Source organism: Primulina eburnea, chromosome 18, assembly GCF_022965805.1.
Source record: "Primulina eburnea isolate SZY01 chromosome 18, ASM2296580v1, whole genome shotgun sequence".
In the NCBI taxonomy this organism is placed as follows: domain Eukaryota; kingdom Viridiplantae; phylum Streptophyta; class Magnoliopsida; order Lamiales; family Gesneriaceae; genus Primulina; species Primulina eburnea.
Window position 1 is genome coordinate 2,088,660 of NC_133118.1, and position 120,558 is coordinate 2,209,217.

The window sequence follows — 120,558 nt, forward strand, 5'->3', positions numbered from 1 at the left end:
TTTTGTGCATGAATGTCTTCGACACACCACGACAATACTTCAATATGTCTAGATTCTGAGATCTTAATTAAATTATTGATCTATGTGCTTGATCACCCGCGGCGTCTTAAAATCTATGCTTTATCAAATCGATCACAACATTTATATTTGATTACTTATAAGATTCGTTTGCCCTATAGTTTATTACTTGAATAGAATCTTATAAGATATGGAAACAATAGTTTCGTTAGAAAATAAATTCTTTTAAGTAAATCTATCATATCTTTAGTTTATCAAATATCTCAATAGTCTTGAAAAACAAAACTCTAAAATTTAATATACACAATATTATCAAAAAATAAAACATAATTAAGGAATAAATTATATTTCTTTAATGATATATCGATAAACAAACAAAGAAAAATGAGCTCGATATGATAAACGATGGGAGAATTCTATATGCAGAGAGTAACTAATTTTTTTTCCCCGTCAGTTAATGTTGGTAATTTGGTGGGGGTGTGATAATCGTCTCTGTTAGGAGAACGATCGTCATGTGGTGTTTGATATATCATGTTGAATAGTTTAAAATGTTATAGTTGTGTAGATACTAGCAGTTATCGTTTTCGGTAAAGCAACGAACCTTCAATCCTGCATAAGATTTTGTAGAACTATTCGTAGAATTTTACTCGTGATGATTTATATCTCCGAAATTTCTTTTACATTTGATGATATATATCCTTTATAATTTAAATTATCCTCATAGTTAGCTAATCGAGACAATCACATGTATGGTATTGTTGTCTCATTCATGAATTTGTGCCAACTGAAAATTAATCACATGCAATTGTGGGTCACAAATAACTCCTTCCCACACACCATTTAGCCTGTGTTTTCTTCTATGCTTTTGTGAAATAGACAAATCCTAGTGCTTGGGTGGTCTAGTTTAACAAGTAGAAGATTAATGGTGGGAGACAAATTCTACTATTTTGCAATTAAATATATTTGAAATTTTTTATTCAATTTTTTGAATATATTAATTTTTATTTTATTTATTATTTTTTGTTCATGGTAGGAACTTAGGTAATGGTTTGTATTTTTTAAATATATATAGTAAAGATTGTAAAAAAAAAAATGTAGGTCATTTCAAAAAAATGTAGGTCATTGTAAAATAAAATTTGACCAAAAAATATAGAACCTATTTTTTTTTAAAAAAAAAATATTGATTAAACTGAGAGAATTTTAGTATAAACAAATAAAAGTTGTCCAAGACATATAAACATATTGAGTAGATCTCTTGTGAGACGGTCTTACGAATTTTTAACTGTGAGACGGGTCAACCCTACCGATATTCACAATAAAAAGTCATACTCCTAGCATAAAAAATAATATTTTTTCATGGATGACTCAAATAAGATATATGTCTCACAAAATACGACTCGTGAGACCGTCTCACACAAGTTTTGCTAAACCTATTTACATGAACACATATCTACAATTTACAATATATATATATATAGTTATAGCGATGTAATTATTTTTCTAATTTTTTCGCGAAAAAAAAATTAAAAAATATATTATTTGTGTGTATATGAAAAGGTTGTTAGTGGGTGAGTAATTCCAAAGGAAAAAGCTTGGTTTTAATTTTGACATGCCACGTGGGAGGTTTTCGGTGGCGGATTTTATGGGACAAACGGAAGTAATCTACAGGTGGCGCCGCCGTGTCGCTTGGTGGCCCAGCCACCTTCCCCACAATCCTAACGTCTAAAAGCTACTGTTCGTCAATACTCTATTATTTCCTTTTTGTCATATCTATTTATTTATTATTTAATTTCAGGTTTATATATTTATATATATATATATATATATTAGGAGTATTTATTTTGCATTTAATCGATTATGGTAATATTGGGTGAAATATCTATCGTACAACATAATTATTAGACAGTCGGTTAAATATATGGATCACAGTAGAATTTGTGTCGAATTCATGCATATTAGGCATAGATAAGTTCGATTATGAGCTTGTGGACATCGTCTTAAACTTATAGACTATATTCCGAAAATAACAATGTCGATGATTGTGACGACACTAGCGACAACCTTGGCCTTGATGGACAACGACGACTGTAACAAGCGCAGCGGTGTTGAAAATAGACTTAAAGCAATGACCATACGCTATAGTCGACTTTATCATATTTATATTGGATATTTTCCATCTATGTGGTATAGAAAGGGTTTCTAATAAATTTTATATATATTTGGTTTTATAATTATATCAACGTTTTATTTATTGAATACTATCCTTATGTCAGCCAAGTTGCTAATAACAAAAATATGAATTCAATCTTTTAAAGATATAGATAGAGCTGCATCCTCTGGAACCGTTTTTATATAACTGTACCCATTTTAGCAATCTATAAATGAAAAGTTTTCTAACCACTGTCGATTAGTAAGTATATTCATGTTCGGCTGAGGGAATTCATCTTTTGGGCATGTCTTGTTGAGGTCTCGATCGGTAGTCAAAAATCAAAAGCAGTATACGAAAATAAGCATACTATTGAAAATATAAATATCGTGTATAAAAGAACAAGAAGGAAACATTAAATCAAACAGAGGCTTGTTCGAAGTATAGTTTTTTTAAAACAGTTTTGTCCTCTCCGACGGTGCTTCGTGGATCTGGACGGACAACTATTTTCCATGATACAACGGCAAAACCTTGCTGCAACTTAGCACGAACTCACTACACCGACGAACTGAAAATGTACATTCACTTTATCACCGAAATTTAATAGATGTCAAATGAAAAGCTAACAATATGAAATGCAAGAGAATGCTTGAGATATATCACGAATGTTTGTAAAAATCATTTTATATGCTTGAAATGAGAAAATTAACGAACTATTTGTAAATCCCAAAATGTACATCAAGAATATGCAGAATAAAAAATCTTCAATTAACTCAAGAATGTGGAAAGTCAAAAGACACTTTTTCCTCCACAATCATGAGTCAAAAATCTCGTTCAAACTCTAAATTTAATTCAAATTTCCAACACTTTATTCGATTAAAAAATCCCTAAATGCTATGCATTTGGCAAATCAATTAATCATTCAAAGAATTGGAAATTCGGATTTTGCATATTCCTTTTTTATTAATTAATTCCATATCCATGTTATGTTTTAAAACATAAATAAACAAAATTATCATCTATAAAGCAAAAAAAAAAAAAAAAATTAAAGAAGAATTCGAAATTATGGAGAAAATATTTTATATGAATAAATTATAAAAAATATAAAATATAAATAAATTTTAGATGAAATGGATAAAATAATCAACAAAAATTATATTATATAAAACTTATCATATGATTAGATGATTGAATAATAGAAATATTTTAAAAACGTAATGATTAATTAAAGATATTTTTCTTATATAAATCGATTTGATGTTCTAAAAATTGATTGCTTAATATATGTTTCTTGGATTGGACGCACATGGCGGATATTCATAATTAATGTATATATTATTTTATAAATTATATTTTCAAAATAAATATTTATATTTTAAACATTATTATATTATCATAAATAATGGGAATATTTAATTATATTTTTGTGGTGCAAAAAGCCCTTTAGGATTGATTAGTCCAACTAAGATTAAAAAATTAAGTTAATCACGCCGCAAAATCAATCTTTACCACAAATTTATTTTAAAATTATAATTTAGTAAACAAATATATTTTATTATAATTGGAGCATGTCGAAGTCCTCTTTACCTCAATTTAATTTTTTTTATTCTTTTTAATTAATTTTTAATTCTATAACATTTTTTTATATTTAAAAAAATAAATAAATTTTCAATGTAGATCAAGAATAAAATATGATCTTAAAATTCCATAATTGATGATACATAATATCTTGATATAAATACGTAACATATTTTTTATCATGAGAATTTTCAATTTTTCATTTTAAAATTAATTTTGGAAAGTTAAAATAAGTTGTATATTAATAATTTACGGCAAAAACTTGTGTGAGACGATATCACCGATCATATTTTGTGAGACAGATATCTTATTTGGGTAATCAATGAAAAAATATTACTTTTTTATGCTAAGCGTATTACTTTTTTATTGTAAATATCGATAGGGTTGACCCATCTCACAGATAAAAATTCGTGAGACCGTCTCATAAGAGACCTACTTATAATTTACAGTGTCATGATTTTAATAATTTATTTGATTAAGTAAACATACATAATACAATATATTATATTTTAATAATAAAATAATTAAGAAATATGACAAAAAGGGATAATTTTAAAATTAACTACGTAATTTGCATGGAGACTCATATCACATCACTTTTTGTTTATAATTTTTTCGAACAAAAAAATAAAAATTTTGAGTTATACATATGATACGATAAATATTTAATTTGTTTGTTTTATCAAAAACTATAACTAATAGTAACGACACCACATAAGTCAATTTTTTTTGGAACTGCGAAATAATCAAAATTAACGTCACGAATCGATTACTCTCTCAATAAAGATCATCGGCATAAATTATACACGTTCCTTATAGATAAGTATCATGCCTAACTTTAAGTCATACTTAAAATTATAATATATGAACATAATATTATTATGGTCATTTAAATAAGTTGACCTATATTTAATTATTAGGGGGTCAATTGTAATTAATGAACAAAGAAGGGGTCGTTTTCAAATTATAATGATCTCTCCATGAAATGGACAACTCTAGGAGATGATTAATGGCTCCAATATCTTCAAAACGGGGTCGACAAATGGATTCATTACTAAATTCGCATTTGATTTCAAATTTCAAGTAAATTTATTAACTCTCACGCGTCGAGTCTTTTCCATGTATTATATTTTGATTATTCAGTAATATTCGATTCGTCTTTTAATATAAAATAAAAACCGTAGTAGCTTGATGTGAAATAAATAATCAATATTATTCGACTAAAATGTTGCATGTTTATACTTTTTTAGCCACCATTGTAATTAATAATTATTAGTAGTATGATATGCAGCCACCATTCTAATTAATAATCATTGATTATTAATCTATGCCGACTAATGATTCGTTAGTCAACTCCATTTTCTAGTAGAAAAACTATGCATGTGGCCTCAAATAATACATATAACCATTTAGGGTTTAGTATACGCCAACTTATATAGGGATGTAAATGAACCAAAATGTTTGCGAGCTATTCGAAGCTCGGATAAAAAGCTCGTTTGAGTTTGTTTGTTAATCATATCAAATCAAGCCTAAGCTCGATTTTGAGCTCGAAAATTTAATCAAACAAAGCTCAAGCCTAAGGATATTCGGCTCGTGAGCTCACAAACATGTTTGATAATAGGCTTGCGAGCTCGAGCTCGGCTCGTTTAGGTGGCTCGTACTCGAGCTCGAGCTCGGCTCGTTTAGGTGGCTCGCAAACATGATTTTGGAATGTTCAATAATATACTGATTTATGTTTTTTTAGCTCTTATTTGTGCCGTTTTGGTTATTTATGAATTAATTTATATTTTTATGTCTGATTTAAAATTAGTTTATAGATATACTTAATTTTTAACAAGCTCGATTCAAACTCAAACTCGAGCTCGATTCAAACTCATCGAGCTCGAAAACAAGACGAGCTCAAGCCAGGCTTGTTAAACATGTTAAACGAGCTATTAATGAATCAAGCTCGAGCCTGACTTGATTAACATGTTAAACGAGCTTTTAACGAGTCGAGCTCGAGCTTTTTTCGAGATCAGTAATTTCAATACAAACCGAGCTCGACCCTGATAATAGAAGCTTGAATCGAGCTCGAGCCTCAAACAATCTTAAACAAACCAAGCTCAAACCTGATACTGTTTGGTTTGGTTTGGTTTGGATCGTTTACATCCCTACCTATATATATATATATATATATATATATATATATATATATATATATATATAGGGATGTTGATATAACGCGTCTGCTTTGTCGGCCCATTGAATACCTCGCCTTCCAAGGAAAATGATGTGGGGCCCCAAATTTTTTCACATAATCATACAATATGTGTCGTAATATGTATAAAAAAAAATTCTTTTGACTATATCATAATATAATACATACAAACAAAATAGTGCGGTCAACACACTATTTACATCAGTGTATTAGATATACTATAATCATTAAACAACACTTAACTCGAATACATAATAAACTATATTGTTTCTATCCATTATAAGCTACATGACTTCTTTGACTAAACAGACTTATTCCTTCTCTTTTATCATATCACAACACTTGTCCTATAACACGTCCAACATAAACAATACATAACTCACCACCACTTTCATGTAAACTAGAATATCATCGGCCATAAGCTTTGATGCTTCTTTTATTTCTCTTGTTTTGTTTTCTCCTGCGTTCATGTTTTTCTGCTAAACCTCTTTACCTCTTCAGCTTGAACTTCCTTTCCTTTCATAGAATTCACTCGTCTCTAGCGTCATATCTCTGGTCCCATCGGATGTGTCAATTTTTGTTTGCATAAATTTTTTATATTGCTGGTGTGAAAAGTGTTACAAGCACCGATTTTATAAAAATGTAAAAAAAATGACTTTTACTATTTACAAAATATAAAAAAATTACAAAAAAAATTGCTAAAATATGAACAAGAACAATTTGTGATGCTATAAATTGGAATGAAAATTTCTAGGAAAAGCTACTGGGAATATTTGCAAGAGTGTTGCAAGGTTTGAATTCTTAAATTGTGTGTTGAGTTTCCTCTTTTTCTTCAGAATTCTGGGTGGTTTTTCCACTCCCCGCACTACTCCATTGTCTTCCAATGAAAGATATAACTTCAGTGACACATATTCTCCGATTACCAGTATTACATGCATTCATGTTTTCATAGCTATCGCTGCATTGCATAACCTCAATGTTCATCAAATGAATGTAAAGACAACCTTCTTGAATGGAGAACTGGAAGATGAAATATACATAAAACAGCCTGATAGGTATGTCGTATCCGGACAAGAAAAGAAGATGTGTAAACTTGTCAAGTCACTTTATGGATTCAAACAAGTACCGAAGCAATGACATGAAAAATTTAACAATACAATAAAGTCAAATGGTTTCAAAATCAACGAATGTGACAAATGTGTCTATATTAAAGAAATTGCAACTACTTATGTAATTGTCTGCCTTTATGTAGACGAAATGTTTATTATGGGAAGTAATCATAAGTTGATTATGAATACAAAGAAAATGTTGAAAAAATATTTTGTTATGAAAGACTTAAGATTATGTGATAATATATTAGGGATTAAAATCTCTAAAACACCTGAAGAAATTATTTTATCACAAACTCGTGCCTTAAACAGTCATCCTGCAAGAACACCTATAGATTTAGGTTTTCATTTAGTAAAGAATAGGGGAGAACCTATCTCACAACTTCAATATGCAAGGATAATAGGTAGTCTAACGTTCTTAACTAAATGTACTCGTCCAGACCTTGTAATATGCAGTAAATAATTTAAGTAGGTTCACAAGCAATCCGTAAGGATAATTGGAAAGCGTTAACGAGAATGCTTGGATATTCAAAATATACATTAAACAATAGTTTGATATATACAAAATATCTTACAGTTTTAAAAAGATATTGTGATGCCAATGGAATATCTGACACAAAAGACTTCAAATCCACTAGCGGATATGTATTCACAATAGGTGGAAGAGCGACGTCATGCAAATCCTCTAAGCAAACATGTATAGCTCGATGGAATCTGAGTTCATTGCTTTAGATAAAGCTGAGGAGGAAGCGAATGGAAGAGAAATCTCTTAGAAGATATTCTTTGTTGGAATAAACTTGTGCCTTCTATTATTCATTATGATATCCAATCAGCAATATGAAGAGCATATGGTAGTATATATAATGGTAAGTCTTGACACATTCTACAGAGACATAATACAATAAAACAATTGATCTCGAACGAGGTTATTTCTGTTAAATATGTGAAATAAAAAGAAATCTAGCGGATACATCTACTAAAGGAATAAACAGATGTTAAATGTACAAATTGTTAAGAAGAATGAGCTTAAAATCCACAAAATAAAATATTTATAAATGTAACCCAACCTTGTGAATTGGAGATCCCAAGACCTTAGTTCAATGAGAAAACTAAGTTATAAATATTAGTTTGAGTAATTGAATCAGTTAAAGTTCATTCTTATAAAAATCCAAGTAGAAAAAACATGCAACATGTGGTGAGATTAAAGTATTTTTTAATGATTCATATACCTAAGAGGTAGGCAGGGCCGTGCCTATGTAGAGGCATTAGAGTCCATTGACTCAAGCCCATTTATTTTATGGGGCCTATAAATTTTTGAAAATTTTATTATATATTAATATATGTTTTTCCAACATAAATATATTATTTTGGGTTTTTTCATAACAAAGTTATTATCTTCCTCAAACATTATTCCACACATTCAAATATTCAATATTTCTTACAATTATATTATTAAAAATATGAATATTATAATAACTACCTTTGCTAGGTTAGTATCTCCATATTTTTATTACAAAAATAACAATCATTCTTTTTGTTAATTTCAATTTAATATTTCATGTATCTATTCTATTTTATTAAAGTTGAGGACATGATAGTAATCACCTAGGAAGGACACCAACATTTTCTTCAAACTTTACTCTTATATGATAATAATATTATACTTTTGTTTTTTTTAAAATTTCGACACACGCTTTTATTTTTATTTTTTTTATTTCAACAATTCAAATGTCAATTTAGTCCCTCCATTATTTGTCAAATTTCACTTTAGTCCATCGATAATGATAAAAAAGACTATACAGACACATCACGTGTGCAGAGTAACTAGTATTTCTTAAGTCTTAACCCGCATAAAAGAAAAAAATTGTTCTGCTTACTCAATGTTTAATTAGTGGACAAAATATTTTTGACTCTATTTTTTAACTCGCACATTCCTCATGCCCAAACACTACTAGTTTGTATAAAATATTTGACTACAGAGAACCTATTGAAAAAACGTTCGCTACCGCTTCTTGTCGCCAGCAAGCGGCACAGCCGCGCCCAGAATCGAGATTCATTTGGTGTTATTCGATTAATAGGGAATCCCTAGAAAATCTAAACCATGAAGTTTCTCGATTTTTCTAGATAACCACGAATCTTCCGCTATATTCTTTACCGTATCTGACTATTTTTGGCGGTTGGTTTACCTTTTTTATTTTCTCGTACAAGATTGTTTTGCTTCATCGTGCACTAAAATTTTGTATCATAGCACTAGACCAGTAGTATTGCTAGTATCCGACAATTCCATCTGTTGTCTACAATCTGTTCGACAAAATGTATAAATCTGCTCTATAAGGTGATTTTTTTAGTCATCATTTTGGACATGTTTGATCTTTTTATTCATTTATTTTTTATATTAATTTTAATATATTGATTTAATTCGAAAAAATTGTTATGGAGCTAAAAAATATGAACACACGATGAGAGAATTTTTATAAAAAGTTAGACTCGAGCCCAAAAATTGTTAGGATCGGCCTTGGTGGTAGGGTATGACATAATACTCTAGATAGGATATCACATATATAAATGAGAAGTAATGGTCGCTTCAATGAAAAACACTTATGAATCTAAGATATGGTCCATGGCCAAAATGGAAACAACATGAGAACAATAATATGTTAAAATCATTGATTTGGTTTACATAAATGGTTGGCTATTTCAAGACACCACGTGACTAAAAAACTAGTAAATCCAATAGTATATTATTAAAGAAAGTTCATAGTAAAAAACTACCTATCTCGATGCAATAATAATTCACAAGAGCTTTCAGGTGAATCTGCATACATATATTAATTTCATTCATGTGAGGGATTGTTGGATAAATTGTGAGTAATGAATGAAAAAAATGAGAGCTGTCCCATATTGAGAAATAATCCAAGTATAGTCTTTTTTATTAGTTCCAAATTTAAGTTAAGAGTTTGGGCCTTAAGTGGCATCAGAAGTTTTTGTAAGGGGGAACACACGTGCACGGCAGGTTGGCCGGATCGACCTAGCCCGAGTGCGGTGGGGTGTGGTCCGGTCTGATCTGGTGACCATATTAATCTTTTTGGACAAAGTTTATTTGAAAAATAATGTTTATTTTCGAAATAGTGCGTCCAATGTTTGCACCTCCGGTCAGTGCTCCAGTTCGAACCAGTGAGTCTCATATGACTCTTTTAGCGCAGAACTGTGCGTTCCTTGGATTGTGCGTGCATCTCATTGCTTATTACAGAAGGGTGCATCCTTTGGGTGATATCGGTGACTCACTCTATAAATGTTCCTCTGCCAAGCATTCAAGACTTCTTCTTCACATACATTTTGTTGCATTCTTTTTTCTCCGAAACTTGAAAGTTCATGCATATCCTTGTTCGCTGAAATCCAAAACTTATAATACTTCATTTCTGGATTAGAGTTGTTGTATCTCGGGGGACAATTTCCATTCTGTATAGCATATTCATATGGACAAATTCGTCTTACGGAAAAAAGATTTTCCTTGCCTCAACTCATACTCAGTTATGTATCCAAGATCAAGACTGAAATACAAATAACATCTGATTCTTCATCCCTCAAGATTAGATCGGAAAATCAATATAAAAGAAAAGTTGTAAAATCTAAACTCCTAATTTCTATACTTGTTTAAATTGGTCGACATATTTTTATGCTATTATAAACCTATATATTCTTTGCCGTGAAAGTGCAAGTCTAAGACAAAATCAATAAAAATATAATAACTTCAACGTTATCAAGAGATTAGTGCTTAATGACCAATTAAGTCCCCAAAATGTTAATGTCTTAGGGATAATCTTTTTATTTTACATGCTTTACCATCTTTTGGAACTCTTTTCTTATATATAATTTTCATTAAATGTTGACTTTTGATGAAAATGACATACAATAAAATTTAAGCCTCTTGCTCAAATTCCAACTATAGGGTTTTTTGATGATGGATCCCTAATAGGGATATCCACTAGGTTAATGGATCCACTTTTGGTCACTTAGGTTTCATAATAGCCACTTTTATATTTTTAAAAATAAATAAAAATAACGTACTATTTAATTATTATCATTAGTTATAACTTTAAGTGTTCGATTAAATATGAAATTAAATAACTCAAAATTTATATTCATTTATTAAGCTATTGGAATGACATCTTAAATACATAATAGTTGTAGCTTGTTTTAAGTATTTAAAATATATCTAAATTTAAAATGTAGTTTTATTTGAAATTATATATTATTTAATTAATTTAATTTACATAAATAATTCTAATATGACATTGATAAATTTATAATTTAAAATTTTTAAATATAAAAATAAGGATAAATATGTAATTTAATTTTAATTTTTTAGATAAAATATTGAATTTGTTATGATTTTTGTATTTCGGATCTATATATCATATTGTTTTGTGTAAAATCTACGCTAAAATAATTTTAAAAAAAAGATGAAACAACAATATTAAATTTTTGAGTAGGTATCTTGTGAGATGGTCTCACGAATCTTTATCTGTGAGACGGGTCAACCCTACCGATATTAATAATAAAAAGTAATACTCTTAGCATAAAAAATAAATTTTTTTCATGGATGACTCAAATAAGATATTTGATCCACGAAATTGATTCGTGAGATCGTCTCACAAGAATTTTTGTGTAAATTTTTAACCTACTTTCCCCATAATTTTATCATGATTGATATATTAACGGTTATATTGATATTGTTATAATTTTTGGTTTTGTTATTATTATTATTAAACATTATCCTAAAATTATACACAAAATCAAGGAGAATTATTGCCAATTGCCTTAATTAGGGCAAACATAATCTCCCCAAATTTGACTAGGAAAAGTTCGTGGTAATTGTGTAATTAAATACAAAAAGAAGGGCATTTATACTCAAAGGCTACCTAAGTGTGTTTGTTTTGCAGTACAAATCTCTGTCATTACATGCAGCGCCTGCCATCCTTCTCTTCTCGCTCGAATTCACTTCAATTTATCTGCCCAAAGAACTCAAGTTCACGTGTTAATGCACACGCTCTCCCTCAATTTTCCTCCCTTGGTTTCAATTTCTTGTGTTTTATTTGGATTCACAGTTGAAATTTTAATGGAATTGGCCGGAGAAATGCTACCAGATTAGTATTTTTCCCTGCCGTGGTTGAGAATTCACATCAGATTATTATTTTTTCCGCAGAAAAAAGCAAAACCCATTTTTGTTTTTAACGAAAAATGCCTGAGCCGTTGTTATTCGCGAACCCAGCGGCATCACTAGGAGAAAGCGAGAAGAAGACGATTCCATTTCAAGAAGGTAGCGAGGTGAAAATAATTGATGCTGCGACAACATCGACACCAAGATCAGTTATTATCATTCCCAGAAGCAAATCTCCGGCAGCTTGCCGCAGAGTGACACCCACTTCAATTTCAGTGGAAGATGGAGCTTTGGAAAAGCGTCTACGCAACGGGGACCTGTATATTGGATCTTTTTCTAGCGGTATTCCTCACGGGTTGGGTAAATATTTGTGGAAAGATGGGTGTATGTATGAAGGGGAGTGGAGAAAGGGGAAAGCGAGTGGTAAAGGGAAATTTTCTTGGCCTTCGGGAGCTACGTTTGAAGGAGAATTCAAGTCAGGTCGGATGGATGGTACGGGCACTTTTGTTGGGTCGGATGGGGATACGTATAAAGGTTCGTGGTCCGCTGACCGGAAACACGGATACGGGGTGAAGCATTATGTTAATGGGGATTATTATGAGGGGCATTGGAAAAGGAATTTGCAAGAAGGACAAGGGAGGTATGTGTGGAGGAATGGAAATGAGTATAATGGCGAGTGGAAAAATGGAAATATACATGGAAAGGGTATTTGGGTTTGGGATAATGGCAATAGATATGAAGTGAATTGGGAAAATGGGGTTATCACTTGGCCTGATAGGAGCTGCTATATTGGTTGTTGGCCCATGGATTCTGGTAAAAAAGGGTGTAGTGATCAATTCTTGAATGGTAGTTTTCCACCTTCGCTTGATGGGAAGAAGAGATGTGAAGAGGGTTTGAAGGGATATTTTGGTCATAAGTTGGCGATGCCATTGATGGTGGTTGGAGATGAGACTGTGAATGCGGTTGTAAGTGGTGGTGGAGGGAAGATGTTCGAAAGTGGGGTGGTGAAAATGGGTGTTCCGCGGATTTGCGTTTGGGGATCGGATGGGGAAGCTGGGGATATAACTTGTGAGATTCTTGATAATATGCAGGCGTCGAAGAATTGTGGAGGATTCGTGATGGCTCAAAGTGGGATTAACCAGTTTAGGAAGAATATTTGTGTTTCAAACGGGGAAGCGAAGAAGCCCGGGCAGAAAATAGCTAAAGGTCATAAGAATTATGATCTGATGCTTAATCTTCAATTGGGTATCAGGTAAGAAGAAATCAAATGCTGGTTGCAATTAATTTGTTGACTGGAATTTTATAAGTCATCACTTCGTTGAAAGTTTGTGCTGTCATATTTTTTTAGTTTATTTATTTGTAGATTGTTGTTTGCTTAGGCATTCTGTGGGGAAACATGCCTCTGTATTGAGTGATCTTAAAGCCAGTGATTTTGATCCCAAGGAAAAGTTTTGGACTCGGTTTCCTACCGAAGGTTCAAAAACCACACCGCCCCATCAATCTGTGGAGTTCCGATGGAAGGATTATTGTCCTGCAGTGTTCAGGTAATTTATTATTTGATTCTATTGATTGGTAATTGACATACATGCACAAATATGTGGTTTGTAAAACTGTGGTAGCTTTCTGAGAATTCAGATGTGATTTTCTCAAGATTTGGAGTCTTTGACGGTGATTGTTTTCTTGGGTTATCAGGCATTTAAGGAAGCTTTTCCAAGTCCATCCTGCCGATTATATGTTATCTGTTTGTGGAAACGATGCTCTTAGGGAGCTTTCATCACCTGGAAAGAGTGGAAGTTTCTTTTATTTAACAGAGGATGATAGGTTTATTATCAAGACAGTGAAAAAGGCAGAAGCCAAGGTTAGTAGCCTACCTTTATCATGTCTTAATTTTTATAGCAGAAGGTTTGATCTTTGCTCTTTGAAAAAAGATGATAGATGTATCTGTGATTTTCTGGATTAAAGGACGGTTATTTGTTTCCTTAGGTGCTTATCAAGATGCTTCCTAGTTATTACAAACATGTGTGTCACTATGAAAATTCTCTCGTCACTAAGTTTTTCGGGATCCATTGTGTGAAACCAGCTGGTGGCATCAAGGTATGTTGTGAGTTACAATGTTCTATTCTCCTGTTTGCATCTTGTTTCACAGTCAAATGGCTAATCGAATTCGTGTTAATATAAACCAGACAAGATTCATTGTGATGGGAAATTTATTCTACTCCGAGTATCGAATCCATAAAAGATTTGATTTGAAAGGCTCATCCCATGGCCGCACAACGGTTAAGCACGAGGGGGTGATTGATGAAACCACGACCCTTAAGGATCTTGATCTAAATTTTGTGTTTAGGCTGCAAACCAATTGGTACCAAGAATTAATGAAGTAAGTTTCAGAGCAACTACCTTCCTGTTGTTGTGTTGTATTATGTTGGCATATTAGTAATTGTCTAATTGATCTCGACAGACAAATAAAACGTGATTGTGAATTCTTGGAGACAGAGAGGATTATGGATTACAGTCTGTTAGTCGGTATTCATTTCCGGGATGATAATACTGGAGATCAAATCGGTCTGTCGCCATTTCTGTTGCGTACAGGTAATTTTATCAGATTGTTACTGTCATGACAAAAACTACAACTCAAGAAACTAACATGAAGTGTTGAAAAGATAAAAATTTATAATGGGACTTGAAGATACTCATAGAAACATCGTCGAATCTACAGGAGAGAATGATTCATATCAAAATGAAAAGTCAATGCGCAGCTATCATTTCCTTGAAGCTGAACTACAAGGCAGAGACCAGATTTTAGCTGGCAGGTATTTGCACCATCCATGTTTTTTTCTGTTTGTTCCCTCTATTTTTGTATGAATGAAAGAATATCATAGGATTGAATTTTATATTATTAAGATTGAGATAGATGGTAGAAATTATTGACTGTTGAAGCAGATTTGGTTGCATATTTATGCCAATATAATTTCACTTGTATAAGACTAAAAAAGATTTAAGAGTTTCAGTCATGTGGCACTCTGCCGTTAATAGAGTTCTTATATTTATGACCAATATAATTTCTGAATTTGTTGTTGCATTTGGTCATGATCAGGAAACCATCGATCAGACTCGGTGCCAACATGCCTGCACGAGCAGAGCGAGTGGCTCGAAGGAGTGATGTTGATCACTACACTCCCGGTGGATATAGCCACTCGACAACTCGGTGCAGCAGCGAAACCTACACAGTAGTCCTGTACTTTGGTATCATTGACATTCTACAAGACTACGATATCAGCAAGAAACTCGAACACGCATACAAATCATTGCAGGTTGACCCTGCCTCAATCTCAGCTGTTGATCCAAAACTATATTCGAAAAGATTCAAAGATTTCGTCGGAAGAATATTTGTAGAGGATAGATGACAAGAAGAGATCCACACCATCAAGATTCTTTGAAAAGGGAGATCAAAAGATTCTTCTTTGAATCTTAAGTCGCATTCGGGGAGAATACAAGCACGAAGACAAGTCGATGGCATTCCTAAACAGAGAGGATCATGGTCGATCTCTAGCGAATTATGTGCGCCGGAACCAAGTGGTTTGTGCCTTTTGGGTTCTTGGTGGTTGTTAGCAAGAATGTTTAAAAACAAGGATTGTTAAGATTTTTTTTTTATCACAAAATAGGAAAAAGGGTATGTAAAGCAATTATTAAGTTGTACAGCTTATATATTACATTTTTTTAGTGAAAAAGAAAATTATGAAATGTTTTTTCCCCAAATATTATGATAAAATTTAACAATACGATCTTTAAATATTTGCAAAATAATATTTCCTTATAATATTGTTGGCAAAAACTTGTGTGAGACGGTCTCACGGGTTGTATTTGTGATACGAATCTCTTATTTGGGTCATACATGAAAAATTATTATTTTTTATGCTAAGAATATTACTTTTTATTGTGAATATTAGTAGGATTGATCCGTTTCATGTATAAAAGTCTTTGAGACGGTCTCACATGAGACCCACTCAAAATTGATAATCCCATAAATTTTGATAGGACATGGCATATGTAATAAAAGTCGCATTAAAAATGTAAAATAAAAAAATGTCTTATTTTCAAATATAAATTTTCTCACACACATTAATTAATTAAAATTCTGTTTTTTTTTTACAGGAAGGGTGGCCGGACACAGGGAAAAAGAGTCGATCTTTAAACACATAAAAAGAAGAGAAAGCAATGTACATAAACCGTTTCTAAACGGGTTTCGGTTTCGGTTTCGGTTTCGATTCAATTTTCGTCCGAACAAGAAAAAATATTTAAAGTTCGGTTTCGATCTAATCCACATACTGAAATCTTCGAACACAAACCAGATCGAACTTTTAGAATTTCAAGTTCCGGCTTCCGTCGATTTCGATTTTTTATCTGTACAATCAAGATTATTGAAAAGATTCACGGTTTCTTCATTTCCTCACTTTCTATCGCTTTACATTTATTTTATAAGAGTTTGAAAAATTAAACTTACTCTTTTTCTTCTTTTGATGGAAATCAGAACAGTCCCTTTAAAAGGAGCATTACCATATCAAGTGAGACAATGTGCACAAATTATTGATCCAAACTTAGTTACTAAACAAGAAGAGTAGGTCTTTTGTGAGACGGTCTCACGAATCTTAATATGTGAGACGGGTCAACCCTACCGATACTCACAATAAAAGTAATACTCTTAGCATAAAAAGTAATATTTTTTCATTGATTACCCAAATAAGATATTTATCTCACAAAATACAGATTTATCTCTTAAAATACGACACGTGAGACCGTCTCACACAAGTTTTTGCCGACCAAAAATTCACATGCCACGTGTCAAAATCCCAGATCCAGGCTCGAACCCGGATATATTTAGAGATTTTTTGCAAAAGATTATGATTATATAAAAATGATTAAATTATAGACTATAAAGAAGTCGAGAAAAATCAAAATTTGATATAATTTGAAAACAAAAGTAAAAATTGAAAATCAAAAGCTAGTAATGTTTGATAAATAAGTGATTTTAATATTGTTTTTTTTCAACTTTTAAATTTCAATTAAATTAAGCAGAAGATAACGTAAATCTGAATTTTAAAAATACACAAAAAAAAATTTTAGTCAAAATTAATAATCACTTTTTTTAACGATTACAAACATTTTCTTAATATTGTATTTTGGATAACGAACTTTTCTATTGTTTATTTAAAGTCAATTTTTTTTTTCTTTTATAGTTTTTTGGAAACGAAGGCAAAATATGAAAAATTGAAAAACTTAAATTTAAATTTCGAAATAAAAAAATTTCTTCAAATATTGTTTTGTATATAAAGTTATACTTGATATTTAAAATTATTTATTAAAATAAATAAAAGCTGTTACGAGAAAAGAATTAGTGGATGTCATCTCGTTTGTATCAGGATATGAGAGACAAGTGTAATGCATTATTTTGGTATATTTGATAAATTTCGAAGATAGTGATTTAAATTATTTAAATTAATGTATTTGTTTGAAAGGTATTTTATATCACACTCACTTTAAATAATAATAATAATAATAATAATAATAATAATAATAATAATAATAATAATAATAATAATAATAATAATAATAATATGTGCCCCGATATAAAAATAACGTTAATTATATATTTTGCAAAAATCCCAACTACAAATTTGAAGTCAAATCCTCGTCCTATGAACTTTTATTAAGACTAAATTGGTATTGGGTAAAGTATTTTTTTTAATGTTAAATAGTTTTGTTTAAAAATGTTCGAGATTCATTATTTTTATAATATTTTTAAACATTTTTTGCTTATCCGACGGATAATTACATATTTTAATTTAACTGAATTCAAGAAAAAAACTGAATATTCACGAGCAAATTTTTTCTATGAGTCCAACTGATTATCGAGCCAAACTAATTGTGTAAGAACAATACTGATGGGAAAAATGATCTAAGAATAACTGATAGAACCTAACTGATAGGTTATTTCAGTCGATTAGTCAGTCCAAATTCCAAACATTCTCTGATTAGTATACACAGTGATTAAGAATCAAAGCCCATGTGAAATATCGGATAAAGTTTTTCGTACTAACAACCACTAATTCTCAATAGAATGTCATAATTCACGTGCACTATGATCAGAATACGCCAGAAAAGACGATGACACAACAACATCTATATTTGGATACACACATATGATTTAAAAAGATTACCATTGTAGGTGATGTCTATAAATAGATCAGTTTGACAAACTTTAAAATGCTTTCCAACTCTCTAAATTTTTGTATTAACTGACTTATTGTATCTTCTTGAAAAAGCTTGTTGTGAGAAAAACTGATAAAATCAAACACACCGATAAGTTATTATCTGGTTCTTTAATGATCAAGTCGTGCTTATAATTTCTTCGTGCAATATGGGTAATTGAGAGTAAGAAGTTTTAATGCTCATTTTGATTAAGATTGAAGTTTACTAAAAGTTTCAATTTGACAGTGTTAAGTATTATTGAAGTTGGTGATTTCAAATTGCTTGTAAGTATCAAAGTCTTTTAGTGCAATCCTTTGGTGAGAAGAAGGGGTAATGTTAGAATATTGAAGTCTCCAAACATCCACAGACAAACCTGTGTTAATTTACTTTTTATTTTACCTTATTTACCTCGCATTTGATAAACTAAATGAGTTTTGATTAGTCATTTTGTTCAAACAGTTTCAGTCATTCTATCTCCACATAGTTCTCATTATTGAGTTTCTGAGAATCTAACTGACAACAATTTCATTGCCGTGTTGCTAACACAACCAAAATATTTGTAGCATTGTTGAAAAAAATTTATTCACCCCTTCTAAATTTATTTCCGATCCTAACACTTGGTAAATCTAGGGTGAGCGTACCAATTATACTACAAAAAATATAGTTAAACAATTAAACGTCATTTCTTTGACCAATTTTTTTTTCCAGTTGAGGAGGTGATTGTTATAACTGAATCTTGAAACCGAGACATCATTTCAAACTTAAGACCTTAGTGTCAAATGAATTATAAGCCATCGACGACCAATTTTAAAATCTTGGAAAACTGTGAAAGACACTGACAATTCATGAAATATTGGGATATTTGATTGTTATATTGCTATCATATTAAATAAGGACTAATCATATGGGAAATAAATTTTATGATATCTAAAATTGTAAATCATTTTGAGCCAATGGTTTTGAGTATCGAATCTTTTTGCTCATGAAAAATTGAATATAATCCTTTAAAAAAATTGAATATAATAAATAATATAAGTTTACACTTTAATGTCATGTGGGTGGGCTTCCATTATTATTAGACATAACATTAAAAAAAATTTGTCCACACCATGTGACAATAACATGCATGTTCCATAACACACCAAATCATCTATTATTCTAATAAATAATAAATAATTATAATAAATCACAAATTAATATACTTTCTCTCCTGAATATTATAAATAAATAAAATAAATCAAAAAATTTCCTAATTACAATTTTTTAAATTATTGGTAGAATATTAAATTTGAATTTTAAAATTACTAATTTATAATATATATACATGATGAATTATCCTTCTTTACTTACTAGAATATATCATATTTTAATCTTTAAGCATGATTGTTAATTTATCATGTTAGGAGAGAAACCATTGCAAATCAATTTTCTCCTAGACCTTTTCATCTATTTACTTTATATTTCATTTCATAAACAACCCTTCATTTTAATAATAGTATGAAATTAATACTAATATTTAGATAAATATTTTAAGAATAAAATGTTTGTTTGTTTACTAAAATATATAGTTGATTGTAAATGTGCAAGTCAAATATTTTAAATCATTCAACAGTTTAACGCTATATTTCCATTCTTCTCGTTACAGTAGTATTTATTATTTCTCAACTATAACCCTCCTAACAATTATACTATTTGCAATCAATAAAATTGAACACGATGTTAGTTGTAGGTTGAGTAGTACATGTCACTTAATAAAAAATTATACATTGTGGTAATGACACAACTAAAATATTTTAAATTATACAGTAGCTCACGCAACACATTTCAATAATTGTCTTTAACAGCGATAATTATTGCTTCTTTAACATATACTATTTTAGTTTTTGCTGAAATTTGCATAACCTTAATGATAATCTCGCTAATAAAGTCTCAGAAGGCTTTCTTTAGTTGTCATCGTTGAGTTTGGAACCGTGAACAAATATGTAGTATTTAAAGAATATTAATTCTTTATTTTAAAATTTATTTAGTGGCATGATGCATATGCGACAACTTGAAAGTAGAATATGTAAGGTCATATGTTGGCCTAAACCTAACTTATAAGCACTATGTTTGACAAACAATCCCTCGACACTTGAAATACTTGATGTTGCATTAATTTTTTAATGTCCATTAAGATTACACTATCATATTTTATATTCATATATATAAAAAATATATTAAAACTCTTGTGAGACGAACTCAAAGGTAAATTTTGTGAGACGAATCTTCTATTTGAGTCATCCACAAAAAAATATTATTTTTTATTGTAAATATGAGCATGATTGACCCGTCTCACGAATAAAGCTCCATGAGACCGTCTCACAAGATACGTAAAGAAAACCATATCTAATTTATGTTTCTTTAGCACTTTCGACCTGTCACAATTAAATTTTCTTGTTGGCTATTTCTTGAAATACGTAAGAGTCAATGAATTGTAGTCAGAGATTCACCGCTCACATGTACGTGAAGAAATCTTACGTGATCTGATAAGTTAATATTGCAAAGAATTTCTGGTCAGAGTAAAGAATGCGTATTTTGGAAATGTGTTTCCTCATTTGCTCATATCATTTCACTTTTATTACTCAAATATATATCAAATCGTTATCGAATTCATTTGCGACTCTTGATATATAAATGGTTGCAGATTCGATCGGGATATATGATTCGAAAGGATCGTACTATACGCTAACCATAACTATAGGTTATTGCAGGTACTACAAGTGATATCTAGAGGGATCATGGTTGATGCTAGTAGATGCTCTTACTATATCTATCTACTACTATTATCTACTACTATTATAAATATATGAGTTTGAATTGTGAGCTTACTTTTTTACTCTTTTATTTATTTTATAATTTGTCATTTTATTTGGTACTTTAAGTAATTTTCTATGTTAGTTTAATATGTTAATTAATAGTGTACTTAACTTTCATTTGTAAGTTCTCTTTTTTACCCTTTCATTTGTTTGATATTTTGTCATGTTCATGGGGGTCTTTAAGTCATTTTTCATGTTAGTTTAATATGATATTTAATAGTGTATTTAACTCAATCAAATTAATTATTATTTTGATTTTACTTATAAATTTATCATAATGTTATACATTTAAACAAATTGCTAATATTACTAACATCTATTCTATTTTTATTATTATTATAAATATGTGACTTTTATTTGTAAACTTACTATTTTACCGTTTTGTTTATTATCATTTTTCATATTAGTTTAATATGATAATTAATAGTGTACTTAACTTAATCAAATTAATTATTATTTTGATTTTACTTTGTAAACTTACTATTTTACCTTTTTTTTTATAATTTGTATAATGGTCATGATGTTCTTTAAGTTATTTTCTACGTTGGTTTAATAGGATTATTAATAGAGCACTTAACTCAATCAAGCTATTTATTATTTTAATTTTAAAATTAAAATTAAATTATTTTAATTTATACAATGACATCAAATTAATAGAAAATTACTCTCATAATGTTATACATTAAAAACATTATTAATATTACAAACATTAAAGTAATAATAAAAAGAAGAATATAGATGAGTTACATTGAAAAAAAATTAAATAATTAAAAAATGTTAAGGTCATATAAAACATCTTCTTCCTATTTACAATAGAGATATTTTAAGACTACTTATGAATCAACAATTATATGTGATTGAGAGAAAATATTTGTATGTAGGTGATTTCAATATAAACATTTAAGCAATATAGTCAATTTTCGATATATGATGTTAAATAAATATTATCAACTAAATATATGATTTTTATTTGTAACCTTACCATTTTACCATTTTACTTAGGAGGGAGATTGTTGGGTGCAATAATTGTCATTGCTTGGTAGAACGATCGAACCATGTTGCTTGAGCTGCTGTGCGGTTTAAAAAATTTGAGTTGCACCATTACCACTAGCTATAGCTTTTGGTAAAGCGGCAAGCGCTCGATCCTACAATTGGTATCAGAGTCAAGGTCATGGGTTCGATTCTTATTTATTGCAAGAAGTGCAATTATTGGGAGGGAGATTGTTGGGTGCAATAATTGTCTTTGTTTGGTAGAGCGATCGAACCATGGTGATTGACCTGCTGTGCGGTTTAAAAGCTTTGAGTTGCACCATTACCACTAGCTATAACATTTGGTAAAGCGGAAATCACTCGGTCTTACAATGATGTTATTTAAGCCATTTTTTATTTTAGTTTAATAAGATCATTAATAGTGTACTTAACTCAATCAAACTAATTATTATTTTAATTTACTTTTAAATTTAATTTTAATGACTAAATTATACATTTCCGTCAAATTCATGAAAAATATCTACCATATTGATGATAGGTAATAATGGGCAGATGAAGGGAGATGAGTCGGATTGAATAAAAATACATTATTAATAAATATCATGGTTATATAAAACTTCTTTCTCCCATTTAGAATAAAGATATTTTCAAACTATTTATGTGTCAATAGAGATATATGATTGAGAGAAATGTTTGTATGTAAGTTATTCCAAACATTGTTTTTAAGCTATTTAGTCAATTTTTTTATATATGCTGCTAAAAAAATATTACTAAATAAATTAATAATATGCTTCATTTGATCATTTTGTGTTCTTGCAATGAGATGAGGTTTTTAACACATCATTACATGTTTTGGTGTTATATGTCGTTTGTATTGATCATGTTGTGTTTGGATTCCTCATGTGATTTGTTTGTTCACCGAAAGAAAATATAAAATAAAACCATATATCCCACAAAAATGATTATTTTTAATTTTTTTGCCTTAGAGATATTTTGTTAATTCTTAAACACGTAAGGCATGTTTTCAGTTTTCTTAGATAGTTACTTAGTTTGAAGAGATTTAAGAAAATATTAAAAATGATCAAATGTTTGTTTTTAGCTTATATCTCAGAATATAAAGAGATAATATTTTTTTTATTTATTGAGACAAATGTATTTTCAGACTTCTTTTTATAAATCAGTATTCAAAATTTTTACAACATTATTATATTCTCTATTCAAAAATTTTTATTTAAATTGATTGAAGGTATTTGAATTTGAGTTTTTGTGTGCTCGATTATATTATTTTTGTAGTATTATTTATTGTGAAAATAATAGATGGACTAAAAAAATTAGTGGATCTATGACCTCTGGTGGACGACAAACATGGATAAATTGTTAAAAGAGATAATATCAAGTAGATTTTTGGCATACAATTTTGTTCTAATTAAATGATTATGCATGATTCTAAATTTTAGTTGTATCACAAGTTAACATATATTTTGTCGTTACCAGATATATTTTGTCAACGGTCTAATATTTTTCTTTGATTTAAGGAAAATTGTGTGACTTCGGTATTATATTTTTATTTCTTAAGGTTTTATTAAAGGATTTTCATGATGATTTTGATGCACCATTTTTTACTTTGTGTGTTTTGTTTAAAAGTAAAATATTTATGAAACCATGACATTAATAAGGCGCATTCTCTTTATTCGAAAAAATTGTTCTAAATAAATTATTTTTGAACTTTGAGTTATCATTTTTTTATAGAGGTTGTTTGTGTCATGAATTTTTTAAATTCATTTTGTTTACTATAATTGTTGGTCGTAATTGATTTTTCTGATATTCTATTATTTGTCTTGTTGTTTATATTAAAATATGTATGAGAGTACACCAATCAAAGCCACATATTTTGGGTCTTATGTTCTATGAAGAGTGTAATATATGATTTATGTGAATTATATAATTTATTGGTTCTTCATACATGCAGTTAAAAAATGAATCAAATTTTGAACAAAAAATTTATGACAAACATAATCGATGAAAATAACATGTTAAAAAAAAGAATGTTGCGTATTACTATGTCCCTATTTCTGTATGATATAATCCAAACACATTTTTTTTTATATTTGAAAATAGGTCTAACTAAGTAACATGAAACATATACATATATATTTGAAGGCGTATTTAAAGCAAAATATTAAGATCAAGAATGGTTCATATTTAAATTTCAACACAGCACAATGAAGAAGAAATTGGAAAATTGTATGTATAAACCATTAAAGGTTATATAGTGATTGTGTTGCTACTTCATGGTTTGCAACATATTGATACCATATAAAATATCAATATTTCTAAAAAAGTTAAACAAAAGGAAAAAAATTTCATTCAGAAAAAGAAATACATGAAAAAAAATTTGTGTATAATTGTTATTCTATTTTTAATGGTATGAGAACAATTTTAAAGTTTTGTGGACACAATAGATCAATTTTGTGCATTTTTAGTAAATTGGGACATTGAGCCAGTTGCACATTATTTCTTCCAATATTATCTCGATAGATTTCGAGGTGGCTAAGAGGTTGTTTTTGTCTATTTTTTTAGTTAAAGTGGCTAACAAACTAATTCATGATATATATGATGATAACATAGAGAACTACTTGCCAAATAAATTCACTTAGCCGAATAGTGAAATTCAAATCGAATTATACAATATTTCATCAAATCAATTTTATTGAAACTATATCATCCATATGATATTGTAATGCCCGAGATTTTATGTCGTGCTAAATTACGATTATAGATTTTTAATCGAGACGATTATGAAGGGGCTAACCAAAACACGAAATGAGATCACGTGTGAAAATTGAAGTGCGAGGACAGTAGCATCGGCGCACATGCGCGAGAGGTCCCGAGGGATTGGCGCACATGCGCGACTGAATGCGCGCACATGCGCCAAACAGGCAGAAGACCTCGCGCATATGCGCGGAAGATGTCGTCGCGCATATGCGCGAGCCTATGCAAATGATGTCCAGAAGACATCGCGCATATGCGCGGAAATAAGTCGCGCATATGCGCGAGTTGCCAAGATCGAGACCAGTAGGTCTCGCGCATATGCGCCAGAAATGTCGCGCATATGCGCGAGACATGCAGAAGGGAAAATCGACATTTGGCTTGTGCATATATGTTGGTATATATATATATATATATATATATATATATATATATACTAACAACTTTCATCAGAAGGAAAGAAATCGAGGCTCCGAGGAAGGGAAATAGCTTGGGAATTTTAGAATTCGATTTACGATCAATCCGTCCGTTAGATTTTAAATCCGACTTTGGTACTGTGTTCATATCAACGCAGGCTACTACAGGACGTAAGTTTTATTACGTTTTGACATGTTTTGGAATTATGATGTTGTTAGAATTGAATACACGTCATATATGTTGTTCTTCACATGTTAGACAGCATAGAATCGAAGTCAGATTAAGAAACGGACTGAATATGGAATTGTTATGAATTTCAGAAGGAAATTGACTAGAATTGATATCAGATTTGTACAGTGGTTGATTGTAAATTATTGGAATTGGTATAGACTGATATAGTATTACCAGTATCGCAAGATTGTACTGTTGTACTGTCAGAATTTAATAAAACAGAGATGTTGTGATTTGATTAGAATATTGAAACAGAATATTGATATTATCATTGCCAGATTGAACAGTGACAGACTTTGAATCAAGACTTTGATTGTATCAGATCGACAGCAAGAAAGGTATAAATAAATGTTGATTCGGGATTGCACAACTCGAGTTAGGTTTGACTTGAGTTTCCCTAAATCACATACTTTATTTTATTGCATTGATATTTGCAGATTATCATATTGATATGTTAATATATTGACTTAGAGCAGAGTCAGAGTCCGAGTCTAGGGCAGATCAGCCTAGCTAGGGCAGAACCGCCGAGTCTTTCTCAGAACCGATAAGACTCTAGACTTACGGTGTATCGAAGAGCCTTAGATGTAGATCGACGTCTATCTCAGACACTCGATACAGCATACCAAAGTCTAAATTAGATTGGGATCCCTAGATTTGAGATAAGATAAGATTAGATCACGAGTCATTGATTCATGTAGTCAGACTAGATACATGTTTTGATGTTTGTTTATGCTTTTATATATGTTTTATATGATTGCATTTAATACATTGTTTATACTGGGATATTTATATCTCACCGGAGTTATCCGGCTGTTGTCTTGTTTGTATGTGTGCATGACAACATGTGGGACAGGTACAGGGTCACAGAGATGAGGACAGATCGAGATTAGAGTGGTGATTCCGGACTTGGACTAGAGATAGGGTTTAAACACTTGATAGTAGTTTTTGAACCTGAGTATGTATGATTGTATATTTTATCAGATTTATACTTTTATACTGATATGTATAGGAGTTTGATTCCATTACCTTCCGCATTTAAAAAAAAAAATTAGACCATGTTTACTATAATTGATTAATTAGTCTCAATCATGATTAAAAAGATGATTAGCGTCCGGATCCCCACAACAGGTGGTATCAGAGCTATAGATCCTTTAGATTGAGATAGAAGAGGCTAGTGAGCGGGGTAGATTGAGGTTTTCTTTCCTGCTTTTGAATGCTAGCATGTCTTACTGCTTTATTACATGTTACTTGTTTATCTGATTTGATATAGTAATATGTTTTATTGAGATTGGATCAGTACTGATTCTAGATCAGCAGTAAGATGATCAGAGGAGGATTGAAATAGAATTGTGGTACTTGTTACTAATCTATTTGATTATTAGATATGCCTCCGAGAAGATTACTAGAACAGGGAAGTACATCCAATCCTACAATGGATGTCACACCGACTCCAATGGAAACGTTACTGAAACGATTTCAGTCATTTCATCCGCCAACCTTGAAAGGCACAGAGAACGCTGTAGAGTGTGAGAGTTGGCTTGATGATATTGAGATGCTGTTCGAATCCTTGGAGTATACAGATGAGAAGAGAGTGAAATTAATTGGACACCAGTTACACGACGTTGCCAAGGACTGGTGGATTACGAGGAAGAGAGCCATGGAGCATAGAGGTACGATTATTACATGGAATATATTCAGAACTGAATTTTATCAACGATTCTTTCCAGTGTTGTACCGGAAGGATAAGGGGGCGGAGTTTGCCAATCTAAAGCAAGGACAGATGAACATAGAGGAGTACGTGTCAAAGTTCTCCTCCTTGCTGAAATTTGCTCCACATGTGGCTGATAGCGAAGAAGCTACGGCTGACCAGTTCATCAATGGCCTGAACCCCGACATTTTCACATTGGTGAACACAGGGCGACCGAATAATTTTACTGATGCCCTGAACAGAGCTAAGGGAGCAGAAGCCAGTCTGATGAGACAGAAAAGAGCTTCATTTGTGCCTCCAGCACCGAGATCACAGCAACCTCCTCCCAGATTTGAGGGTGGCAGCAGTAGTGAAGGAAAGAAAGAATTTTTGAAAGCCAGGGGAGAGCAATTCAAGAAATCTGGCAGTAGTTCTTCCAGCTCCGGTAGTTCCAGACCGAGCCAGAATTACACTGGAGTTTATTGCAAGACTTGCGGAGGAAGACATGCTACTGAGCAATGCCAGGGAGTGACTGGTAGTTGCAAATTCTGTAAACAGCCGGGACACTTTGCTAAAGTGTGTCCCCAAAGAGGTTCCCAAAGAGCTCACGGGGCCGAGTCATCGGGATCAGCAGCACAGACTGAGAGACGATCCGATGCTGTTCATACATTCCAGCCAGCGCCAGCTCAGTCACAGCAGAGGCCAGGAGGAAGCCAGACAGTTGGTCAGCCTCCGAGACAGCAGGCCAGAGTCTTCGCTTTGACAAAAGAGCGGGCCCAGGAAGCACCAGATGACGTGGTGGCAGGTAACTGTTCTTTATGTGGTTATCCTGCTTACGTATTAATTGATACCGGTGCTTCACACACATTTATTTCTGAACGATTTGCATTAAGTCATGCATTGCCTGTAGAGTCTTTAGCTACTGTAGTGTCTGTCTCTTCGCCTTTAGGGACGGGTTTGATATCCGTGAATTTGGTTGAACATTGTATGCTACAGTATGACAGGCATGAGATTGAGTTAGATTGCATCGTACTTGGATTGTCTGACTTTGACTGTATTATCGGTATTGATATGCTGACCAAGTACAGAGCGACAGTTGATTGTTTCCACAAGATAGTGAGATTCAGACCAGATATGGCTGAAGAGTGGAAATTTTACGGTAAGGTTTCTAGATCGAGAATTCCTTTAATATCCGTACTATCTATGACTCGATTGTTACAGAAAGGAGCAGAAGGGTTCCTTGTATATTCAGTAGATTTACTGAAGTCGAGTCCAGCATTGGCAGATCTGCCAGTGGTACGTGAGTTTGCTGACGTCTTCCCAGATGAGATCCCGGGATTACCTCCAGTTAGAGAGATAGACTTCAGCATTGAACTGATGCCAGGTACAGTGCCGATCTCTAGAGCTCCGTACAGAATGGCACCAATTGAATTGAAAGAATTAAAGAATCAGTTGGAAGATTTACTGGCCAAGGGGTACATCAGACCGAGTGTGTCTCCTTGGGGTGCTCCAGTACTTTTCGTGAGAAAGAAAGATGGTTCGATGAGACTCTGCATCGACTATCGGCAACTGAACAAGGCAACGGTAAAGAATAAATATCCTTTGCCTCGTATAGATGATTTATTCGATCAGTTGCAGGGTTCTTCAATATATTTTAAAATTGATTTAAGATCGGGATATCATCAGCTGAGAGTCAGAGATTCTAAAATCTCAAAGACGGCATTCAGAACCAGGTATGGACACTATGAATTTATTGTCATGCCGTTTGGTCTGACGAATGCTCCAGCTGTGTTCATGTGATTGATGAACCGTATCTTCCAGAAATATCTCGATGATTTTGTGATTATTTTTATCGATGATATTTTGATTTATTCAAAGAATATGAGTGAGCATGCTGAGCATCTAAGAACTGTGTTACGAATTCTAAGGGCTGAGAAGTTATATACTAAACTGTCGAAATGTGAGTTTTGGCTAAGACAGGTAGTATTTATGTGTCATATTATATCTGGAGATGGTATATCAGTTGATCCCAGTAAAGTGGAAGCCGTGATTTCTTGGCCAAGACCGACATCAGTACCTGAAATTCGCAGTTTCATGGGTTTAGCAGGATACTACCGTCGTTTCATTAAAGATTTCTCGAGTATAGCTAAACCAATTACTCAGCTGACTCAAAAGAATGCTCCATTTGTTTGGTCGGAAGAATGTGAGACCAGCTTTCTGGAGCTGAAGAAGAGACTGACCAGTGCACCGGTGTTGACTATTCCATCCGGTACTGGTGATTTTGTGGTTTATTGCGACGCTTCTCACAGAGGGTTGGGATGTGTGCTGATGCAACGAAGGCATGTTATTGCTTATGCCTCAAGACAGCTTAAACCACATGAGACCCGTTATCCAATTCATGATTTAGAATTGGCAGCCATTGTCTTTGCATTAAAGATATGGCGACACTATCTTTATGGTGAAAATTTTGAGATATATTCTGATCATAAGAGTTTGAAATATCTGTTTTCACAATCTGAATTGAATATGAGGCAACGAAGATGGCTTGATTTGCTTAAAGATTTTGATTGTGAAATCAAATACTATCTAGGAAAGTCTAATGCAGCAGCTGATGCACTAAGTCGAAAGGTATGTTCTTTATCCTTGTCGACGATTGGTGTTTCAAATTTAATAGAAGACTGTTGTTTGTCTGGATTAGAATTTGAACCAGATTATAGACCGTTGAGACTTTATACGGTGCAAGTAGAACCAGAGATGATCTTAAGAATTAAGGCAGCTCAGAAAGTTGATCAGGGTGTACAGAAATCAATATCGATGGTTAGAACAGGACATCGATCGGAATATCAGGTACGTGATAATGTTTTGTATGTGAATAATCGTCTGGTTGTGCCGAATATTTCAGATTTGAGACGACAGATATTGTAATGCGCACAACAGTCGATTCAGTATTCATCCTGGTGGCAGAAAGATGTACAATGATTTGAAAAGACAGTTCTGGTGGAAACAAATGAAGAATGATATTGCAGAATTTGTTTCCAAATGTCTGAATTGCCAACAGGTGAAAGCAGAAAGAAAGAAACCAGGAGGTTTATTACAGAGTTTGTCCATTCCTGAATGAAAATGGGAACATATTTCCATGGACTTTGTGACGCAGTTGCCGCGTTCCTCCAAAGGTTGTGATGCGATTTGGGTCGTGATTGACAGATTGACCAAATCCGCATGTTTTATACCGTACAAGATGACGTACAGATTTGACCAGATGGCAGAGATCTATGTCAGAGAAGTGGTCAGATTGCATGGAGTGCCGAAGTCAATTGTATCAGATCGTGATCCTCGATTTACTTCGCACTTCTGGCAGAGTTTGTAGCATGCTCTCGGTACGAAATTACATTTGAGTACCGCATATCATCCACAGATCGACGGACAGTCAGAGCGGACTATCCAGACACTGGAGGATATGCTGAGAGAAGTAGTGCTAGATTTTGGCACTAATTGGCAAGATGCATTGCCTCTTTGTGAATTTTCGTACAACAACAGCTATCAGACGAGTATTGAGATGACACCATTTGAAGCGTTGTACGGAAAGAAGTGCAGATCCCCTCTCTATTGGGATGATATCTCTGAAGTACCTAAAATTGGACCAGATATGATCAGAGATATAACAGAAAAAGTGAAGCTAATTCGGAAGAAAATGAAGGCAGCACAAGACAGACAGGCCAAATATGCCAATGTTCGACGTAGACCGTTGGTATTTGAGGTTGGAGACCGAGTATTTTTAAAGATTTCACCTTTCAGAGGGGTTGTCAGATTTGGCAAGAAAGGGAAACTGTCTCCACGATACATTGGGCCTTATGAGATTCTCGAGAAGATAGGAGATCCTGCCTATCGACTCGCTTTACCGCCTTCATTATCCGGGATACATGATGTTTTTCATGTATCGTTATTTAGGAAATACCTTCCTGATGCGTCACATGCTATTCAACCAGACGAGGCTGAACTGGATGAGACGTTGAGCTATGTTGAAAAACCGATTCAGATTATTGATCGTAAAGAAAAACAGCTCAGAACGAAGACAATTCCACTTGTAAAAGTTCAATGGACTCGTCATGGTACTGAAGAAACAACTTGGGAGACTGAATCAGATATGAGACAAGAGTTCCCAGAGTTATTTAGATGATGTAATTTCTTATACAGTTTTGTATATATACTCATTGTTGATACGAATAAAATGCCTATGATTTCGAGGACGAAATCGTATCTTAAGGGGGGGAGAAATGTAATGCCCGAGATTTTATGTCGTACTAAATTACGATTATAGATTTTTAATCGAGACGATTATGAAGGGGCTAACCAAAACACGAAATGAGATCACGTGTGAAAATTGAAGTGCGAGGACAGTAGCATCGGCGCACATGCGCGAGTATACGCGCTCACATGCGCGAGAGGTCCCGAGGGATTGGCGCACATGCGCGACTGAAGGCGCGCACATGCGCCAAACAGGCAGAAGACCTCGCGCATATGCGCGGAAGATGTCGTGCATATGCGCGAGCCTATGCAAATGATGTCCAGAAGACATCGCGCATATGCGCGGAAATAAGTCGCGCATATGCGCGAGTTGCCAAGATCGAGACCAGTAGGTCTCGCGCATATGCGCCAGAAATGTCGCGCATATGCGCGAGACATGCAGAAGGGAAAATCGACATTTGGCTTGTGCATATACGTTGGTGTGTATATATATATACACACCAACGCAGGCTACTGTGTTCATATCAACGCAGGCTACTACAGGACGTAAGTTTTATTACGTTTTGACATGTTTTGGAATTATGATGTTGTTAGAATTGAATACACGTCATATATGTTGTTCTTGCATGTTAGACAGCATAGAATCGAAGTCAGATTAAGAAACGGACTGAATATGGAATTGTTATGAATTTCAGAAGGAAATTGACTAGAATTGATATCAGATTTGTACAGTGGTTGAGTGTAAATTATTGGAATTGGTATAGACTGATATAGTATTACCAGTATCGCAAGATTGTACTGTTGTACTGTCAGAATTTGATAAAACAGAGATGTTGTGATTTGATTAGAATATTGAAACAGAATATTGATATTATCATTGCCAGATTGAACAGTGACAGACTTTGAATCAAGACTTTGATTGTATCAGATCGACAGCAAGAAATGTATAAATAAATGTTGATTCGGGATTGCACAACTCGAGTTAGGTTTGACTTGAGTTTCCCTAAATCACATACTTTATTTTATTGCATTGATATTTGCAGATAATTAGATTGATATGTTAATATATTGACTTAGAGCAGAGTCAGAGTCCAAGTCTAGGGCAGATCAGCCTAGCTAGGGCAGAACCGCCGAGTCTTTCTCAGAACCGATAAGACTCTAGACTTACGGTGTATCGAAGAGCCTTAGATGTAGATCGACGTCTATCTCAGACACTCGATACAGCATACCAAAGTCTAAATTAGATTGGGATCCCTAGATTTGAGATAAGATAAGATTAGATCACGAGTCATTGATTCATGTAGTCAGACTAGATACATGTTTTGATGTTTGTTTATGCTTTTATATATGTTTTATATGATTGCATTTAATACATTGTTTATACTGAGATATTAATATCTCACCGAAGTTATCCGACTGTTGCCTTGTTTGTATGTGTGCATGACAACAGGTGGGACAGGTACATGGTCACAGAGATGAGGACAGATCGAGATTAGAGTGGTGATTCCGGACTTGGACTAGAGATAGGGTTTAAACACTTGATAGTAGTTGTTGAACCTGAGTATGTATGATTGTATATTTTATCAGATTTATACTTTTATACTGATATGTATAGGAGTTTGATTCCATTACCTTCCGTATTTAAAAAAAGAATATTAGACCCTGTTTACCATAATTGATTAATTAGTCCCAATCATGATTAAAAAGATTATTAGCGTCCGGGTCCCCACAGATATGATGCACGCAATCATTGTTCCAAATCTTCTAAAAAATGACGAACGAAATGACTTTCATGAATTGCATCAAATTAAACGATGATATAATTCTAAGATATACTCATTTGAAAATATTTTCAAGTTTTTCTCACACTGATTGAGAAATAATTGCTAAAAATTTATTAAACTTATAGTTATATGTTGATAATATTGATACTAAATATATAAAAATTATATTACAAATATCACGATGTTTGAAGAAATTACAGCACCCTTTGTAACGTACCGTACTTTTACTACTTGAAATTTGCGGAAAAATAAAAATTTCATTCAAATAAAACATCCGTACGGTAGTCACCCAACATTCATAAAATATCTTTAAAATAATCCATCATCAAATAAAAGTTTGCTAAAAGAACGCTGTCTCAAAACGTCTCACACTCAAATCATAACATCAGAGTATTTTAAAAGTTTGCATAAACATAAACTTGCGGTCTTCGGGTTTAGCCTGCCGCTCAGCCCAAGCCTGCCCCTTGGTCGCCACCTCCTAATTCCTGCTCATCGTACTCACCTGCATCGATCAAGTCTAGTGAGTCTAAAGACTCAACACGTATAAACTGGAAATAACGAGTATTACATAATAAAATCGCATGTATCTTTAAAATAGGACATACATACTTTAAATTGAACTTGCATAAACTTCAACTTGAAATAAACTTGAACTTGAACATACATACATAACTAGACGTGCCATCATCATAAACTTTCATAAACATACTGCATACGTAAACATACATAACTTCATTATTTTTCGTAGAGGATGTTTCAAAGCAAGTGACCCATACATAATAAACGCCTGATCAGACACACCACAGTACTGGGCTGACAGGGACGTATCCACTGTCGCATACATGAGATCCCCGTTCATAATTTAACGGGCTGGTTGGTCCCCGTTCATAATTTAACGCTTTCCAACCACGATCTAACCCGTTCATAATTTAACGGGGCGGAGAGGTCCTCGGCCACGTTCACCGACTTCCAAACCCATTCATAATTTGGTCACAAGTCAATTAGCATACCTCAAAAACTTAAACATATTTTCTTTGCACGTCAAACATATTTACTTGGCGTTGAGGGATTCGTTGGGCTTCGATCGGGGCCGTTGCTTCACATACTGATCATGGATTGACATGCTTAACTTGCATACTTAGACGTAGGTAAATCATGCTCACTTACGAGTTCATTAAATTCTTAGGACGTTCTACAATTCCCCATGACTCGACTTTGTAAATCATTGTACTAACCCATGACGTCTAACCTCAAAGCATAATAAATTTTCCTTCCCCAAAAATGAAGGACACGGACCCCATACCTACATCCGTATAGGGGTCCGTGTAGGCTCTGGACATTGACACCGAAGGAAAACAAAGGCACGGACCCCGTGTCAGGGTCCGGGTGAGGGTCCGTGTAGGTACTGTAAAAGGACTACTCAGGAAGGGAAGGGGACACGGACCCCGTGTATGGGTCCGGAACCAGGTCCGTGTACCTACTGTAAAGACGCACCAAGGGAAAACAAAGACACGGACCCCATGCTCGGGTCCGTGTGGGGGTCCGTCTGCACACTGTACGAAGAAACCTGCGAGAAAACTTATGCACATGCCTACACACCCAAATTGACACTTGAACACGATGATTCAACACCTTAAGGACACCATAACATTGCATAAAACTTATATAAACACTTCAAGATACGACGTCCACCATGCTACCCAATACAGCGCTAATTGGCAATTGACATCAACCGAGTTCCTACGACTTTAAACTAATTCAAACACCTAACGACGTCCAACAAAACCTTGAGACCTACAACAAACCTCAATACTAACATACTCATATGCAGCGACGATCGCCTGTCGATTTCCAACGAAGCCTGCAACATAAAACTTCAAAAATACAATGGTACCAAACTTTTCTTAAAATTTCAGTTTGAGCAGTCACACGAAAAATATCATAACTCTCTCATTTTTCGTCCAAAAATCTAGAATTTTATGTCAAATCGAAGGTATCGAAAAGTTCTACGTTTTTGCCGTTGAAAGTATTCCCAAAATATGAACAGGAAAATCGCAGTTTTGACATGAACAGTAAAAACGAGTTTTAGATCTAAAAATTTTCCTTCGAGATTGATCCGATCCATGATCCGCTCAAACTACTATCATCATACATAACTTTTACGCATAAAAACAACGCAATTCGATATATGACTTGATCGACACAGCAAGAACAGAATATACGTGCCTTTTTGATATTTAAAATACCGTAGCGACGACACCGAAGCGGAGATGGAGCGAGGCTAGATCGGGAACGAACGTGTCACCGTTTTTCCTTGAAAATAACCAACGAAAATCGCTGGGAATATTGAATAAAAGGGGCGGCTGCTGTTTTGCCAAGAACCCTAAGCTTTTTCTCTCAATAATACAAACTAGAATGGACTGAAGAGTGTGTGTTTTGTGCGTGTGATTACTGCGTGTAAAAGTGTGTTGGAGTGTGTTTTGAGCACTAATGTGTGTGTGAGTGTTAATAATTAAAAGTTGCTAATGACTAATTGACAACTTAATAAAAAATATACTAACTTTCCCTTACTTTAACACAACTCAAAAAAATAAATAGTGCAAGTGCTAAACTTAAAAGTTTAAACGTCTTACCATTACTAAATAATTATCTTATACATTAAAATACTAACATCTCATAAAATACTAATTTTAAAAGTTTTAAACTCTTAAAATTGCTAAATAATGATTTAGGCTCAAAAATGCTAAAACTCACTAAATTATTTAAAAATGCCCCCAAACTCAACTTAAAATAAAATACCATCTTTAAAATTGCCAAAAATCATCACCGAGTCTTTTCCTCAATCCCGCTTCGAATAATCGCCTGAAACATGAAACTCAAAAGACATTTTAACGTGCATGACGTAACATAACTTAATTTAAAATAGTGCATTTAAATAAATTATGCATGACTAAACTCCTTTAAAATAAATTGAATGTTTTAATAATTTAAATAGATGCATGGGTTATACGTGTACTGAAATCGGGTTCTACAGTTCCTCCCCCACTTATATAAATTTCGTCCTCGAAATTAAGTCTTACCGAACAATTCCGGGTAGCGAAGTCTCATATCTGTCTCTGATTCCCATGTGGCCTCTTCCACTGATTGGTTCCGCCACCGAACTTTGACTAGCTTAGTCACTTTGTTCCGGAGTCTGCGCTCCTGTCTGTCGAGGATTTGAGTCGGTCTTTCCTCATAAGATAAATCTGGAGCAAGCTGCAAAGGCTCATAACTCAGAATGTGCGAAGGATTTGCCAAATATTTTCTCAACATCGAGACATGGAACACATTGTGCACCCCGGCCAGATTCGGCGGAAGGGCAACACGATAAGCTAGTGTCCCAACCCTGTCCAAAATCTCAAACGGTCCAATAAACCTCGGACTCAACTTGCCTCTCTTCCCAAATCTCATAACACCCTTCATGGGTGCTATCTTGACGAAGACGTGATCCCCAATGGCAAACTCGAGATCTCTTCTTCTCTTATCGGCATAGCTCTTCTGACGGCTTTGGGCGGTCTTCATTCTGTCTTGGATCTTGACCACCACTTCTGCAGTCTGCTGAACTATCTCTGGGCCTAGATCTGTTCTCTCACCAACTTCATCCCAATGAACTGGCGATCTGCACTTCCGACATACAACGCTTCATAGGGAGCCATACCAATCGATGCTTGGAAGCTGTTGTTGTATGTGAACTCCACTAGGGGTAGCCTAGACTCCCAAGCTCCTTGAAAATCAATCATGCACGCCCTTAGCAAATCCTCTAAAATCTGAATCACTCGCTCAGACTGGCCATCTGTCTGCGGGTGAAATGCTGTACTGAACAGTAACTTCGTCCCCATAGCTTCATGCAAGCTCTTCCAGAAGGACGATGTGAACCTCGGGTCCCTGTCGGACACAATAGAGACTGGGAACCCATGCAAACGGACTATCTCCCTGATATAAAGATCCGCATACTGCGTCATGGAGAAAGTCGTCTTCACTGGCAGAAAATGCGCTGACTTAGTGAGTCGGTCCACGATAACCCAAATAGAATTAGACCCTTTGACTGACTTAGGTAACCCAACGACGAAATCCATAGTGATGTTCTCCCATTTCCACTCTGGGATAGGGAGTGGCTTAAGCAAACCTGTTGGCCTCTGATGCTCTGCCTTCACCTGCTGACAAGTGAGGCACTCAGATACAAATCTGCGGATGTCTCTCTTCATCCCTGGCCACCAATACAATAACTGTAGGTCCTTGTACATCTTGGTACCTCCTGGGTGAATAGAATACGGAGATGCGTGTGCCTCTGTCAGAATATCCTGTCGGATCGAATCACTACTAGGCACCCACATTCTGTCTCTGTATTTCACGATACCATCTGACACTGTGTACAAAACACTGCCCTTAGCTTCATCCTTCAGTCTCCATTTCTGTAGTTGCTCATCTGAAGGCTGTCCTGTTCGAATGCGGTCTAGTAAATCAGATTTGACTGTCAGATTAGACAGTCTAGGAGCTCTGCCCTTATGATAAATCTCTAGACCAAACCTCTGAATCTCAGACTGAAGCGGCCTCTGAACTGACAATTGTGCTATGACTGCCACTTTTCTGCTCAAAGCGTCTGCCACGACGTTAGCTTTTCCCGGATGGTAGCTAATTTCGCAATCATAGTCCTTCACAAGTTCTAACCACCGTCTCTGTCTCATATTCAGCTCTTTCTGCGTGAAGAAATATTTGAGACTCTTGTGGTCGGTGAAAATCTGACATTTCTCGCCGTATAGATAGTGTCTCCAAATTTTCAGTGCGAAGACAACGGCGGCTAACTCAAGATCGTGAGTCGGGTAGTTCTTCTCATGCACCTTTAACTGTCTGGAAGCATAAGCTATAACTCGACCATGTTGCATCAACACTGCTCCTAAACCGAGCTTAGATGCATCGGTGTATAACACATAATCTCCTTGCCCTGACGGCATGGCTAACACCGGTGCTGAAATGAGAGCTTGCTTCAAGGTGTCGAAGCTCTTCTGACATTCATCACTCCACACAAATTTAGCATTCTTCTTGGTGAGTGAAGTGAGTGGCACCGCTATGGATGAAAATCCCTTAATAAACTTACGGTAGTAGCCTGCTAAACCCAAGAAGCTGCGGATTTCAGATACATTCTTCGGCTCAACCCATTCCTTGACAGCCGCTACTTTCGCTGGATCCACCTCGATTCCACTGCCAGATACTATATGCCCCAAAAATGCTACCTTTTCTAACCAAAATTCACACTTACTGAATTTCGCAAATAACTTGCGACTCTGCAATGTCTGTAATACTGTCCTCAAGTGCTGGTTGTGCTCCTCATGGCTCTTCGAGTATATTAGAATGTCGTCAATGAATACTATGACGAATTGATCGAGGAACGGCTGAAATACTCGGTTCATGAGGTCCATGAAAATTGCTGGAGCATTGGTCAATCCAAACGGCATTACTAAGAACTCGTAATGCCCGTATCTGGTCCTGAAGGCTGTCTTATGAACATCTGCATCCTTAACTTTCAGCTGATGATACCCTGATCGAAGATCTATTTTAGAGAAAACTGTAGCTCCCTGCAATTGATCAAACAAGTCTTCGATTCTTGGAAGTGGGTACTTATTCTTGATCGTTACCTTGTTCAGCTCTCGGTAATCGATGCACAGTCTCATGCTCCCATCCTTCTTCTTCACAAAAAGCACTGGCGCGCCCCACGGTGAGAAACTAGGGCGGATAAATCCTTTGTCGAGGAGCTCCTGAATCTGCTGCTTGAGCTCTAACATCTTAGCTGGAGCTAATCTGTACGGTGCCTTAGAGATTGGCGTTGTGCCTGTCACGAGATCGATTGCAAACTCCACCTCTCTCTCTGGTGGAAGGCCGGTGACGTCATCAGGAAAGACGTCTGGAAATTCTTTGACTACAGGTACCTCTGATAAAGATGGAGTGGACACGTCAGGCGCTGAGATAATACTAGCCAAGAAGGCCTGACACCCCTTAGAAATTAGCCTCCTTGCCTACATGCACGAGATCATGCGAGGGAAACTCCTCCATCTGGCTGGTTCAAAAAGAAACTGCTCCATGCCCGGCGGTCTAACCAAAACTGACCTCTTCTGAAAGTCGATTAAGACTCTGTTCTTGGTCAACCAATCCATTCCCAGAATGATATCAAACTCTGGCATCGGCAATAGGATTAAATCTGCGTATACCAGGTGGCCATGTAGTTCTAGATCAATGTCTCTGATCACACTGGTAGCCAACAGTTCTTCCCCTGACGGGACTGTCACCGAAAAGTTCACGTCTAGGCCTATGGACTTGAGGTCCAAATGATTAGCAAACGTCTCTGATATGAAGGAGTGAGTGGCTCCTGAGTCTATCAACGCGGTTGTGGATAGTCTCTTAATGAAAATGTTTCCTGAGACGCGTTAGCACAACACAAAACTAACTTATATCTCAAAATTTATACCATAAACCTTAAGCACAATAGAACTCAATAACCTTAGGTACACAAAGTATTAATAGCACGCTAATAATCCCAAGAAGAAAAATTCCACATGCAAGGCAATATAATACTGAGCTTAGGTAGAAAAGTTTACCAGTCAGTAGGGTGGTGTCTGGGTCCGCCTCCTGTGCATGCATGGCAAATACTCTGCCCTGGGTTGGTTGCTTCCACTGTGGGCACTCTTTCAGCACGTGATCTGTAGCCCCACATTTAAAACATTTCCCGGATCCCCATAGGCACTGTCCGGGATGCTGACGGTTGCACTTCTGGCACACTGGGTAAACAACGGGCCTCTGCGGCGCCCCTTGCTGCTGAACGGGACCCTTGCCCTTCGGCGGTCCCTGAAAAAGTTTCTTCCCAGGTGGCCCCTGATACTGCTTCTTAAACTGGGGTCGTTGATTCTGCTGCTGCGGTGGTGCTTGATAGGGCCTCTTGCCCTGCCTGTCAGCCTCAATATCTCGCTGGTCCTGCTCTGCCGCCAAGGCCCTAGATACGGCAACTGCATAAGAAGTGGGACCAGCTACTCTCACATCGCGGCGCAGGATCGGCCGCAGCCCATTCAGAAAATGCCTCAACTTTGCTTGGGCATCATTCGCAATGAGGGGCACGAAGTGACACCCCCTCTCAAACTTTCTCACAAACTCTGCCACGCTACTATCTCCTTGCCGCAGCGTCATGAACTCGTTGGTGAGTCGGGTTCGTACTTCCTCAGTGAAGTACTTGGAGTAGAAAACTTCCTTGAAACCATTCCAAGGCAGCACCTGCAAGTTGACTGCCACAGATGCACTCTCCCACCATAATCTGGCGTCCCCTGTCAGAAGGAACGTGGCACATCTGACCCTATCTGCGTCGGTCAGTTCCATAAAGTCAAAGATTACTTCGATGGACTTGATCCATCCTTCAGCGACCATCGGGTCAGTAGTACCCGAAAACTCTTTCGGACTCATCCTCCTAAACCTCTCATATACTGCCTCTGGTTGGGGCCTCGCCCCTGCGCCTGCTGCTGCCTGGTTCCCCGCAAACTGTGCGAAGAACTGTGTCATACCAGCAAGCATCTGAGCCTGCATATCTGGTGGTGGGGGTGGTGGAGGATTGGCCCTCTCCTCCTCTCGCTGCTCTCTGTTCTCATCTCTTGTTTCCCGGTCGATCACACGTCTAGGAGGCATACTGTTCCAATAGATTACCCAACACGTAAACCCAACAAGCATGAATATAATACTAATATTTTAAGATGCACGTAATTTGAACTTTAAAACATAAACATGCTGAAATCATGATCTAATGCATAGTACATAGCATAACTCAAAACTTTAAAACTTACAGACTTGAGGTGTGACTTCGAGAGCTTCTTGCGACTGGCAGTAGGCATAACCCTTTACAAGAACACCGCTCTGATACCAACTGTAACGTACCGTACTTTTACTACTTGAAATTTGCGGAAAAATGAAAATTTCATTCAAATAAAACATCCGTACGGTAGTCACCCAACATTCATAAAATATCTTTAAAATAATCCATCATCAAATAAAAGTTTGCTAAAAGAACGCTGTCTCAAAACGTCTCACACTCAAATCATAACATCAGAGTATTTTAAAAGTTTGCATAAACATAAACTTGCGGTCCTCGGGTTTAGCCTGCCGCTCAGCCCAAGCCTGCCCCTTGGTCGCCACCTCCTAATTCCTGCTCATCGTACTCACCTGCATCGATCAAGTCTAGTGAGTCTAAAGACTCAACACGTATAAACTGGAAATAACGAATATTACATAATAAAATCGCATGCATCTTTAAAATAGGACATACATACTTTAAATTGAACTTGCATAAACTTCAACTTGAAATAAACTTGAACTTGAACATACATACATAACTAGACGTGCCATCATCATAAACTTTCATAAACATACTGCATACGTAAACATACATAACTTCATCATTTTTCGTAGAGGATGTTTCAAAGCAAGTGACCCATACATAATAAACGCCTGATCAGACACACCACAGTACTGGGCTGACAGGGACGTATCCACTGTCGCATACATGAGATCCCCGTTCATAATTTAACGGGCTGGTTGGTCCCCGTTCATAATTTAACGCTTTCCAACCACGATCTAACCCGTTCATAATTTAACGGGGCGGAGAGGTCCTCGGCCACGTTCACCGACTTCCAAACCCATTCATAATTTGGTCACAAGTCAATTAGCATACCTCAAAAACTTAAACATATTTTCTTTGCACGTCAAACATATTTACTTGGCGTTGAGGGATTCGTTGGGCTTCGATCGGGGCCGTTGCTTCACATACTGATCATGGATTGACATGCTTAACTTGCATACTTAGACGTAGGTAAATCATGCTCACTTACGAGTTCATTAAATTCTTAGGACGTTCTACAATTCCCCATGACTCGACTTTGTAAATCATTGTACTAACCCATGACGTCTAACCTCAAAGCATAATAAATTTTCCTTCCCCAAAAATGAAGGACACGGACCCCGTACCTACATCCGTATAGGGGTCCGTGTAGGCTCTGGACATTGACACCGAAGGAAAACAAAGGCACGGACCCCGTGTCAGGGTCCGGGTGAGGGTCCGTGTAGGTACTGTAAAAGGACTACTCGGGAAGGGAAGGGGCACGGACCCCGTGTATGGGTCCGGAACCAGGTCCGTGTACCTACTGTAAAGACGCACCAAGGGAAAACAAAGACACGGACCCCGTGCTCGGGTCCGTGTGGGGGTCCGTCTGCACACTGTACGAAGAAACCTGCGAGAAAACTTATGCACATGCCTACACACCCAAATTGACACTTGAACACGATGATTCAACACCTTAAGGACACCATAACATTGCATAAAACTTATATAAACACTTCAAGATACGACGTCCACCATGCTACCCAATACAGCGCTAATTGGCAATTGACATCAACCGAGTTCCTACGACTTTAAACTAATTCAAACACCTAACGACGTCCAACAAAACCTTGAGACCTACAACAAACCTCAATACTAACATACTCATATGCAGCGACGATCGCCCGTCGATTTCCAACGAAGCCTGCAACATAAAACTTCAAAAATACAATGGTACCAAACTTTTCTTAAAATTTCAGTTTGAGCAGTCACACGAAAAATATCATAACTCTCTCATTTTTCGTCCAAAAATCTAGAATTTTATGTCAAATCGAAGGTATCGAAAAGTTCTACGTTTTTTCCGTTGAAAGTATTCCCAAAATATGAACAGGAAAATCGCAGTTTTGACATGAACAGTAAAAACGAGTTTTAGATCTAAAAATTTTCCTTCGAGATTGATCCGATCCATGATCCGCTCAAACTACTATCATCATACATAACATTTACGCATAAAAACAACGCAATTCGATATATGACTTGATCGACACAGCAAGAACAGAATATACGTGCCTTTTTGATATTTAAAATACCGTAGCGACGACACCGAAGCGGAGATGGAGCGAGGCTAGATCGGGAACGAACGTGTCACCGTTTTTCCTTGAAAATAACCAACGAAAATCGCTGGGAATATTGAATAAAAGGGGCGGCTGCTGTTTTGCCAAGAACCCTAAGCTTTTTCTCTCAATAATACAAACTAGAATGGATTGAAGAGTGTGTGTTTTGTGCGTGTGATTACTGCGTGTAAAAGTGTGTTGGAGTGTGTTTTGAGCACTAATGTGTGTGTGAGTGTTAATAATTAAAAGTTGCTAATGACTAATTGACAACTTAATAAAAAATATACTAACTTTCCCTTACTTTAACACAACTCAAAAAAAATAAATAGTGCAAGTGCTAAACTTAAAAGTTTAAACGTCTTACCATTACTAAATAATTATCTTATATATTAAAATACTAACATCTCATAAAATACTAATTTTAAAAGTTTTAAACTCTTAAAATTGCTAAATAATGATTTAGGCTCAAAAATGCTAAAACTCACTAAATTATTTAAAAATGCCCCCAAACTCAACTTAAAATAAAATACCATCTTTAAAATTGCCAAAAATCATCACCGAGTCTTTTCCTCAATCCCGCTTCGAATAATCGCCTGAAACATGAAACTCAAAAGACATTTTAACGTGCATGACGTAACATAACTTAATTTAAAATAGTGCATTTAAATAAATTATGCATGACTAAACTCCTTTAAAATAAATTGAATGTTTTAATAATTTAAATAGATGCATGGGTTATACGTGTATTGAAATCGGGTTCTACACCCTTCATTAGTTATGTTATTAAAGAATATATAGGTTATACATACTTTTAGTCACAAGTAAAAATCAATCACGACTAAAAACAACATTTATTCTTATGAGTTATAGTTGATGATTGTCAAAAACTGAAAAATCATTCAACAATAAAATAAATATTTGGAAAATAAGATTACTGGATAAAAACAATGTAAAAACCGAAAAAACGTCTTGGAAGTAAACTAATAGCATGTCAGATTTTAGATGAGGATTTTAAATAACATAATAGATGTTAAATACGATCATATATATTTGATGAGTATACCAAAATGGTTATATGTATATTATAACAAACTATGACAAAGAGTTGTTAAGTTATCAAAATCAACTAAGAAGTATATTGCAAAGTGTTTCATGTGGATAAGATAACTTCTCCGATTCATATACCATCTATGGTCATGATTTTTGATTTTGTGGTTTGGTTTGTTTCGATTAATAAATATTATTAGCCATATTTTAATTCATTTAATTTATTTATTTATTTATATATATAAATATAGGAGTTTTAATTGTGAATTTTCTAATATACCCTTATTCATTTAAGTTAGCAAATTAAATCAATGGTTTTTTTAATGGGTTCTTTTAGTAATTCATTGTACATTTTAAATGCCTTTGGACATTAATGCATATTGAATTCATCAATTTACCAATGGTTTTTCTTTGTTGCTACTAAAATTGGTTGATAAAATGAGTTGATTTTTTCATGATTGCTAATGAATATTTAATGTTTTTATCTTATCTTTTATTTTACATATACATATATCACTTTTATAACAAGTTGATTTTTAAATATGAACTAAGAAGCGTCATATTTTTTATTGAAATATGTCATTTTATTTTTGTGACACTATTTTTTCCTTATATATATTTTTTAATGTTTGCGGGTGTTTTTATGCTTATTATTTTTATTTAACATTTATTGGAAATATTATATGCATAGAAAATTTAAATCATAATGTGTCTACATTATTGTGTCTACACGTGTTTGCAGATTTAGAATCAATGTTCATACACTACAAGAAAAATAGTAATAGACAACACACTTTTAACAACGGTTTTTGTTAAAACCGTTGTTAAAAAGCTTTTAACAACGGTTTTAGCGAAAACCGTTGTTAAAAATGTGTTTTTTAAGAAAAAGACAATGGTTTTTATAAAACCGTTGTCTTTGAGTGCAAAAGACAACGGTTTTTAGAGTCAAAGACAACGGTTTTATAAAACGTTGTCTTTGAGCGTTTTTTAGGGTCAAAAGACAACGGTTTTATAAACCGTTGTCTATTAGCGTTTTTTTTGGACATTCGACAACGGTTTTTATAAAACCGTTGTTTTTTGCACTAAAACCATTGTCTTTTGAGTACAAAAGACAACGGTTTTTATAGTCAAAGACAACGTTTTTATAAAACGTTGTCTTTCAGAGTTTTTTATGGTCAAAAGACAACGGTTTATAAAACCGTTGTCTATTAGCGTTTTTTTTAGACATTCGACCACGGTTTTAGAGAAAATTGTGGTGTTTTTGTGGCATATTTAGCGACGATTTTTTTCCCACCGTCGCTAACTTTAGCGACGGGTTTACATAAACCGTCGCCAAATTATAAATCGGCGACAGTTTATTTAGAACCGGCGCTAAATTGAAGAAAACTAACTTTAGCGACGGTTTTCTGAACACCGTTGCTAAATGTGGCGACAGTTAAATATATAAACCGTCGCTAAATTTCGCAACGAACTAGACTAAACTGTCGTCGATTTATAATTTTGCGACAGTTAAACATAAACCCGTCGCTATTTCTTCCACTTCACTTAAAATTTTTCTCACTTACACTATTTTATAACTTCACAACACTTAAAATTTTTATCTTTTATACGATTTTACAACTTCACAACACTTAAAATTTTTATCTCTTACAGGATTTTACCACTTTACAACACTTAAAATTTTTATCTGTACACGATTTTTTAACCATTTCAAAACAATTAAAATATTTATCTCTTAAACGATTTTATCAATTCATCTCTTTTAAATTTTTTTATCTCTTACACGATTGTACCAATTCAAAACACAGATTTATTAATTATTTTACGTAAAAGATTAGCGACGGAATGTATAAACTGTCGCTAAATAGAGACGGTTTTGCAAATGAATATCGTCGCTAAATTTAGCGACGAAATTTTGGAAACGGTCGCTAAATTTAGCGACGGCACTTTAATTAGTCGCTAATTAGCGACAGTTTGTATATGCTTTCCGTCGAAAATATCTTTAGAGACGGTTATTGGAACCGTCGCAAATTGTATTTTCAACAACACTTTTGCATTTGCGACGGTTTTAAGAACCGTCGCAAATTGTAACTACGACACCGTTTTCTTTGAGCGGACATTTAACAACACTGGCTTTAACAACAGTTTTAAAATGGCTACGACAACGGTTTTTAACCGTTGTCGTATGGCATTTTTCTTGTATTGATAGTGTGTTTTCCGTGAAATGGTTCAACTTTACCCGTATTTATAATAATAATTAATAATGTTGTCATAAAAAATAATACTTTTTCATTAGTAAATCAAATAGGATATTCGTCTTATAAAATGACTCGTGAGATTCTCTCACAAAATTTTGTGTGTTATCTTATTTATATATCTATTTTATTTAGCAAATTCACAATTGATATTTAATTTAATAAATGTTTAGTAGTGGTTTTATTTTAACATTATTATGATAATTTAGTTAATTGAGATAATTTTATTTGACAATATTTTGTCTATGTTTACTCCCTTTAAGTACATCGTGATTTTGGTTTTGATAAAATTCATTACTATGTTATTTTATTATTTTCCCATTGTGAATTATATTTAGATGAAAATTTATATTTTTTAATTTGAGAGAGCTGTCATTATGTTATAATCACGCGGATTGAAAGTGTCATATGAATAAGTGAATATATATGATTTATTATATATATATGTGTGTGTGTATTAATAAAATATAGTATTTTCAAGAATAGAAAATAACATACGAGAATTTCAAATAATGAAAATATTGAATTCTGATAAGGTTAAAATTTTGATTGAATTAGTAGAATTTTGGCCGTAGTTTTGAAATTTCGGCAATTTAATCTCTGCGAAAATGTTTTTTAGTTTCTGTTGCAATCTAAGAGTTGAACAAAGTCTTTGATTGTTGATCTGATTAGAAGGTTGAAAAAACTTCGTTGAGAGCAACTCCGCTAATCTCAAATTAGTTTGTTGTCCAGCATTCTTAAGTGCAAAGATAAATCAAATTTAAATATCTTATGAATTATTTTTAATCATTCGACGTCCGAAAAAATTTTGAAGGTCAATATAAAAATTTAAAACTTTCGCTGCGTCTTGGGTAATAGAAAATGATACACCACCATATCAAACATAATAGTAGAGTCCGATTCTCTTTTAATTATTGATATTTTAAATAGCTATGTTTCGGATTCTTCTAGTTTGAGTTTCATTCTGCCTCGACCACAGTCGACGAAACTTCTAAATGAATGAAACGTCCATTAAACAATCTTTTTATGAAGGAAGAGCTTAATCTCGATCATAATCAAACCAAATCTTCAGCTTATCTCAAAAGATACTGCAACATAATCTAAAAAAATTTAGAGTAGGTCTCTTATGATACGGTCTCACGAATCTTTTTCTGTGAGACAGGTCAACCCTATCGATATTTACAATAAAAAGTAATACTCTTAGCATAAAAATTAATACTTTTTCATGGATTATCCAAATATAATATATGTCTCACAAAATACAATCCGTGAGACTGTCTCACACAAGTTTTTGCCTTTTTTATTATCCAAAATATCATTAATCTTTAATATCTAATTCAACACATCTCTAACATCATAAATATTCTTTTGGGATATATTCTCTTACTTTTATCTCAAAGATAATATCAAATTCAAAAAAAAAAAAAAATCTAAACTAAACTAATTATCTATACGTTCCAAATTTTCATATTTATCCAATGTTTCCAAAAAATAATCATGAATATCTTCAAGATATCAAAAAATAATGTCAAATATTTTCAAAACTTGCAAACAATTATTTTGAATTTCTTGAACCAAATATATCACAAAAATAAATTCAACCGAAAATATCATTTACAATATGTTTTTAATAAATTTCCTAATTACCTTTTCTTTCAAGTATTGGTAGAATATTTGATTCTGAATTTTATATCACTAATTTTTAGATCAAATTTTATCTTTTTAAACATTAGTATTGATTTATGGGTAAATTAAAGAAAAATCATCAATTCGAGTTTCACTTTAGGATTTACTCTCTATGAAATAAAATTTTAGTACGAACTCCTCTTTTTTGACAAATAATCAAAAATATCCTTGATTTTATAACTAGATCAAAATGATATAAGAACCGAAGTAAAATGATTTTAAACATATAATGTTATTATTACTATTTAATTACATGTTTGAGAAAGAGATTTTCTCAAAAATTATGGATCCGGATATATATTCGAGATTAAATATTTACAACACTTATTCCAATACTTTAGAATATTTGCAAAAAGAACTAACCAAAGTTAGATACCGGGAACAAAGAACACATCAGAGTCCTAAGATAAACATATAATTCAAAGTAATAAGTTCCTAGAAATAGTATCGAATTCCTCTAAACTCTCCGGAGATCTTAGAGAGATCCAAAAGACGATACAAACTTATGGTAATCAGGTATACTATGTACCACATAAAATTGAGGAAATACTTGAAAAATAAGAAAAAATTCTAGGAACATTAAATGATACTCCAACAAGAATTTAAACTCTAGAACTATAACCAAGTTTTAATAAAGGATCTTGGAAAGAAGGTTATTACCTATTTTTGGTACTGAACCCTTACTAAATCAAAGAGAAGAGGCCAAAGTAATGCTAAAACTTTTAACCGATGAAGAAAAAATTACAAATTTGATTAAAAATGTCTCAGAAAAGAAATTAAGCAGATGACAACTATAGAAATGATTGGTCTTGAAGATCTTCAATACCTTGCAGAATCTTTATCTGAAGATTAATATAACAAGAGGTCAACCTCCCTCAACATCTTAGTCGCCTTCCCGTGAAACACCAAGAGAAAGTGTTGGATCTCATAATAAAAATATGGGAGGATCCAAACAGATTTCTAAGTAGGTGGAAAAGCGCATCTAGCGGGAACAAGGTCAATGAGAAATCAAATTTTCTTGCATCAAACACCATATGAGAAATCTATTTTAGAACCGGTACATTCTTATGGGGTTACGCTTAACTTTGATATACCGGATTTCAAAAACAGAGAAGATCTCATAGATAACTAGACATTGGCTGGGAGAATCGTAGCATACACACTTGATCTCAACAAAAAAAGATTAATGAAACTTTTATAAATGAGTTTGATGGGATTAGTTAAAATCGTCTGGGACATGATTTCGACAGAAACCAAAGAGACAGTCCTAGGCGGATAATGTCTTAATGAGGTAGCTAAGAGAATGACTATCCTATTTAAAGAATAATATATTGAGGTGGACTATTTTAACAGTCAAACATAGAAAAGAAAAAGAAATATACTCAAACTTTGTATAGTTTTGAATTACAAGATATATATTTGGTGGATGAATATAATATGTTATTCACTAAATATATATAATATTAAGGGGTTGAAGTAAATATAGCAATGCAACTTTTATTCATCAAATGCCAAGTTCCTAAATAAAAATACTAATTAGAGAATATGTCCCTGGAAATTCAAATACTTTGGCACGAATGGCCTCTTTTCTCAAAAGAAATTGACAGAATGACGTCATATGAAAGCATTACAAAAGAATTACAAATTACTAATGAGTATTAATAAGCATGCTCATATATGTCGTAAAGAAAATTATCTTCTAACAATCATTTGAAGTGAGCCACAAAGACAGAATAGGAACAGCTTTAGATGTCATCCTTAAGGCAGAAGGAGAAGAACTAGAAGTAGAACTTGGAAACCAAGAACAGTATGGTCTAGACAAAAAGTTAGATCTTACAAATCTGGGCAAAGAAGTAGACCATCCCAAGCATCGAACTCATCTTGAAGCACGGGGCATACGCTAACAAATAAAACTTTTAGAATAGCACAAACCCGAGCTATGAAAGTTTTAAATATTGTAATTGCAAGGCATGTGGAGCAAGATATCATATTTCGACCAACTGTCCAAAAAATAATAGAAAGGGAATAAAATACTTCGAACCAAATCCGGATAGTGAAGAAGTTGTTTATTACCAAGACCTAGTTCAAGTATATCAGTTTGAAGATATTTCTTCATACAAGAGTATATGATGAGACATGATGCTCATATTCCCTCTTTCCCATAGTCAAACTTTCCATGAAATCGAGGACCTAATGGTCAGACTATCCAAGGCCCTCCCTGAGCTATAGTGTATGCCATGAATGATGATCACACAAAAGAAGCTCTTTTTTGTATTATTGTAGGCATCTCCATGCTTTGGAAAAATTGCAACCAATATGTGAATCTCAAATTTCAGTTTTAGCCATACATCTTCCGATTTTTGGTAATTTTAGTCATTTTTTATTGGGAATACTGATATGACACTCTCCACATTAGTGCCACATCAACGGAAAACAAAGATAATGGATTAAAACTAAAATTTGACAACATAAATGTCTAAAATCACAAAAATAAACATACAATACGAATGAAATAATTTCCCGCATATACTTTGCAACTAGTGATTGACTCGTAAATATTGTGTGTGTTGCATATGATGCATTGCGATCTTAGAAAAATCAACAATACACTATTCTATTCAAATAGCTAGTGATTTATGAAATGTTTCATAATCTAGCTGTTAGCTCTCATCATATATATCACACGATCACTTTATATATATATATATATATATATATATATATGTATATGTATATATAAACACGATCGAATAGCACGAGATCCAAGTCTCGTGGACAAGAAGGTCCGAGGGAGCTAGTTTGTCCCCTTTGCTGCGCATCGCTGCCTTGACATTCTCTAGCTTCGTCTCCGACTCTACGTGTAGAGTCTAGTTCTTGAGCGTTGATGGATCCATCATGGTCCCAATCCGCAACTACATGTCGAGTCTAGTTCTTGAGCGTTAACGGATCCATCGTGGTCCCAATCCGCAACACGGAAGGCTTGCATGAGGCTCAAGGAATGCTCTACTTGCTGGATTTGTCTGTTGTAGGAAAGGCCTGAATAGGCATAAGTACCGGGCAGGATTAGATGACTGGATTTGTCACATATTATCCCCTTCATTAAAAAAAATATATAATTCAAATATCTCTACACGACATTATTTGTAATTCTAAAAATTTTTTTTATTTTTTTTGATGGAGAAGGTAATATGTCATATATGTTAAAAGTTAAATTATTTTCATATTTATTTAGAGTATTTGTAATAGTGATAAACGAGACATTTTTATGTTTTACTCGGAAACTAAAACATAGGAAATTTAATCATAAATTATCAATGTTACATGTACTTATTAGAGATTCACACCCTTATAAAAAGAGGATAACACCAACCACATACTGGATTATTTATATATACTTATCATATATATATATATATATATATATATATATATATATATATATATATATATATATATATATATATAAGAGAAGATGAGTAAATTTCAAACAAGTGCATTCACAATCAATTCCAAATCTTGAAAACTTATAGTTCCATTCCCATCTCCACCTAGTGAAGCCACAATATCTTCACAATCATCCAAAGACAACTCAATCCCAACATTCTCTATGACTTCACAAAGCTCTTCCCCTGACACCAAATCATCCCCTTTCAAATTCAGTTCTTGCAAACCACTTTTAAGCGCGCTCGCGAAATCGCCAAATCCCAGGTTTTGCACGTTCAAATCGAGGAACTCCGATAAACTCAATAGCCCATCTTCGTTTGTGTCCCCCTTCTGCATCATGTCGTCGATATACTGTTCACTTAGGTCGTAGCCAAGTGATCCCATGATCCCGTTCAGTTCTTGAACGTCTATCGAACCATCATTGTCTGAGTCGAAGGCATGGAAGGCTTCTACTAGCCTCAAGGCTTGTGTTAGTGGCTCGATCTCGGTGAGGATGGAGTGAGCCATGGAGGAATGAGGTTGAGTCCTACAAGTCATCATGGAGTTATATAGTGTGGAATATCAATGTTGCGTGGTGGTGGTCACTGTCAAGCTTGTCTTGTGTGCTTCAATAATGGTAGAGCTTTGATTCTTATGCTTCGAATAGAATTTTGATTATCCATAATCCTTTCCAAAGGTTTATTGTTCCTTTATTCGTACGAGTGGATATGAGTCTATTCCATGGTAGCATACTTGAGATTTTTATTTATTTTTTTTCGATTTTATAATTAAGAGTGAGGATGTTTATAACAGGTTTCGAACCCGAGATTTCCTCGTGTACCACTTAGGTTTCGAACCCGAGTGAGGATGTTTATAACAGGTTTCGAACCCGAGACTTCCTCGTATACCACTTAGGTTTCGAACCCGAGTGAGGATGTTTATAACAGGTTTCGAACCCGAGACTTCCTCGTATACCACTTAGGTCAAGTGGCCTGTGGCAGCATACTTGAGATGTAGACATAGTGGAAAAGAAAATAACATTTGACTGGTTACTTAATATGTTCTATGTTATTTATATAACATTTCTAAAATAAATAATGTAATCATTCAGACACCAATTGAGGCTTGTTTACCAGACACTACTATGTCGAAAGACAATTAAATCCACCTTTCAAATAATTACATGATCACATATTGGAGCCTGGTAAGCTTACACAAAATTAAGGAAAAAAAAAAAGAAATAAATCCAGTAACAACAAATTCATAACTCACCAAATGTATTCTAAAATCGAATCCATCCAAGTTTTTGTTCAATAGATATATACATAGATCGATCAAAGATCAAATCAAACATTGAAACTTGACCAAATACAGTTGTTTAGCACCGAATGGCAACTATTCACATACGCTGATATTCGGGATTGAATGCAAGAGCCTCCATGTAAATCAGCTCCTTCATCTGTTCTTCGGTCAGAGCGTGCTGCTCAAAGTCGAAGCTAAAAGGTGTCGTGCAAATAGGCTCGTCACTCATATCATGTAGTGAGTTCAGATACGGATGTGCCAATGCATCTTCAACTGATATGGACATGTGACAAGCACACAAATTTCTAAGATGATGAGAACAGTTTGAATTCAATAAATCGAATAAGGTAGGACAAAGTTCCTTACCTGTAATCCTTTGTCTAGGATCGAAGGTCAGCATCTTCTCAACAAGATCAATAGCGAGAGGGTGGACACGAGGAAACTTTTCGGAGAATGACTGACGACGATAAGGAGGGAGTTGCTGGATGTATCTTTTAGCATTTTCATTCAGACACCCCGTTTCAGATTCTGATGGGGTACCGATCAACTGCAAAGCAAGGAAGAACCTTATTCACGAGTAAGCACGGTTCTATGAGTTCAGTCAATTGCATAAGCATTACGTAAGTCGAGACAGTGTGGACAGCAAAATAGTTTCACGCATGCTCCAAATGTGATAAGCAGGATATTATCTCTGTTTATTTTTATGGTATATGTGGACAAACAATGTTCCTTTAGTAGGAACCATATAATTTCCAAAACTAATACTGTTTAACGTACATCACATCACGAACAAACTATTCCTGATATCAGAAAACCAAGTAATTCAACTCATGCGATATTTTTTACTAGTTAAAACCATCCAAATCAACTTGGATTTTGGAAGCTGCATGATGCATGAGTACAAAAAGATATATTTAAAAATCATGTTCCTTTCATAAAGTAACTACATAATTTCCAAAAGTAATCATGTTTAGTGTATCACAAACCATTCAAAGGCTATTCCTGATACCCGATAACCAAGTATTTAACTCACACGAAATTATTTGCTAGTCAAAAACCATCCATTCAAATGGGTTTTTGGAAGCTGCATAATGCATCCGTGCAAAAGCTTATGCTACCTGTATTTTCTTAAATGAAAGTATCATGTAATCTCATCAAAAAAAAAAAAAGTATCATGCAATTATCTCTTATAGTAGAGATTCTTCAATCGAAAGAATGAGAAATTCTGGCTCAGGAAAGTCTACATTCACAAGTACAAAGAGAGGAATACAATTTCGTGAGATTTCGTTATTATGTATTTAACAGTGAATTCAAGATGTAAAACTAAATCAACATAATCAAACACGTGTTCATGACAATAAAAATTCTGAGAATTCATACAAACTTTGATATTCAAATGGAATTTCCAAAAGAAAATATACCTCCAAAAGTAGCCGTAACTGATGCACGTGATCTCTACCTGGAAATAAGGGCTTACGATCCATTAACTCCATGAAAATGCAGCCCACCGACCATACATCAATAGCTGCAGTATAATCAGATGAATTCAGTAAAAGTTCAGGAGGCCGATACCACCTTGTCACAACATATTCAGTCATAAAATCTGTTTCAGATGTGACACGTGCCAGTCCAAAATCGCATATTTTTAGGTCACAATTTGCATTCAGGAGAAGATTGCTAGGCTTCAAATCCCTGTGCAGAACATTCGCTGAATGAATGTATTTTAACCCACGGAGGATTTGATACAAGAAATACTGCACCAAAACAAGAAAATAACTATTTTATATAAAAAAAATACTAATAACAAACAATACATGATTCCACGAACAGCAGAATTTTTTTAATACAAAAGTAAAGGTATGTTGAAGTTATTAAATGTTAAAGAACAAGGAAAAAGACGGAATAAAATCTACTTCAAGAAAACGTTAATACTTGACAATTTGAACTCAGATAACTAAAATAACAAAAATGTAGTATACATCAACCAAGACCGAGTGTTTAGAGGTTCTCATGAACATTGGGGGTTATTCTGTTTCATTTTTTTATAGGGAGGGGGAGGGGTTGTCATGGGCTCCTCAGCCCAACCCAAGATTTGTCTATGGGAAATCCAAATAAAATAGGATTCTAAGCTAATTGATATCTTTTACTGAATTATTATATTTTATTCTAGTTTCGTATGAATAAATGAAATATGAGACATAGGACAGTGAGTTAGGATATGATGATCTTTTTACTAGGATATGATCATCTTTATTTTAAATAATTTCACTCTCCTATATATTGGGGGAATGAACCAATAAAGGATATCTCATAATCTTGTGTTGTTATATCTAAGATTCTGTCCCAATGAACCATAAAACCAAGAGATTAAGAGGTTATCTCTAACGAGCCTCAAATTTGAAACATTGTTAATTATGATTAGCCCATAAATCGCCCCATAATGCAATTCATAACTCGGGACCATAACAAATTGGTACCAGAACAAGCCGTCATAGGAGAAATCCACGTTTTTCAACAAAATTTTGAAGCCTTTGTGGCAAGGTATCAGGAGTACAAGGCAGTTGCTGAGAACCGGCAGCAAGCTCTTCTGGATAAGTTGGAGAGATTTCCAAATGTCTGTCACTGTCTATCGCTTGCTGCGACCAACCAAAAGCATAGGCAAGCAAGGATGACGGTAGCTGTATGAAATGTATGCATGGCCAGCGAACCAAAGGGCTGTGTGGCAGTGAGCCAGCATATGGCAGCACATTTGTGCCCAAACCAAACACTCCAAATGGGATTTTCCAAGGCACGATGGGTGTCAGATCCACTAAGATGACTAAACCGATGTGAACATTTCTTTCAGCATCAAAAAATACTGGAAAAAGAAAAGCGAGGAATGGCTTCATTTTATCTTGAGAGTGGTGTTCAACTCCGGTTTTTTAAGTTGAAACGAGATCATCTAAGACTACAGTGATAGGAATTTAAGAACTACTGCCACCTGTGCTTAATCCTTTAAACACTCCAACAGAAACGACCATTCTTGAAGAGATCCAAGTGCCTCCTTGCGTGGACAGAGGCTGCATACCCTTCCTTCATTGTTGAGGACAACCATGATCTCAAAGGGGAGAGTAATGTCATGGGATCCTCTGCCCAACCCAAGAAGATTTGTCTATGGGAAATCCAAATAGAATAGGATTCTAGCTAATTAATATCTTTTGTTTAATTATTACTTTTAATAGTTTAGTTTGGACAATGAGACAATTCTCATAGGATTGTGAGTTAGGATACACTTATCTTTTAGGATTATGATCTTTTTATTTTATGATTATACTTATTTTAAATCATTGTAATCTCTGATATGTTGTGGAAACTAATCAAAAAGGATGTCAGAAAAATTATTCATGATCTTGCATTATGAGATCTAAGGTTCTTTCCCAACGAACCTTAGAACCAAGAGATCAAGAGGTTCTTTCTAACGAGCCTCAATTTAAAACCTCATGAATTATGATCAGCCCATAAATCGCCCCATAACACGATCCATAACAGGCTGGAGTTTTGTTCTATTTATGGAAGAAAAGTCATGAAAGGAATGAGCTCGACTTGTTCAATATTTGATAACACGTGAAACTTTCAATTTTACCGATTTTCATTTCCTGTGGTGATGGCTACCAACAAGAAAAAAAATGGATCAACTGTTAAACTATCAGCCAATTTCCGAACTTTCTCCTCATCCAACTACTTTTTTTTCCAACTTTTTCACGTGACCCTTGCCATTTCTTTCTCGCCAAAAGGATGTATCATGTTTTTCGCCAGGAAACACGGGGGTGCACGCCATAAAGCCAAGATGCACAGTCTTAATTTAATGTAAATTTTAAATTAAAATATGTATAACAACCTGGCAATGCTCCTCTGACAACCCTTGATTAGAACGGATAATTTGATGGAGATCGGTGTCCATAAGTTCATATGCAATGTATACATCATTAAATGCCTCTCTCTGAGGGGGTGGAATTATATCTCTGATAGCAACCACCTGCAAAAATAGAATGCGTTGAGAATGACTAAATGTACTAAATTACTAGCGAAAAGAATGCCAGTGTGTTTCTTTTTGCACCACAAAAGTCACTTATTCTGGTTAGTTAATAAAGTAGCCGGAGATCTGAATTTAGTGACTAAACACACTTGATGTTGTGTATTATACTATGATCATATATGAGAGTGAAATGCTATGTGCTAACAACATGGTCCAGGAGCCAAAAAATAGAGAAACGAAAAAATTGCAGAACCGCTTAAGCAAGCAGCATCTTAATAGGCTGTTTCAGAGTAGGAAATGACATTCTCCACCTGAAAGCTGCTTTCTAATGCACATGTGTTCCTTGATGACTAGAGTTCTCTAGGTCAAATTGGCAGGCAGCAGCACAGCATGAGAAAACACATTCATCATTCAGAACTGTGTTCTGATATAGAGGTGTACATAGTTAAAGCACCAAAATTACACACCCAACATTGGATAAAAAGTTAAAAAGATGTTCTTTTTTAAGATAATTCCAAGATATCCCGGAAATTTGGTGTCATTCTATCTCATTTCCTCAAAAGATCTATAGGGCTCTAGTATGCTTTGGTTCGGCCAAGGCTGTTCACACCAATCTTCAAATTCACACATGAAACCTTAAGACCAAGATTCATACCAACCTAAGAAACGCGATATAGTTTCTCTGACTTGTTCGATTACATTATTTGATAACAAATTAACCACCCCGCAAAATATAAAACTGAATCACCCTTTCTCAATGGAATTTCCTTAATTATTTGGCAAAAAAAAAGTTGGTTCTAAGCTGCGTCTGATGCCCACCAGAATACACATACAATCAGCACAAATATTAATTCACTAACGTTTTCATGATCCATATGACGAAGCAGCTTTATCTCACGCAGAGTCCTCTTCGCATCAATTTTATTGTCGAAGGCATTAGCCACCTTCTTTATCGCCACATGCTCATTAGTCTCCGAATTCAATGCCGAGCTTTTCAACAAAAATCAAATCAATCAGTTCAAATCAGTAATCAAATGCAATGAGAAAAAAAAAAACACAGGCGAAAAGATACAAATCTTGATACCAGACGATGCCGTATGCGCCTTTACCGATGGGCATGATTGGGGGTTTGTACTTAGATGTGACCTCGAAGATGTTGCCGAATATGTTGTATTGGATAAATCTTCCGCCGTGGCTCAAAGTCGCTGGGATATGATCGATCGGCTGCGGCGGCGGAGGTGGCTCCGCCTCCGACATCACGGCGTCCCCCGGCTGAGCTCCGCCATCCATCTCCGTCGGCTCTTATTTGCCAGTTGACAAAATGAAATAAAATTCAAACTCGGTCATTTATTATTATTATCTATCGGCTTTTTCAGTCGCCTACGGTCGGCAGGGTATTAATTATTAAATAATCCATATATAATATGATTTTTTTCTATAAAATATAAAATTTAGAATAAAAATTTCCTTTAAAGAATCATATTTAAATTTTTATTTTACTACCAAATTTTCTCACATATTTTTTGATAGGTAAATAAATTTTATTAATAATCAATTCAAAGTACACATATGTTGGACATATATAAGATAAACAGATATTTTTCAAATATCCATTTTTGTTACACGGATCAATTCGACATAAAGTAAAAATAGTATTACAGGCATAAAAAGTAATAGTTTTCATGAATCGGGTCGGGTTATAAATATGAATAAAAAATTGAAATCTAAGACCGTCTCACATGAGTTTTTGTGTTCTAAAAAATATCGAATGCGACTTTTCATATAATTGATAGATACGCGTAGATGAATTCAGGGCCGTGCTTATTAAGAGGCAAATGAGTCCAACGACTCAGGCCCAATGCTTTTTTAGAGCCCAAATTTTTTAAAAAAAAATTATTATTTATAATATTAATTACTAAATAGCTCAAAACCAAGTGGAACTTGCTTATCTTGTTATCGATTTATTTCATAATCTTCCCAAATATTCATCTGCAGACAAGTCTTAATCGACTCCAGTCGGAGCGTCTTCTCTAGGTTTGATTGAAAGACCCGTGAGGAGCTGTAAGTCTATTTTTTTGTATTTGCTTTGTTCGGGCTTCTATTTTTTTATTGTAGTTTTTTACTTTCTTCGGGGTTTTATGTGGTATCTATAATCTACGATTTTTCACTGAAATTTCGGTGGATGTAATGCTTATCCGGCTTTCAAATGCTCATATTGCTTATAAAATCTTGTTGACTGTCCCGGATACAATAGCAAGTGCAGAGCGAAGTTTCTCAAATATAAAGATCATCAAAACTTTTCTCCGATCAATCATGTCACGAGAAAGATTGGTTATGTTATCGATTGAGAAAGAAATTACCGAACAACTTGATTAGTATTTTTAGCTCTAAAACTGTTAGGCGGGTTGTTTTTTAGTGATCATTTTGGACATATTTGATATTTTTATTCCTTTAGTTTTTTATATTGTCTTTGACGTATTAATTTAATTTGAAAAATTGCTATGGAACTAAAAAAAATATGAACACACGTTATGATTCAGAGGCCTCTTTTTAAAAGTTAGACTCAGGCCCAAATATTGTTAGGATCGGCCCTGGATGAATTGTCCTAAATACATAAGAGTAGGTCTCATGTGAGACCGTCTCACGGATCTTAATTGCGAGACGGGTCAACCCTACCCATATTCATAATATAAAGTAATACTTTTAGCATAAAAATTAATACTTTTTCATGGTTGACCCAAATAAGAGATCCGTCTCACAAATATGACCCGTGAGACCGTCTCACACAAGTTTTTGCCAATACATAATCAATATATGTCATCATATATTTCGTGCATGCATTCCATCTACTTGTGGATTTCTAGCAACTGTTTGAGTCTATGGTCTATACCGTATGATTTTCGGAAATTCACATTGGAAGCATATATGGTTAAAAATTAGTTCGATAAAGAGAAAAATTTTAGAATATTTTAGAGATCAAAATTATTTATTGTATGGAGTTCTTATTTGAAATTAAAAATACGGATACGGATATCATATATCATGTTGTAGATAATAATGGATGATAGATTTAAAATAAATATTGTTGGAACACAACGAAACAGAACAGAAAAATATGCAATAGTTCTTGGGTTTGAGTCGCAAACAATGCCGCGTTCTTTAAGATGTTTCGCGGCTCAGCCCAAAGTCGTGCAAGCGATACTCCAGGCTCGTCATCTCCAGGATAAAACAACCCACAATCTTGAACTCTGTCTCTAAAACATCCCAGACAAAACCGGTTTATAGAAACTCCATTCTAAACTTTTGCAATAGCCGTGGTACTATCGTGATGGATCAAGATGGCTGGCATCGGTCTCTCCCATGAGGGAATTTCATAAAGCAAATTTCTAATCCAACTTGCTTCTTAACTAGTCGTAGCTAGAGCTATCATCCAGGATTTCATTGTAGATTGAGCCAAAATGGTCTGTTTCTTAGACTTCCATGAAACGGCTCGACTAGATATACAAAATATGTAAACACTAGTCGTTTTGGGGTCATCTGAAAGGATGTTCCAATCACCATCGCTATATCTTTCAAAGACTTCGGGAAACTTCAGTCCAAAGTTCATGGTCCTCTTTAGATATCTCATAACTCTTTGGACAACATGCCAATGCTCATTACTAGGTCTACTAGTAAATCTTGTTAAACAAAACGTATACGCACAAACAGAAAGGTACACGAAAAAGAACTAGTATTGCAATAAACAAAATAGTAGGACAGTGCAAAATTAAAGCAAACCGAGGTCTGTATGAAAGACAGTGTCCTTAAAACAGATTCGTCCCCTCCGGTGTGTGCTGCGAGGATGAACGTGGACGTCTGTTTCCCAGGATACAACGGTAAACCAGTAGTACCGTAGCACAAGGCACCAGCACGACGAACTGGAAAAATACCTGAACTTTATCACGACGCAGAGAAACGGCAGGGAGACAGCAGCCGGTGGGAACAGCAGCAGCCGAGAGAACAGAAGGAACAAGGCTTCGAAAATATAGCAGAATGTAGGAGAGTGTGTCTGGATGTCTAAGAAAGACTTGAGGCTGCCTCTATTTATATGCACTCGTTGGACAGTTACGGCTGGCCATCTGAAAGGCCAAAGGTCAGCAGCTGGAGCACCAAAAGCCGTTTCAGTTTCGAGTCAGCTGAAGCACCAAAGGTTGTTTCAGTTTCGAGTCAGCTGAAACACCAAAGGTCTTGATCCATAATTTAATTTTCGAAAATAAAATTAGCAAAAGCCAGGTGAACCTCGGTGGGAAATTTTGCCTTGATCGGTCCGGCATTCGACGCGCCCAGGTCGCGCACGTACGCTTGCACACAAGTCAAGCCTTTTTCCACTGCAAATTGGGCCCATGATTTGCACCCCCCTGCGCCTGTGCGCGCGAGATAGAGACTCTTGACCAATCATTGTTACACCTCCATAAAGTGCAACTCAATATAAGCTCACCAATGCTATGTTTATATTCATATGTGGGACATTTCCCACTTACCAACTATTGGGCATTGCTTGTCCAATTTCTCATTCACAAAATACAAGCCCAATAGGCCTCTTAGTCCAACAATCCCCCACATGAATGGAAATTGAAAGATATTCAACGATTTTCGTGATAAAATTCAACAGTTGAATCTTGCATAGGATAGGTAGGTATTACCCTTTGAACCTTCCCTTGTGTAAGCATAATAATTCACTGGTTGACAGTAGACATGATGTCTTTGAACTGTACAGCCGTTTGTGTGAATTAAGATATACTTCACACAAGACTCTTCCTAATACTATTCAGTTCTCATGATTGTGTTCGTTTTGGCCATGAACACACTCCTGGTTCTGCAAGATGGTCTAGAATTGAGCCCTGCAATTCCTTCGAAGCGGCCCCACCTCTCTCTCACATAGGTGATTCTATATTTCTTCTGATCAGAATCATTAAAAGCCGTAAGCTTATCCTCAACATTCACTGTTTCATAATAGGAATGGACTAGGGATAACCCCCACAGTGATTCTCCAAATTAATGTGATTAGGTTGTCCCATTGAACCTAGTTCTTGGGATCTCCGGTCAGCGTAGGTTAGGTTTTCCTTCGCACCAATTTATTCTATAGGCTTGAGCCTCATTCCCCTTGACATTTTCGCAACTAACTTTCTGTTTAACCCTTCGGTTAGCGGATCCGCTATATTATCCTTTGACTTTACATAGTCAACAGAGATAACTCCAGTTGAGAGTAGTTGTCTAATGGTATTATGTCTACGACGTATATGCCTAGACTTACCATTATACATATTATTTTATGCCCTACCAATCGCAGATTGGCTGTCACAATATATGCATATAGCCGGCACAGGTTTTTCCCATCCTGGAACATCTTCTAAAAAGTGACGCAGCCATTCAGCCTCTTCACCACACTTGTCAAGAGCTATAAACTCAGATTCCATTGTGGATCTGGCTATTACAGTTTGTTTAGAAGATTTCCACGCAATTGCTGTACCTCCTAAAGTGAATACGATTCCACTTGTAGATTTTGAATCTTTCATATCAGATATCCAATTAGCATCACTGTATCCTTCAATAACAGCAGGATATCTTGTATAGTGCAGCCCATGATCACGAGTGTACCTTAAGTATCTTAGCAATCTGATAATTGCTTTCCAGTGTTCAACTCCTGGATTACTCGTGAATCTACTCAATTTGCTTACTGCATAGGCTATGTCTGGTCTTGTACAACTCATTAGGTACATCAGACTTCCAATGACTCGAGAGTACTCTAATTGAGACATACTCTCACCTCGATTCTTTGATAGATGCTGACTGGTATCTATCGGAGTTCTAGCCAATGCAGAGTCATCGTTATTGAATTTCTCAAGTATTTTGTCAACATAATGTGACTGACTTAGGACTAGCCCTTCTGATGTTCTATGGATTTTAATTCCAAGGATTACATCGGCTAAGCCCAATCTTTCATGTCAAATCTTGAATTCAATAACTTCTTGGTGAATTTGATCATCTTATCATTACTACCAATGATAAGTATGTCATCTACATAAAGACATAAGATGACATATCCAAATTCAGTGTTCTTTATGTATACACATTTATCACATTCACTGAATTTAAATCCACTTTCTATCATGGCTTTATCAAATTTTCCGTGCCATTGCTTTGGTGCTTGTTTTAAGCCATACAGAGACTTCACCAATTTACGTACCTTATTTTCTTGCCCATTCGCAGAAAATCCTCAGGTTGTTCCATGTAAATTTCCTCTTCTAAATCTCCATTTAGAAAAGCAGTCTTTACGTCCATTTGGTGTACTTCAAGATTCCGCAAGGCGGCAATCGCAAGTATCACTCGAATAGAGGTTATTCTCGATACAGGAGAATATGTGTCAAAGTAATCAAGCCCTTCACGTTGATGGTAACCTTTAATTACCAATCTGGCTTTATACTTATCTATGGTTCTATCTGATTTCATTTTTCTTTTGAAAACCCATTTACAGCCTAGTGGTTTACTTCCCGGAGGAAGATTTACTAATTCCCACGTATGGTTTTGTAAAATTGATTCCATTTCAGAATTGATAGCCTCTTTCCATAGAGGTCCCTCAGATGAACTAATTGCTTCCTTGAAGCTTTGAGGTTCACTTTCCATCATGAAAGTGATGAAATCCGGACCAAAAGATTTCTCAGTCCTAGCTCTCTTGCTACGTCTAGGTTCAATGTCTTGATCAAGCTCTTGTTCTTCATCAATTGTTTCATACAATCTTTTGGATGAACTTGGTTCTTCCTTAGATTTACATGGAAACATGTGTTCAAAGAACGAAGCATTTCTTGATTCCATTATCGTATTCTTGTGAATATCAGGTATTTGAGATTCATGTACAAGAAAACGGTACGCACTACTGTTTTGAGCATATCCAATGAAAATGCAATCCACAGTTTTTGGTCTTATCTTTACTTTCTTTGGAGTGGGTACTGCTACCTTGGCAAGACACCCCCACACTCGCAAGTATTAGTAGGAAGGACTTCTACCTTTCCATAACTCATATGGACTTTTATCTTGCTTCTTTCGGGGCACCTTATTTAAAAGGTAATTTGTTGTTAGAACAGCTTCCCCCCACATGTTCTGTGGTAAACCAGAACTTAATAACAACGCATTCATCATTTCTTTCAAAGTGCGATTCTTTCTCTCTGCAATGCCATTTTGCTGAGGAGAATAAGGTGTAGTTCTTTCGTGTTTGATACCATGTTGAGCACAAAACTCAGCAAATGGTGATTCATATTCACCTCCACTTCTTAGCACCTTAATTTTCTTGCTAAGTTGATTTTCAACTTCACTCTTATATTGGACAAATTTATCAATAGCTTCATCCTTACTTTTGAGGAGATACACATAACAAAATTTTGTGCTATCGTCAACAAAAGTAATGAAGTATTTATTTCCACCACGAGTTTGTACACATTTTAAATCACATACATCACTGTGAATTATATCAAGTGGTTCACTATTTCTTTCAATAGTTCGAAAAGATGATCTCGTTAGTTTTGCCTCAACACAAATTTCACATTTGTGTTGTTTATCAATTTGGAATGCAGGAATGCTTTTCATGTTAATTAATCTACGAATTGTATCGTAATTAGCGTGTCCAAGTCTACCATGCCATAAACAAGAAGACTCAAGCAAGTAAGCAAAAGTATTAACTTTATTGATCACGGGCTTAGTAGCCATTACATTTAGTTTGAACAAACCATTACAAACATAACCTTTGCCAACAAACATTCCACTCTTAGACAAAACAACCTTATCTGACTCGAAGACAATGCGGAAACCATGCTTGTTAAGAAGCGACCGGACACCAAGTTCTTGCGGATGTCAGGCACATACAGCACATTGTTCAATATCAGTTCTTTTCCCGATGTCATCTTTAGGACAACTTTTCCTTGACCCTTGATTTCAGAAGTGGCAGAATTTCCCATTAACAGCTTTTCCCCATTCTCGGATTCCTCAAGAGTTGCAAACATCTCCTTATCCGAGCAAACATGGCGAGTGGCACCCGTGTCGATCCACCACTCCCTTGGATTCGAACCCACCAGATTAACCTCTGATATTACAGCACAGAGATTCATGTTTGAAACCTCTTGAGATATGTTCTCGACCACATTCACCTCGCGGTTTCTCCTTGGCTTCTTACACTCAGATGCCTTGTGACCCATGCCATCACAATTATAGCATTTTCCCGAGAATTTCTTCTTTGAAACGCCTCCTTTGGGTCCCATGTTCAACCTTTTGTTTGAGGAAGAAAATGTTCTCTTTTTCGAGCTTTGACCATGCTCGACAACATTTGTCTTAGCGGCAACAGGAGAAAACAATCGCCTTTCCGAACCCTTGTTGTCTTCCTCGATGCGAAGTCGAACAATGAGCTCTTCAACATTCATCTCCTTTTGCTTGTGCTTCAAGTAGTTCTTGAAATCCTTCCAAGCTGGTGGTAGCTTCTCAACAATAGCAGCCACTTGGAATGATTCACTCAAAGTCATCCCCTCACCGTGAATCTCTTGAAGAATCACTTGGAGTTCTTGAACTTGGCTGATAACCGGCTTTGAATCCACCATTTTAAAGTCCAGAAAGCGACCAACAAGAAACTTCTTGGCCTCGGCATCCTCGGTTTTGTACTTTCTGTCAAGGGATTCTGATAAGTGCAAGATTTGCACTTAATCTATATTAGAATCCAGTTTGAATTATGCTTGCTTCGAACAGAATTATGCGTTTTTTGGTTTGTTTTGATTGTCTTTTCAGGAATGGAGAAAATAGCGGACACAAAGCCAAGTAGAGTCAAGAAAACATGGTGCCATGAAATCCTCGGACAGAACCTTGTGCGCGCCCGCGCAAGTTCACGCGCAGCTGCGCGCAATGATTTGAGAGATGATTGACAGTAGTGCGCGCGCGGCAGCGCCAGATCACGCGCACCCGCGCGCGCAAAGGAGAAACACACGAGCAGAAGCTTGCGCGCGTCCGCGCGAATCATGCGCCACCGCGCGCACACACCCGAGAGGAGCACGCCATCGCGCGACTTCATGCGCAACCGCGCGCGAGCCAACACACAGCAGATGGCAGATGCTTGCGCGCCTCCGCGCCACATTTCGCGCCACCGCGCGCACGCCGCGTCCAGAAAAGGTATAAATGCGCGAATCGTCTAGGTCAGAAAGGGAAGCAGCCGTGGAGAGAAGACACACGAAAATACACCATCTTGGGAAGAAAAAAAAGGCGAGAGGAAAGTACTGAGAGGCGAAGATCGATTACAACTACGAAGAACGACGGATCTGGGGACAGAGACGAAGCTTTGGATTTGTTATCTTTTCTTTTGTCTCTTTATTTTATTGCGTGTCGATGCCTAGAACTACAAATATGTATTGGTTTCTCTTGGATTTCGTGATGAACTAAACTTCCATTCTAGAGAATGACGTAACTCTGTGGATACGATGATTTGACATCGTTGTTTATTTGATTGAATTCCGCTTTCGTTTAATTGTGTTCTCTGTGTTTACTGCACTGCAATTTACTGGCCATAAATTGTTTGTTGTTTGATTAATCTTATAACTCGGGAGAGGGACTAGGATTATAGATCATTAGAGACACATCGTTAAATGTTTATAGCGTTCGGAAGGCGTATAACTTTAGCGAGCCTTAGTAAGAACATTGTTAGCATTTATCTATGAAACGTAGATTCTAATTAGGAATAATTGAATCGAAGTTGATAGATACACTTTATTCGTCACTTGGGAAAGGGTGAATAAAACAATCTGAGTGTTCTTGGCCATTAATTGATTGGAATTCAGGAATATAAATTAAACTGTGAATAATTATCGTGGAAACTTTGTGAAATCATTTCTCTAGATATTTTCTATCATTGATATTTCTCAATTCGGTGATCTAATTAATTCATTGTTTTCAATTAATTCGTTTAAACAAACAAATCTGATTATTGATTTTTCTAAATAAAGTCTTGGCTATTTTAATTACAAGAATTGATATTCATTTTTATACACACTCCTCGTGGGATCGATACTTGTACTCAAAAGTACATTTTACTATAACTTGACATCGTGCGCTTGCGAGCAGTTAAGAAAAGACGCAACAGATTCCCATAGCTCTTTCGCCGTTTTCTTTTCGCAAAACACATTGTAGAGCGAATCGGCCAATCCGTTTAGTAAATAGTTTCGGCATAAGAAATCAGAATGATTCCATGCCTCAACCGCACTAACAGATTCAACATCTCCATCACCCTCGTTGAGTTTAGGAGCATCCTCGGTAAGGAATCTGGCCAAGTTCAGCATCGTCAAGTAAAACAACATCTTCTGCTGCCACCTTTTGAAGTCGACACCAGTGAACTTCTCAGCTTTTTCTCCGTGGCTGGCTGGAACAGAAACCGCAGCAGCCCGTGGGGTACCATGAGAGACAACTTGAGGAGGGACAACCGAAACAGTTTCCCTTTGCACGTTAGTTTCAGTAGTCATATCTGAAACAAAGCTCGTAATAAGTAATCTGTTTTAAGATTGTTAAACAAAACGTATACGCACAAACAGAAAGGTACACGAAAAAGAACTAGTATTGCAATAAACAAAACAGTAGGACAGTGCAAAATTAAAGCAAACCGAGGCCTGTATGAAACACAGTGTCCTTAAAACAGATTCGTCCCCTCCGGTGTGTGCTGCGAGGATGAACGTGGACGTCTGTTTCCCAGGATACAACGGTAAACCAGTAGTACCGTAGCACAAGGCACCAGCACAGCGAACTGGAAAAATACCTGAACTTTATCACGACGCAGAGAAACGACAGGGAGACAGCAGCCGGTGGGAACAGCAGCAGCCGAGAGAACAGAAGGAACAAGGCTTCGAAAATATAGCAGAATGTAGGAGAGTGTGTCTGGATGTCTAAGAAAGACTTGAGGCTGCCTCTATTTATAGGCACTCGTTGGACAGTTACGGCTGGCCATCTGAAAGGCCAAAGGTCAGCAGCTGGAGCACCAAAAGCCGTTTCAGTTTCGAGTCAGCTGAAGCACCAAAGGTCGTTTCAGTTTCGAGTCAGCTGAAACACCAAAGGTCTTGGTCCATAATTTAATTTTCGAAAATAAAATTAGCAAAAGCCAAGTGAACCTCGGTGGGAAATTTTGCCTTGATCGGTCCGGCATTCGACACGCCCAGGTCGCGCACGTACGCTTGCACACAAGTCAAGCATTTTTCCACTGCAAATCGGGCCCATGATTTGTACCCCCCTGCGCCTGTGCGCGCGAGATAGAGCCTCTTGACCAATCATTGTTACACCTCCATAAAGTGCAACTCAATATAAGCTCACCAATGCTATGTTTATTTTTCTATGTGGGACATTTCCCACTTACCAACTATTGGGCATTGCTTGTCCAATTTCCCATTCACAAAATACAAGCCCAATAGGCCTCTTAGTCCAACAAATCTGCAATAATAATCCTACGACATATGCTATGTCGGGTCTAGTGCAATCAGCAGCATCTCGTAAGATACCAATGATACTCGCATACTCAGATTGTCTAACATTGTCACTAATGTTCTTGAACAACTTTACACTAGGATCATAAGGTGTCATGTTGGTTTACATTCATAGAAATTATATTTCTTTAGGATCTTCTCAAAGTCATGAGATTGATCCGAAGAAATTCCTTTTTCCAACCTAGTTATTTTTATATCAATAATCACACTAGCTTCTCCCAAATCTTTCATGTTAAATTTAGCACATAACTTTGATTTTACATTATTAATGACATGAATGTTCCAACCAAATATAAACAAGTCATCCACATAAAGAAGTAAAATAGTACAAATTAAGATCATGTTCTAACTTACGGTATATACATTTGTTCCAATATATAATCTATTCCTTGAAATTATCTTTTCCTTATCGATAAAATTTCATTAAATAATTGATTAAAAGTTTTGTCTTTCTAAACTTTTATAGAGAATGACTCTAGAATTAATTTGATGTGCTTAAAAAGTATTTATTTTCTTATAAGCTCTATCTTACCATGAATTGTAGACATCTAATCAAGGAAACAGATCTAGGGAAAACATGTATATAAATATAAAGATCATATGCTACGTGAAAAGGAAAAAAGAGACGCCAGAGAGAGGCGGAAAACCAGAGATATAGACAAGATAATATAGAGAGAAAAATCAAGTCACAGAACGTCGTCGTTTGAAGATCATCGTTGTTGTTGGAGACATCTGAAGACAACACTTGTGAAACTATTGACTGGAGATTCTGTTTGTTGCTCTAGTTTTAGGTGCATCGTTTCGTTTTGCATTCCTTAATTTCGTTTTAAATCTGGATATTTGTTTTAGTATGCAATAACATGTTAAAGAAGATAATTTTTCATAAAATCATTAGTGTTGGTTTTTGTAAACTCAGATTATTTTTATAATGATTATTTTATCCTAAAACATTGCGCAAGTATTTATACTAGTGTATAATTATTTTTGACTTACTTTTGTTTAAGTTATTTATTTGTGTATATATTATTCCTTTGCGTGTTGTCACTAAGTGTTATCACATATGAGACAACATTGTTATCTGATACATACAATGTTTTTACCGTTAAACAGAAATCCCGACAATCTCAATAATTGCATTTCCCACAATCAATGTGAATTATACATGTGACTTTAGCTCTGATGTTAATTGTAGGATCAAATATTTGCAATTTTATCAAAAGCTATAGTTAATGGTAATCGTACTATTCAAAATCTTTAAAATTGTACATCGACTCAAGCAACATGTTACGATTGTTTAGCCAACAAAGATAATTATTACACCCACAATACGTTATAGTTATAGCATGAACGAGGCCGAAGCCATATAGTTTATAGACAATGTTTCGGAACCACATGTTTATATGATAAATTGCACATTTAACTGCGAACCTACAGTCCTACTTCCTCAAGTAATAAGTTCATGAAACTCTACACAAAAGCTTTTACAGATTACAGCTCGATTGATAATATCATGTATACCACCATTATATTAATAATCAAAAGAATTGCAAAAAATATTCTGATTAAATTGAACAATCACAGATCTTTAAAAGTTGTATTTTGATGAATGGATCTGAAGATTCTCTCAAAATGGAAAGGAAAATATATTTTTTTACAAAAAAATTGAAACATCTACTTTAATATTTCATCTAAACATAAATAATGCAATTGAACGAATTTCTTGGAATCTTTTAATTTCCAAACACAATAAAAATGTCTCTATAACTTGGCTATAAGAAACGAGTTGAATGTAAATTTTGAAGTATCCTACCTTTGACTTATATGTCAAAAATCTTTGGACAACCATAAATTACATACATTTTCTGCGACGATTATGTCATTGCCTAACTTTCTGTGGAAATAACCATCAAACGGCAAATGGAAGAACAAGACACACAGGGCCGATTTGGAGAGACGCGAGTAAAAAAATCTCCCAACTTCTACCTCCAACTTTCAAAATCTTGCCATGTTACTGCTAGATCTTTTACAGGGCGATTTAAGGCGCTGTAACGGATTCCAGAGTCCACTCGAGCATGTGCTATGGCGTGAATTGGACGATAAAGAATGGTTATTTTAGTTATCCCAAAACACTTTCTCATATCTGCCGTCCGAAATGAAGAGGAGACGCCGAGCCTGATTGGAGCGGTCGCTTAACAAAAGGATGATATAAGAGCTGAGCAGCTGTTGGCCGCAAGCTTGGGTCAACTTGTAGGCATTGGAGTATGAAATCACGCGATTCTCTAGAAAGAGAATCAGGAATAGGAGGTCTCTCGCCCCTTCCTATTCTGAACAACGCTGGCATCTGTTGCATCAAACAGAATGCATTTTCAGACAATTTAGAAGTAACATGATAGCTATTCCAAAAGAGTTTTTCAACTTAAATACATAAATTATCCCGACTGAATTTTCCGAGTCAGCCCATACATCATGATGCCACGCATCTACAACCATAGCGATGTAAATAATGTCGTTTAAATATTAATGTTCAACACATAAACTCCCACAGTTAATATCCCTTCAGCTAACACTCATCAACCCAATGTAAACTAAAGGCGTTGAAATTGTTCGTTTGGAAATTTCTCGAAAAAGGTCCCTTTTTTAGGGTACTCCCGATGTGCCAGGAAAAGAATCGAAACACAAAAAAGAACAAGCCTGCGCAAGAAAGGCGTATAAAAGAGGAATTATTTCTAGTTCCTCGGTTGACATTCTTTCACTTACACATTCCAAATTGGCATATGGAAATCGTCCGGTCAGCATCTCCAAGACGGTGCATCCAAGGCTCCATATATCTGCAGCAAGGCCATAACCCCGGCTCCTAACAACCTGAACACAATTTATAATCACTAGAATGTGGTATGAGAACACGCACATGCTCACTCACACCACGAGGATCTTCAAACTTCAAATATTTACAACATAACACTGCTTTAGACACAAAATCAAAGAAAGAAAGTTTGGGATTTGGATTGTCGAAAGGACAAAAACAAGCTGAAAATATTTGTGATTAAGATGGAAGAACTCCATAGTTCTTCCCATTTCTTCTAGTTAGATAATGGTAAGAAAACAAAAGGCAGGCCATCTTGTGGACGTGCAAGAATGTCCCTTGTGCCTTATTCACATCCTCTGACTTCTGAGGTGATACGGATGTATGACCACACCATGAAACTTCTTTCAAAAAAAATTGTGCCTGAAAGCATGCATCAATCACCTAATAATCATATTTCCCTTACTTTATATTATAAAATTTAGGTTGGTCAAAAGATCTTAAGCATTTTTTAAAAATAAACCACTTTGTATGTGAATCTACTAGATTGTCGCCGATTTACATTAGGTGTTGATCAACCATTTTGGGCACCAGCTACTGGGTTGTCACCAATTTTCATTTAAGTGCTGATCAAGCACACAAATAACATAGAATAGAGAAAACAGTAAAAAGAGGCAGAAAATGAGAAGTTGAAAACCTAAAGAGTAAAATCCGATCGCATGAAACACAAAACAGATGCTCAAGCTAAATTTTGAAAATGTCAGATTCAACTCCAAGTTTTTTACTCATACTCAATGAAGAAGCTAACATCAGCCTTCAATCAAAAATGATCACAACTCTTTCCAAAATTCTTGAAAGTAGTTTATGGAGCACTAAAATGAAATCTACCTCATAGCAAATTTATGGACAAAATATTTAGAATCTCAATGATTTAGACCAGAGCTTTAACAAGAGCAGCTCAAACTATTGGCTGAAAGAGGGTTTAGCAACAAACCTCAGGAGCCATCCAGAACGCAGTCCCCTTGCAGGATTTCACGTCGTTCAACTTGGTGGCCTGCGGAATAATTGATCACATAATGTTAGATATAATGACATTTATAAATATAATCTATTGTTTTAAATTATATGAAGAGGTATACAAAATGCCAAAAAGAGAAGAGTAAATAGGATTCTAACCTTCGCAAGTCCAAAATCTGCAAGTTTCACTGAACCCAACGAGTCCACCAATATATTTGCACATTTAATATCTCTATAAAGGGAATAACGAGACAGAAATATAAGAAACTCAAGCACTGATGTGTAGGTAAAAATCAGTGAAACGTGTTAATTTGTTCTGCAATGAAATTAATTTTTAAAACTTTGTTAAAATCATGTTTTTAGAAGGAGCTTCATGATGGGAAAGAAACATGTGACTTAGGAAAGAAAATAGTGAAAAAAGATGAGCGACAAAAAAGAAATATAAAGTAGTAGACAATCAACAAATATTAGAAAAAGCATATATAAGATTGATTAGACAACACGTGAATAAGAGAAGCATCATGATCCAATTTATTTATCAAAAATAGGCTCTGGATCACATGAATTCATTAGTAAAAATTCAAATTCATATATTTCCTAAATAAAAATGTATAGAAGTGCCTTGTAACATTCACCTGTGGACAACATTCCTGTCATGCAGATACTTCAAACCATGTAAGATCTGCCTCGTATAAACAGAGACTTGTGAATCTCGGAGGTTATATTTTTGGTAAAGACTCAAGAGGGAGCCTTTTGTCACAAGCTGAAGAAAAATATAGAGATGTGATTCATCCTACACATAAATTAAAAAAAACCATTGTCAGAAAAACTTAAGAATCAGCAGAAGAGGATAAGCTATCAGGTTCTGCTTGGATTGAATTCTTTGAGTTTGGATGGAAAAAATTCAAGGTATTTTCAAATCAACTCTATGTCTAGTTAAGCAATTTCAAAAATAATTGTTGCGTATTTTAAATACATCCTGGATATTATTTGAAATTTATTCGTCAAATACTTCCTCAAATCTATTCTTTTCGACTAAATCAAATCTGTTAATCTAAACGCAACATAAGAGTTTGCAAAGCAAATGAAAAAGATGGTTTCACATGTAAAAAGAAAAACACAAGGAATAAAATATATCCATATTCACAAACACATATATATAATTTCACAGGATTGTTCACTTTGTCTGCGAAATTCAGAGTAGAAAAGCGGAAAAAGTTTCCATATCCAGTACATGGAGTTGAAGGATTCATGCAACCATCACTGAAAATCACGTATCAATGTAAGAGATAGCAAAATTACAAATTAATGCCCCGTTCAAACAGAAAAAGAGAATTATGTTATAATAGAGACACTACGTAAAATAAATGAAAATTTGCATGGTTTATTTTTCATCAGAACATTACCAGTCCAGTGCCAAACTATAGCAGGAATATTGCATCAGGATATAATAGATGAAAACAATGATAAAAAAAGATCAAAAGTAAAGAGTCCGTTACCTTCCTTGCTCCATAATACTGGACAATATTCTCATGCTCAAACTGACTAAGAAGAGCAATTTCCTGATCAGAACAGAAGAAAAATTACATCAAAGACCAAAGGAGTTTGCAAAATAACAATAATAAGAAGAAGAAAAAGAAATTTCACATGATACAACCATAACCACCCATTTGAAATGGGTGGTAAAATCTAAATGGTAAGCAAGAAAATTTTGGGGATACCAGACCTGCTCAAGCTGGATGATACATTGTCTTCCCTCGTCGTCTTGGTCAAGCAGAGATACTTCTTTCACAGCAAAAAAAAATCCATCATTACTGCAATAAAGAATGGAAAACTTGTTTAACTTGAGAATGTAACTCAAGATCAGTCGCAAAACTTTATCATTAAAGGAGTCTCAAAGTACGCATAATTAGTGTCATGCCATGTAAAATAAGCAAACCTTTTCCAACCTAATAGCAGTATAAGAGATTTATTTTTTTTATAAGAAAAGATAATTTATTAATAATGTAATAAAAGTTAATTACAATCAGTTGACTAGTCGCCCACTGTCAACAGAAACTTCATGATATCAATGCTCTATTAATGATACACATAAGCACAATCTCTCAATATATCTGAGATCGACACGTTCTAAAAATTTGTCATGAGTGTCAATCCACATAGCAACTTTGATCTAAATGTTATCTCAGCACTCGTCTCTGTTGTCTTCTGTATCTTCAAAATTCTTTGATTTCTTTCCAACCACACTGTTCAACATATTCCTTGAACCGCTACTTGCCATAAAATTCTTCCTCTCCTACCAATTAGTTGTCCTAGATCCATAACAAATAAATCATTCGTTGACTTAGGCACCACCCAAACCAAGTCCAGTTCTTTCAAAGCTCTAGCCCACAAGCTGCTCGTGAATGCACAGTGAATTAGCATATGATCATGTGTTTCCGTATCATTCCTACACAACAAACACCAATTGGGGCTCATGGCAATTGAGGGCCACTTTTTTCGCATCGTCTCCGAGGTCGGCAGCTAACCCAGAATCGTTGTCCACGAGCAAACCCGAATTTTTGTTGGAACTGGGACCTTCCAAATAACATGGAAATAAGGAAAAGCGGGAAATCGACTCTGATGAAAAAAGACTCAAAGAAAGATTTGACTGAGAAAAGACCCAATGGATTCCCACTCCACACTCGATAGTCATCTATCCCTTCACTTAACCTAATCATATCTAACAAACCCAATTACTCGGTCAAGCTGATTTAACTCCTCATCTCTCACACCCCTTCGAAAATGCAAATCCCGTGATTGGGAAGACAATGAATTGTCAAATTGAACAAAATGTGATACAAGCATATTGTGAACCGTGGATAGCTGAAATAAAGCCGGATAAAGTTTTTTAAAGGAAAAATCCCCCCACCAAATGTCTTCCCAAAATCTAGCCTTGTTACCACCTCTAACCTTAATCGTAACTAATTGTTGAAAAGTCGGGTATGATTGGGAGATAAACTTCTTTTGGCATCTGAATATGACGTTTCTTGCTAAACCCGAATCCCACCCATTCTCTTGAAACCCATATTTACTCACTATAATCTTTTTCCACAAGATCCCATTTTCCACGAAATTTTAACCACCGTTTCCCCAACATAGCCTTGTTTCTCAAAATAATATTCCCAATACACAATCCGCCTTTTTCTTTAGGTTTGCACACATGTTCTCCGACAACCAAGTGACTATGTCCTTCACTACCAGCTCCATCCCATAAAAAATTCCTTGAAATTTTCTCCATCGCGTCCGCTATACCTTTTGGCATCACCCTAAAAAGAGACATGTAATAAATTGGGAGTGCATTTACATTGATGTTATCAAAGTTAACCTCTCCCCCTCTTGACAGAAAAGCTTTTTTCCAACTTGCCGATTTTTTCGACATCTTAAGCTGAAATCAGAATTTTCCTAAAAGGAAAGATGATCAACTGCTTCCACAATAAAAACCATAAGTAACAGTTACTGTTCATAAATCATTGTTTGAGCTTCGGAAATTGTGAATAATAGCAAACCAACTTGAGTTTCAACGTGCTAATCATAAAAGCTACATTTAGCCTTATGAACAAAATAATTATCACAAGCTAGCAGCAAAAACCAATGAAATATAAAATGAAAACACTTACTTGTCTATGGCTTCATATACAGAGCCAAATGATCCACGGCCCAAGAGTTCACCCTTTTGCCAATCTACGATATTCCTTTTCAATTTCCCAATAGGAGACATACTTGGTGATGGCTCTGTCATGCTACTGCAAGAATCATCGTCATTTGAAGTTGTAATAAAATAACATTGATTCCAACAGAACATGATTCTCTGTCCCCGTCATCATCCTACCCATCCTATCATCCTCCATCTCATTTCTCACCTTCCCATCTACTTCAGTCTCTTCCTCATCCTCGTCTGAGCAAAATCCTCTACCATACATCAGATTGCCCATGTCACTGACTGGAGCAAATGAGTTCAAAATATCCCAAGTGGAGCACTCTTTATCAACCCAGGGTAATGACATCAAAGGCGGCGGTGCCAGAATCGGCGGCCGCACACCCTTAATACCATTTCCACGGAACTCATTTGATCCTCCACTTACATTATTCAAATTTACATTGCCTAACCTTTCACTACTCTCTAATCTATCACCTGACTTACAAAGGCTGCTACTTAAATTACCAGGTCTACTCCTATCTATATTACAACAAGAAAACGTGAAATCGGGACGTTCCTCACATTTATCACAGCTAAGATCACTCGTTTCACCATCATCATCACCAGGATATCCAACATAGACATCTGCACCCGTGATTTTTCGATCAGTTACATCAACATGACCAGCACCAGGAACCTCAGCAATATTATCACGATTAAATTTAGATCTCCGACCACATATAGGCTCCTTCAGCTGGCTAAATACAAGAGGATCGGAAGAAGATCGAACCTTCATAGCCTCATACTCCTCAGTCGGTATCATCAAATCATCTATACCAGAAAACCCCAGCGTCTGGCAGATAATCTCAATCTCCCCATCAATACCCTCCACACGAAAGCTCGTCTGGCCCTCGTACAAATCAAGTGAACGCGTGCGCAGAGACTCTTCCGACGAATATGACGAAGAGGCCGAGGAACTAGAACGCGAGAAGTCGTAGTTAATGTTCTTCACCGCGTTGCGGCGGTCGAGTTTCGGCCTCGGCTTGGGAGCCCGGCGGCTCCGGCCAGTGCTGGAATCCATTCCCTCTCTGCTTCTTTCAGAGCTGTGAGAGAAGATTTTCGGTAAGAGATGCATCGTAGTAGCCGCGGGGAGCAAAATCCATGAATCGGGAGGAAGGAATCTTCAGCTCGCCAACCCAGTACGCAGAATGAGGCGACACTTCCTGTGTAAAAAATCCGGATTTCCACTGGATTTTGAGTGGATTTAGCTAGGGTTTGGGCAGGAAATCCGCATCAATTGTGAAAGGAGGAGACTTGTAAAAGGTTGTGGGGTGAAGACCGACGAAAGAATTTTGGAGAAAACGCGGTAAGCGAGTCGTGGGATTTCTATTTATAGCACTCCCGAATGCGTAATGATGGCGTCATGAGTACGTGCACACTTACATCATCATTATTATAATGATTTTTTTTTAAGAAGATTATGAAAATTCAAAGATAGAACGCGGCTGTCCGTATCACATACAAAATTTGAGCATGGATTCGAGACTTACTAATCTGACAATACTTGAGTGTAAACTCGAGACTTGCTTATTTCGAGCAAAAAAACTACAAATAAATAACTGAATCTACTTAAATATAAATTAAAAAATTTGTCAACATTCAATGAGATTCGAATCTAAGATCAACAAATCTCAAAATATCAATTTTGACTATCGTTAAGCTAAAACCTCATCGACATCATTGTCATAAGATATTGTTTGGATAACTTGCTTATATACATACTACTATTGTTGTTGGTTAAGCATCCACGTTGAATTGCATAAAATAATATTGTCTTGCAAACTCCCCTATTATGAATTGTTGTGACTTTTTTTTTTTCAAAATTTGTATGTATGCAAGCATGTGTATATGTGTAACATTCGAACCACTTAATATTTTTGTAATTACAGTCGGATTTTTGAAATTGATTTTCGTGAACTTCCGATGGTTGTCAAAAGCATTTAAAATTGGCGGAGAGACAATAATATCAGTGGAACTTAATTTTAAAAAAAAATATCTTAATTATATTATGTCTACCTCCAAAATCCAACAATAAACTTTTATAACAAACTGTTTTGTATTTATCATCTGTTTATGAAAATATTATTCCAAGTTATTATAAAAATATATTGTAACTCATTATAAATCATTTTAAATATTCATTTTCCCACGCGTAGGACAAAGGGGTGACATGTTCATACTATATTGAGTATTTATAGGCAAAAAAATTAGATTTTCAATCCTAATGAATCATCTTTTATTAGATATTATATAAATAATAATATAATATATTAAAAATATATTCTAAATATCTTCAATATGTATATAAATAATAAAAATATATATTTAGCAAAATTAAAAATATAAAAAACATATATATATGTATAATAAAATAAAATTATATCCATATTTTTAAACAAAAAATAATCAAAATTAATTCTAAAAGTTAAGCTATTCTAAAAAAATAATATTAAGCTAAGAAAGACCATTTTTTTTGCTGCTACCAGTCACCATGGCCAATTCTTTTCTTTAACCTGGCACAGATCAACAAATCATTCAAGGGGAAATTACATCTCGACAATCTCAAAGGTTCAAGAACTTGTTCAAGAAACATTCCTGAACCTTTAAACAAACACAGAGGCACATTTCGTCCATAACCCAGATCGAGATTTTAAAATTCATGATAGAATGTCCTCTCACAACCAAAGCTGCACAAGTTCAAACCACAAAACGGTAAGTAACATAGCGCCCAGCAGTCTCACTCGGTCGGATAATTTTCACTACTTGTCCACGCCTTAGCCCGTAATATCTGGCGATGGGGTCGGTTATCTGAATACGAGGTAACTGTTACACCACAATCATAAGAAACACCGGTCAGGCAGACCATAATAGCAAGAAGCCAAGAATGAACAAGTTGTGAGCATAAATAAGGGAAAGCCACAATACCAGCAAACAGAAAAAATTCCATGTTTAAGAAACATCCCATAGCCATAAAAACAATTGAGATTTCTTATCTGTTTGGCATAACTATATATAATAAAGGATTGGAACACGGGTTTAAAGAGGAAAAGCGATTTATAAATATATGCAGTGGAGTAGATTGTATTTGTTGGCCACTTTCACAGTCTGGAATATGTAAATATTACTCACAAGTTTGTTTAATAAAGTTATAATTATCGGTGCAATTTTTAATCACTCCATTAACTGGTAGAACCTCCGGAACTGAACCAAAAAATTATAATATATATTCATTCTCAATGCAGCTATGGCTGCCACCAACCGCCAGGGCACTCCACAGGGAGGCAGCACTTTGCTGTTACTTGTCACCATAGCCAATTCTTTTCTTTATCCTGAAATAAAAGTTTCCACCATTTTCATTTTTTGAATCCATTCTCTTAGAAATTCTATGCACTGGCTGTGGTTGATTGGCATCTATGACCGCCAATTTCTTCACTTTCCCCAAAAAAAAATCAGTTTGCCAAAAATTGTACAGTAATACTAAATGCACAACCCCCCTGGTTGATATAACTCTCATTCATGAGTTGTTGGTTACAAACAGAAAAAAGGTCCACAGATAGTGCCGGCCTGTGAAGAAGAATTATTGGAATGTAACTGGTTATAATAATGAGCACCGTCGAAAATCATAAAGTTCGTAATGACAATGGACCGACAATCTTTCATGCTAAATCTAAGCTGCATAGTTAGAGGTTGAATGAAAAACCGAAAATTGTAGCTGAACAAAATTAAACAAACTATTCAAGAAGCAAGATACACAGTATCCAAGCTGCTTTATAGTCAAATTATGCAAGTAGGAGTGGGAGAAAAGGTTTCTTAAGAGTTCAATTTATTGTCATAAAAACAATATACTTGTGTCCTGTGATGTTGCATCGGTTGTCATTAACTAACCTGTGTTTCTTTCACAGTATATCTTTCGAGTAAAGTCTTCTTTTCTTCAGGAGTGAGAAGCTGATGCTCAGGAACAAGGACATGCTCTTTAATGTTGACCATCAACTCTGCCTCCTGTACTATGACAGTCCTTAGTCATAAGTATCCCTAAATTCCACATAAATCATACATAACCGCATGCGTTGAACTTCAGTCATATAAATGTACAACTAAGCAGCAGAAATGCCAAATGTAGATGACACAGCTAATATACTTATTACTCAACAGTTCACATGAAAATGCATGAGAACTAAGAATTCAAAAAAAATATCCATTGAACAAAATGATCATCCTATTATTCAAATAAATAATATGAATTATGACAATGAGAGACAGCAATCACCTGAAAAGTTTCTAGGTTAAATTTCGAAGATATTTCACTTATGCAGGTACGAGCAAATGGAGTTAAATTTTGTTGGACTACTAAGATTGCCCGATGAACACCATCAGTTTTCATGCGGTTGGTATAAGTCTTCATTGTCTTAACTCCAACTTTCGGTTCCTCTGGAAAGAACACATATATCTGGCAATGAGAAGGCAAACTGTGAATTGCTTGCATAAGCCAAAATTCTGAACCATGCAAGTGTTGCCACCGATCCAGCCAATCAAGGACAAGGAAAAAGGCCAACAACTTCTGAGATATTGTACATCATCGACATACTAATAGAAGATTCAAGAAAAATCCAGCAGATGAATTTTATCATTTTTTCCTTCAGTTATTTCGGATTTGAATAAATTTTTTTATCACGTTAACCTTTGTTAGCAGTTAGAGTAAAGAGAATTATCCTGAAAAAAGAGAATTATCCCTTTCAGGATAATTCTTAGATTCGTAAGTTGTATTTTCGAAAATTCCACGACTCGTTCTTGTACATATATTACAATGAGAAGCGATAAAAAATTCAAGTTTGATTTCCTAAATTTCTCTTCTAACACGATACCACGAGAATCTCTCAAACGAGGCCCACACCACATTAGCAAAAATAGGTCGAGAAGGATGCAAAACTTCCAAACACACGAGCATTGATCTGCATGATCAACCATTGCCCATTGGATAGAGATCGCAAACTCGTACACATAACAGTATACTCAACAGAACACTGTCAAACACACCAATTGCAATCACAATAACTTAGTTATGGCTTTTGGCCAACATAGAACTAGGGGCAAGATGAACAGGGGTCACAGGCTATTATTAAAGACGAGTAACAACCATGGTGAACTTTCTCCCAGATAAGTTGAAATATGAGAAAACCATGCAGCTCAAGAAGCTGAAGTCTTGGTATGGTGCCGTCTTCATACCAGAACACTCTCTCCACCCGTCCAAAAAACCATGAAGATTAAAAATTTCTACCATTCTTTACGTGATATCTCAAAAGGCTAAACTCTTGGTATGGTGTTCTCAATAAATTTCACAATAATCACAAAATAGTGAAACTTAAGGAATTCACGAGACCACAAACCTGATCGGAGCTATTGTCACGCATGCCTTTAACAATAAAGAGGTCATCCCTCTTCATGTTCTCTCCATACTTCTGGATGAACTGGGCCTTCGACATTTCAATCTCAAAATCACCCACCACGTAACCCCTGTCTCTCAGCATTTGCATCACGGTCTTCCGGGTTCTATAAAGTCGTGTGATTTCCTCATCGGACAAAACCATCTTTTCCGCTGCTCACAATCCAAATTTCCCCAAATTAAAAAACAAATAATACGAATTATAACAAAGCATGAAAAAAAATTCCCTCGTTAACATAGCAATAACTGTTACCCGAAAAATATTCACAGTAACAAAAACATTAAAACAAATTGCGTCGCCCCCTAAATTCACTTATAACCATCATCCTCTTTCAATTATAGACCTAAATCATAACATCCTATGAATAACGACACCACAAACTGGAAGATAGAACTCACCGCAAACGGAGAATCTAGAGCAACAGTCGGCTAGATCGGCGGCGATTTCTCCTCGCTGGGGTGAGGTCTGGGGGATGGTTTATCGAAAATGATGAGTTTATAAAGTGACAAAATCCAGCCCAAGCCAAAGCCCAACAACAAAAGAGTCCAATTAAGCTGAAATACAGTTAATACTATTTTAAATTGTATTAATAATCATTTTAACCAAGATCCAATTTTATGGATAACTATTTGATTGATAAAATTAGATCTTAAACTGGGTCAAAATAATTATTAAAACATCTTAAAATTTTAACGATAAATATTTGATTATTAATTTATCTTTATTTATTATTATTATTATTATTTTTATTATTATTATTATTATTATTATTATTATTATTAATTTTTTTATTAAGAATTGTAATCTAAAATTTTAATAATACAATATTAAATTTTAATTTTATATGAAATATTTTTTAAAAAAATATAATGATATTGGTATAATTTTTTCATTTATCTAAATTTTTATTAGTATACATCAGTAAAACAAGAAAACTCATATTAGATCATTTTATAAGTCGATTTCATGATACATATTTCCTACCTTACTCAATTCATGGAAAATATTATTTTTTATAACAAAAACATTATTTATTACTCCATGTATAGATCGGGTCGACTTATCTTGCGGATATCTGTAAGACCATCTCACAAAACTTCTTTTTATCTAGTAAACTAGTATTTAATATGTGCGATACACGAGATAATATTATTAAAAATTAGTGAAAATAAATAAATATTTAAATTGAAAAAAATAATATAATTATAAAAAATAATAATAAAAACTATTTTTCGTTAACTTTAAAAAAATTTCTTAAATACAACGCGTGTCGATTAACTTTTTTTGGCTAATAATCACTATCATATCTCAAAATTTTAGATTGTGTTAGTCTAAGGCAATGACATGATGCTTATTGTGTTTAGTGTATTGATGTCGTCCACCAGCCTTAATACATATTTAATTTTTTAATTTTCAAGAAGATATATATTATTATTTTTTAACATGAGATAAAAAAATATTTTAAAATCACATTCAATAAAATTAATGAAAAATAATTTTTTGAAAATCCAGTAATTTCGTCTAAATCTACATTCACAAAGAATTTTGTGACATTACACGTGTTTGACACATTCGAATGATAACAATAATTGTTTCATCAATATCTTTATCCAAATGAGTTGTGATTTTATTTACAAAATCTCTTCATAATATACACAACAACTCATTATTCTGAAAGAAAAATGAAACACGTGATCATAAGTAAATTATGTATAAATTAGAAAATTTATTTAATTAACATTTATTATGTGTATTCTAAAATAATGTCAATAAATTTTATAAGGTGGCTTCTAATAATATGCTTAATTTCTTTAGAATTGGTTTAATCATTCTCATTATGGGAAATTTTATACTATAATGTATCTGTGAACTTTGTAATATAGAAGAAAATTATCATATTAGTAATACGTAATAACTAAAATTTTGTACAAATAGATGAATGATATTTTTTACTTCTCGATTATGAAAGAAAGATTTCAAATTTTCTTGTTGTTCTCGTTGTTTCCATATGTAGGTAGTTCATAACAACAAACAAATCTAAATTTAAACGAACATTACATCTTGAAATGATTCAACTCATATATGATGCTGAAAAGAGATGTCATTTCAAAATTCAATTTTGGAATAGATAAATTTAGTAAAATAAATAGAATAAAATTGGTTTCTAATATAATATACAATATTGCGTTATTTATAATTTTAAATTCAAATAAGACATCCCAATGGACGATAATTATACATTTGAAGCTTTTGACATAATTATATCATATATTAACTCTTTCAAATTATGTAAATCTCGAATTGCATGCATTGAGTGTCAAAAATTTCTGATTATTGAAGGTAATATACATGTTTATTGAGAGTAATTTAACGTCCATTTGAAACTCTTTTGAATCTATATCTTTAATTTTTTGTGCTCTCTTATTTGAATTTTTAAGAAGACAATTCAAGATATACAATATACATATGGTTTTGGAAAAAAATTACAACACATTAATTATTTCAAATTAAGGTAATTTCGAAATAATGTGTAATTAAGATAAAAAAATTTATGATTATTAAATGGTAAATTAATGTTTATTGGAAAACCTTGTTGTAGTGATAACTTTTAACACTCAACCAATTTTATTTTTTAAAAAATTAAATAAACTAATTAAATATTGTATTTCTTTTTTAGTACGTAATTTGAGCAGAAATTACTTAAAATTGAAAAATTTATTTTTGAATGATTTAACTCAGGAACGATACTGAACATTGCAATCATTTGTATTTTAAATTTATTTATACAGTTTTTAATTAAAATGATTGATATGATCAATGCAAAATTTTTAATATAATTTATGTTTTCTATAGAGCTTAGTTTTAATTTGAGTAAAAAATAAAAAAACATAAAATACATAAATTACATTTGAATTAATATAAAAGTTATTTTAATTCAAAATTGAATTAAAAGAATTGGTATAATAAATGCAAACAATAAATGAAGTGATCATTTATTGCAGTACACAAATATCAATATTCATAATAAATCTTTCCTTTTCTAGAAATGACATTTTGGCGGGAAATTTCTATTTTTGACAAAAACTCTGCTTTTATATATATCTAGATATAGATATAGATATAGATGTTGGGTTAGAGTTGTAATATCACTTTTGATCATACTAACCTACTAATATAATTACAGTGTGTTTGATCACCACGATTTGAGAGGATTTCGTGAGATTTGGAATTGGATTTGGAAATTCAAGTATTTGAAATTTCATTTGGTGTTTGGTTTAAAATTTAAAAATGGTATTTACAAATTCATTTCTTGTTTGGAGAAAAAAAGATTCGAATTTGGAATTTTAAAATTTTACTAAACTACCCTTAGAAATCATATAAACATAAATAACTAAAAAAGTATAGAAATTAATAATTCTTCTCTATTATTTGTATTTGTAGTTCAAAAATTAATTATTATTTATTAATCAGAATGCACATAAAATAATAATTAAAATGTAAAAAGAGGCTTTGATAATTATTATAATTTTTATTATATTAATCAGTAAATAACACAATAAACTTATAAAATTTAAACGAAATATTTCAACTTCTAAAAAAAGTTAAAAGGAAAAAAAGTCTAACTATTTATAAACTTTTGGTGGAGAATGATGTGTTAGATGAAAAAGTGATTTTATGTTTTTAAAATCCAAATCCCACCAAATCTTATCAAATTTGATGAGATTTGGATATACTTGTGGAAATCCCATGAAATCCTAAGCAAATCCAAATCTTTTTTTTTAACATCTTGCCAAACAATAAAAATAGGATTTTGAAATCAAAATCCCATGAAATCTTCCCAAATCCTGGGTGCCAAATTCTGGTTGGTTAAAACCCGATCACACGGATTTCGAGACAAGGCGGATCCAAGTCAACGAGTCCAATAAGTCAACGGGTCAACACTACCGATATTCACAATAAAAAACAATATTCTTAGCATAAAAAAGTAATATTTTTTCATGTATGATCCAAATAAGAGATCCGTCTTACAAAATACGACATGTGAGACCGTCTCACATAAATTTTTGCCTTTAATTTTTATAGGCAGTAGAGTCTCGAGTTAGGACAAATCCGCCCTAAACTCGTCCCGTTAATTCCCCTCCTCATCACATTTGATGTGTATGCATAAGATAACTCTCTCCCTTATTCTCTGTCAATCCACACATATATGTGTCCAACATGTCATACGATAAGTCTTAAAAAAATCATGTACAACAAAAATTCTTACTACATAAAATAATTCAATAATACTATGAAAAATTCTTTAAAATTATTTCATAAATACAAAAAAAAAAAACCTAACAAAACATAATTTATTATAAATTTAAAATCCTAATAATAAATAAAATTTATAAAATAGATTACCCATAATGTGCTATTAAATAATAGGTGTGGAGATATTTAAATATATCAAGATCTAAGGGACTCTTCGGTAAATTTGATAATCCCAAGAAAAAAATTAAATATAATATAAATAAATAAATATCTAATCTAAAAACATAACCGGTCCACTTCCTCCAATCAAAATTAAGAATTGTAATCTAAAATTTTAATAATACAATATTAAATTTTAATTAATAATGATATTGGTATACTTTTTTCATTTATCTAAATTTTTATTAGTATACATCAGTAAAACACGAAAACTCGTATTAGATCATTTTACAAGTCGATTTCGTGATACATATTTCCTTCCTTACTCAACTCATGGAAAATATTATTATTTATAACAAAAACATTATTTATTACTCCATGTATAGATCGGGTCGACTTATCTCACGGATATCTGTAAGACCATCTCACAAGACTTATTTTTATCTAGTAAATGTTGGGTTAGAGTTGTAATATCACTTTTGATCATACTAACCTTCTAATATAATTACTATGACGGTATTTTACTAAATAAAATAGAAAGAGATGAGATTTGGAGTGACAAAGAGGAAGAGATTTTTTTTTTAAATTTTGTTTTTGAATTTGAAAGTAAAATGGAGGCAAGGAAAATGGAAAAAATCGTCGACACGTGGAGGTTAAGATAGAAATTAGAAGGTTGAAAATTTATTTCTTATTATTATTTTATTTGAAAGGTATTTTAGATATTTTGTTTTTGACTTCACCAAATCAATTTAGTTAGTATAAGTGACGCTCTTATTTGGTAAGACAATCTATACTATCTATATTTTTATATTATTATTATATTATTAAATGTGAGATTTTTAGAGTAATTATTTTAGAGATAATCAAAATATTTAATTTCATAATTATGATTTTTATCCTACTAAAAACATCCTCAAGTCACTCCATATTTTACGTAAAAAAAATCTAAACAAAACTTTTTTTTAAATCGAACCGCTCTTCTGAAATAATTTCATGTTAATTGTTTAGTATTATTTGATCAAATTAAAATAATAATAATAACATATGTAACACATGTGCATATATTACTATTAATATTATTAAAGTTGAGTAAGGTATACAAATATTTTAAAAAAATTGGATGCAAGGATCGAGTTAAAACTTGGCACGTGTTAAACCCTTTTCATTTGGTGTTGGTTAAAACCCGGTCACACGGATTTCGAGACAAGGCGGATCCAAGTCAACGAGTCCAATTGCGGGTTTGCTGTAAGTTTTTTCATATTATGTATAAGCATATACATATTATGTATATATATTTTCATTAATATACATATATATATATATATATATGTATGTATTTATATATTATTACATTAATAATAATAATAATTTATTTAATTTTTCATATTTAAATGTATAGCAGGTTAACAAGTCTAATTTGGATCGGACCCGTCGGGTTTACGTCTTATAATTTTCTAGGCAGTGCAATCTCGAGTTTGGACAAATCCGCCCTAAACTCTCTGTCAATCCACGCATATATGTGTCCAACATGCCATACGATAAGTTTTAAAAAATCATGTACAACTAAAATTCTTACTCCATAAAATAATTCAATAATACTGTTTGTCACGAAAATTGCGGGCGTGCCAGGCACGTGTTCGTGCCAAATTTGTGAAAATAATCTGACTTCTTTTACCAAACGTTGTGTTTCTCGATTCGATCGTTCGTTCTAATTCCCTCGAAATGTCTCCAAAAATAAGAACATAAAATGAAGAATATACTGAAATTAAAGGTGGAATTCATAAACAACATCAACATTCATTATGCTGCCATGAATTTGATCGGCATTTTTACAAGAAAGTCGGAGGAAAACATCAAAATTCAAATACTGACTATTGGAAAACGAAATAAATGAACATAGAATTGATGGAATTCTGCAGAAATTATGCTGTAGATTTTGTGTTGATTTTGTCGGGGGGGCTCTCTGATTCCTTCGTTCCCATTTTTGTACAACTCCCCTAAACGGTTTGGCCATTTTCCACGTCTATCCATGATGTGTCGTGGATCACCTCCTCCGTCATGGCCTTCAACTGACACTTTATGGGCTTGTTCATTGGGCCTTCTCATATTCTGCAGACTTTTATATTTGATGGGTTTTCAAATATTTGGGCTAAACAACTGCCTCCCTAGCCAATTTGGGCCAATGGCCAATTTGGACATTTTTTGCCTAATTTTGGCTATTTGGACATTTTACTAATTTGGCCCAATTTTGGCCAAACTAGCTATTCATACACTGCGTAGAAATATATGGTTAAGAAGGAATGGTTCTGTGACTTGAATATGAATTGACCGAGACACATGTTTTCCTTCTATCGGGTTAAATCAAAGTGTGCATTCCCTGAACCCCCTAATTCATATCACCTTCCTCAAACCATTCTTTATCTCTTTCTTTCTCACTTCCCCCAAACCTCCATCGGTGCCCACCGATTTTCCCGAAGAAATTGCCGCTCCATCGACTTTGTGATGCCATTCAAGTTTCTGAAAGTTGTCATCGTCAATCTCCTTCACATCAAACCACATCTTCTCGAGGTAGGTATATTTCACCATTTATCCAATCCCCCATCACAAAAACTTTGTAGAATATATCATATTTCATGATGCACTCAAGGTGTTCGTGAATATGTCAGAATGAGTTTTTTATGAGCAATACCTTGCAACACCCACTGCTTGCATCTCAACAGGACGACTCCCTTGGCGCCCATATTCAAAACTTGGCATATAGCTAGTGCAACTTCTGTATTCCATGCGCTTAAAAGAAATGCACCAGCACAAGGAATGGTGATGCTCCACCCAAATTCACTGAGGATGAGATCTCATTTTCTGGAATCTTGGCAAGCCATAAATTAAAAAATGGCAAGATTCATTCCATCTCACAAAGAAGTGACACGTGTCACATCAATGACAACAATAGCACACACAAAGCATGGTTTTGTTGATCAACATCCCATTATTTCTAATGTGCTCCCATTTATTTCGCAGGAACATAGTTGGAGAAATTGAGGATTTATCTCAAAGGCCAATGCAAGCAGTACCTTAAATACCAATGGATATGGAAATTACCTCTTGGGAATGCCGCCGGCCAATCCAAAATAATTTCCAAGCTTGGATGAATATCTTTGCAACTGATTGAGCATATATGTATGAAGTGTAATACACATTTGAAAAAAAATAAGTAGGCCAGGGACAGTAGGTGTACTTTTTTGCACTTGTTTGCCATGGTTTGGCAAGTGTCTTTTATGAGGTGTAGGGTTGGAAAAGTGGCTTGATAGCCAAACTTTGTTTGTAAAATACATTGTTGTTCTGGTATATGTTGCTTGGGATATATTTGCAGGTGTTTACAATTTTGGCATATCACATTTACAAGGGAAACTCTGCCAAAATTTTTGTAAAAATCACTTAAAAATAACGGCTAACTAGCCTGTTTCCTTTAAGATTCTCACAATACGCTATCACCAATGCTCATTAACATCCATACTTTCCAAACACCATCAAAATATCGAAATATGTAATAAACGTACTCTACACGTCATCACTTTGGCTAACAAGACAACACATTATTCTCTTAAAAATACATCAGCTGCAAAGGATTCCATGAGCAAATTTTCTTTTTATTTATTCACAGATGCTCCATCACTATTTGCAAACAAATTCAGCAAGGAATGAGCTTTTTAGCAAGGAATGGCTTAAAAGCCTATTCCTCTCATATTTACAGAAACTTCTTATAAGCCAATATGACAAAATTAACCAAAGTGGCCATCCAGCCTACTTTGTACAATACTTCCCATCTTTTCAATTTTTATAAACCACATGTCTCCGGCTGTCGATCTTTCATCCAAGCCGGAGCTAAGATGAAATCCTCATTTGTAACTTTTCTTCCTCACTACCTCTACGTTCCTCCTCAAATATTACTTTAGCTCCATCGATATCCCACAACTCCTGAGATTGTACTTCATTCACCAGCTGCTACAATGTGGCTTTCCATTCGGAAGTTGCAGCGACTTCCATCTCTTTTTTAGTGAACTTAGTCATCGACCTCCTCGATAATAGGTCGGACCATAGGTCTAGGAGAGACCATGGCAATAGGTTTGAGAACCTTCTCAACTATTTCTTTAACCTTTTGAGTATCCATGTACACTGCTCCTGGTTGTCCATGCATCTTGTAGTTACAAAACTTGATTGGACCAAATGCTCCATCATAATATCTAGCTTCCACGGCATTGGAATTCGATTGATACGGCTGTGAATCAGCCTATATCACTTCCACTTCATCCTCTTTCCACATTAACAGTAACCGGTGCATAGATGATGGTACACAATGATTGGAGTGAATCCAATCCCTCCCTAACAACTCATGGAAGCTAGCACTGGAATGGACCACGAAAAAAGCTGACAGCGAGGATGAGACCTCACAGTAACATTTTCTAGCAACACACCCAAAGTTTTTGTAGATTCCCCAGTAAAAGCTGCCACAGAGAATTCGGTAGATATCAAGTCTTCCACATTCTTCCCAAACTTCTGAAGGATTCTGTATGGCAAAATATTCACAGCAGACCCATTATCTATCAGCACTCTAGAAAACGGATTTCCATTCATGTGCGCTACAATGTAGAGTGATTTGATATGTTTCGTCATTTCATTGGTAGGTCGCTTCATTAACACTCTTTTCTCTTCATCGATAAGAACACCAATGCTTTCATTCAAAATATCAGTTTGGATAGGTTCTGTACCACTTTGACTTCCAGGGAATACATCGGATTCAAACACCCTTTTGCGTTTGAATTCCTCTGGCAACATTAATGAGCCAGTGGCACACTCAAACGAAACTAGAATCTGCCCCACTTTAAAAGTAGCTCTCTTGACAACATTACTATCTTCCTCCGTTAACAAATCACCATCTTCCTCTTCTTTATCTTCAGTAGCCTTCCTCCCAAATTTTTTCTTCTCTCTTAGTGATTCCTCCACCTTAGATCTGCGCTCAGCAGCTTTTTCTCTCAACAAACGTCGTTTTTGGGTCCGAGAAAGCAGTTTTAGGAACTTTGGATGCTCTACCCGTTTCCATACACCATTGGGGATTGCTCTGGGAGGAATAATAAAACGAGATTTTCTTTCATATCTATTATTGGTGTCTAGAGGTGGTGGCCTCTGTATTAACTTCTGGAATGACTGTCGGTCACTCCTTCCCTCGCCATTCATTGACCCATGAAACGAAACATTTTCGAGGTGCTGGTTCTCCAGCCTTTTGGCCATGGATCCCCTACTGTACCTCATATTCCTCCCACTATAATACATATTATCTCCACTGTGACAGCGGCCTCTTCCATGAAAAGTTTCTGTCTTGTTCTCCTTTACCTCAAATGTCATTTTCCGAGGCAGTGTGGCATAGCAAGTAAAAACAATACTAGTCAATGAATTGGGAAACAAACGTAACTTGTAGTTGGAAAAATTATTCAAATTTGCTAGTTCCCCACACTGTATTGTAAACCTTGTCACATGTTCCACGTTAGATTGACAGTCTTCCCCCAAGTACAAAGTAAAGTCTGGAATGTGATATCCTCGTGGGTAAGGATTTTCACGATCAACAACATCGGGGTATGACTTATGAAACTCTGGTCGGTTGATTGGCCTCACTCCCGGGCCATACAACCCTTGAATAACATCATGTACAGTCTCGGAGTCCAAGACTGGAGTTTTTCGCAATGGGTGCGGGGAATAATTTGCCCCCCGAGTGTTATTCCCCGAACCTGGAACTGAATATCCATGCATTCCCCCATCACCACACATCCCTGGATGTAAGTTAGGAGACGTCACAGAGAACATATTACCAGCCATTTGTTTACTGTTACTGCAATTTTGGAATTTTAACCCCAATTCCTCATCCTTTTTGTGCGGAGGAGTGTACCTTCCTTCCCTGGCAGATTCAGGAATTCGTGCTTCCCCCAAGCGGCGACTTTCACCTGCCTGAGAAACTCCTGATCCTTGGCCTTGATCTTTCAGCAGCTTGACGTCATTCTCTTGAAGTTTATCACTCTCTGGTATAACCACTTCGCCTTTTGCAAACTTTCTCCATTCCTTTATTTCTGCCACAAATTCCATCATGACTGTAATGCCCAAGAATTAATCACTGCAATTAACGATGATTGATTTATCATTTCATGTGATTATGACGGGATTAATCGGGACACCGAGAAGTGTATTCAGGAATAAAATTATGAAAGATATGAGCATGCCAGACCGCACCCGCGGTAAGGGGAGGACCGCACCCGCGATGGTGGTACGAGAATTTGGAAGAATCAATACCGAAGGGTGACCGCACCCGCGGTGGTAACATTACCGCACCCGCGGTGCAGTACCGCACCCGCGGTCTCGACATGTACCGCACCCGCGGTCGTGCAATTGCAAGATGGATAAGATTGTCGACGCATGAGCGCACCCGCGCTCCTTACACTACCGCACCCGCGGTACAACGTGTGTTGCGGAAATTGTGACACCTCATGACATGCACGCGTTGATATATATAGTGCTGTAATTCCTTCGAAATTCATTCAGAATTGAGGAAAAGAGTCGAAGCTTTGGCACGAGAAATCCTTACGCCTTTATCTTTCAATCCGTCCGTCTGATTTTGAATCCGACTTCAGTATCGAGTTCCTAGCAACGTAGGCTACAACTGGACGTAAGTTTTACTACGTTTTGACATGCTTTGAAATTATGATATTGTCAGAATTGAATGGAACTCATATATGTTGTGCTTGACATAGTAGACATCATAGAATCGAAGTCAGATTAAGAAACGGACTGATTATGGAATTGTTATGATTTTCGGAGTAGTTTTGGACTCGAGTTGATATCAGAATTGAGTTGTTATTGAGTTGGAGATATTAGAAGTAATATCTGATTGATATGGTATGGTTGGGTATATTGATATTATACCGTTATGCCATCGATATTGAAGTAAGTGAAGTATTGAGCAGAACAGATTTGATTCGAGTGGTGTATTGATATTATACTCCTCGATATTGTTCTTGTCAGATCGATAGTGACAGGTTTTGAGTTCGAGACTTCGACAAGAGCCAGAATATCAGAAAGAAAGGTATAAATTAATGTTGAGTTGGGATTGCACAACTCGAGTGAGGTTTGACTCGAGTTTCCCTAAATCACATACTTTTACTTATTGCATTGATATTTGCAATTGATCAGACTTATGATTGTAGTTTATTGATTTATAGCTACTGTGTGATAAGATTGATATTTGTAGCCTATTGATTTATAGCTACTGCATGTAATGACTGCTGATTCGCTAGTCATTGACTGATTTGCTTAGATACTGACTGTATGTATTGATTACTGAGTCGTTGAGTCATAGGCTGATTCGCCTAGTCACCGGCTGATTCGTCGGGTTATTGACTGATTCGTTCATGATAGGCTGATTCGCCTAGTCACCGGCTGATTCGTCGGGTTATAGACTGATTCGTCTAAACTTAAGCTGATTCGCTTAATTACAGGCTGATTCGTCTGGTTATTGGCTGATTCGCCTAGTTACTGGCTGATTCGTCAGGTTTGACTGAGTCGTCAATTCTGTGGCTGATTCGCCCAGACACTGATATAAGAATTATATCGATGCCGTTTAGGGATTGATTCATTCCTATCGACTGAGATTCGATATAATACCTATATTCAGACATCGGGATCCCTAGGATAGAGTTGAGTCGAGTCTGAGACGACGCGTCAGTGGAGTCGAGTCTGATGACGACGCGTCGGTTGAGTTGAGTCTGATATGACCTGTTGATTTACATTGGTTATGCCATTCATGATTATTGAATGTTTGATATTGATTTATGTATTCTGATTTGATACAGGTTAGGAATATGTCTTATCTATGCTTTCGTATATGCTTTTATATGATTGCATGTTTACATTGTTTATACTGGGATATTTATATCTCACCGGAGTTATCCGGCTGTTGTCTTGTTTTGTATGTGTGCATGACAACAGGTGGGGCTGGATCAGGGTCAAGAAGAGGATGAGAGAAGACGAGTTTAGCGTGGTGATTCCGGACTTGGTTTAGAGATAGGGTTAGACACTTGATATTAGTTGTTAAACCCTAGTTGAATAAATATATGTTGTACAGAACTTGTACTTTTATACTGAGATGTATGTTCATGTTTAATATGTAATTTGAGTAAATTACATTACGTTTCCGCTGTGTATTTTAAAAAAAATTTAGACCCTGTTTTATAATTGATTAATTAGTCCCAAACATGATTAAGTACTTGATTAGCGTCCGGGTCCCCACAATGACAGTAGCGAAAGTTTTAGTCATTTCCTTGAGATCGCTGCGGATATTTTTCTCCATGGCCAACATTAAGTTCGGCGAAGACCCATCACCACCAGAAACATCAATTCCTTCCTTCATAGTCTCTTCCTCGAACTGGTGTACGAGCCTTTCAACTGTTTTTCCTTCTGCATCAGTTTCCTGAAACTCTTCTTGTAAGCGATGAACTTTCCCCAGTGATGGAGGAATTCCTTCACTCTTCTCAGTACGCTTTGGAGGTATTGGGTCTCACTGGGCGTGCCAACTTGTTTGTCACGAAAATTGCGGGCGTGCCAGGCACGTGTTCGTGCCAAATTTGTGAAAATAATCTGACTTCTTTTACCAAACGTTGTGTTTCTCGATTCGATCGTTCGTTCTAATTCCCTCGAAATGTCTCCAAAAATAAGAACATAAAATGAAGAATATACTGAAATTAAAGGTGGAATTCATAAACAACATCAACATTCATTATGCTGCCATGAATTTGATCGGCATTTTTACAAGAAAGTCGGAGGAAAACATCAAAATTCAAATACTGACTATTGGAAAACGAAATAAATGAACATAGAATTGATGGAATTCTGCAGAAATTATGCTGTAGATTTTGTGTTGATTTTGTCGGGGGGCTCTCTGATTCCTTCGTTCCCATTTTTGTACAACTCCCCTAAACGGTTTGGCCATTTTCCACGTCTATCCATGATGTGTCGTGGATCACCTCCTCCGTCATGGCCTTCAACTGACACTTTATGGGCTTGTTCATTGGGCCTTCTCATATTCTGCAGGCTTTTATATTTGATGGGTTTTCAAATATTTGGGCTAAACAAATACTATGAAAAATTTCTTTAAAATTATTTCATAAATACAAAAAAAACCCTAACAAAACATAATTTATTATAAATTTAAAATCCTAATAATAAATAAAATATATAAAATAGATTACCTATAATGTGCTATTAAATAATAGGTGTGGAGATATTTAAATATATTAAGATCTAAGGGACTCTTCGGTAATTTGATAATCCGAAGGGAAAAATTGAATATAATTTAAATATAAATAAATAAATAATCTTAATCTAAAAACATAACCGGTCCACTTCCTCCAATCAAAATTAAAATTTAATGGTTTCGGTGACCTTAAATGCACCGGTGAACGGCGGGGCCTCTGCCGCGGGTAACGGCAGCGCCGCTTCCTCCGAGAAAGGGCATGATGTCGTAGAAGGAGCATCCGTTCGTCCGGCACACGCCGTGGCAGATTACAGCGGGGTTCAGCCTGGGAGCGACTCGTATCGGAAGAGGAAAATGACGACGATGCCCTTGGAGGTGGGCACTCGCGTCAATTGCCGCTGGCGTGACGGAAAGTACCATCCCGTGAAGGTCATCGAGCGTCGAAAGCTTCCTGTTGGCGATCCCAACGATTATGAGTACTACGTCCACTACACCGAATGTGAGAAGTTGTTTGTTTAATTCATACTATTTCCTATTTCTTCTAATTTTTGTGAAAATAGGGTTTAAATTTGGGGTTAAATGTAGGGCAGTAACGTTTGGGCTCAAGTAAAAATGAGCATCCCAATGCTTGATGGGAAACCAACTTGTTGGAATGTCTCATTCCTATCGAACTAGCGACTCTTTATTCTTTTATCGAATTTATTTTTTCCTCTTGTTTTTAAAGAAAAAGTGCTTCAAAACAATGATTTCATGATAACAACTGACAAGTTATCTTTTCTAATTTAATGTTTATTTCGTTATTTTCCACTATGTCATACTACATGTCAAATTATGATAGGAATATAACCATTTATGCTAGTAGGAAAATGCGTCAAAAAATCCTCAATAGAAAGAGTCGAAGTGCTAGCTTTTTACCTGAGTGCAATGTTGTTTCTTTGTTTGTTCATGATTCGTTTGTTATATCACATGACTTATTGATTTTTCCATGGGCTGACAGTCAACCGCAGACTTGATGAGTGGGTGAAGCGTGAACACCTTGATCTTGATTCTGTGGAAACTGATGTGGATGAAAAGGTTGAGGACAAGGTAATGTCTTTGGTTTTCTGCATTGTCTTCTCTGAGGACTATGTGCTTCTGCCACTTCTTTCTGGTTATCGAAACACGTGTTCTCTCAGTTGAGTTCAATTGATTTTACACTATATAATGTTATAGATATTTTTCCATTTTTTGTTATTAGGTATATCCTCACCCTCACATTTGACAATTTCAGGTGACAAGCTTGAAAATGACTCGCCATCAAAAACGCAAGATTGACGAGACCCATGTGGAGGTGCTCCTCGTTTATATGATTCTGAAGCAATTAATTCATATATAATTTGTTGTGGACATCATTATATGTTGACATTCATGCACGAGGCTTTTAACTTTTGTTTTGGATGCGAGCTAGGATGTTGCCTTTTCTTTTGTAGTTGTGGATGGGACGCACATTATATTATACTCCATCAGCATCACCATGATCCTCATTTGTTGTTTTACAGGCTAAGCCATTTGGTTTTAACTTCTAACATGAGTAGGCATGCCTTGTAGCCTGAATTTAGAAAATCACTATATTTTGATGAAGTGTGAACGGTCCAACATTACATTTGTATTAGTCTTAGGCTTTATATATGGAGTCACACCCTTTAAGAGTGTGCCATGTAATATCCAGTCTAGAATACATTCAAATGGAGCTGTATGGATGATCTCAAGGTGGTGTTTGAAAAAATTGCAGGGCCATGAGGAGCTTGATGCTGCTAGCTTGCGTGAACATGAAGAATTCACTAAAGTAAAAAATATTGCGACGATTGAGCTTGGGAGATATGAGATTGAGACTTGGTACTTCTCCCCTTTTCCACCAGAATACAATGACTGTAACAAGTTGTACTTTTGCGAGTTTTGCCTAAATTTCATGAAGCGCAAAGAACAACTTCAAAGGCATATGGTGAGCATTGACATGCTTTGAGTTTGATTTTAATAGCATTTTGGTGATAAAAAATTCTTTGGCTATTTATACTTTTCTATGCCATTACAATGTTACTTATGGCATCGATGCCAGTGAAGTTTGTTGAGTTTTCAAGCTGTGCAGTTTTTCTAAGTACTGTTTTATTCATAATTTCATGCACTTTACTATCATACACTCGTTTCAATTCAACTTCAGCTGTGATTCCATTGTTTACCTTATTTGCCCTTTTACTTGTAGAGGAAATGTGACCTCAAGCATCCCCCAGGTGATGAGATATATCGAGATACTACTTTGTCTATGTTTGAGGTAAGATAATACATTCTTCACCTTTTATTTTGGAAATTTATAATCATTTCATTGGTAACATTATCTCTTTCTCCAGATTAATAGATTTGCACTAACTATGAAGCTTTCATTCGCATGATCTCTTAGCTTGTCTTTCACAAATGTTCTGGAGTATATATGATCAAGTTACCCAAATAGCCTCCACATTTTTTTTAATGTTTGAAATAGTTACTATCTCAGGCAGATGAAGCTTTGGCTTACGCTCTCATACCAAATAAACATCACCATGCAAGTCATCTGATATATCGTTGAAAATTTGTTCCGATCATTCTCAAATATTTCTGCTAATGAACGAAAATGCTGAAACCAAAAGAAATACCCCATCCCTTGGATATGAAATTTCCATCTCGTAGTTCTCTTACCAAAACTAGGATGGGCAAGCATTGGGTGGTTGTTTGTGTCCCCTTTCTGTTCACCCTTATCCTCCAAATGACAATAGAGTGATGAATTTTGATATTTGCGGAAATATTTTTCCACAGGTTTTCAGGCTGATAACAATCTTGGGGGAACTGAGGGACTATGTTTTTTTTTGGTTTGCTAATTGCCAGATTTTATATTTTTGGGTTTTGATTCCCCCAAGTTGATTTGCCCTATCTCTTAATGGAATTTTAGGTGTGCCTTAGTTTTTACATGAATTCTCTTTTTATTTGCACTCAGATGCTTTATTTGGTCCTGGCTTACCCAATTTTCTTGCGCTAACTATGAAGTTTTCATTGCATGATCTTTTAATTTATATTTCACAAAAGTTCTGTAGTATATATGATTAAGTTACCCAAACAGACTCCACCTTTTTTTTTATGTTTGCAATAGTTACTATCTCAGGCAGATGAAGCTTAGCTCTCTTACCAAAACTAGGATGGGCAAGCATTGGGTGGTTGTTTGTGTCCCCTTTCTGTTCACCCTTTTACTCCGAGTGACAATATAATGATGAATTTTGATGTTTGTGGAAATATTTTTCCACTGGTTTTCAGGCTCATCACAATCTTGTGGGAACTGAGGGAGTAATTTTTTTGGTTTGCTAACTGCCAGATTTTATATTTTTGGGTTTTGATTCCCCCAAATTGTTTTGCACCTATCTGTTTAACGGAATTTGAGGTGTACCTTAGTTTTTACATGAAATCTCTTTTTTGTTTGCACTCAGATACTTTATTGGGTCACATCATCTTGCTTTATGTGTTAACTTTCTACTTGCCATTGACTATCAATAATCTATAATCTGATTCATAGCAGTTGTCAGATAATACATTTCTGTCTAAATCTGAATATGCTGAAACAGGTTGATGGAAAAAAGAACAAGGTTTATGGGCAGAATCTTTGCTATCTTGCTAAATTATTTCTGGATCACAAGACCCTGTACTATGATGTGGATCTGTTTCTTTTCTATGTGCTGTGTGAATGTGATGATCGAGGATGCCACATGGTCGGCTACTTCTCCAAGGTATTTGTATCTCGAGGAGTTGACCTGATTGTCCTTGCCTTCTTTTATTAGTTTTGATCAAATTATGAATATTGTTTTTTTGGAAAAGAAGTTTCAAATATATAGTTCACATTTTGGATGCTGAGTGTTAAATCATGTCATCTTCTTGTCAAGTGATATCTACCATAAATTGGCTTATCAACTACTTGATTATCATAACTTGCTTAGTATTCCCTTGTCTTGACAGTTTACATGCCAGTTTTACATCGATGAATAAAAAATATGATTTAAATTTGACTCTATTAAGCTTGGTCATATTACTCCCTGGGCATGATTTTGCAATATCTTTGTCTACCACCAAAGAACAAGGAGCGTGGAATAATTTATGTAGATATGTTGCTACCTCATAGGCTGAAGGTCTTGCATTTTATGAAAAGATTCCAGAATTTTAGGTTTCTGACTTTTCTTTCTTTATATGTGAAGGAGAAGCATTCCGAGGAATCCTACAACTTGGCCTGCATTCTTACTCTTCCTCCTTATCAGAGAAAAGGCTATGGAAAATTTCTCATTGCATTTTGTAAGCTCGGCATTTACCTCACTTTGTTAACGGACATACCATAAATTTCTATTGTTGATGATATGGATGAAAGTTTGACATTGTAATTTGGGCTGCTTTAGAAGTTGTCTCTCTCTGAGTGATGTGGAGGGGGTAGCTGGTTTTGCTATGGTAGATTGGCTTGTAACGTATCAGTTAGCTAATTTATTTACCGAAGGTGTTTATGTCTTTCTTCTCCATTTTGTAGCATATGAACTTTCAAAGAAGGAAAATAAAGTCGGAACACCAGAAAGACCTCTCTCAGACCTGGGACTATTGAGTTACCGAGGGTACTGGACACGTGTTCTCCTAGACATACTGAAAAAACACAAAGGAAATATCTCCATTAAGGTTTGTATCAACTCCATCTACATGGCACTGATTATTTGCGGTGGAAGAGTTTTTTAAGTAGTTTTTTTGGTTCAGTCTACTTGGTAGGGTTTGAAATGAGAGACTAAAACGAACTTGAAAGTTTCTACCGTCAGATATTATTGATGTGCGAGTTTTGCTTATGCTCTCACCTAGTTAGTAGTTTGTGCACTGCATGAACTGGATGACAGTCGTTTAGTTAAACCTGAACCTCTGACTCTGTATATTTATAACAGTAGAAAATAGTGTTCAATGCCAAATGCTACAGGGTGAAAGTTGGCTAACTTGCGTTGGCCTTATTTCTCTTTTTTACTGCGTTACCTTTCAATTTTATTCCTTGTTAATTGCCTTATCCAGGAGCTCAGTGATATGACGGCTATCAAGGCCGAAGACATATTGTCTACTCTTCAGAACTTAGAGTTAATCCAATACCGGAAGGGACAACATGTTATATGTGCGGATCCTAAGGTCTTGGACCGGCACCTCAAAGCTGCAGGACGTGGCGGTCTTGACGTTGACGTCTGCAAATTAATATGGACGCCTTATAAAGAACAGAGCTGAATTTTAGTGTTATCTCAGGTTTCTCTGCCAACCTTTTCTCGGACTTGTGCTCAGGCAATTCTCTGTTATGTATATATAATGTTTACAGCATGTAATGTAATGTAGGAAGCTAATCACTTCTTTCTGAGCTGTTTCTTACAAATTATATGGTTCTGTCTGCTAACATGATTTGGTAAGCACTTGGATTATTGAAAATGTTTGCGTATTAGTGTTCCTTTTTTGACCCAAAAACTTAGCCGGTGATAGGACGGTTGGTTACGGTTTTTGTCTTCGAAAACCGTCGGGTCGTACGGGTTGAATATGTCATGTCGACATTATTATTATGTTTTATGCCAAACAGAACAAGTCTTGGAGTAACGAGTTCAAACAATCTGACTGCAGGTAGTGACAAAAATTTTGATGAATGATTCTCGAGATTTACGATGATAATACCATGTTTTAAGAAGTCTTAATCGTAATATGTGATTAATTGGAAATTTTTGGAGAGATTTTTTTATGGAAAGAATGAAATATTTGATTGAGTTTTTATAAATGTATGATTTTTTATATTTTTTAAATGTTTTTTAACAAATAATAATATATTTTTTATTTTATTTAATAAAAAATACGGGCTTAGCCGGACGAGGACCTGGACTGTCGGTTTCACAACCCGGATTGGTCCGTGGCAAAGTCTAATTGAAACAATTGTTTTGGTTTAGAACCGAGCTTGAATGAACAATTCGAGTTGATATGCGTCTACAACTCTGGGCAATGCTCGAACCATAGGAACAGTCACCACCATCTGATCAACGATTGTAGGACTTCAACGACCCGAAGACACAAACGAAATCGTGTTGGAACGTAGTCGGATTACTGCTTGACGAAACCTCTCCGATACTCAAATCAAGAATATGCAATAAAAAATAATTTCACAAGTATGTGTGTGACTTTCTGAAGTATCATAGAACAGAGACCAGAAAGGCTTTGATTCTAAATATTTGAGAAGAATAATGCAATTCTTTCAATATTAATCAAAAGAACAAACAAAATGAGATATAATATATGTAGTAATAATGGAACAATAAGATTTACTTTTAACTTTATATATGATTTGAGTACTCTCACCATTTCTTTGTTGGATTAAATAAGTTAAAATTGCTTAACATTTCATCTAACTAACAAGTCCAAGAACAGAAGTACGGAAAAGGAAAAAAAAACAACCAAAAGGGAGGGAGAATTATGGTTTCTTCTTAATAGGCCTCAAAGGAAACATCCTAATCAAAATCTCTTTGCCTTGGATTCACTCTTGCTGAGCATGATTCCAGAAAGTTTACTGACCTCGTAAAGTAGCACAGCCGAAAAGAGAAAGCTGCGAATATATCAAGAAATCAAGAAACTTTGTAAATAAATATTGCAACGGTTTTAGCTTTTATATTCTTTCTTTTAATATATGTATGCATAGTATACCAGGTTGTGATACAAACTCGATGAACAGTGCCAGCAGCTACGAGCGCTACGACTTCCGCGATTATAACTGTCATGAAAAGACGAAGATGAATGCGCAAGGCAAATAAAAAATGAAAGAAAGCAAGAAAATATGAAGCAGCATGCTAGTGATGCTGAAAATAGTATGATGTTTGGTGCCCCCTTTCAGATGACAATGCTAAACTTGACCACCTTCCGGGCTTTGATGTAGATAGATGAAACAAAGGTATTGTCAAAGTAGCAACCACACTTACCAGTGCCCCATCCAGTCTTGATACCGTTTGTTTCCTGATAATTTCCGATGAACTGGACACAAAAACCAGGTTTGAGGTATGTACCACAATCATTTCATAAATGCATCGATCAATTAAACAAAGCAAGTTACACACAATCATAAAGCACAAATATTCCAGGTTTAGTCTTGAGGGTTGAATCCAATTTTATGGTTCTTACAATTACTGTTTTCAATTTAGACTGGCTAACTCGGAAACAGGGATCGGGGCCATCGGAGTATCGGGTGGGTTTTCTTCTCATTATGTTAATTTGTTATTTAAAAAAAAGTACCCAGCTGTTCCATTACCTACTAAATATTAGTATATTATAGGTATTGAAGTAATTTAATAGATGAGAGTTAAACTAAGAATTAATGTTTTTATAGACATCATTACATGATATAATTTTAATTATTTTTCAAATAATGAAGTTTTGACACAATAATTAATTTTTGAGCTATAGAGTCATTAATATAACACCAAAAATAAAGGCAAAAAATAATTAAAAATAAATAAAAGACCGGCAAACTGGTCTCTGAACCTCATCTCGGTAATCCGATCATGCCAACCAAGCCAAGCTAGCTAACTGAGCGTTGTTTTATAAACTCAGTTTTACTGGCTGGCCTAAGTTTTCGGCCATGGCCTGGACCACCCAGTATGTTAACATTCCTACTTAGAATGGTGAGCACATCATGCATGGCATAGTTGTTAAAGGCGCGCCTGAGGCACGCCTAGGCGCGCCTCAGGCGCTAGGCGGCGCTTCAGCGCCTCAGATGACCACCAGGCGACGTGCATGGCTGGGCGAGCGCCTTTAGCGCCTGAGGCGCGCCTTTCTCCAGGCGACGGGCGGTCCAGGCGTTCCGCCTCTTTGCAGCAGGCTTTTTTTTTATTTTTTAATGACCCAAAGCCCAATTAAATAAGCCCATAATTAATTTCAGCTCATAAGTAATTTATTTTTAAAAAATAGCCTAGTTTGCATGTCGATACGTATTCCTACAATCGTCCAAAGGCCCGCCGATTGAAGCTTCACGCTGCGCACCAATCTCTTTCTGCCGATTGAAGCTTCTGCGCAGTGCGCACCATCTCTTTCTCTCTGGTTTTTTGTTTGTCATCGAGTCAATCCACTCTAGCTGTAGGTCTTGTTCATTATAGTTTCTGGTTTTTTGTTTGCGCACCAATGACAGTAAACTTCTGCAGTAAATAGTTGTGGAACTGGGTATTGGTAGGGGAAGTTTAATTGTTGACTACAATGGGGCTGTTTTGATGAATATTTATTTATTTATTTTCATGAACAATGAATATGAGAGGTTCAGACTTCAGAGTGATGAAATGGGGCATGTACTGCCTCAATCTTATTTGGAGATTAACGATTATATGGCGGTGGTTGTTGCAGTAGTATGGGTTTTGACAACCCAAAATTTTGTAGTAAGGGTGTAGGTGGAGGATGGTGATGTGGATGAAATGATTGAATTAGAAAGTGATTGATCTGAGTCTAGATTGTTTTGGAAAAATTAAATTGTCTAGCATAAGATTTGAATGTGTTGATTTATCGACAACATTGAGATATTTTTGGTTTTTGTTACTTGAAGCTTTATATATTTAGGTTTTCATATAGTTCATTATTATTAATAGTTGATTTTTAGTATAACATAAATATATAATACATTCTCTCTATATTATCGCCTCGTGGCTAGGCGATCGCCTTTTGTCGCCTAGGCGTTCGGGCGCTAGACAGTGGCTCATCGCCTTGACGTCGCCTAGCGCCTTGACAACTATGATGCATGGTCGAACAAATATCAAGAGCAAAAAGTGCACCAATCATAAAGCAATTATAAATGCATGCAGTGTTCTGTGTTGCTCAAGTGACATAACTTCAGTAACATGAGCTTTACATATGACTTTGCAAAGTGCATGCATGAACTTTGACAAGGGAGTAAAAGTTCCTATGAGATCAGCTCTATAGCAGATGAGATGATGAAAAATGTTTCAAAAGCGAATCAGATTTTAACACAACCACCAAGGAATTAAGCGCAAGGAGAAAACCAATTTTTTTTTCAGAGCCTGTTTTTGATTTCTTGAAACAAATTTTCATCCCAAAACAAAAACAAAAACTATCGTTTATTTGTACTCTCTTTCCCAAAACAAAGTTTCCCTCTCTTTGCCATCTTCAAATATAATCATTACTTTGACGTAAACTTTTCATAATGCCCCATAATTACTCTATTATTATATTATATTATATTATGAACCAAAATAAACAATATTAAAATTTTATAAATAATTTTATTCATCCTTTTCTAACAAAATATAAAATCTACGGTAAAAACTTTATTTTCCCAAATTGATACCAAATAGACATTTTACTTTCCCAAAACATTCCCCCAAAACTCCCTATTTAAACCAAAAATTGTGAAATGGATGTGAGAAAAGGATCTTTACCAGGCTCTGTAGATTGCTCCATATGTGCAGATGCCATTTCAAAGAATAATCACCAAGATTACAAACTGATTTTTTTTAAAAAAAAAGAATCTGCGGAGACAAAACTAGGTATATTTATAATATAAAGGAGTCTCGTTTTAAATGCTGGTAGCCTTTTTCTACCAATTAAGAATTGGAAATCAATAGTTAGCAGTCCTGGACTTCTATGATACCGCACTTTTGATATACTCTGCTCCAATTGTTCACAACGAAGGATTGTCTAAATTTATAAAAACAAGAAGTAGAGGATTTAAATAGCATGTGAAAATGGTTCAGACCATGCCCTATACTATAATAACTAAAGCCATTGACGGAAAACTTTCTTACTGTTAGAAGCAAAAGGAATATGAGAGAGCTGGTGAATCCTCCAATAATAGTAAATAACTCCGAAGATCCTAACTTTGATCTATACACTTCTTGTAGAGATAGAGTAGCAACGAATAGGAGAAATGAGTATAGCATTGAACTCCCAGCTGCAGCCATGTTACTGAAAAGAAATTGAAAATCAAGAAACACAAACTCATCAGAATGCTACCGAATGAATTTAAACCAATGGATGGCAAAAACTAGCAATTAGAAGAATTTATATACAGCAAAGTAGCCACGTATATATCCAGTAAAGACTTGATATGAGCTTCAAATGATTCTAATGAGTAGCTTAGAAATACGAAATATTCCTGAAGTATAGTAATTGAAATGGATCAAGTAAGAGTTACCTAGGACACAAACGAAATACCAAATCTAAAAAAACTATTCAACAATGTTTCAAATCCAAAACTAAAAAATTGCAAATACCCACATTACTTTCTAATTGGTCATGCTTCCACCTTGATCTAACAACTAAATATCCTCATTCTTAATCAACATAATTTTCTCTCACAAAATGATCTGTAGTTTATTACTTGAGAAACTTAAAACGAACGGTAATCAAAGTTTTCTCATTACCGAGCCTACTCCAAGCAGGGTAGTTTGGAAGCTCACCCATATGTCCCAGCCCACTCATCATATATTGGCTGACATATAAGCTTACATTTAAGAGTGTAAAATTCATTTCACACTTGCCCATTTGATGTGTTAATTAAAAATGAGTGCCAAGTTATTAACTGGGCTCTAGATATCCAACTGACAAAAGATTCAATCAACCGCAAGAAATCACAATTCTAAAGTTCTAAAGATACACATAAATTGATTATTAGATCGCCAATATCAGAAAAAATACACAATTGTCCTCAAACATGATTTCAATTCAAGAAACAGAAAACTCATAAAACATTTGTGATATGCTAACTCAAATCCAAGTTGGTAGCTCTCTTTTTTGGAAGTCAGTAATCTATATACTCATCAAGCAGATACGCCCAAGACACAAACCGTCTGGGAAAAAAATCACCTAAAGCTCCACATTACCGGTTAGAAATCACAAGTGTGGTCAATCTTCTCACGTAAACACACACAAAAAAGCTATACTTGCTTGCACTCACATTATTTCAAGATATCTGTTGCTTCACCACGCCATCTTTTTAGCCATAAAATTCAGCATATACTATGATTAACCCAAGAATTCCATCAAGGGGTGATTTGATATAGTTTGGAGCAAACCTCGTTAACTCCAACAACAAAAAAATCAGAAATAATAAAATTTCATGATTTTTTGGGACAAACCAACCCTGCTCACCCCTGAAATCCGACCGTGACATGACAAACTTCTGAACTTCCAAATGAACCACAATAATCTACAAAACTGCGGCTTGCCAACTCGATACAACATTAACCCGCATGCGATTGCACCCAAAAAAACCAAAAAATAAATAAAATTGCAGCTAAATTAAACCAGTTAAAAAAATGTCCCAAATCTGAAATGCAGTTCACTTCTAACAATCTAGCAAAAACCCAATTCAAATCCAATAACAGATCTCGATCTCTAAAAAATTTCCACCATAAACAAATTGAAATTCACAAGGGTTCAACACAGTGGGATGGAGTCTCACCTTATTGGAATCAATCGAGTCAAAATTTGACACTGGGAATTTTGGACCGGCGCAGAAAAATGCCCAAACGCATCAAGATGTCAAGGGACGACTTAAACAAAAACGCTTTTTGATAGAAAAAGCGTTGCAAAACGCATCAAGATGTCAAGTGACGACTTAAACAAAAACGCTTTTTGATAGAAAAAGCGTTGCATATATATATATATATATATATATATATATATATATATATATATATATGGAGATGTAAAAATTTATTTACTATATAATTTTGGGGAAATTGTTGGCCTTCAAAAGTTTTCGGCAATACCTGACTTATTATAAGCTTAATGAGATGATGAATCGCAATTGGATGATTTTGTTAGAATTTTTATTTGTTTGTGTTGAATTACATAGTATTTCCGCTAAGTACATATTTGACACCCGATTTGTATTTTCTTACATTGATGTGATTTGCCGAAATTTTTTGATATTCATGGGGAGACGCCGCCTATTCTATGCGATAAAATTTCTGGATATGTTGGGAATTCGGAAGCATAAGAAGGAAAATATAATTGGATTGTTGTGTTGTCGGGATGATAGTGAGTTTTTATTATTTTTTTTCTAACTAATATTATATTATTTTTATATTATAACATTTGTATATTTAATTATGTAGGCTCGGGTATACGAAAAATTTCCTTCCTTAAGAGTAGTATTCAGATCTCTACGTACATATCCACGTTTGTTTAAGTGGAGTGAAAGCAAAATCCCGATAAAAGTTGAAGACGCGAAGAGTTTGCTAAAAAGAATTATTCATACGAAGGTATTTTGTTTAAGATTATTTTTTAGTATAGCAAAGGTGACAAAAAAATTTATTTGTAGAAGGTGTTTGTAAAACATTGCTCATTTTAAAATTCTACTGAACAATTTTTTTTTGCAATGACTGAAACCATGCCTACATAAATACATAAAATTCGAAACATACATTTTTTGTAAAATCAACCAACTGCTGAATAAAATAACTACATTTAAAATTATGAAAAGAGCAACCAACCTAAACAATTACCGTTTAAAAATATAAAACTCAAGCATATTAAAATATGTTAAAACCCTCAACAAAATAAAATAATCAATCATTTAAAAATCTGTTTAAATATGTTCCCATAAATCATATTCTCGCGGAAGATACAAGGTCTTCGGGATAACGTGCATCATTCACACCTAGTGTAAAGGTTTGCGCCCGTTCAGTCTTCATCACCTCCAGTCTCCTGAAATGCTCACCTTCATCATTCACACCTAGTTAGTCTAAGACTCAACGCACCTGTAACGTTAATAGCAAGTACATATACATAACATGCAACAATGAAAAATACTGTAATCAACATACATTTCATGATTTTAAAAGCATAAACGTAAACATGTCATATAATAACATAACGTGTCAAAACATGTCTCATCATATAATCATATACATATACATTTTCTTTAATTAAGTTCAGTTCATTAGTTGTGATTTTCGTATCGTCAGGTCAGTCGATGGATCCATCTATGTGTAACCGAGGTACCCAGCGGCGGGGACATCAGCGACAGCATTACCCGTCCATTAAGCCCCGGCCTTACATGTCATCGTGTCATCGTATTAGTCACAACCAATGTAGTAGCCCGAATTCCAAATTGGGTAATTAACGGATTAATGGTGATTAAGAAGGTTTAATGTGTAATTTTTGACCGTGGTCATGATCGGACGGACCGAAGATGGTTCGGTAGCACCGAAGAGTTCGGACGATCCGAAGTGGGTTCGGTGGATCCGATCATGAGGTGTCAAGAGTTGATCGACACGTCAGTTTACATGCAAGTTCGGATGATCCGAAGTGTAGGTTCGGTGGATCCGATCATGAGGTGTCAAGAGCCGATGGACACGTAGGAGTTCGGACGTTCCGAAGTGGGTTCGGTGGATCCGAACATAGCCTATAAATAGTGCTCGGATTTCCTCATTTTGCATTGCAAATTCTTGAGTTGTGTCTCATATTTGAGAGGTTTGGAAGGTTTCTAGGGTTAGTTGTCGGTTGAGCGATAGCCAAGAGCTGCCAGGATTGGTAGCGTAGCGACGCCTGAGTTACGAGGCAATCGACATCAAAGGGCTGTCGACGGACGAAGGTAAACCCTAAACCTTTGGTAGTACTGGTTTTGCTAGTCGAGCATGGTAGTATTGTTCATTGGGTATGCTTTTGATGCGTAGGCTTGTTCTAGACCTGATTAGCGGTGTTGCGTAAGGCTAGGCTTGCTGTGATAGAGGTACGAAAGTACTATCCGAGATATCCTGGTCGAGTATACATCCTTATATGTGTTGCATGATTATCTGCTGCATTATTATATGTCATATAATACATGCTATTATGTCACGTTTTATGATGCATGTTGCATTTCATGTTGAGCCGTATCTCCTTCGAGATAGCCTTTACTGTTGAGCTGTATCTCTTTCGAGATAAGCTATATCTTGTGGGGCCGCTCAGCCCTGTCTTGTCTTGTGGACGCATGGACACCGAGAGTACACAGTGGCCGACTGGGTCCGGAGGGCTTCGGTGATCCGGGACATTTTAGGTCCACGTCTGATCTTGTAGTGGATGCAGTGACCCAGAGGAGTACCGCGCGGCACTATCCACTTGGCGCCTCTAGACTGAGCATTTTGAGATCCTTTGTTACTCCTGTTTCTTGACTACCCTGGTATCATATCATAGCATGTGCATTTCATATAGGCTTGTATACTCATGCTTTTGTACTGGGCGTTCTTATCGCTCACGTCCTCGGTTTTGTTTATCTTGGACACCCCATTCCCACGGGGCAGGCCTCAGGTTGGATGGCTCAGGAAGAGCAGGAGGAGGACAGTGAGTAGCTGGTTGGTTTAGTTTTCAGTACTATTCTATTCGATATGGTTGTACCGAATATATTTTGAGTTGTTCTGATTTCGATTGGGTTGTATAACTACTGTCGTTGGCCATATTTCCGCTGTTATCTCTGATTATTATTAATTAAGTTAATTGCATGCTTAGTTCTTCATTAGTAGGTGATTCTGGAACGGGTCACTACATTTATGGTATCAGAGCATGCTTACGATTTTGGGATATAGATTTCTGTTTTGGGATTTAATTTCAAACATCGGAAAGGTATGGAGAGCATTCGTGTTGCTACCATTTTATCTGAGCCGGCTTTGTTCGCTCGGATTCGAGATGCACAGATGTCTGATCTCAAGACTCAGAGATTAGCCCGATTGGTTGGTGGAGATAGCAATTTCCATTATCAGTCTAATGGTCTTCTGTGTTTATCTAATCGGGTTGTGGTACCAAAAGATGATACTTTGAGGGAAGAGATCTTGGCTCAGGCTCATCGAAGCAAGTTGAGTGTCCATCCGGGAAGCAACAAGATGTATAAAGATTTGAGGACACGATTTTGGTGGAAAGGGATGAAGCGCAGCGTTTATCAGTTTGTTTCCAAGTGTCTTGTTTGTCAGCAGGTTAAGGCAGAGCACCGTCGACCGGGAGGATTATTGTTGAACTTACCTATTCCCGAATGGAAGTGGGAGCATATCGCGATGGATTTCATTACTCACTTACCATTGTCTTCGAGGAATAGTGATGCTATTTGGGTAGTGGTGGATCGACTCACCAAGTCTGCTCATTTTCTGCCATATAACCGTGATTTCACTTTCGATCGTATGGCTCGATTGTACATTCAAGAGATTGTACGTTTGCATGGGGTGCCAGTTAGTATTGTCAGTGACAGAGATCCTCGTTTTACCTCACGATTTTGGGGTAGTTTCCAGGCGGTATTGGGTACGTCCCTAAGTTTAAGTACAGCTTATCATCCAGAGACCGACGGTCAGACGGAGAGGACTATCCGTACACTTGAGGATATGATGCGAGCTTGTGTGATGGATTTCGGAACCGCTTGGCAGGATCATTTGCCTTTGATTGAGTTCGCGTACAACAACAGCTATCATCGTAGTATTGGTATGGCACCATTTGAGGCGTTGTATGGGCGACGTTGTCGTACTCCATTATTTTGGGATGAAGTTGGGGAACGACATGTTGAGGGACCGGAGTTAGTCCAGCAGGCTATTGATAAGGTTGCAATAATCAAGAAACGGATTAAGATCGCTCAGGATCGACAGGCTAGTTATGCTAACACCAAGCGGCGACCTCTTTATTTTCAGCCAGGTGAGAAAGTGTTTCTCCGAGTTTCGCCTTTTCGCAGGATTTTGAGATTTGGTCTCAAGGGTAAGCTGTCTCCGAGATTTATTGGTCCATTTGAAATATTGGAAAGCGTGGGAGATTTGGCTTACAGACTTGCATTGCCGCCGTACCTATCAAGTATTCATGATGTGTTCCACGTATCTTTGTTGAGACGATACGTAGCAGATGAGTCTCACATTTTGCATCCCTCTGAAGTTCAACTAAATTCAGATTTGTCTTACGTGGAACGACCAGTGCGGATCCTCGATCGCAAAGACAAGGTGTTGCGGAATAAGATCATTCCTCTTGTCTTAGTTCAGTGGCAGCGCAGAGGCACTGAAGAAGCCACTTGGGAGCTAGAGAGTCGTATGCGTTCGGAGCATCCAGAGCTCTTTTGAGTTATGCTTTGTATATGTTTGTGTTTTCAGTTGTAATTGATCGAGCCAAACTTGCACAGTGAATAGTCCCAAAATTTGTTTTATAAATGAAAGCTCGATTTAAAATATCGCAAGTGCACGATAGTCAAGTTATAATAAACGTACGTGAATACGAGTATCGATCCACAAGGACTGCGTTACACTATTCTTATTTTCACTTAAATTTCTCTAGCAACGATAGATGGAGTTGGTGATTAAACTAAAGTGAATTTAATACTAAAATGATTAAAATGCAAGAACAAATAATCAAGAAATCAATGATTAAATTGGATGAAAATCAAATGAGAAACGAATTTGTTGGGAATTATCAGTTCACCTACCACTCGTGTTCAGATAATTAGACTCGACTTTTACTCGTGCATTCGACGGAATTCCCTAGACTAATCAATATACTCTGTCGAGCTATATTAATACTAATCATAAACATGCAGTAATCAAGTGTCCTCAATTATTTAACAGTTCACGATTGCATTACGTTCTATGGAATCCACTAGCTTTCATCCGGGTGAACTATTACTATCGACACGTACCCAATTCCGTATGTCTACTAAAATTGTAAGTCCGTGGTTTATACTATGCGATCCTATTGTTAATTAGTCTGTCGAAATCGTTAACAACATGCAATAATCAAAGGAAGATAGCTAGGCTTCGCTTGAAACAAGAAATAACAATAGCATAAACAAATCACTTGTAAAAATGTCAAGAAATAATGTTAAACAACGAGTATGGGTAGGATCCCCTCAAATCCCAACAAATTTAGAGTTTAGCCAACCAAATTCATACTAAAAATCAACAATCTATGCAAGAGAATAAAATACTGAATAATAAAATACTAAATATGACGATGGAAGATGGCTGCGACGCTTGGAATTCTCGAGTTCTTCGAAAGTCTTCCTTACTCCTCGCCTTCTCTCCCAGAAAAAATGATGAAAATATGATGTGTAAGTCTGAAAAACGGCGCCCAATCTCGTGTATTAGGTTAGTGGTCTTGGATAGAGTCCATGAAAATAGAAACAAATCTCGCAGAATCTTGCTGGATCGCGTAACTCGCTAGGGCGGTAGGTTTTGACCGCTGGGGCGAGTGACTCTCGAATAAAAACTTTGAGCCTTCTCTCTAGTCTCGCTGGGGCGGCCACTTTTGACCGCCCGAGCGAGAGATCTTCTGTTAAATTCTCTTGTCCAGGCTAGCAGTCTCGCTGGGGCGGTCAGTTTTAACCGCCCTAGCGAGAGGTCTTCTGTTCGATATCCTCGGTAAGACTAGAATGCTCGCTGGGGCGGTCAGTTTTGACCGCCCTAGCGAGGCTTCTTCGTTGTTGTGCCCATTTTCTGCTATATTTGGTTCCATTCCTACAAAATACCACAAAACACACGAAATCAGTCATATGCTAAATAATGCAAACAAAATGCAAGAATAAACTAGAACAAGCTAATATGATGTATGAATGCGACTCGAAACCAACACTAAAAACACGTAAAAACGAGTCCTATCAACCCCCTCATACTAACCTTTTGCTCGCCCTCGAGTAAAATAGGTTAAAGCACGAGATTCTAAACAGACAAAATAAATAAAAAAAACGAAATAACCAACACCAGAAAAAGTTAATGGTGAGTTAACAATTTTATGTTCGTGCCTCAGTAAATTTTTTCACATCATAATCAAGTCATTTCACAAATAAATACTCTTTTTCATCTACAAATAAGTCTTGGCACTAATTCGAACGTGTGTGTGTCATGGTGGGTCTAGTCATTCGTACGTCAAATAGATCAATCGTCAAGTTATGCAAGTCACTCAATTAACACTTCAATACAAATCTCACTAGCATGCATCCCCGTGTCCATTCATCACTAACCATCATTTTGAACTTTAGTCAATTTTTAAGTGCATAGAAGGGTGTCGAAAGGAAAGAAAATAAGCTCAAGTGGCGAAAAGTTGGGAGTACATCGATCATTTTCATTGTGCAATTGTCAAGACTGTGTGTCAGACTTCCTCGACTCCTTACATCTCCAACTTTTAGCCTAGGAATAGAATTTCATTCCTTTTATTTTCGGCTCCCCCTCACCTTACATCTCCTTTTTTCACAAAGTTCTTTTTACAAGAACTTTGTTATTTCAACATTTTGATGCACAATTTTCACACATGTACTCCCTAGGCTAAGAATATATCTTTTTGGATTACAGCTGGTTAGGAGTACTGTATTTGAATTCAGGATATTGACAAGGGGGCATATGTACGGTTCAAGGTCAGTCAAATGCTATCATGCACGATCTCAATTAGTGACTTATTTCCACGGGTTTTCATGCTAAATCAATTCATACGTGATGTCTTTCAAGTTAACCAACAAGAATTTCAAATTTCACCATTATTCCTACAAAATTCTAGGCCCCACACATATGTGCTCAAAAAGTTCAAAATTTGCACCAAAACTCATGTTTCAACAATCCAGAGTATCATTCATGCATTGACCCAATCAATATTTCTCAAAGCAACATCATCATCGGCTCATAAATCATGTCAACTCACCATAAACGACTCACAATCTAACAACGAAAATACACCGACTTAAAAACCCAACTAACAAACTAAATAACTGAACAAACAAACAAAACAAACTACCCGACCCCCTCATACTAGAGTTGTGCAATGCCCTCATCGCACAAAACGAAACAGACACGAAAAACAATAACAACTTATGAATTCAAATGCAACAATAGAAAATGCAAAAGAAAAAGAAAGGGGAAACAGTGAACTCCCCTGATCAAAACTCCTCCTCCTCATCATGCTCAGGTGGTGGACTGCCCTCGTCAGCTGCAGGCGGCATAGGATACGTGTACTGGAAGTGGAAAGGTGGCGGGTATGCTGGAACAGGCGGCCGGCCGGAAGTGTCTAAGCCCAAGTGAGTCGAGATGCCCTGCACCAAGTACTCGATGTTCAGAGTGTGGGCTTGGTCGATGGCCTGATAATGAGTCTGGTAGGTGGCCCAAGCGCCCAACTCGTCGACTCGGTCTCGAATGGCACGGCGGCGTGGCTGCGGTGGTGGTGGATGTCCGACGACCGGCGGTGGTGGAGCGGCTTGCACGTGACCGTAAAATACATCAGCGGGCAGCTCATCCCGTCTCTTCGCGTACTTGGAGGTATGCAGAGCCTCATCGATGGATCTCAGTGGCGGTAGCCACTCATCATCGTGCGCGAAAATCACACCCGCGCGGGCACATAGCTCAGTCACGATAGTGGGGAAATAAAAGGCTAAATTGTTGCAATTGATACAGATAGTCAGCTGCCCGAATATGAGTTTGCCCACATCAATAGGCATCCCGGTATAGATCGCATAAAGAACCACCGCCCTATCCCGCTGTACATCACTCGTATGCCCTACCGGCATCAATCTCTTCGATAGAAAGGCATACCAAAGTGCCGCCTCCACCTTCAAAAATTTCTCAAGAAACACCGTATACGTTCCCGGCTGCTTCCACGTAGTGCCCGAATAACACAATGTGTGAATGATCAGATCGTAATCCGGATTCAGCACCCAAGCCTGGAATACCGAATCATCCACTGCCGGTAAACCCAACAAATCATTTATCGTTTTAGGATCATATGGGACTTGACGTCCCCTCACCCTAGCCTTATTTTCAGTCCCTTCCGGGGCGTTAGCGTAAAACTCACGTACAACCGGCACCACAGCCGCATTCGGTTGTGCTAAAAAATTCGTCCACCCTCGTCCTGCAACCTTCGAGCGTTTGGAAGCCATGGTAAGAGTAGTGTGCACAAGTAATATGAAGTCGCCGGAAAATTTGGAAGCTCGCCGGAACGTGAAGAGGCGGCGGCGTGGGTGGTGGTCGGAGAGTGTAGATTTGGCCGGGAAAATCGCGTCTTGGGCTTTGCAACAATGGAGATTCACAAATATACCTGTAAATTGGCAAGAAACCACGTCAATCGCTTCAGATCTGGAGTGGAGGGGCGAAAATTTGAGAGAAAAGTGTAGGTTTTACGAGTGGGAGAAGAGAGAAGGGAGGGCGCAGCTTTTAAACATTCGCGACTCGCTAGGGCGGTCAAAAGTGTCCGCCCTAGCGAGAGTCTGTCTGCCCGAAAATTACGAGTGCTCGCTGGGGCGGACAAAAGTGTCCGCCCAGCGGGAGAACCTCGGTTTTAAAAATTTTAAAAAGACGCGAGTGTTCGTTAGGGCGGTCAGTTTAGACCGCCCGAGCGAGACATCCTCGACTAAAATTATTTTGAAAAGTTGTAACACTCGCGGGGGCGGTCAAGTTTGACCGCCCTAGCGAGGGATTTTCGGGAAAAAATGTTTTTGAAAATTTCGATTCCTCGCTGGGGCGGACAAAAGTGTCCGCCCTAGCGATGCATGCTCGGCCAAAAATCCATTACAAATTACAACCTCTCGCTGGGGCGGTTAAAATGAACCGCCCTAGTGAGGTATTTTCGAAATCATTTTGAAAAAAATTTTAATGCAAATGCCATGCAATTATCTAAATGCAAATGATGCAATTAATTAACTAACGAAAAGAATAAAATAAGGAGTAGAAGTAGTTCTCAATTTATCGTCTAGAGCTCGACTTTTCACCCATGTCCTTAACGACTGTCTTGGAGCCGAGTGACTCCAATTTGTGGCTCAATCGTGCCACCAATATAGTGCTTTAATCTTTGGGCGTTCACAGTAAACGTCCCTTCCTTGCCGTCATGCAACACCACTGCACCTGATGGGAACACCTCGGCTATAACGAATGGTCCTGACCATCTTGACTTCAGCTTGCCCGGAAAGAGTCGTAAGCGAGAGTTGTATAACAACACCGCTTCACCCACTTTGAATTCTCTTCTTACAATGTGTTTATCATGGGCTCTTTTGGTGCGTTCCTTGTAAGATAGGGCAAGATCATACGCTGTACCTCGGAACTCATCCAACTGACTCAACTGCAACAGTCGTTTTTCACCTGCAAGAGCAAAATCAAAGTTCAGTGCCTTGGTCGCCCAATATGCTCTATGCTCTAATTCTACGGGTAGATGACATGCTTTACCAAAAAGTAACCTATATGGTGTAGTGCCTATAGGTGTTTTGAACGCAGTACGATAAGCCCACAAAGCATCATCTAACCGAATGGACCAGTCCTTTCGATTCACATTAACCGTCTTTTCTAAAATCCTCTTAATCTCTCGATTGGACACTTCAACTTGTCCACTAGTCTGAGGGTGGTATGGAGTGGAAACTTTGTGGGTGACACCATATTTGCCCATCAGTTTATCAAAAATTTTGTTGCAAAAATGGGTGCCACCATCACTTATGATTGCACGTGGTGTACCGAATCGATTAAAAATGTGTTTTTTCAAAAATTTTAACACCACTTGTGCATCATTCGTGGCACAAGCCTCCGCCTCCACCCATTTAGATACATACTCTACTGCCACCAAAATAAATTTCTTTGTAAAAGACGCAGGAAAAGGACCCATAAAATCAATCCCCCACACATCAAATATTTCACACTCAATAATGTTATTCAAAGGCATCTCATGACGGTTAGAAATATTACCTGTGCGTTGACATCTATCACAATTGAGAACATACAAACGAGCATCCTTAAAAAGAGTTGGCCAATAGAAGCCACATTCGAGTACCTTAGATGCCGTCCGTATGGGTCCAAAGTGACCACCTACCTCACGGTCATGGCAGTGGTTCAGAATTTGACTGGTTTCCTCCTCCGCTACACATCTCCTTATCATGGCATCTGCACAGATTTTAAACAAAAACGGTTCCTCCCAAAAATAATATTTCACGTCAGAAAAGAATTTCTTTCTTTGGTGAAACGATAAATTTGGGGGAGGTGTGCCAGTGACAAGAAAATTTGCGAAATTGGCATACCAAGGGCACGCATTTACCTCAAACAATTGCTCATCAGGGAACCAGTCATCTATATCAGTGTTAAAGCCATTAATTCTAACATCCTCAAGCCTAGACAGATGATCAGCAACCACATTTTCTACACCCTTTTTATCTCGAATCTCGAGATCAAATTCTTGCAATAGTAAAATCCACCTAATTAACCTAGGTTTCGCATCTTTCTTAGCAAGCAAGTATTTTAGGGCAGAATGATCTGTATACACAATCACTTTAGACAGAACAAGGTATGAATGAAATTTCTCAAAAGCAAATACTATAGCAAGTAGTTCCTTTTCAGTAGTAGCACAATTCAATTGAGCATCATTTAAGGTCTTACTTGCATAGTAGATGGTATGAAATACCTTGTTCTTCCTTTGACCCAGCACCGCACCAACAGCTGTATCACTAGCATCGCACATTACCTCAAACGGTAACTCCCAATCAGGGGCAGTCAGCACAGGTGCTGTCACCAAGCTCTTCTTGAGTACTTCGAATGCCTGCAGACAAGTAGAATCAAAATTAAACTCAACATCTTTCATCAACAAAGAGGATAAAGGTTTAGCAATTTTAGAAAAATCCTTAATAAAACGCCTATAAAAACCCGCATGGCCTAGGAAACTTCGAACTCCCTTTATCGATGAAGGTGGTGGTAGATTTTTGATCACTTCCACCTTGGCCTTGTCGACCTCGATTCCATTCTCCGATACTTTGTGTCCTAACACAATCCCCTCTTGCACCATGAAGTGACATTTCTCCCAATTTAACACCAAATTGCTCTCTTCACATCTAATGAGCACCAAATTCAAATTTTTTAAACATTCATCAAATGAAGAGCCAAAAATAGAGAAATCATCCATAAAAACTTCAAGAAAATTCTCAATCATGTCATGAAAAATAGCGGTCATGCATCTTTGAAATGTAGCAGGTGCATTGCATAGACCAAAGGGCATACGCCTAAACGCAAAAGTACCATAAGGGCAAGTGAAAGTAGTTTTCTCTTGGTCCTCGGGTGCAATTGTGATTTGGTTGTATCCCGAATATCCATCCAAAAAACAGTAAAATTCATGACCGGCTAATCGTTCAATCATTTGATCAATAAATGGCAAGGGGAAGTGATCTTTACGGGTTGCATCATTTAATTTCCTATAATCCATGCACACACGCCAACCCGTAACGATTCTAGTGGGAATCAACTCATTTTTTTCATTGGTAATAACAGTAATCCCACCCTTTTTAGGCACACATTGTACAGGACTTACCCACGCACTATCAGAGATAGGATAGATAATACCTGCGTCCAGAAGTTTGATCGTTTCAGCTTTTACTACCTCTTGCATCTTTGGATTGAGTCTCCTTTGTGGTTGTGCTAGAGGTGAGTACTTATCTTCCATTAGGATTTTGTGCATGCAGATCGAAGGACTTATCCCCTTGATGTCCGAAACTTTCCAAGCGAATGCTCCTCTATGCTCCTTAAGGACTCCCAAGAGCTTACTCTCCATATCGTCTGTCAAAGAAGAGGAAATAATAACAGGCAGTTTATTATTTTCTCCTAAATATACGTACTTGAGATGTGGAGGTAGTGGTTTGAGCTCCAAAGTGGGTGGCTCCTCTAGGCTTGACTTTTGAGGCACTAAATCTTTTCTATCCCCCAATTCCTCTAGTCGAAGCCTCACTTGCTTTCTCCAAGGTGGAATGGCATTCAAATGAGCTACCATCTCCATCCTTTCCTTGTCCAGCTCGTCCTCCTGTTTTTCAGTAGTGAGAGTAGCCTCCAATGGCTCTTGCAATCCATCCTGCACAAAATCACAAACAAGAGAATCTAAGACATCAACGCGAAAACAACTATCATCGTGCATTGTGTGCTTGAGAGTATTAAAGACATCAAAAATAATTTCTTCTTCTCCAACTCTCAGTCTCAATTTTCCCTCGTCAACATCGATCAGTGCTTTCCCTGTAGCCAGAAATGGTCTCCCTAGGATTAAAGGCATCTCCAAATCTTCCTCCATATCAAGTACTACAAAATCTGCAGGAAAAATAAACTTATCCACTTTCACCAAGACATCTTCGATAATCCCACGTGGATACTTGACAGATCTGTCAGCCAGCTGCAATGACATCCTAGTTGGCTTGGGTTCACCCAATCCCAGTCTCCTAAACACAGAATACGGCATCAAATTGATACTCGCACCAAGATCACATAGAGCTTTATGAAAATTAATATCACCAATAATGCAAGGTATAGAGAAACTCCCTGGATCTTTTTGCTTAGGAGGCATCCTGTTTTGAACTAAAGCGGAGCAATTTTCAGTCAAGTTCACAGTCATATGATCTTCTAGCTTCCGCTTGTTTGCTAAGATATCTTTCAAGAATTTTGCATAACTTGGCATATTCAGTAAAGCATCAGCAAAAGGAATGTTAATATGCAGTTTTTTGAATATCTCAAGAAATTTACCAAATTGTGCATCTAACTTAGCTTTTTTCAGTGCTGCAGGAAAAGGTGGGGGGATAACAATTTTACTCGGTGCAATAGGTGTAAAAGTAGAGTTAGAAGACTTACCTCCTTGCTGTTCCACCTCATCCTCACCTTGCTTGTTCTTTTCCTCCTTAGACTCAAGTGCCTTTCCACTGCGCAATTCCACAGCTTTCACATGCTCTCTCGGGTTAGTCTCCGTGTTGCTTGGCAAAGTTCCTTGCTCCCTATTAGCAATTAACTTAGCCAATTGTCCAATTTGATTCTCTAACCCTTTTATGGATGCATCCTGATTCTGAAATCTCGTCTCGGTTGCAGAAATAAATTTAGTCATCATTTGCTCTAAATTTGACTTCTCCTCCCTAGGCGGTTCTGGCTTGAATCCTTGGTGCATCCCATGTGGTGGCCCTCTTTGTTGGCGGTTTTGGTTGTTTTGACCTCCCCACGAAAAGTTTGGGTGATTCCTCCATCCCGGATTATAGGAGTTTGAATAAGGGTCATTTCTAGGACGGTTCTGGAATCCCACGTGTTTTGCTCCCTCAGGCACATAGAATGGATTGCCATCTTGGCAATCCTGCACGTCATGCTCACCTCCACACTTATCACAGAAAATCTCTTGCAGACGCATAACCGATCCACTCGCACTCATCCCATCAATCTTTCTGTTCAAA

The 120,558-nt window shown here is 35.7% G+C and overlaps 6 protein-coding genes and 1 pseudogene across 7 annotated transcripts; 2 read left to right on the forward strand and 5 right to left on the reverse strand.

The window, feature by feature from the left end:
• The first annotated feature begins 12,002 nt into the window (after positions 1–12,002).
• On the forward strand, positions 12,003–15,857 carry LOC140819458 (phosphatidylinositol 4-phosphate 5-kinase 1-like). The gene is made up of 8 exons (XM_073179560.1): positions 12,003–13,461; positions 13,589–13,753; positions 13,902–14,067; positions 14,193–14,303; positions 14,393–14,586; positions 14,668–14,798; positions 14,926–15,019; positions 15,304–15,857. Exons 1-8 carry the CDS (start codon positions 12,290–12,292, stop codon positions 15,611–15,613), a joined length of 2,343 nt encoding a protein of 780 aa, XP_073035661.1. The 5' UTR covers positions 12,003–12,289; the 3' UTR covers positions 15,614–15,857.
• Positions 15,858–51,903: 36,046 nt separating this feature from the next.
• LOC140820167 (probable calcium-binding protein CML25) lies at positions 51,904–52,203 on the reverse strand. Its single transcript, XM_073180490.1, has one exon. The coding sequence runs from the start codon at positions 52,201–52,203 to the stop codon at positions 51,904–51,906; it is 300 nt and encodes a 99-aa protein (XP_073036591.1).
• An 885-nt stretch (positions 52,204–53,088) lies between these two features.
• LOC140819437 (mitogen-activated protein kinase homolog MMK1) lies at positions 53,089–58,513 on the reverse strand. Its single transcript, XM_073179527.1, has 6 exons — positions 58,245–58,513; positions 58,021–58,150; positions 57,023–57,160; positions 54,567–54,899; positions 53,512–53,692; positions 53,089–53,418 (listed from the first exon to the last, which is right to left on the reverse strand). The coding sequence occupies exons 1-6, from the start codon at positions 58,448–58,450 to the stop codon at positions 53,243–53,245; spliced, it is 1,164 nt and encodes a 387-aa protein (XP_073035628.1). The 5' UTR covers positions 58,451–58,513; the 3' UTR covers positions 53,089–53,242.
• Positions 58,514–70,426: 11,913 nt separating this feature from the next.
• On the reverse strand, positions 70,427–77,547 carry LOC140819354 (mitogen-activated protein kinase kinase kinase 1-like; annotated as a pseudogene).
• A 1,232-nt stretch (positions 77,548–78,779) lies between these two features.
• Positions 78,780–82,220, reverse strand: LOC140819981 (DNA-directed RNA polymerases II and IV subunit 5A). The gene is made up of 5 exons (XM_073180273.1): positions 82,090–82,220; positions 81,635–81,843; positions 80,518–80,697; positions 80,136–80,249; positions 78,780–79,073 (listed from the first exon to the last, which is right to left on the reverse strand). Exons 2-5 carry the CDS (start codon positions 81,833–81,835, stop codon positions 78,948–78,950), a joined length of 621 nt encoding a protein of 206 aa, XP_073036374.1. The 5' UTR covers positions 81,836–81,843; positions 82,090–82,220; the 3' UTR covers positions 78,780–78,947.
• A 13,318-nt stretch (positions 82,221–95,538) lies between these two features.
• LOC140819671 (histone acetyltransferase of the MYST family 1-like) lies at positions 95,539–100,890 on the forward strand. Its single transcript, XM_073179847.1, has 9 exons — positions 95,539–95,895; positions 96,394–96,482; positions 96,667–96,726; positions 97,168–97,377; positions 97,636–97,704; positions 99,020–99,181; positions 99,644–99,737; positions 99,964–100,106; positions 100,482–100,890. Exons 1-9 carry the CDS (start codon positions 95,571–95,573, stop codon positions 100,683–100,685), a joined length of 1,356 nt encoding a protein of 451 aa, XP_073035948.1. The 5' UTR covers positions 95,539–95,570; the 3' UTR covers positions 100,686–100,890.
• Positions 100,891–101,727: 837 nt separating this feature from the next.
• On the reverse strand, positions 101,728–107,012 carry LOC140819749 (uncharacterized). Of its 2 annotated transcripts, none has more exons than XM_073179940.1 (5): positions 106,885–107,012; positions 105,227–105,386; positions 102,404–102,455; positions 102,132–102,198; positions 101,728–102,033 (listed from the first exon to the last, which is right to left on the reverse strand). In XM_073179940.1, exons 2-5 carry the CDS (start codon positions 105,380–105,382, stop codon positions 101,943–101,945), a joined length of 366 nt encoding a protein of 121 aa, XP_073036041.1. In that variant the 5' UTR covers positions 105,383–105,386; positions 106,885–107,012; the 3' UTR covers positions 101,728–101,942. The 2 variants fall into 2 exon arrangements, with proteins under 2 accessions (XP_073036041.1, XP_073036042.1); XM_073179941.1 differs by lacking the exon at positions 106,885–107,012 and adding an exon at positions 106,572–106,846.
• Between the last annotated feature and the right edge of the window lie 13,546 nt (positions 107,013–120,558).

What these genes read in the sequence shown, in the direction of transcription:
- LOC140819458 (XM_073179560.1), top strand. Translation starts at nt 12,290, where the DNA reads ATGCCTGAGCCGTTGTTATTCGCGAACCCAGCGGCATCACTAGGAGAA. An exon ending in TATTGTCCTGCAGTGTTCAG is followed by an intron (nt 13,754 to 13,901) that starts GTAATTTATTAT and finishes TTGGGTTATCAG; the next exon opens with GCATTTAAGGAAGCTTTTCC. An exon ending in TGGTACCAAGAATTAATGAA is followed by an intron (nt 14,587 to 14,667) that starts GTAAGTTTCAGA and finishes TGATCTCGACAG; the next exon opens with ACAAATAAAACGTGATTGTG.
- LOC140820167 (XM_073180490.1), bottom strand. Translation starts at nt 52,203, where the DNA reads ATGATGCAGAAGGGGGACACAAACGAAGATGGGCTATTGAGTTTATCG.
- LOC140819437 (XM_073179527.1), bottom strand. Translation starts at nt 58,450, where the DNA reads ATGGATGGCGGAGCTCAGCCGGGGGACGCCGTGATGTCGGAGGCGGAG. An exon ending in TGTCAGAGGAGCATTGCCAG is followed by an intron (nt 54,900 to 57,022) that starts GTTGTTATACAT and finishes GTTTTGGTGCAG; the next exon opens with TATTTCTTGTATCAAATCCT. An exon ending in TCCTAGACAAAGGATTACAG is followed by an intron (nt 53,419 to 53,511) that starts GTAAGGAACTTT and finishes TGTCCATATCAG; the next exon opens with TTGAAGATGCATTGGCACAT.
- LOC140819981 (XM_073180273.1), bottom strand. Translation starts at nt 81,835, where the DNA reads ATGGTTTTGTCCGATGAGGAAATCACACGACTTTATAGAACCCGGAAG. An exon ending in GTGACAATAGCTCCGATCAG is followed by an intron (nt 80,698 to 81,634) that starts GTTTGTGGTCTC and finishes TCTCATTGCCAG; the next exon opens with ATATATGTGTTCTTTCCAGA. An exon ending in ATACTGTGAAAGAAACACAG is followed by an intron (nt 79,074 to 80,135) that starts GTTAGTTAATGA and finishes GTGGTGTAACAG; the next exon opens with TTACCTCGTATTCAGATAAC.
- LOC140819671 (XM_073179847.1), top strand. Translation starts at nt 95,571, where the DNA reads ATGGTTTCGGTGACCTTAAATGCACCGGTGAACGGCGGGGCCTCTGCC. An exon ending in CTACGTCCACTACACCGAAT is followed by an intron (nt 95,896 to 96,393) that starts GTGAGAAGTTGT and finishes ATGGGCTGACAG; the next exon opens with TCAACCGCAGACTTGATGAG. An exon ending in TTGACGAGACCCATGTGGAG is followed by an intron (nt 96,727 to 97,167) that starts GTGCTCCTCGTT and finishes AAAAAATTGCAG; the next exon opens with GGCCATGAGGAGCTTGATGC.
- LOC140819749 (XM_073179940.1), bottom strand. Translation starts at nt 105,382, where the DNA reads ATGGCTGCAGCTGGGAGTTCAATGCTATACTCATTTCTCCTATTCGTT. An exon ending in TATTCCTTTTGCTTCTAACA is followed by an intron (nt 102,456 to 105,226) that starts GTAAGAAAGTTT and finishes TTTTGTGTCCAG; the next exon opens with TTCATCGGAAATTATCAGGA. An exon ending in CAAGACTGGATGGGGCACTG is followed by an intron (nt 102,199 to 102,403) that starts GTAAGTGTGGTT and finishes TTTTCATGACAG; the next exon opens with TTATAATCGCGGAAGTCGTA.